This window comes from Macaca thibetana, chromosome 20 (genome assembly GCF_024542745.1).
Source record: "Macaca thibetana thibetana isolate TM-01 chromosome 20, ASM2454274v1, whole genome shotgun sequence".
Classification (NCBI taxonomy): domain Eukaryota; kingdom Metazoa; phylum Chordata; class Mammalia; order Primates; family Cercopithecidae; genus Macaca; species Macaca thibetana.
The window spans coordinates 24,991,788-25,135,966 of record NC_065597.1 but is presented as its reverse complement, the minus strand read 5'-3'; the positions used below and the strand labels follow the sequence as shown (position 1 = coordinate 25,135,966).

The following is a 144,179-nucleotide window of genomic DNA, read 5'->3' as shown; positions in this document are numbered from 1 at the left end:
TATCCCACTCTATATTATTTTAAATAAAATCCCAGATGTCATACAGTTTTATCTGAAAATATTTTACTACATATGTATAAAAGATAAGGACCCTTAAATAATAATCACAGTATTATTATCACATCTAAAGTAATTAACAATTTCTTAATATCATAAAATATCCAATAAGGATTCAATTTTCAAATTGTCTAATTTATTTATCTAATTTTTTTTACAGTTTTTAAAAGTCATGATCCAAACAAGGTCTCTACATTGTGGCTGGTTGATGTTTCTTTTAATTCTCTTTTAATCTGTGTATCTCTGCTCCATCTCTCTTTTTTTTCTTCTCATGCATTTCTTGAATAATTACTTGATACATTTTAATTTAACAAAAACTTGGCCAAATCGAATGCAAATTACATTTTTGCTTCCTATGAGTCATGCAATTTATAACTCAGGGTGAAGCCAGTGCTTTGACTTTATTTCTTACTGTCTGAAGACTAATAGTGGAAACTGTTATTTATATTGTGAAAAGCATTCTTGAAACGTAAGTGCTTGGAGGCTGTGGAAACAGACATATGTATATGAAAGTAAAATTAGGAATTCTCAGAAGCTGGATAATTAAAGAGAATGAGAAAGCCAGCAGTAAACGCCAAATTACTGTGCTTTATAAATCTGGAAATTGATCATGCCATTTCCCTGCTTAAAATATTTCTGTGCATTTCCATTACACAGAGAAGACACTCCAAACTCCTTATCCCGACCCTGTGTGATCCTGGCCTGTCTCCCCAACTACAAGCTCTCCCTCTCCCTCACTACACTACAATCACATGGCCTTCTCTCTAAACCTTTGGTCACATTATGCACTTGTTGTATTCTCAGTCTGGATAGCATTGTTTCTAATTCTAAAAATGCCTGCTCACAATGGAGAACTAAGAAAGTGCTGAGTACTTCTCAAGTTTAAAAACATATAGCCAAATCTGAAAGCAACAGACAAGCGGCCATGGGGGATTTTAGCCATAGTAGTAAGCAGAAATAAAAATCTTGTGGCCCATGTGGGTATCTAGACAAGCAAATTCTTTAGGAACTGGACCTTGAACCCATGCTTTGAAATGGAATGACCCTTGGTGATCGTTCATTTGGATATAGAATTCTGGGTTGAAATTTGTTTTCACAAACACATAGACCAAGACCTATGACTCCTCACAGACCTTTTCTGTAAGCAGTATTAAAGAATGAGCTTAGGAAAACAAAGACAGTTGTGTCGTGCAAGAAGCATTAGTGAGGACAGAAATCAGCAAATATTAGTTGGAAAATCTAAATATACAACTATTGTAAATTGTATAATTATTTGGTTTTAAAAATAATACCAGACAAAAATAACATGGAAGACAGGAGGGGAGCATTTTAAGGAGTTAAACTGTGCTTATGTCCTCGATTTATTTAAAAGGAGACCTAAAATACAAGTTTATGTAGATACGATTTTTAAAAATATAACATTTAAGTGTACATGTTAAAGTTCTGAGTAAGCACTAAAGGAACTGAAATAGATTATGGTTAAGTTAAAAATAGAAGGTCAAAGAAAACTTAATTCATCCAATACAAGACAGAAAAAGAGGAAAAATAAACAACAGCATATAGCATGGCATAGAATAGACAAATAAATGAATGGAATATAAGAAGTACAGAAATAACCCACATCTATATGGTCAGTAATATATTTTTTAAAGGCATCACAGCAATTTGGTGGCTAAGTCTTTTTAACAAATGGGGCAGGAACAACTGAATATCCTTATTTTTAAAAAAAAGTGAACCTTGATCCCCCTATTCTCTCTTGTGTGGGCCACGCAGGTGTAAGAATTTCTCAAAACTCATGGAGCCATATGCTTAAGATGTGTGTGTGTGTGTATTGTATCTAAAATATTACTTAATTTTAAAAATCTTTATTAGAAATGATTACATCTGATTCCTTTTCAACCTTTGTTCTCAGCCTAGATGTCACTTCCTCAAAGAGGTCCTCCATAACCATTCATTGTAGGTTAAATTTAATCCTCAGTTCTTTACCTGCTCCCCTGCCTCCACACCCTTTCTATGGGTGGAACTTACTTTCCCATCTCTGGATTGGGGATTGGCCATGTGACATGCTTTGGCTAATGGAATCTAGGTGGAAGTGACAGTATGTAGGTTCTGACTTTAAGTCTTAGGAGGCATCACGTGTTTTCACTTCCTTTTGTGCTTACGCTCTTCCCATGAGAAGAGCCTCTGCTGGGTAGCCACTATGCCTTCTGCCTACTCCCTGGAAGGAATCCAAGTTGAGGGAAGCCGTCCTAAACCAACTGAGCCCAATCCACAGCTTAAAGCAGAACTGCCAGGCTGCACGCATCCTCAACAACAGACCCCCGGTTGATGTGAGAATAAATGGTTGTTGTTGAAGCTATTAAATTTTGGAATGGTTTGTTACACAGCATTTTGAAGGTCGTAGCTACTCAACACTCTACTCTACACAAGTAAGCCTTCTTTGATTCTCTCTCATGTTTCCTGGTTTATTTCTTTGCCAGCAATTATTGAAATGGGTATATACTTATTAGTGTATTTGTTTGCTGTTTCATTGATTATTTCCCCACTAGCTTGTGGACTCAAAAAGGGCAGAGACCTAATAATTTTTATTCATTGTTTTATCATTCATGTAGAGCCTAGGTCCTGGCATATAGTAGTTTCTCAGTGAACATTTATTAAGCTGAATTGAACACTGCTCTTTCTAGGCTGGTGGAGGGAATGCCATCAAAGGAAGTCTGTTTTAGAGGGGGAGACCTGATCCTGTTTCGAGGTTGAGAGACAGAATCCTATGATAAGGGAAAGACTGAAAAGTTAGTGAGAGCTAAAGATAGAGATAGAGATGGAGATAGAGATGAAAACAGAGATACAGAGCTAGAAAGAGATAGACATAGATAGGGAGAGAGATACAGTCATGTACAGCATAATAATATTTTTGGTGAATAATGAACCACATATATGAGAGTGGTCCCATAAGATCATAATGGAGCTGAAAAATTCCTACTGCCTAATGATGTCATAGCTGTCATAAAGTCATAGCATATTACCTTTTCTATGTTTAGATGCACAAATACTGACCATTGTATTACAATCACCCACAGTATTCAGTATAGTAACATGCTGTACAGGTTTGTAGCCAGCGGCAATCAACTATAACACACAGCCTAGGGATGTAGTTGGCTGTCTCACCGAGGCTTTGGTAAGTGCACTCTGTAATGTTTGCACAACAAAATTCCCTAATGATGCATTTTTCAGAACATATCCCTGTCATTAAGGGACACAAGACTGTATGTCAATAGCTGGCTGAATATTATCTCAGTGTCAGGAATTTCCTCTCCTTTTTCTGGGTGTTCCATGGCACTGTGTTCCTTCCTACAGCTTCAATATTCAAAGCTGTCAGGGTTAAGCCTAACTCCCTAACATGGGTTTCAAGCCTTTCATGGTATGACCCTTGCCAATCTCACAGCTACATTCCAAGTTCCGCCGAGCAATGTGTGGCTTACAACACACCAAAGTTTGTATCTGAGGCTTTGCACAAATGCTGTCCCCTCTGCTTCCCTCTTCACTTGCCCAGTAGCTTTCTTGCAGCTGGCACCTGTTCTTGCTTCAAGTGTCCCTCTATACATCACCTGCAGGAAGCCATCTCTGACTCACTGGTTGGATTAGATGGCCTATCACTCGCCACACCTTGGCACTGATTGCATTCTTAATAATAACTGCCATGTACACGAGGCAGGCTCTAACAATTTTATATGCACGCACTCATTTCAGATTTATAACAGCTCTCACTATAAGGCAGGTATATTATTGTTCAATTCTTCAGATAAGAACAATGAAGCACAGAGGGAAAGAGTAACTTGTCTGAGATCCCACAGCCAGCAAGCGGTACAACCGAGATTTAAAGCTTGTCTCTGAGGCAGTCTGGATTCAGAGCGTGGGCTTTTCACTGCTACACTTAACTGCCATACTACGTTGTAGATGGTCTAGTACATTACTGTTCACTAGACATATACTGTGAGCCACGTATGTCATTTTAAATTTTCTAGTAGCCACAGATTTAAAAAGTAAAAAGGAACAAGTGGAATTAATTTTGATAATATATTTTGTTTAGCCCAATATATCCAAAATGCTAGCATTTCAATGTGCATGTGACGATAATTGGCGTGACTATCGTTATACTGAATTTTCAGTAAAAAAGTTATTGAGCATTTTACATTCTTCTTTATTTTTGTACTAAGGCAACCAAATCTAGGGTATGTTTTACACTTTACAGCATATCTCATTCGGCACCAGCCACATTTGAAGTGCCTCACAGCTACACGCAGCTGAGTGTTACTTTATAATCCCTGAGAGTACTCTATAATCCCTGATTATAATGCTACAATCCCTGAAAGTAAGGGCTGCATCTAGCTAATTGTTGTAACCATGCCCCCCACCTTCCCAGCATAGTAACCAGCACATAGTGGGTTCTTTAAAATTTCAAAACAAATAAGTCGTTGTATGAAAAAGACACTTGCACACGCATGTTTATAGTAGCACAAATTCACAATTACAAAAATATGGAACCAGCCCAAAAGAAAATGTGATGTATGTGTGTGTGTGTATATATATATATATAGTGTGTATATATGTACATATGTGTATATATATGCACATTATGTGATATATACACACTATATATACACACACACACACACACACACATATATATACACCCACACCATAGAATACTACTCAGCCATAAAAAGAAACAAAGCAATGGCATTCACAGCAACCTGGATGGAGCTGGAGACCATTATTCTAAGTGAAGTAACTCAGGAATGGAAAACCAAACATCATTATGTTCTCACTTACAAGTGGGAGCTAAGCTTTGAGGACACAAAGGCATAAGAATGATACACCCATTACCCAATGTGTAATATTTTATTCCTCACCCTCCTCCCATCTTTCCCCCGACTTCGGGGACTCAAGGGGGAAGGTGGGAGAGGGGTTAGAAAGAGAATATTACACGTTGGGTAATGGGTGCACCACAATCTCAGAAATCACCACTGGAGAACTTATCCGTATAACCAAACACCACCTGTTCCCCAAAAACTATTAAAATGAAAAATAAAATAAAATTTCAAATCAACTTATTGGTCACGTGGGCCTCCCCATTGGCAGATGCTTGGACTACTAACTAATTTCCACACCTTCAACTCTACAATACCATCAAGTCTTCACTTTCCTTTATTTCATTCTCATTCAGGCCCAGTAAACTTAGCCTGGGGCCACATGTAGGATGACCTCCCAAACTAACTGGGTCTTGGGAAACATGGGAGGGCTTACAGAAATAGCCCTTGATTCCATAAACCTAGGTACTATCTCCAAGGAGGTTACTGTCATAATGTCAAGAAGCTATGGGATGATGTGGTCACTCACTTGGCAAACTGTCCATTCAGAAATTTCATTCTCTAAGCCATAGGAATGTCAACCCACTAAAGAATCTGCAGGCGTGGTAGACTGATTGCATTAGTGGCCCCAGTTATTCATCTTGCCCTGCATACATGCCCTTTGCCATGTAACTTTGCAGCTCCTGTCACTGAAGAGGCAGAGTGTCTCTTGACTTGATTTGGACAATAGAATATGATCATAGCGGGGTGCCAGCTCTATGCCTAGACCCCAAGGGGCTTTGCATGCATCCCACTTGTTCTCCCTCATGCCTCTGCCATTGCTATGACATAATGGCCAGGCTGGACCTCTGGAGAATAAGAGCTATGAGAAGCAGAACTGAGTCATCCCAGTTGTTCCTGCTGGGGCCAAGCTGCCTCAGCCAACAACCTGTCTATCCCAGATATGCAAGTGAGCCCAGTCAAGATCAACAGAGCCCCCTGGCCACCTAACCCCACAGACCTGTGAGGAGACAAGGCTTATTGTCGTGTGTTTGTTAGGAAGTAATAGTGTGTCAGTTGACAACCTAGTCAGCAGCAAAAGAAAATAACATTAATTAAGTGCCTGTTATGTACTAGGCACTCTGAATGGGTGCTTTCAATATATTTTCTCACTCAGTCCTCTGTCTTTTGTAGATGAAGAGGTTTTGCAAACATTATTTGCCCCCAACCCACAGTTAGTTAATAAGTAGCCTAATACATAGTGATCTGAATCTAAATCTATCATCAAAGTCCAGACTTGTTTCTCTATTTAGGAAGATCTGCTGAGCACTGATCAGAAGTGCTCTCTTAAGATGAAGTTGTTTGGTGTTTGAGGAAGTGTCCCCATACAAATGCACATGGACCCAGATCCTGTGGGTGTGACCTTATTTGGAAACAGGGTTTTTGCCAATATAATTAAGTTAAAACGAGTGCATACTGGAGTAGGGTGGGTAGTGATCCAGTGACTGGACTCAGAAAGGGGAAATCTGGACATGAAGACACACAGACACAGAGGGAAGGATAGGATGTGAAAGCAGAGGTAGAGGCCTGGTGCAGAGGCTCACTCCTGTGATCCCGGGACTTTGGGAGGCTGACGCCAGTGGATCACTTGAGGCCAGGAGTTGAAGACCAGCCTGGCCAACATGACAAAACTCCATCTCTACTAAAAGTACAAAAATTAGCTGGGCGTCGTGGCACATGCTTGTAACCCCAGCTACTCGGGAGTCTGAGGCAGAGAATCACTTGAACCCGGGAGGCGGAGGCTGCAGTGGGCTGAGATTGTGCCACTGCACTCCAGCCTGGGAGACAGAGTGAGACTCCATCAGAAAGAAAGAAGAGAGAAAAAAGAAAGAGAGAGAGGAAGGAAGGAAGAAAGGAAGGAAGAAGGGAGGGAGGGAGGGAGGGAGGAAGGAAGGAAGGAAAGGAAGGAAGGAAGGAAGGAAGGAAGGAAGGAAGGAAGGAAGGAAGGAAGGAAGGAAGGAAGGAAGGAAGGAAGGAAGGAAGGAAGGAAGGAAGGAAGGAAAGGAGGAAGGAAGGAAGGAAGGAAGGAAGGAAGGAAGGAAGGAAGGAAGGAAGGAGGAAGGAAGGAAGGAAGGAAGGAAGGAAGGAAGGAAGGAAGGAAGGAAGGAAGGAAGGAAGGAAGGAAGGGCAGGTGGAGATTGGAGTGAAGCCACCACAAGTCCGGGAACGTCAAGGGTGGCTGGCGTCCACTGCAGCTGGATGGCAAGGAAGGATCCCGCCGTAGAGACTTTAGATGACATGGCTCTGCAGACACCTTGATTTCAGATTTCTAACCTCCAGAAATAAATTTCTGTTGTTTTAAACCACCAAGTTTGTGGTGCTTTATTACAGCAGCCCCAGGACATTAACAGAGTGTTTTCAAAACTGGTAGCTTTAACACTTCTTTTGTTTTTGCGTTTCTTTTTCTGACAGTTACCAATAGGAAGACATATAAACCGTTGCAAAGAAGCAGAATAACAGAGTTGCTAAGAGCATAGTTCAGGCTCCAGAGATCTCTTAGGCTCAAATTTCAACTTCCGCTAATTATGTGATCTAAGGCAAGATACACAATCTCTTTGTGCCTCGATTTTCCTCTCCATAAAACAGGACTGATGCAACAAATTGGATGCATCTCCAAGGAATCATGCTGAGTGAAAAATGCCAGTCCCATAAGCTCACATGCTCAATCGATTCCGTTAAAATCATGTTCCAGAATTGACACAATTCGAAAACTGGAGGACAGATTGGTGGTTGCCAGGGCTAGGGACACAGAAATGTGGTTGATGTGACTGTAAAAGGGCACGGTGAGGGATCCCTGTGGTGATGGAAAGGTTCTGCACCTTGAATATCAGTGGCAATTTCCTGGATGTGAGACTGTGCTAGAGTTTTGCAAGATACATCAGGGGAAACTGCATCATGGGCTCAAGGGATCTCTCTGTATTACATTTCATAACTGCATGCGATCTGCACTGATTTCAAAATAAATACTTTAACTTTTAGAAATGGAGCTAATAAGAGTATCCACTTTATAATTTGTGTTAGTTTGTATCCCGATGAGTGAATGAGTGAATACATGAAAAACAGATTGGACAGGGCCCAGCAGAAGTGCTCATGAGTCTTTATCATGATCAGTTATTGCTCAGTACTACATCCTGTTTCAGAACCGTTTTCAGTCTCGCATCTTGAAAGGTACCTGTGCATGTGACACCTGGGCTCAGTCTCTACTTTCTCATTGCCATGAGGCAATCTGAGTAGATGGCCATTCATACAGGTGAGTCAGACGTTATGACAATTGTCTACAGTGCACAGAGCCTTTCCAGTATCACTTCATCCATGCAACTCTGGAAAGAAGGCGCTTTCACATAGTGAGGGATCCAGCAGCCGTGCGTGGATGCTTTCAGCAACCAGTCCGGGGCATGTCAGCATGGGTCTGAGCACACTTGGTTCTCTTGGTGTGAGATGCAGTCCTTTACTCTCAGGGATTATGGCATTATAATCAGGGATTATAGAGTACTCTCAGGGATTATAAAGTAACCATCAGCTGCATGTAGCCATGAGGCACTTCAAATGTGGCTGGTGCTGAATGACATATGCTGTAAAGTGTATAAAATATACCCTAGATTTGGTTGACTTAGTACAAAAATAAAGAAGAATGTAAAATGGTCAATAACTTTTTGGAAGACACTGCCTACCTCCCAGAGCAGCCCATGGGACTACTGAGCACAGAGCTTTGCAGGCAGCACATGGCTGCGCCCTGTAAATGGTATTAGGAGTAGTTAAGGCAATCTTCCAAAGATGGAAACACAGTTGTAGTTTGAGGCGTTCCTTTTCTGTATTCACACAACCATGTACACCCTTCTCTCTTCCCTTCCCCATTCCCAACCCCAGTGTCTGAGAAGTCTTTATAATTTAGGAGTACCCACGTTACTGGCTGGCCAAACCCGAGGGGGTTGGTGTTATCTGAACTCAGCACTTGTTTATAATAGAGAACTAAGTCAAAATCTCCATTGGAGACAGAGACCTTATAATATTACTATCATGTCAGCACAGAGACCTGGAAGTTTTAAATTCCACGAAATTCTATGCTCAATGATTCCCTCCTTTATAAACTTTTTATTGAAGCACAAATCATAGTGTAAGCCTCAATGAATTTTCACAAAGCGAGGGCGCTTGTGTAACCAATGTCTGTACTTAAAACAAAAACAGAACATAGCCAGCCTTCCTGAGGCCCCCTCATGTCTGCTTCTAGTGAAGAGTCCCCTCCACCCAAAGTAACTACCATCCTGACATGTATTTATTTATTTATTTATTTATTTATTTATTTATTTAAGATGGAGTCTTGCTCTGTCGCCCAGGCTGGAGTTCAGTGGCACAGTCTCGGCTCACTGCAACATCCACCTCCTGAGTTCAAGCAATTCTCCTGCCTCAGCCTCCCATGTAGCTGGGATTACAGGCGCCTGCCACCACACCCAGCTAATTTTAGTATTTTTAGTAGAGACGGGGTTTCGCCATGTTCGTCAGACTGGCCTCAAACTCCTGGCCTCAAGTGATCCATCCACCTCGGCCTCCCAAAGTGGTGGGATTACAGATATGAACTTGAATTAGGTTTTTCTTTTTTTGAAATGTATATAAATGCTTGGGGTTGAAGCAGAATCCCTTCTTTTATATAACAGTATGGGCCAAGTGAGCAGAGGGGACCACTAGGATTTGGTTTGGCCTTTGTGTCCCAGATCAGATCAGAGAAGGCCGAGCAGCCAGGAGTCACAGGGCAGAAACACTGGAGCTCCTGCTCCAGTAGGTGGGATGTATCACATATGAAATAGTGAAGTTATGAAATGCTTCATCCCTTAGCGTCTATTTTGGCTGGTATGAGTCTAGCTACACCAACTTTTTAAAAAATTAGTTTTAGCATGGTATATCTTTTTAAAAATCTTTTTACCTTCAGTCTTGGGATGTTTCTCTTGTGAACACTCACTTGTTTTCACTGTCGTGGTGGACATTAACCCTCAGGAGTTTGAGGAAAGTGTATTACTGTTCACTACAAAGTGAGTTTGGGGAAGGAAAGTGGTGTTGTCTCTGTTCTGAACCCACTCTGACCTTCTTCAGCTTCTCACCCAGTGCTGCTGCTTTATGATTTACCAAAGTGGGGCTGTCTCCCATCTCTCACCAAGCCAGGAATCTCACTCTCAATTACAATGAAGCAGAAGTCACAGGACACAATGATATAGAGATAGGTCAGGATGTTGCACTCTCCTTTTACTTCACAGCAATTATGGTGCCAGGTGTTACTGGCTCTGCCTCCTTGCACTTTTCTTGTGCGTTTCTTCAACCACCCATTCACAGCTGTCCTGAGAGGGAGAATGTTCTGTCCCTTTTATCATTTCATTCAGGATAGGAAGAAAAGATTCATGATGACACTGAATTAGTGTGCTTTTACTTTATTTGAAACACTAATGAGGCATCTTTTCTCCAATTTTTCAAAAACATATAAATGCTGACAGTAATTTTCAAACAGGAAAATTTGACAATTTCAGCATTGCATTATTATAAGAAATAACACCTCAACAAAAGGCATTTACACACCTCTTACGTCTTCTACCTTCCTGCAGATGAACATGCCTTTATTGGAAGGGGCACACAGACTTTGGAAATTTAAGAAATTTCCTGACTTAGGAAATTTGTTACACATAGCACCAGGAGGTGTCATGATCCTTCTCAGGAGGAAAGACTTTCTGACACTTCCCAATAGATTTCAGTAAAGCTTGGCACATAGTAGTTGCCAAGGGATGCCTTGGAATGAATGGAGGATTATTTCCTCGCCTCCTGAGTCCTAATCTCCCCATTTTTCTTGAATAACAGTCCCATTTACTGGGTGAACGGACCATACATCTCTACAAGGTCACTAGCAGCACCCAATGTAACTAAGAATAAATCTGGCATCTCCTGATATGGTTTGTCTGTGTCCCCACCCAAATCTCATCTTGAATTTTAGCTCCCATAATTCCCACATGTTGTGGGAAGGACCCAGTGGGGCATAATTGAGTCATAGTGGTAGTTTCCCTCATACTGTTCTCATGGTAGTGAATAAGCTTCATGAGATCTGATGGTTTTATCAGGGGTTTCCCTTTTTGCTTGGATTTCATTCTCTCTTCTTGCCTGTCGCCATGTAAGACGTCCCTTTGCTCTTCCTTCATCTTCTGCCATGATTGTGAGGCCTCCCCAGCCATGTGGAACTGTGAGTTCATTAACCCTTTTTACTTTATAAATTACTCAGTCTCGGGTATGTTTTTATTAACACCATGACTAATACAGCTTCCAAGCTCCTCACCCATTTAACATCAACCCTTACACCTTAATTAAAATAACCCATCAGCATGTGAGATAAAAGGCTCTGAAATCATGCAGTTTATATATGAAATCCTGACTTAGAAAGAGAAGGTGAACTTCCATCTAGGATAGGAAAGAGAGAGCTTCCTTTGACCTTTCGCCGCTCTTCAATGAGAACTGATGCTTCTCTTGGTCTTTCCTGATGGCTAAGTTGGAGCTCTGACCGAGTCATCGGAAATAGCCTCAGCCAGCCATGGAAGAAGCTGTCTGGAACATCTAAACCAACGCCCTGTTGTCATCAAGAGTTGGATGGCAAATCAGTTTCCTTTCTCACACAAATTGTCATCAACTGGGGGTGGCTGTGTGCTGCACAATGCTGAAAGAGAGTCTGAGGCCATATCTAGCCTTAGTGGAAAAGAGTTTCCTGGTCGCTTAGCAATCTCTGCCCTGGTAATTGTTACAAAAAAATCAACCAAAATTTGGAACCAAGACAAAAAATACGTGTGTAGTGTTTTTAGTATCATGTAAACAATGCCAGAACATTGTCTAAAAGCCCACGTAAGGACAACCTGACTTTTTGAGGAACTGTGACTTTGTTTGCTGTACAACTTGTATATTGTCCCAGTTCAGTAAAGGTAGATATTAAATTGGAGAAAACGAATAGAGTGCCAATTACTTTTCAATGTTTTTTAATTTTTATTTTTAAGTTCCAGGATACATGTGCAGGATGTGCAGGTTTGTTACATAGGTAAACATGTGCCATGGTGGTTTGCTGCACCTATCAACCCATCACCTAGGTATTAAGCCCAGCATGCATTAACTCTTTTTCCTATTCCTCTCCCTCCCCCAACCCTGCCTCCCGACAGGCCCCAGTGTGTGTTGTTACCTCCCTGTGTCCATGTGTTCTCATTGTTCAGCTCCCATTCATAAGTGAAAACATGTAGTGTTTGGTTATCTGTTCCTTTTAGTTTGCTGAGGGTAATGGAGTGCCTGTTACTTTTATACCATAGAGATGCAAATAATTTCTGACCGGCATAGAGCCTAACCCCAGATGATGAGTACATTGCTCCATGGAACCTTAATCTGTTATGTAGTTTTATATGTAATTTAGCAATCTAATTCTACCACCATTTTTTAAAGGACACTCTATGTTGTATACCAGCTTCTTATCTCCCCTCATATCCTCTCTGAGATTATTTATCTCATTAGTGAGTTAAATAAAACTTTGATGTATGCTCATTGTATATTTGTATGAGATTTTAACGTTTTCTGAAAATTATTTCTTGACCCTGTGGAAAGAGGAGGGAGGTAGCATGAAAATCATGAGTTTTCCCTTCCTGGCCTGGGGTCTGGTGGAGGAGAGGGGTCTGAGGATGTGGCCAACACAGGCTTGCACTGTGTACCCCATCCCAGGCCCTCCATGCCAGGGAGCCAACCCTGTAGAATGAAATGCACATGCATGATCAGTGCCTGCTTGGACCACCCAGTTGTGTACCAATCAGAAAGATCATGTTGCCTTTCAAAATCATTTAATGACCTGATGAAACCCTACCACCATTGTATAAGGAAATGATGTATTGCTTCAAGCCAGCTCAAAGAAGTAAGCTTAAATAAAGCTTTACATAGTCCAAAGCCTTCTCCGCGTTGCAGCATCTTTCCTAATGCTTTGCGCTCATGTTTTAGTTTTTCTCCTATCATTACTATAGCACCCTATAATTAGCTATGTGAATAACAACTTATTGTGTGCCTTCTAGAGCCAAGTAAGTTCTAAGTACTTAATACAGGTTAACTTATTTAATATTGTAACGGCTCCATTAGACAGCTACTATTAATCATCATCCTCTTGGCCGGGTGAGGTGGCTCATACCTGTAAACCCAGCACTTTGGGAGGCCAAGGTGGGCAGATCCCTTGAGGTCAGGAGTTCGAGACCACCCTGGCCAACACGGTGAAACTCCATCTCTATTAAAAATACCAAAATTAGCCAGGAGTGGTGGCAGGCACCTGTAATCCCAGCTACTCAGGAGGCTGAGGTGGGAGAATCGCTTGAACCTGGGAGGAGAAGACTGCAGTGAGCCGAGATCATGCCACTGCACTGCAGCCTGGGTGACAGAGCAAGACTCCATCTCAAAAAAAAGAAAAAAATTGTCATCATCATCATTTTCCTCTCCACTTTACAAATGACAGTTCTAAGGCACTAGGAAAAAATCAAGTAAGATCCCCAAGATCTCATAGCTCGTCAGTGGCAGAACTGTGACTTGAACCCAGGAAGCTGACTTCAAAAAGAAATTAACCACTGCATAATTGCTACTTTTTAAAAATTGGAATTGAACAAGTTCAGATTAAAAATTTTGCTCAACTCCACTATATCCTAGGTGTCTGACTTTGGACAAGTTAACGTTCTAAGTCTGTTGTGTTATCTAAAAATTGTGATGAGAATAGCACCTACTTCATGGACTCGTTGTAAGGATTGGATTGGTATATCCAAGTACAAGTTGCCCCCATTATTCACAGTTTCACTTTCTGTGGTTTCAGGTACCTGAGGACTACCAGGGTCTGAAAATATTAATGGAACATTCCAGAAGTAAACAATTTATAAGTTTTAAATTTCACTCTGTTCTGAGGAGCGTAATAAAATCTCACTCCATCCTGCTCCCTTCCACCCTGCCCTGCATAGGGGGGATTCATCCCTCTGTCTAGTGCTTTCACCCTGCTGACGCTCCCCACCCATTAGTCACTTAGGAGGCATCTCAGTGATCAGATCAACACTTGCTGTATTGCAGAGCTTGTGTTCAAACAACCCTTATTTTATTAATAATGGCCCCAACATGCAAGAGTAGTGCTGCTGGCAATTCGGACATGCCACAGAGAAGCTGTAAAGTGCTTCCTTCATGTAAAAAAAAAAAAAAAGTGAAAGTTCTCAACTTAATAAGGAAAGAAAAAAATGGTACACCGAGGTTGCTAAAAGCTACAGTAAGAACAAATCTTCTGTTTGTGAAATGGTGAAGAAGGCAAAAGAAACTCATGCTAGTTTTGCTGTTGCACCTCAAACTTGAAAAAGTATATATAGGTCTGTACTACCCCTGTTTCAGGCATTCACTGGGGGTCTTGGAACATATCCCCTGTGGATAAGGGGGTATGACTGTGAAATTGCTCAACAGAGTCCCTGGCATGTAGAAAGTCATCAATGATGATTGTTACCTTAAAAAACAAAAACAAAACAAAAAAAAAAACAGGCAGTAGGAATTTTTTTCAGGAGGAATAGGAGGTGTAAGCCCATAATTTGTTCATATTAGGTTTTTGAAAAAGTAATTGTGGTTTTTGCCATTTAAAAAAAAAAATGTCATGGCTAAAACCACAATCACTTTTGCACCAACCTAATAAAAGATTCTCCTGTGACCTAGTGGGAGGGAGAAGCATTAGCCAATCAACAGTGAGAGGCCCCATTTGGAGTAGGCTGTTCCTGAAGTCCTGGGTACAGATTCAGAGTCATGTTGACCTTCTCACTATCTGGCCTCAAGCTAGAAAGGACACTCCAAAGTGACCTCTTGGCCTCGTCTTCATTCAGATACAAGGAAGAAAAGTGTGACTATTACTACTACATTCATGGAGCCCTTATTAAATGCCAGGCACTAGCTGAACCCTTTGCATTATCATCATAGTTAATCCTCACAAGCATTTTGTGAGACAATCATTACCACTGCCCCTGTGTTCGGAGTAAAAAGCAAAAAAGAAACCTTAAGATGCAGAGAAGTTGAGCAGCTTTCTTAAGGTCACCCAGCTGTTGAACAGCAAGCCCAAGATTTGAACCCAAGTCTTTGTGTCTTATTCAGTTTGCGCTTCTGTAATAAATTACCATAGACCGAGTGGTTTGAATGACAAACATTTATTTCTTACAGTTCTGGAGCTTGGAAGTCTGAGATCAAGGTGCTGGCAGACCCGGAGTGTGTTGAGCGCCCACTTCTTGGTTTGCAGACGGCCGTCTTCTTGTCGTGTCCTGACACGGTGAAGGGAGAAAAGCAAGCTCTCCCTTGTCTCCTCTTGTGACAGCATTAACCTCATCACAAGGACTGCATCCTCACAACCTAATCACCTCCCAAAGGCCCCAAATCACCTCCCAAAGGCCCCACCTCCAAATATCATCCCATTGAGGCTGAGATTTTGACACATGGATTTAGGGGGTGCACATTCAGACCATAACACCAGGTGACTCCAAAATGCCCATGACAAACTGCCTTGTTGATCTGCCACCAAGTATGTGACATTTGGAGCAATATTAACCAGGATTCAAACCACAAAAACAAAACCAAAATGCATCTGCTATGCTGGCAGCTTGGGGAAGAGTGAGCAGTTCTTTGACCTGAAAATAAGGAGAGCCACCTTGTGTTCCCACAAGTTGTTTGCACATCGCCCTATCCCACTTCATCCCAGCAGGTAGGGCAGAGTCCTAGCCAGAGAGAGGGGAGGGACAGGAACCTAGAACGATGCACAAGGGGAAGTGCACATCCCATCGTTCTCACATGTAAGGCCTTTTAGAGAGTGAGTTCTTCTTGGAGTCATTCATCCTGAGGACACATGAAGATGTGGGCCTGAGTGTTAGCCATAAGCCTTTGAAAACACTGTGGTGATGACGATGATGGTAATGATGATGCTGGTATGAATTAGAATGTTGTGCTTGCAAGTAACGTAAACCGAATTCTGACCGTCTTTTACCAAAAGGAGAGTATTTTTGAATTCACACAATCAAAATATGATTCACACAATCAAGGCAAGCTTGGAGGACTCGGCTTAAAATGTTGGATTGGGGGCAGACAAATGTCTATAAAGGACCAAGAAATGTGAGACACACCTTCCATTTGTGGGAGACTGTCAGCCTCACCCTTCATGTTGACATTCCATTCCCTAAGAGCGTCATATGTTTGTTCTTACATCCAAGTCCTGGAGCTAAAATGCTGGCAGAGGCAGGATGTAGGCCTTGTGCCTTCTATGGTTGGAAGAAAATCCGCTGCTTCCCATCAAGATCTCACATCTGGGCAGTGACCCCCAAGTAGGAAACTAAGTGGATGCTGCACAGCCACACCCCCTCCAAAATATCCAGCATTACAATAGCAGTGGCAGGTACTGGCCTAGCTGTCATATAATTTTCAGACCTATTTTGCAACTCATCTTCGATATTCAACATGGAAGTGTGTGCTTTTTGTTCGTCAATGAATATTTCTTGCCTGAGCGTTTAAGCCTTACCAAAAAACCCTACCCAGACCAAAGAACAACATGTTTCTATTTAGAACCTTCTCTATGTGGAATTAGTTCGCCTCTGACTGTCAGGAGAGAGAGCGCAGGGCAATGCCAAAGAGAGGCATGATGTGTCCAGCAATGAGTCATTACCTGTAATCAAAATAGGAGAAAGAACAGAAAATACAGCTAAACAAAAATCTCTCTATAATAAAATTCTCTGGGAAATTACCTGGTGGGAGAACATCTTCACACAGATGGAATTACCTGAGAGGAACAAATAATTTACAACAAATGCTTTGAGTTTACTTGTTGATCTTCCTGATTCCCATGGTAGGTTGGGAGTCTCACTTTAGTCATCTCTATAGTTTGCAATATGGTAAATAAGTTTTACTGTCTTACTGTGCTAGACACAATGTACATTATACTGTTATCCTAGTTAAGCGTAACTCCAGTAATCTAGGGTTGCCAGTGGTCAGCTAAAATCTTTGATTTCCACGTCGAGGCTCAGTAAGGATTTTGTTTTATCTTGTTCCAGAGGGACTGTGCTCATAGACTTTAAGGATGAGATTCCAAAATAAATTTTAACAGAAAAGTTGCTTTTCTGTGGGAGAGGGCCACTAAATGGTAATATCACCCACCCTAAGCACTTTCTCTCTTTTCATGTTTACTCTCATCACTTTCTTTCTCCCCTAGGACATTGAAACATTGCCCATTTTCTCTGTTAAGCATTCTTTTATTCCCCATTCTTCACTAAATCTATTTCGAGAGTGTATATTTGTCAGAAATTAATTTTGTTGCCAAAAAATAGAAGTTCATCTTGAAATAGTTCAAAGAAAATGTATTGGTTCACACAATTTGCAAATCAATCCAAAGGGTAGGTCTGCAGGTATGACTACATCAAGGCGCTCAAACTATGTCATTAGACCTGAGTTTTTCTTCATGGTTCTGCTCCATTTTCCTCTATCCTGTCTTCATTCTCTAACAGACTCTCTCCTCGGTGGGCTCTAGAAGCTTCTGTTGTTACCATAGAAAGTACAGTTCAGCAGCTGTTCATTTCTCCCAGTGCCCATTAATAATCTTCCCACCAAAAATCTTTGTTTGGCCCTTCCCAGGTCATGTGCCCACCATGAACTAATCACTGGAGCCAAGGATAGAGGTTGGTAGGTCAACCTGGGTTACACCCTGTGGTAGTGGGGATGGGGATCCCTTGAATGACAGTGTCACCGAGATCCCAAAAAGAAAGAAGGCAGGGCAGGCAAGAGAGTAAGCAAATTTACCCTACAAACCTATTGAGGTCTCCCTATCTTGAGCCTTCACATCTGTCCCCAATTTCTCTCTTCCTTTTGTTTCTATTTCTTGATGTGGAATTCTGAGCTGGGTATTGTACTGGGACTCAGAAACACCCATCTAGTTCTGCCATGTCCACCAATGATCTTGGAGGCCTCAGAGGGAGATATGGGCCTACAAGACCAATCAGTAGAGAAACAGTTTATTTTGAGCCCCACCACAGCGGGTGTGTTCAGGAGTCCTAAACCCCTGCATGGAGCATTGTATGTAGGTTGGACTAGAGACTTTTACTGGGCAGGAGTTACAACCACCCCATCAGAGCCTTTTGCATGGAATTTCTCTTTCTCTGAATTACACCATCCAGACATCCAGAATGGCATTCCAGAACATGGTCTTTATCACTAGTATAATGAAACTGATGAAATTTAATGTTCTATTCCAATAATATAATAGAATTTGTTTGTAGGCCTTTTATCGACTCCCTGTGTAATAAAAGAAATCATATTTTCACTGGATGCTTTTCCTGACTTATCCTGGGTCTGCTGTGAGGATGGTCCATTTTCCTGCTGGCAGCACTGGGAAAACAGAGAAAGGGAAGAGAAAAAGAGGGTGGGTGGGTTTTGCAGGTGATGCTGTATAGCCAGGTAGTAAAGGCACTTTGTATCCTACCCTTGAGCAAGACAGCAGGACTAGGAAAGGGGAAATTCTTTCAGCCAGGAGTCCTGTTGTTGAACCACTGTTTCATCATGCCTTCCCCCAGGAATACAGTGAATTGTGGATGTGTGGAGGGCTTCACTCTGCCCTTGGCTCTTACTGGTTTCTTACAGTAAATCAGGGACATCAATTACTGTGTAGACATGGTCAACGCATCAAGGTATTTTGTATGTAACACTTGTCTCTTTTGTTTTCTGAGAAACTGTATGTATTGCTCTAAAGTGAAATATATTTGAACCTTTATTAGTGCATTCAGGCAACCTTGTCTCTTCTGCTTTAAAACAGATACATTTGAAACTAAATTCAAGATTCTCTTCCCTCCTCCTTCTGTTTTCCTTGCTCTTTTCCTCAGGATCTAGATCTGTAGGGACTGGTGTATTCTTCTGGCATTGGGGAAAGAGCATTTGTCTTATCTTCCAGTTGGGATTTCTCATCGTCACTTTGGCCCAGGCTCAAGGCTGCCCACACCCAGTGGCCTCCGCTACAGTGTTTCCCGACCCACATGCCAGCACCCTGATTCTTCCAAGCTCTGCTCCCTACTCTCCTGAGGAGCTCCAGTTGGCTTTTCCCAGATCTCCTCACTCCCACTCAAAGCCAAAGGAGTCATGATGGAGGCTAAGGTCTGAATGTTTGTGTCCCAACAACCGGCACTATTCACAATAGCAAAGACTTGGAACCAACCCAAATGTCCATCAATGATAGACTGGATTAAGAAAATGTGGCACATATACACCATGGAATACTATGCAGCCATTAAAAAGGATGAGTTCATGTCCTTTGTAGGGACGTGGATAAAGCTGGAAACCATCATTCTCAGCAAACTATCACAAGAACAGAAAACCAAACACCGCATGTTCTCACTCACAGGTGGGAATTTAACAACGAGAACACTTGGACACAGGAAGGGGAACATCACACACCAGGGCCTGTCATGGGGTCGGGGGAGGGGGAAGGGATAGCATTAGGAGATATACCTAATGTAAATGACGAGTTAATGGGTGCAGCACACCAACATGGCACATGTAGACGTATGTAACAAACCTGCACGTTGTGCACATGTACCCTAGAAGTTAAAGTGTAATAAATAAATAAATAAATAAATACTAATCCCCTTAAGAGGTGGGCCCTTTGGGAGGTTCTGCCTTCATGAATGGGATTAGTGCCCTTATCAAAGAGATCCCAGAGAGATCCTTCACCTGTTTCACCATCTGAGGATACAAGAAGATGAAAGTCTATGAACCAGGAAGCAGGCCCTTACCAGACACCAAATCTGCCAGCATCTTGATCTTGGACTCCCTGAGAACGGTGAGAAATAACTCTCTGTTGTGTAGAAGCTGTCCTGTCTGTGGTATTTTTTTACAGCAGCCCAAATGGACTCTGACAGTGGGGGTGGCATGAGAGGTTGTCAATCTTTCTCTGGCTAAATAGAACATCTTGTGGTTTATTTTGCTCCCAGGTAACCCCAAAATCATGTGGAAGCCCTTCTTCAGGGAACCCAATATGAGCTTCTCTGATCTGGGATTCTCAGACCCATGGGGGTGTCTATTCAGCACCTTCTCCTGATGGCTCACAGAGTTTTCAACCCTTGGGAAGCTGCAGAAGAGAATAGATCCCACGCTGTCATCTCAGCTCTCTTGATGTCTCTCACTGTCTTCAAAGAGTCTTCCCCACTTCTTCTGTAGCCTGAGCACATACCCCGCAGCCTGCTCACTCCACGACTTGGAGGAGTGGTTCTCAAATGGGGGTGTGCATCACCTGGAGAGCTCCTTGCAACACAGGTTGCTGGCTCCAACCCTGTTTCTGATTCAGTAGCTGTGGTCAGTAGGACAATGGTCTTTGATATGATTGGGGCCTGTGTCCCCACCCAAATTTTATGTCAAATTGTAATCTCCAATGTTGGAGGTGCGGCCTGGGGGAAGGTGATTGGATTATGGGGGTGGATGTCCCCTTTGGTGCTGTTCTAGTGATAGTGAGAGAGTTATTGTGAAATCTGGTTGTTTAAAAGTGTGTAGTACCTCCCCGCCACTCTCTCTTCCTCCTGCTCTGGCCATGTGAAGATGTGCCTGCTTCTCCTTCACCTTCTGCCATAATTGTATGTTTCCTGAGGCCTTCCTATCCATGCTTCCTGTACAGCCTGTGGAACTGTGAGCCAATGAAACCTCTTTTCTTTATAACTTACCTGGTCTCAGGTATTTCTTTATAGCAGTGCAAAAATGGACTAATACAGTTCTTAACAATGATAATGTTGCACGAATCCTCAAAGCCTGTGAATACGTTATCTTACGTGGCAAAAAGGACTTTGCAGTTGTGATTAAATTGAAGATCTTGACTTTGGGAGATTCCGCTGGACTATCTGGGTAGGCCCAATATAATCAGGAGGGCCTTATGAGCAGAAGGCAGGAGAGTCTATCAGAAAAGATGTGACAATGGAAGAAGAGATTGGAGTGGTGCTGCCGTAAGCAAAGGAATGCAGGCCTTTGGATGCTGGAAAAGGCAACAGATGGAGTCTTTCCTGGAGTCTCCAGAATGAACACAGGTCTGCTGAACACTTGATTTTAACCACTGCATATTGCTACTTTTAAAAAATTGAAGATGAACAAGTTCAGATGAAAAATTTTGCTCAACTCCACTATGTCCTAGGTGTGTGACTTTGGACAAGTTAACTTTCTAAGTCTGTTGTGTTATCTAAAAATTGTGATGAGAATAGCACCTACTTCATGGAGGGAATAGGGCTAGTAGGGTGTTAGTTGCTAAGGCTAGTAACAGGTTAATTATTATTTTTCGAATGTTATCGAAACTAGTTGATTGGAAGTCAACTGTACTGATTATACTAAAAGAATAGGATCCTCATCAGTAGATAGAAATATATAGAAACAATCAGACTACATCTACAAAGTGTCAATATCAGGCAGCGGCTTCAAAGCCGAAATGGTGGTTGGATGTAAAGTGATGTAATAATTGGCGGATAAGGCAGATAATGAGGAATGTTGATCTGATAATGACGTGGAGTCCGTGGAAGCCTGTGGCAATAAAAAATGTTGAACCGTAGACACCATCAGAAATAGTAAAATATGTAAGACCCATTTCAGAATTCTGAGCTCCAAAACTGTAAGGTCATGCCTTTATGCTGTATTAAGCTGCTACATACGTGGTAATTTGTTATAGCAGCCATAGGAATATAATATAGAATTGGGGTGGCTCCTGAGAATCTGCATTTCTAATAGTCTCAGGTGATGCTAATGATTCAGGTCCAGGGATCACTCTTTGAGGACTGTTGGCTTTCAGGGAAGCACGCCATCCCCAGTGCTCTTCCAAACTTTGGACTATAAGCTAAACAAATCACTTGTTCTCTCAACAGTGCTAGAAGCATGCAAATAGAAGTGTTGGCTTCAACAACACTTATCCCCAGAAAGTGCCTATTAGGGAAATCAACATTTAGACGGATTTTTTTTTCTTTCCATTCTGCTCTGAAAGAATGGTGGAGAGCCACTAGGCTGTCACTATGACTAGCCATTAAAAACATATCGTGTAAGTATTTTATAAGTATTTATCTTGCTATATGGCTATTTATTATTTTCTCTGAGAGAAAATTGCAGAGCAGTGTCATGGTATATACTCTCATGAAATCGCCAAGGAAAACAGAAAAAGAGTCTCCACATTCTAGAAAGGAAATGGAACAGAGAGGTTTGCAATGAGCAAGGTATTCTGGTTCCCTTTATGCACCCTCTGCCCACCAGCTCCTCCCCTTTTGCCACACCCAACTGACTTTGGCCATACCTCTATAATTATCTGACATTGCTCCCTTCCACTAAGCTCTTCCAGGTAATGGTATTGACTTGTCCATCCCAGTATGCTCAGATGGGGGTAACAGAGTAACAGTGATGGTTACTATGGGCCCTAAACCAGTCAGCCACATTCCCTAGATCTGCCAAGAGGTCTCCTGGGTTCTGTTTGAGATGGGAGACCTTATCCTATTGTCTCCAGAGCTCCTCGTAGAGGAAAAAAAAAGGAAGGAAGAGAACGAAGCCCTGATGATTTACCGTGAATCCAATACCTTGGGTGTATTAGTTACAGAATATCAATGCTGAGGAAGTGAGGATAAGTGAGGAAGACTTGGAGGATCCATTAGACTGTTGCCCTTGCCATTTCTGCCTCCTCCTTCCCTTCCCTCTCTCTTTCTCCTCATCTCTCTCTTTCTCTTCTTCTTCTCTTGGCAGGCAGTGGAGTTCAACCCAGGATTTGAATTCTGGCCCTGCCTTTTGCTAGCATGTGACAAGAAATCTCTCCGATTATATTAAGTAGGGGCAAAGATACCCACCTCAATTCTCTGATGTGAACTAGATGAAAGAATATCTGCAATGTATCTGGTGCATAGTAGGAGCTCTTTTTTTTTTTTTTTTTTTTTTTTTGAGACGGAGTCTCGCTCTGTAGCCCAGGCTGGAGGTAGGAGCTCTATTAACATTCTCCATGAGGCTGTTGCTACTCTGCAGCCTTCTCATTACAAAGTACTATTCAATCAATGAATTTCACAGAGAATGAAGAGTAGGAAACAACTTTAATGAGAAACCCAGTTTCCTTTTCATTTCAAGACTATGACATTCCCACTTCTTTGAAGTCTTCCATTGCCTAGGTGGCCTTCCTCTTATAGTTAGGCATGCTTAGAGCTCTGGGCATGGGCTCGTCTTTGCCAAAATTTCTTTCAGCAAAGTAATTATATATGCCAATAGGCAAATAGAAAGCAAGACAGAGCCACAAGTAAGCGGCTTTCCCTGGCGTGTAATAGGCAAAGGGGCTCTTTGCCAAGATAGCATGCTGGATGTCCCGCAGCACCGGAGAGAAGTCTGTGCTGGCCCCAGAGTTGATGAATAGGAGGAAATTCTTCTGCGATAAGATGTAGTCCTGGCCGTAGTCTTCCTGAACCTCAGCGGGTAGGTGGTCCAGAATGTCCTTCTCCAGCTTTTCCCACTTGTCACTCGTGCCTGCGATACCTGGGGCGAAAGGAAAGGAAGAGTCAGATCCTGGGAAAGCCAAAGAAGTCAGGGAGCAGGCGCTCGTCTCTGTTGGGAAGGATGGGCCTTTGCAAATGCCATTTATTTATTTATTTATTTTTGTGAGACAGAGTCTTGCTGTATCACTTAGGCTGGAGTGCAGTGGTGTGATCTCAACCCACTGCAACCTCTGCCTCCAGAGTTGAAGCTATTCTTCTGCCTCAGCCTCCCGAGTAGCTGGGATTACAGGCATCCACCACCATGCCCAGCTAATTTTTGCATTTTTAGTAGAGATGGGGTTTCGCCATGTTGGCCAGGCTAGTCTTGAACTCCTGACCTCAAGTGATCTGCCCACCTCGGTCTCTCAAAGTGCCGGAATTTCAAGTGTGAGCCACCATGCCTGGCCTGCAAATGCCTTTTAAAATGTGTGCTTTATAATGGCATTTATTATCACTTCTAAACCTACATACAGAAAAGTGCACACATGATTGGATTTTTTCCAAACTGGTAGCCCATGTGACCAGCAAACAGATCAAGAACAAAACAGGGCTGGGCACAGTGACTCATATCTGTAATCTCAGCACTTTGGGAAGCCCAGGAAGGGGAATCACTTGAGCCTAGTAGTTCAAGATCAGCCTGGGCAACAGCGAGATCCCATCTCTAATACATATATATATATACACACACACACACACACACACACACGTATACATAGACATGGACACATACACAGAAATTTAGCTGGGCACAATGGTGCTCACCTGTAGTCCCAGCTATTCGAGAGACTGAGGCAGGAGGACCCTTGAGCCTACAAGTTGGAGGATGCAGTGAGCCATTATATGACTGCACCACTGCACTCCAGCCTGGGCAACAGAGCTACACTCCAATTTTAAGAAAAGAAAAAGGGGGAAAAAAAAAACAGAACAGGACCAGCCTTGAAAGTCTCTCCTCTCAGCCCACTTCTCAGTAACCATTTTCCTGATTAACAGGATAGATTCATTTTGGCTGGTTTTGAACATTATATAAATTGAATCATATGAATAGTACTCATTGTTTAGCATCAGCTTCTTTATTCAACATTATGTTATGTGTGTTGATTCTCCTTTCAGCATAGTATTCCATTGCATCAAAATGCCACGAATTATTTAGCCGCTATACTGTGATGGACGCTGTGCTTGTTTTCAACTGGGCCTTTACAAATGCTGCTGCCACAAACACTCATGTCTTTTGGTGACTATTACATGTATAATATATCATGTAATGTCTATAATATAATATATACTGTATATAATATAGTATATATACACTCATATAAACATATACACATATAATTTTTTTAATATAGAAGTAATGTCTACCTTCATATTTAAAATTAAATGCAGGATTTTAGGCTGGGCACGGTGGCTCATGCCTGCAATCCCAGCACTTTGGGAGGCGCAGGTAGGTGGATCACCTGAGGTCAGGAGTTCAAGACCAGCCTAGCCAACACGGTGAAACCCTGTCTCTACTAAAAAATACAAAAATTAGCTGGGTATGGTGGTGGGTACCTGGAATCCCAGCTACTTGGGAGGCTGAAGCAGGGAGAATTGCTTGAATCCAGGAGGCAGAGGTTACAGTGAGCTAAGATCACACCACTGCACTCCAGCCTGGGTGACAGAATGAGACTCCGTCTCTAAATAAATAAATAAATAAATAAAATATGGGATTTTAAAAATTTAATCTATTTAATAGATATGCTTTTCATTGATGTTTTTAAAAATATATGAAATGTAATTTTAATATAATTTACACATATATTTTAATTTTAATATACAAATTACATACAATTAAGTATAAATATATATTTTAAATAAAGGCAATACCTGCTTATTATATAAAATTAAATAATTTATTTACTTAAAATGTAGCAGCTCTGCCTCCTCATTATATAAAGTGAATAATAAGGAGATGTGCGTATTTTAAAAATTAATCTCCTCTATGATAACTAACACTTTTGTGTGCCCTTCTACATTCCTTCCTTGTCCATACAAACACACATACACATAGAAGAATTTGATTTATTTTTTTAAACCAAGAAATAACAATAACAAAAAGGGTCATACTATAGTATTTATATTTTCCATGAATTTGTTTTGACTTAGTAATAAATCACAGACCTCCCTTCTCATCAATGTCTATAGATTAAACCAGAGCAAGAGAATTTCCCATTGAACAGCTTTTAGCCAACCACATCTCTATCCAACGACCTTCCAGTTGTTGCTATAGGTTTCAGCATTGCAAGCGCTGCCGCAGTAAATAGACTTTCACAACCTATTCGTTTGTACGTTGGCTTTACTTCTATAGGCAAGAATCCTCAAAGTACAGCCTGGTCAAAGGCACATTCATTTTGAATTTTAATAGCTACTGCCAGATTACTTTCCAAAAAGGTTGCAGTCTCCCTCGCTCGCTCCTGCAAAGTGCTTGGTTGCTCAGATAGCTGTAGGGATGAGCCCTTGCTAGCTTGGTTGACTCCTGGATGTCAGGACTGCGGAGAAGGAGGGGTGCTTACTTGGAAATGTGGGCCAGTAAAATCCAATTATACTCATGGAAATGCAAACGAAGTTTCAATTGCTCCTTTCTTTTCAGGAAGGCACACACTGTGCTTAAAGAAATGATTATCCTGACAATTACTCTGGAGGCTTTTAGGTCCTGAAAAATATGTTTTCGTGAGCTAGTATTCCTCCTGCTACCTCTCCCTGTCCCTGTCTTCATAGGCTGGGGATTCCTTTTGCTTTCCGCCTCCTCCTTCTTTAAACACCTCATGGACTTTCTGGCCACTCTTGTGGGTACCCTATCCAGAGTCCCCAAAGCTCTCTTTGTGAGTGACAAAGCCATCAGTCTTTTGCCATCAGTCCATCATCATCTCCCACTTTTGACACACTCGCCCTACCCATCCATCCCATGCTACTTTGGTGCTACACACAATGAAGTTACTGATATGACCTGTATCAAAATCCCATCTCTGCCTCCCATCAGCTCTATGGCTTTGGAACTTCCTTAACTTCTCTGAGTCTCCATTTTCTCACTGCAGGATGGGGATATTATGACGCCTATTTCATAGGTGAGGATTAAGGGAGATAATGCACATAAAGCACTTAAAATCTGCTAATCTAGCATGCAGTATGATTTAGCTATCTTATTTCAGGGCACAAAAAAAATCTGGAATGTCTCTTAGAATGTCTTCAGAAGCTCCTTGTCTGTGTCCCTAAAGATTCCTTTTCTTGCCCCCACCTTCAAATAAGTATAAGTATGAAGTGTCATTCTCCAAACATGAGTTCTCTGCCTTCTGCTCTTGGGCTTCTTGCCTTCAGAGAGCTCATCAAATAGCTTTAAACTGGGGGCAGCCTGATATAAAAGGAAGAACCCAGGCACTGCATCTCGGGATCTGATCTCAAATTTCCCACCATCACGATGTACGTGGGGTACCAGATCCCCACCCTAGGGCATGTTATCACCCCAGCTCAGCACCATCACCAGGAGAATAATGTCAACGAAACCTGCTCCTCAAAGTTGTGATGATTGGAGTTACATAGAAAGGGTGGAGGTATAAATTGGAGCAATATTTTAGAAAGCAGGTTGGTATGATTCAGTAAAGCTGAAGCCAGGAAAACTATGATCTAGTCATTCTTTCAGAGGCATTTGAACAAGAGTAACTCCATCTTGAATAGGGGCTGGGTAAGATGAGAATGAGACCCGCTGGGCTGCATTCCCTGGAGGTTAGGCATTCTTAATCACAGGATTCGATAGGAGGTTGGCAGGATTGGTATCACAAGATACAAGTCATAATAACCCTGCTGATAAAACAGGATGTGGTAAAGCAGCCAACCAAAACCCACCAAAATCAAGATGGTGACAAAAGTGACCTCTGGTCATCCTCACTGCTCATTATATGCTACTTATAATGCATTACCATGCTAAAAGACACTCCCACCAGCACCATGACAGTTTATAAATGCCATGGCAATGTCCAGAAGTTGCTCTGCATGGTCTAAAAGGGGGAGGAACCCACAGTTCCTGGTCATCCCTCCCACTTTCCCAGAAAACACATGAATAATTCACCCCTTGTCTAGAATATAATCAAGAAATAACTATAAGTATACTCAGTTAAGCAGTCAATGCTGCTGCTATACCTAAGAAATAGGCATTCTTTTATTCCTTTACTTTCTTGATAAACTTGCTTTCACTTTACTCTATGAACTCACCCCAAATTCTTTCTCATGCAAGATCCAAAAACCCTCTCTTGGGATCTGGATCAGGAACCCTTTCCGGTAACAACTTCACTCTGGAGCATGTGTCATAGGAAAATTCAAGCACACAAAAAAACAAAGTACATGTACCAGAAAGTTCATAGCTGCATTGGTTCATACTTGTTCAAACTAGAAGGGACACAAACATGCCATCAACAGTAGAAAATCGTGGCATATTCACAGAATACTACACAGCAATGAAATGAGTGGACTACAGCTACACACAGTGGAGATAAATTTCAAATGAGAATGTTTAGTGAAGAAAGCCAGACACAAAAGGATACATACATATTGATTCCATTCAAAGCGCAAAAGCAGTTAAAGTCAAATGCTATTGATTGGGATGGATATAACTCTACAAAGAAAAGCAAATCAATGATCATTACAAAAAGTAAGAGGCGATTACCTATTGGGTAGTTGGAGAGGGCTGTGATGGTAGAGGATCATGTAGGGGCTTCTGGGTGTTGGTAATGTTTTATTTTTTTTTATCTGGGTGTTAAGTACAAGAGTGTTTATAATAATTTGTTGAACCATGTGCGTATAATGCTTTTTTCTGTTTATGTATTTCTTGATTTTAAAAAATAAGATCAACATCAGTAAAGAATGTATGGTAAGTGGGTATCCCAGTGCCTGGTAAGAACAGCTCTCCAGAACTATTATACATAGCAATTATATTAAATCTCCAAAATCATAACTTAACTGCAGGATTGCTCTCTCGTCTAAATGGAATTTTACATCTGTGTGTTGGAATTCTCTTTGGGCTGGGTCACCAAACCCTCAATCCTCCTGCCAGATTCAAAATCAAATTCACCATTTCCCTCTTCCACCAGCTGTCAACCAGCTTTCCTCTCTCTGTAACCCAGTCTCTCAGTTCAACCAGCACATTTGGCTTCACCTCTGACCCATATCTCTTCTCTATCACCTCTCCTCAATTCTCCTCCCCACCCAGGGAGTCCCCAAGTGGGAAACTCCTCTCAAGACTTCATCTTCTCTGCATTTTTATCGCTCCAGCCCTGCCTCTCATCCTGGTGACCCATTTCCCTTTCTCTGGGTCTCTGTCCCTGTCTCTGAGTCTTGTAGCCCCTCTACAACCTTAGGAGGTTCTCAGCTACCAAGTGTTTCAAGCCAAAATTTCAATGTTTCTGTGTAGATTTTATCTTTTGGATTTGAGATAACATTCAAACCTTTAGGGTTTGTTCTTTAGTGCATTTAGCAATACCTTCTAGTCTGTGGTCTTTTATTAGACATACTTTTTATATCTTCACTTGAATCATCAATGAAATGTTTGATGGCCCGTAACTAAAGACTGAGCCTTGGGGTAAGCTGCCTCTGCCCAGAGTTCAGATATGCAGGGAGGGGAGTGGAGAGAATGACCATCTCTGCTTGGAGTGGAGGGGAGGTGGATCATATTCTTTAGAGGGAAGGAGAAAAATATTGTTTCTGAAATATAAAGAAGCTGGGGAAGGAAACCTTCTTGGCCAATGGAAACAAAAGACTAATAAATGTTACTCCGGGTATCTGCTCAAACTTTTAGATGAAAATAAGCGCTCAAGCTAAATAAAGAAATCTGGTATGAAATTAATGGATTATATATTGTTAAACAGGTTTAGATGGGGCAATGAAAATAATCAAAATTGGTGAGAGTCAGTTAGGGACCATTTTTGAGCTGCATTCCCAAAGACCAAATACAACTCTACCATTGAGGGAGGGAGTGTGTGTCCTAGAAAGGACCTGATCAGAGCAGGCACCAGGGGACCAGGGTTCTAACCCAGTGCGGCCTCTGCTTGCTGATGACTTATGAGCCAAAGCATTTACTTTGTGAAAGGAAGCAGGGGTGAAGCCATACATGGAGAGCCTGACACTTAGAAGAGGCCCACCCATCCCAAGTCCTGCTGGACCCTGAGAGCTGGAGAACTCTGTATGCATGACAACCCCATCCCAACCCCTTGCACTAAGAGACTTAACCAAACTCCAGCATGGTTTCTAACAGTGTAAGGCCCTGTCCCTTGGATGACAGCAGCCCCTCACTAAAATGCCTGCCTAAGAAGGCTCAGTCTTGCCAGAAAATTTTACTATTTGTTCTAGCCAACACATCCCTGAGAGGTCCCTGACTTCCCTTTCCTGAAATACTTACTAAAAAAAGAACTTTAAATTGTAAATATATAGCTCTTGCAATGCAGAAGCATTTCTCTCCAGGATCTGAGAGCCATTCCTTTGGAATTGAATCATGCAGAAGGATCAGACCTCTGTTTCTCAGTCTCTGTGGGAAGACAGAATCTGGACTTCTTTTATTGCCAAGCTGGCCCCTCTGCATGGACACTGAGGGACCCTTGTACTTTTTCACTAATCTGACTTACTGAGCCCCACTTTCCCCTCTCCCTCATTCTCCTTTTAAAATGTTTAAAACACCTTCGCACAAATCAAAATGGAGCTTAGCTCTTTCCCCTACAGTCAGCAGTTACTGAATCAAACCTGTTTTCACCACTTTAACTGATGTCTGGCTGTGCTCATCTTTGACAACACTGAGGTGTTCAATGTGTGCTCTGTCAGACCAAGAGGACCTTCAGGGTTCCTTCCAGGATGAACATCACAGGTTCTTGGGCTCAGAAACCTACTTGTTCGGAAGCCTCCAGGTTGGATGGAAACAACTTTAATTCCCCACTTGGAAAGCTCGATTCTCATAACTGATGAGAACATGGTCACAGCCGCCTTTGATGAGCCGTAAGATGCCAGCTTTGCCATTGGGGCCCCTCCTATGGGAATAATGGGAGAAAAAGAAGTAAAGTTAGATATGTTCATTTGTTCATCCAATAAATATTTAATCGGCATCTACTGTATGCCAGGAACTGGTATCAGTGACTTGGGCAGACAAAGGCAGACAAGGGCCCTAAGCTCAGGTGAGCAGTGTTCTTGCTCATTCCCACAGAGTAGCTTCATTTGCTTCTGCCCTCCTTGGCTCCCCTATTGCAGCTGGTACAATGACAAACCAAGTTGAAGGCTCAATCTTGCCCAACTCCTAAGCAAAATGTAATTTAGGGCTGGCTGCAGTGGCTCATGCCTGTAATCCCAGCAGTGTGGGAAGCCGAGGTGGGTGGATTCCCTGAGGTCAGGAGTTCGAGACCAACCCGGCCAACATGGTGGAGCTCCGTCTCTACTAAAAACACAAAAATTTGCCGGGCGTGGTGATGCATACCTGTAATCCCAGCTACTCATGAGACTGAGACATAAGAATCACTTGGATCCCAGGGGGCAGAGGTTACAGTGAGCTGGGATCACGCTACTGCACTCCAGTCTGGTGACAGAATGAAACTCCGTCTCAAAAAAAAAAAAAAAAAAAAAGGAATTTAGGTAAGATGAAGAGCATCTACTGACCAGGCCCTGATCTTCTAGCCTGACCCTGAGGTTCCTGGTAAACGTATCTTTTTCAGGGGAGGAGGGTCCGCTATTCAACCCACTACAACACCTATAATTGAACCGATTGGGCTCAATACTTGTTGCAATGAGGAATAATGTACATCATGGGGAATGGTGGGGCATCTCTGTAAGAGGGTGTGGGAAAGGACTTATTCGAGGGCTAGAGCAGATGCTCTGTATCCCACCTAAATCATATTTAGCTCAGAAGCTGGTGAAATTGAGCCTTAAACTGAGTTTGTCACTGGACCAGCTGTAAGGAAGTAATGGAAGGCAAGATCAAAGGAAGCCAGTAAAGGGAGTGATCTACTTGGAATAAGAGTCTCTGCAGATGTCATTGAGGCAAGGATCTCTACAAAAGACCATCCTGGATTACGATGAGCCCTAAATCTCATTAATGATGCATGTCCTTATCAGAGACAGAAAAAGAGAAGACACAAAGGATAAGGCCATGTGAAGATGGAAGCAGAGATTGGGCTTATGTCGCACAAGCCAAGGCACACCTAGGGCCACCAGTAGCTGAAATAGGCAAGGGTAGATTCTTTCCCAGACTCTCAAGAAGGAGCACAGCCCTGCTAATACTTGGTTTAGACATCTGGCCTCCAGAACTACGAAAGAATAAACTTCTGATGTTTTAAGCCGCTCCATTTGTGATGATTTGTGACAGCAGCCCTAGACTATGAATTGAGGTGCATTCCTGGTGGTCTTCAGCAGGAAGACACTGAGGTTATGAAGGAGCAAAGACAGTGAGAGCTCACAGTGCCTCATGAAGTCTCATAGGAAGACTAGACCCATAACAACAGGGCTCCCAGTCTTGGCAAAGATTTCCCAAGTCAAAGAAGCATCCACTGGGTGAATGGACAAGCAAACTGTGGTCCAGCCATATAATGGAACACCACTTAGCCATCAAAGGGAATGAGCTTGATACATGTAACAACATGGATGTCTCAAAACAATTATGGGCAGTCAGAGAGCCAAACAAAAAGGGTGTGTACTCTTTGATATAATCCCCTTCATGTAAAGTTCTAGGAAATGCAAATTAACCTCTAGTAAAACAGATCTAGTAAAAAAAGTGGTGACCTGAAAGGTGGGGGTGCTATGAACGTTGTGCCACCCCCATCAAAACTCATAGTTTGAAGCCCAAACTCCTAGTGTGATGGTATTTGGAGATGGGGCCTTTGGAAGGTAATTAAGTCCTGAGGGTGGAGCCCTCGTGATGAGAGGGATTAGTGCCCTTTTAAAAAGAGACACTATTGAGCTCATTTATTCTCTCTCTCAGACAGTTGGTGAGCTAGTAATTTGTTGTCTCTCAGACAATTGGCGAGCTAGTAAATTCCTCTTCCATTTTTGGTTTAAGCTAAGTTGGAGTTTGGCCCTGTCACTTAAAACAAAAGGTCCCAAGGCTTAACTGATACAATTTTAACACAATGTCTGGCATCAAGCAGGGTCTCATTAAACTGGTTAATCTTGCCGCAGATGGCCAGCGGATTTTTATGTAAGCGATTTATAGCTTCATGAAATCTTAGTGTTTGAAATCCAACTCCTTTCTATTACTAGTAAGAGAGGCCAAAGAAGTTAAAGCAACTTGTTCAAAGTCACAGTGTGGGCTGTGTGGCAACCCCAGTTTATGGGGTTAGCCAGAGTTCTCACTTCTCCATGACCTTCACAGATGATGAAGGTTGGCCAGATAGAAGGCAAACAGGTGAGCAGAGGAGCCAACACTGACTGCATTCAAATCCTAGCTCGACCATTGATTAGCCACCTGTTATCAGGAGAGTCGCTTTATATTTGGCCTCTGCCTTTTTATTTGCAAATTAAGAATAGTGATAGTACAAGCATCATAGGATCGTTGTGAAAGTTAAATTAATAATATATTAGAATAGTGCCTGGCACAAAGTAAGCTCCATATAAGGGCTTCCTAGTATTAGTGCTACTCAGGCTTTTCAAAATAATATCTTAATAGCCCAAAAGGCTCCATATGTTCATGGTTTCTTAGAGTAATAAGTGCACCTGCTTCAGAATCTCCAGCAGCTGTTGTTTATTATGTAGATTACTAAGAGCCACCCTGGACCCACTGAATCAGAATCTGCACTTAATATCTAGTCAAGTAATCTTTTGAATATTAAATCGTGAACTATTACCTTAGGGTTTTGTCACATATTTGTGCACATGAGCTTTCGTGATAATGCACTGCCTTATAGATAAGTGCTGTGGTTTGAATGTGTCCCTCCAAAAGCGTACATTGAAACTTAATCCCCAATGCAACACCTCCCCAGTGTTAGGAGGTGGGGTGTACCAAAAGGTGATTAGGCCTTGAGGATGGGGTGAATGGATTAATGCCATTATCTTGAGAGTGGGTTCATCACAAAAAGGGGAGTTTGGCCCCCTTGCACTCTCTTTCTCTTTCTCATTCTCTCTTGCCCTTTCACCTTCTGCTGTGGAACAACATAGCAAAAGACCCTCACGAGATGCCACCCCTTTGATCTTGGACTTCCCAGCCTCTAGAACCAAGAGCCAATCAATTTCTGTTCATTATAAATTACCCAGTCTGCGGCATCCTGTTATAGCAACACAAAACAGACTAAGACAACGAGTATGACATACGACGTTTGTTGAGAGTACATCATATACCACATTAACAATCTAAACAAAAAGCGCACTTTGAATCAAACATTTAAGACTCATTTATCTTTTGCATTATTTTGAATGCACAAAAACTGCCAATGTTAGACCACGTCTTACCTATGAAATGGCAGTATTATATGGTTCAACCTCATAGATCCAATCTTGCTGTTAATGCTTAAGATGACGTAAGATGAGATAAATATAGGTGTCCAAGATTGCTGATTAAGAGCCACTGTGTCTCAAGGCTTTCTGACCTTACATACCCCTTCATTGTCTGTCCAGTTAGAGACTTTAATTTTTTAATTTAACTTTTAATTTTATCAAGATAAAAACACTTAATATGAGTTCTACCTTCATAACAATTTTTTTAAGTGTGCAATACAGCATTGTTAACTATTGGCACCATGTTGTATAGCAGATCTATGTAACTTATTCCTCTTGCATTACTCAGACACTTTAAATAACCTAATATTGGGTAACTTAAGAGAACACCCCTTGTTATGGACTTAATGTTTGTGTTTCCAAAAAATTCCTATCTCAAAGCCCTAATCCTCAGGATAGCTGTATTTGGAAATGAGGACTCTAAAAAAATAAAGTTAAATGAGATCAGAAAGATGAGGCCTCTGATCCAACAGAATTAGTATCCTTATAAGAAGAGACACCAGACACTTCACACTCTCTCCTTGAACATGCACCAAGGAAGGGCTATGTGAGGACGCAGCAAGAAGGTAGCTGTCTGTAAACCAGGAAGAGAGCCCTCACCAGAAAACCAACCATGCTGGCATTTTGATCTGGGACTTCTAAACTGCATAACTGTGAGAAAATAAATTTATGTTGTTTAGGCCACACGATTCATGGTATTTTATTGTGGCAGTCTGAGCAGACTAACATACGTAGTCAACAACAGGACCTGTCTTAACCAATAAGGTACAGAACTATGGACTCTTTCCACTCTTCCTAGACCTAGACTGCACACTTTCTATCCTTACTTAGCATAGGCACGAAAATCATCCCCCCTCTTCTAAGTCATATTCCCCCACATGCCTCTGTCAACTATTCAGTCAATTTCTTCCCTGGGCTGTGTTCCCTTATCTGGCAAGGGAATAAATTCAGCATTCATTTTGTTGATTATTCTGGTGGTCATTTTCTTTCCTTTACATTGTGGTATATTGTTGACAGCGGGCTAAAAATAAGGGATTTGAAGTTACCGTTCTGAAGCTTACAAAAGAATTGTGGAGACCCTGTCTCTCCCCGCCATATGTGTACTTAGCATCATGTTTTCAAGGTTCATTCATGTTGTAGCATGTATCGGTACTTCACTCTTTGTAAAGCTGAAAACTATTCCTTTTATGGATATGCCACATTTTATTTATAAAGTGACCCATTTATATATATTTGAGTTGTTTATACCTTTGGCTATTATGAATAATGTTGCTATGCCCATCTAAGTACAAGTTTTTGTTTGAACACCTGTTTTCTATCTCTTACATATACACCTAGGAGTAGAATTGCTAGGTCACACGGTAATTCTAAGTTTAACTTATTGAGGAACTGCCAAATGTTTTCCACATCTGCTGAACCATTTTATATTTCTACCAGTAGTATAAGAGGGTTCCAATTTCTCCACATTCTCACCAACATGTGTTTTTTTCTGTGTTTTATTATTATTATAGCCATCTTAGGGTGTATGTTGTATTATGGTGGTTTTTCATTACGGCCATCTTAGGAGGTATGTTATCTTATTGAGGTTTGATTTCCAGCCATTGTGTATTTAGAAGGCCTCTGGTGATTCTGATGCAGCTAAAGCTTGAAAATGTGGTCCGGGGATTAGTACCACCAACATCACTCAGGAACTAGTCATAGATTTGCAGAATGTTAGGCCCCACCCAGACCAATCCAGTCAGATTCTGCCTTTTAGCAAGATCTCCAAGTGATGCCCACATATGTCAGTGTTGAGAAGCAATGGAGTAAGAGATAGCCCTAAATTGCCAACACTTCCTAATTACCATTTAAACAGACCAGAGTTAGGGTTTGTATTTTATGCCCCTGCTTATCTTACATGTTCTTGCTTAACAGCCTGGAAAAGTAGAAAGCACATAGTACTTGGAGTAAAACAGACCCTGGTTCAAATCCTGAGTTTATCACTTACCAGCTCTACAAACTTGGGTTACAGAGTGCTTGATCTAGAAAATTAATTAATATCTGCATTCTGTGGATGTTAGAATGGACATCTTGGACACCTATATTTATCTCATCTTATGTCATCTTAAACATTAATGGCAAGATTGGATCTTTGAGGTTGAACCATACAATACTGCCATTTCATAGGTAAAACATGGTCTAATATTGGCAGTTCTTGCAGTGTTCAATTTACATGTAGGCATGTAAATCTCTCACACAACCCAGCACGAGAAAGTTCACTCAGTCTTGCTCTACCCACCTTCCCCCTTGTCCAACAAGCGCCCTGCAGAGTATCAGGGAAGAAAATCTCAGCCTTGGCTTCCTGTTTTGCCACTGAGCAACTGAGGGACTGGCTGAATGACTTGCCAAATGATTCTTTTAAGGCAGCTGGCTCAGCAAGGAAAAGTCCAGGAATGATCCCACAGTCTGGACTGAGACAGAACTCAAGGCTGAAACTGTGAACTCTACTAGATCCTTTAATTTGTAGACTTGTAAGAATCTCTAAGATTGCTTGCTTTGGTGTAAAGTAATTTTGATGTATTTTAAACAGCTTGGGCTGGGCTCAGTAGCTCATGCCTATGATCCCAACACATTGGGAGGCCAAGACAAGAGGACTGTTTGAAGCCAGGAGTTCAAAACCATCCTAGGCAACACAGTGAGACCCCATGGCAAAATAAATAAGCAGATGTGATGGCATATGCCTGTATTCCCAGCTACTCAGAAAAGTGAAGTGGGATTATTGCTTGAGCCCAAGAGTTCAAGGTTATATAAGCTACAATCGTGCCACTGCACTCCAACCTGGGCAACAGAGGGAGATCTGTTTTAGGGGGCTTTATTTTCAACTCTTCTTATTCAAGCATAGCATCAGGGCCTGAAAAAGGTTTTGGGCCTCAAACAGAACAATTTTCCAACTGTCCTTTGTACCATTAGAGTTGTTTCCCACTTCCTCTAATCCTAGCCTAGGTTAAAAAAATAAAAATACGAAAACTAAAAACAACAACAACAAAAAAACAGCTTGATGTGGCAGACAACTGTGATTACTATCTCTCAGTAGAGAGGTCCCTTTGACTCGGGGACTTCCTATATACCAGTGACTGTGCTAAGCACTCAGAACCCGCGGTGCATTTAAATCTGCAGCCAAGATCAGAGGTTTTCAACTGGGGGTGATTTTGCACCCCAGTGATCATGGGAAATATCTGAAGATGTGTCACAACTAGGGGTGGGTGCTACTACTGTCTAATGGGTCAGGGACACATATGCTGTTAACACTCCATAATGCACAGGACAGTCCCCCTACAGAAAGAATTCTCTCCACCAAAATGCCAGTAGTGCCAAGGTTGAGAAATATTGCCCTGGACTCAGGTGCTACATGACCATCATTTGAAGATAGAGACAGACAAGTAAGGTGACCTGACCCAGGTCACCCAGCTAGTAACCGAAGAGCAAGATTTAAGCCAAAATGACACAAAACCTCTGAGGCCTGGGTCATTTTAGAAGGGCTTGTTTTCAAGCATAGCATGCAATTGCACACGAGTGTTTACGTGAACATTTCTGAAGAGGAAAACTGGCGCTTTTAGGCCTCTCAAACAAAAGTTTTTCCAACTGCCCTTTGTACCGTCAGAGTTGCCTCCCATGCCTCTGATCCTTGGTTAAATATTTATCCAACTGCCTTGCTGGGATCTGTGTTAAAGAGCTATGCTATTTGTGTGGGAGGGATAATCAACATGTTATTACAATGGGGACAAGTCTCCTGTAGTAGACATGGTCAAATCTGGAAGGAGTGACCTGTTGGGGTCACCTCCTCAGGAGCTAGTAAGTGATGGGGCAGAGGATGAAGGGTCATTCAGTGTCACAGTCAGAGGCAGTTATACCAGCAGCTGGCAGATTAAGAAGCTACAAGCACACAGACTGTCAGCTGCTGCCCCAGATCCTCGTGGTTGATGGTTTTGGGGTTGCCAATGCTACTGGGCCATTCACTGCATGCCAAGCTCAAGGCTGATGCTTAAACATGCGTTATTTCATCTCATCTCTCCATGGTCCCCAGAAGAAGCAATTACTATTATCCTCATCTTAAAATGAGGAGGCTGCAACTCAGAGGTTCAGAACTGTTCCCAAGGTCATGCAGTTGTCATTGGTAAAGACAGGATTAAAACCCGGGCAGTCTGTCTTCATTCTGCTTGCCTGGCATCCTAGAAGATTCTTACCTGTATTCCTACATGATGTATCTTACTCTTTCCCTTTCGTGTTCCTTTCTTTAGGGATGGAATATGTAGGAGGGAAGGACATCGGAGGGAAGGACGTGGTTGACTCTAGATTGCATTTCTTAGAGAAGAACTTAAAGAAGTAATGTTTTTCCCCATCCCACTCCTGGAACTTCCCACCTGTAGGAGTGTATTGAGAAGACATGGGTTATGTTGACTTTATTTCCACACAAGAATGGGAGTTAGACTGGAACAAGCATCTAACAGTGGAGCTAGTAGAAAGCAAAAAATGGTCAATAAGGTACCACTGGGAAGAGCATCTGAGACCCTTTGGCCTTGTGTTTGACGCGGTGGTAACATATGGTTACACTGAGTCACCAGGGAAGGAGGTGGCTTAGTGAGTCAGAATATGAAACTCAAGTTCAAGTTCAAGTTCTAGCTTACAGACCAGTCACTGAATCCTTCTGACTTTGGTTTTTATAACTGCAAAATGAGGATAGCAACATTACAGAGGTTATTGGGGTCATATACCTGAGAGCATTCAACAAATGCCTGAAATGTAGTGGATCCTTCATAATAACTCTTAATATTTACTAGATATCTACTATATGCCAAGCACTGTTCTGAGTGTTTTAACATCAGCTCTAAATGTATTTAATGGTCACAACTGTCACAGGAGGTAGATTCTAGTATTATCCTCAGGAACCTCATTTTAAAAAATGAAAACACTAAAGTGTAGAGAGTTTAAGTGACTTTCCCAAGGACACAGAAAGTGATAGAAATAATAGCTAGCCCTTACATAAAATTCACAGTGTCCACACAAAAACTTGCACAAAAAAATATTCAGAGAAGCATTATTCATAATAGCCCAAAATTGGAAAGAACTTAAATGTCCATCAACTGATGAATGGATTTTTAAAATGTGGTTATACTCATATGCATATTCAAAAAGCCGCAAAGAACCCTATTGAGGAGAACGTTTTGGGAGTTTCAACTTTCAGACAAACATCCTTTTAAGCAATGTGTATGTTCCAACTCTGGCTGCCTCTGCCCAAATGAGAGGCACATGGAACTTCTCACTGAGGTTGGACAACCAGGTAGAAGGTCAGGAGAGGGCGTGGAAATTCTGCCTGATAGAGACAGCAAGGAGGGTAAGAAGTGGCCAGTGGGCACAGGGAACTGAGCAGTCTTTAACAGAAAACAAAGGAGCCAAACTTTAATGGGTTAATGAGGTTGTTGAGAAGTAGAGGCTGCAAGTCACCTAGCTTTTGAAGGAGCTCAGGGGAAAAGGGTAAAAGAAGCTCTCACTGTTCAGCTCCCACTTACAAGTGAGGACATGCGGTATTTGGTTTTCTGTTCCTGTGTTAGGTTGCTAAGGATAATGGATTCCAGCTCCATCCATGTCCCTGCAAAGGACATGATCTCATTCCTTTTTATGCCTGCATAATATTCCATGCTGTGTATGTACCACATTTTCTTTAATCTATCATCGATGGGCATTTGGGTTGATTCCATGTCTTTGCTATTGTGAATAGGGCTGCAATGGAAAATACATGTACCTCAGAATTTAAAATTAAACTTAAAATTAAAAAATAAACACGTGCGGGGCAGTGTCCATTAATAAAAATAATAATAACTCATAGGCTTCAGGGAAGACATACTACACATGAGCATCTATGCTAAGAACTTTATGAGGATTATTTTATTTAAGCCTCAGAACGCCCCTATGTGGTCTTATTTCCTCCGCTTATTCATCCGCTCTTATTGCCTTTATGGGGACAAAAGTGGAGCTTAGAGAGGCTATAGGACCTCGGGTTTTCCAGGAGTGTCACCCAACCAGGAAGTGAAGAGGAGAGCCCCGCCCTCCTGACTCCCAGCCCAGCTCAAGGAGAAAAGGACTGAGAGTCTGGGGAGGAATCATTCTTAGAGCGTAGCCTGGGGTAGAATGAAAGGCCCAGGGAGAGAGAAGGAGTTAGTCAGGAGGAGGAAGGAGGAAAGGCTGAAGAGGAGAATGAGTGACAACAGAAGGAGCGAGGAGAAGTTAGGGAAGTTCATGCGGGACAGCTTCAGTTTGTTTGTGAGAGTTCCAGAGAGGAGGGGAATAGAGCAGAGAAATAAACAGCAAACACGATTTGCAATAATTTTTTCTTCTATTCTGCACACCTCTTGCCTTCCAAGGAGGGCAGATACAATGGAAGTGTTTAGTTTATTGAGCAGCTAAGAGTAGGTGGATGTGATATGAACGTATGGTTATGGGGGAAGGAAGGAGAGGGAAAGATAAGGAAAGAAACTGGGGAGATTTGGGAAGGACTGGGAGGGGGAAGTAACCAGGGTGAGGTGGCTAGCAACTGAACACCTTCGGAAGGAGGAAAAAAAAAAATCTAAAGGGAATTTGCATTAAATGATGCTTTGCGGTATATGGAATCTCCAGTAAAATCTGCATTTTCTGGAGTTGGCTCTGCCTTTTTGGAACGTGATAAAGTGTTAAGCGTTCCTTCAACATGGTGTAAAGAATGAGGAGAAAGTGTTCATGGAGACCTGAATTACATAAGATTGGGAGGAATGAAGTTTAAATTTGAGGAAAAAAAAGAAAAATGTTTGGAATCAGTAATTAGGTGCATGTGATTTGTTGTAAATCAGAGCTCGTTGAAAGTCAAACCAGACACATTATTTTCCCACAGCTGCTATAACAAATTACTACAAACCTAGCAGTTTAAACATTACAGATTTATTATCTTATGATAAAATCAAGGAGTCAGCAGGGTCATGCTCCTTCTGGAGGCTCTAGGGGAGAACTAGTTCCCTTAACTTTTCCAGCTTCTAGAAGCCACCTGCATTCCTTGGTTTCTGGCCCCTTCCTCCATCTTCAAAGCCAGCTGGGTACCATCTTCCAGTTTCTCTCTGACTCTGACCCTCATGCCTCTTTCTTATAAGGACCCTTGTGATTGCATCAGATCCATCCAGAATATCCAGGATAACCTCCTCATCTCAAGATCCTTCACTCAATCACGCATGCACAGTCCCATTTGCCATGTGAGGTAACAGGCTCACAGGTTGCAGACACTGAGACGTGTATGTCTCTGAGGACCCATTATTCTGCCTCCCAGACCAGCTGCCTACTCACAGCAGCCTGAGATAGTTTCTTCACAGTTATTTATTCTGCAGCAATGAATAACTGGAACAGAGTCATCAATTCCAGCTCAGTTTTTCCTGGCTGGTGCAAAGTTCCATGATAAATCTGTGCCACCAAAATTCTTGTCATTCAGAAGGTGACAGAGGTGCCAGACTCAAGACAATCTGGTGGGTCAGGGCAACCACGTGCTTCTTCTGGAACCCTTATTAGTGACTGACTGCCTCTCTGCCTCCATGCACCTTGCTTCAAAGTGAAAATAACAGCAATGAACTCCCAAATAAGCACGTTTTCCAAAACTGCTATTACATTAATTTTGCCAAAGATATATCAACAAGTCAGCATCACATTAGATGTTAATTTCTGTGGATTTGTTGGTTATATATTGCCTTTTACACATACTTTGACTTTTCTAATCCTTGCGTTACATTCTGGTTTTTTCTTTTCCAGTTCAAAATCTTTTCTATTGTTTCACAAAACTCTCCAGTAAGTGCTAGACAGTCCCTTACTGTGTTCTCTGCTGAATTCCCCTGTTCCTTATCAATTACGGTGTTATGGACTGAATTGTTTGCCCCACCACACAGAAGAGTTTATATGTTGCAGTCCTAACCTCCAGTGTCTTGGAACATGACTGTATTAGAAGATAGAACCTTTAAAAAGATGATTATAGTTAAATGGGATCATAGGAGTGGGCCCTAATTCAGTATGACTGCCATTCTTATAAGAAGAGGAAGAGACACCAGGGATGCATCAGACAGAGAGATGACCATGTGAGGACACAGCAAAAAGGTGGTCATCTGAAAGCCGAGAAGAGAGAGCTCAGGAGAAACCAACCCTGCCGACAACTTGGTCTTGGACTTCCAGCCTCCAGAACTGTGAGGAAAAAAAATTTGTTTTTTTAAGACACCCTGTCTGTCGTATTTTCTTATGGTAGCCCTAGCAAACTAACACAGAGGAAAACTGATCGTTTCTGAGCTTTGTTTCCTTAATTTTTAATATTTTGTGGGTACATAGTCAGTGTGTATATTTATGGGCTACATGAGATGTTTTGATGCAAGCATGCAATGCATAACAATCACATCAGGGCAAATGGGGTCTCCATCACCTTAAGCATTTATCCTTTGTGTTACACACAATCTAGTTATACTCTTTTAGTTATTTTTAAATGTACATTAAATTATTATTGACTATTGTCACTCTGTTGTGCTATCAGATACTAGATCTTACTCATTCTTTCTAACTATTTTTTGTACCCATTAACCATTCCTACTGCTCCCTCCTTAGTTCTCTCCACTACTCTTCCCAGCCTCTGGTAACCATCATTCTACTCTATCTCCATGAGTTCAATTTAGCTCCCACAAATAAGTGAGAACATGTGAAGTTTGTCTTTATGCTCATTATGTTATTTCACTTAATATAATGACTTCCAGTTCCATCCACGTTATTGCAAATGACAATATCTCATTCTTTTATATGGCTGAATAGGACTCCATTGTGTGTATATGTACCACATTTTCTTTATCCACTCATCTGTTGATAGACACTTAGGTTACTTTCAAATGTTGGCTACAGTGAACAGTGCTGCAACACACATAGGAGTGCAGATATCTTTTTGATATATTGATTTCCTTTCTTGTGGGTACATACCTAGCAGTGGAATTGCTGGATAACATGGCAGCTCTATTTTTAGAGCTGTTCTCCATAGCAGTTGTACTAATTTACACCCCTACCAACAGTGTACAAGGGTTCTCTTTCTCCACATCCTTACCAGCATTTGCTATTGCCTCACTTTTGGATGAAAGCCATTTTTCCTGGGGTGAGATCATATCTCATTGTAGTTTTGACTTGCATTTCTCTGATGATCAATGATATTGAGCACCTTTTCATATGCTCGTTTGCTATTTGTATGTCTTGTCTTCTTTTGAGAAATGCCTGTTCAGATCTTTTGTACATTTTAAGTGAGATTATTTGATTTTTTCCTGTAGAGTTGTTTGAGCTCCTTATATTTTCTGGTTATTAAGTCCTTGTCAAATGGGTAGTTTGCAATATTTTCTCCAATTCTGTGGGTTGTCTCTTCACTTTGTTGATTGTATCCTTTGCTGTGCAGAAGCTTTTTAACTTGATGTGATCTCATTTGCCTGTGCTTGTTGGGTGTTACTCAAGAAACTTTGCCAATTCCAATGTCCTGGAGAGTTTCCCTAATGTTTTCTTATAGTACAGTAGTTTCATAGTTTGAGGTCTTAGATTTAAGTATCGAATCCATTTTGATTTAATTTTTTTATATGGTGAGAGACAGGGATCTAGTTTCATTCTTTTGCATATGGATATCCAGTTTCCTTCGTTCCTTTCTTTCTTTCTTTTTCTTTCTTTCTTTCTTTCTTTCTTTCTTTTTTCTCTTTCTTTTATTTATTTATTTATTTTGACAGGGTCTCACTCTGTCACCCAGGCTGGAGTGCAATGGAGTGACCACAGCTCACTGCAGCCTCTACCTCCCTGAGCTCAAGTGATCCACCTACCTCAGCCTCCCAAGTAGCTGGGACTATAGGCACATGCCACCATGCCTGGCTAATTTTTTGTAGAGACAGGGTTTTGCCATGTTGCCCAGGCTGGTTTTGAACTTCTGGGCTCAAGCAATCCACCTGGCCTCCCTATGTGCTGGGAATACAGGCATGAGCCACAGCACCTGGTCAAGTTTTCTCAGCGCCATTTATTGAATAGACTGTCGTTTCCCCAGTGTATGTTATTGCATTTGTTGAAAATGAGTTCACCATAGATGTGTAGATTTACTTCTGGGTTCTCTATACTGTTCTGTTGGTCTGTATGTCTGTTTTTATGCCAGTACCATGCTGTTTTGGTTACTGCAGCTCTGTAGTATAATTTGAAGTCAGCTAATGTGATTCCTGCAGTTTTGTTCTTTCTGCTCAGGATATCTTTGGCTCTTCTGAGTCTTTTGTGGTTCCATAAAAATTTTGGGATTGCTTTTTCTATTTCTGTGAAGATTGTCATTGGTATTTGGATAAGGATTGCATTGAATCTATAGATTTCTTTGAATAGTATGGACATTTTAAAAATATTGATTTTTCCAACTTATGGACATGGAATATCTTTCAATTTTTTGTGTCCTCTTAAATTTCTCTCATCAGTATTAGATAATTTTCATTGTAGAGATCTTTCACTTCTCTGGTTAGGTTAATTCCCGGGTATTTCATTTTATTTGTAGCTATTGTAAATGGAACTACTTTCTTGACTTTTCTTTCTGATTGTTTGCTATTGGCATACTCACGCCTGTAATCCCAGCACTTTGGGAGGCAGAGGCAGGCAGATCACAAAGTCAAGAGATTGAGACCATCCTGGCCAACATTATGAAACCCTGTCTCTACTAAAAATACAAAAAAAAAAAAAAAATAGCTAGGCATGGTGGCGCACACCTGTAGTCCCAGCTACTCAGGAGGCTGAGGCAGGAGAATCACCTGAACCCAGGAGGTGGAGGCTGCAGTGAGCCGAGATCACTTCACTGTACTCCAGCTTGGCAACAGAGCGAGACTCTGCCTTAAAAAAAAAAAAAAAAAAAAAAAAGTATGCCACTGATTTTTGTAGTTGATTTTGTATGCTGCAACTTTACTGAATTTGTTTATCAGTTTTAATTGTTTTTGGTGGAGTCTTTAGTTTTTTCCAAATATAAGATCATATCATCTGCAAACAAGGATAATTCAACTTATTCCTTTCCAACTTGGATGCTTTTTATTTCTTTCTTTTGTCTGCTTGCACTAGCCAGGACTTCCAGTATTATGTAGAATAACAGTGGTGAAAGTGGGCATCCTTGTCATGTTCTGGATCTTAGAGGAAAGGATTTCAGTTTGTTCCCATTCAGTACGACACTAGCTATAGGTCTATTGTATATGGCTTTTGTTAGGTTGAGGTGTGTTCCTTCTATACACAGTTTTTTTTAAATTGAGGGTTTTTATCATGCAGGAATGTTGAATTTTATCAGATGCTTTTCTTAGCATCAACTGAAATTATCATATGGTTTTGTCCTTCATTCTGTTGAGATTATGTATCACTCTGATTGATTTGTGTAAATGTTGAACCATCTCTGCATCCCTAGGATAAATCCCACTTAGTCACAATGAATGATCTTTTTAATGTGCTGTTGAATTCAGTTTGCTAGTATTTTGTTAAGGATTTTTACATCAATGTTCATGAGGTATCTTGGCCTGTAGTTTTTTTTGTTGTTGTTGTTGTTGTTGTTTTTCTTAACATGTATTTTCTGGTTTTGCTATCAGAACAATATAGGTCTCGTAGGATGAGTTTGGAAGTATTCCCTCCACCACTATTTTTCAGAATACTTGAGTAGAATTGATATTAGTTCTTCTTTAAAAGTTTTGTAAAATTCAGCAGTGAAGCCATGAGGTCCCAGCCTTTTCTTTGCTTGCAGACTTTTTACTACAGCTTTGAACTCATTACTTGTTATTTGTCCGTTCAGGTTTTGGATTCCTTCATGGTTCAATCTTGGTAGGCTCTCTGTAAGAATTTATCCATCTCTTCTAGGTTCTCCAATTTATTGGCATATAGTTAGTTACTCATAGTAGCCTCTAATGGTCCTTCAAGTTTCTGTGGTATTGGTTGTAATGTCTCCTTTGTCATCTCTGATTTTATTGGGTCTTCTCTCTTTTGTTCTTACTCTCATTAAACGTTTGTCAATTTTGTTTATCTTTTCCAGAAACCAACTTTTCATTTTGTTGATCTTTTGTATTGTTTTCATTTCAATTTTATGTATTTGTTCTCTGATATTTATGATTTCTTTTCTTCTACTAATTTTGAGGTTGGTTTGCTCTTGCTTTTCTAGTTTTTTGAGATGCATCACTAGGTTGTTTACTTGAAGCGTTTCTACTTTTTTAATGTAGGCACTTATAGCTACCAGCTTCCCTCTTAGTACTACTTTCATCACATCCCATGGGTTTTGGGATGTTTGATTTCCATTATCATTTATTTTGAGAAATTTTTAAATTTTCTTCTTAATTTTTTCATTGACCTACTGGTCACTCAGAAACATATTGTTTAATTTCCGTGTGCTTGTATAGTTTCCAAAATTCCTCTTATTTTTTATTTCTAGTTTTGGTCCATTGTGGTCAGAGAAGATGCTTGATATTATTTCATTTTTTAAAATGTTTTAAGACTTATTTTGTGGCCTAACATATGGTCTATCCTTGAGAACGATCCATGAGCTCAGGAGAAGAATGCGTATTCTGCAGCCTTTGGATAAAATGTTCTGTAAATAACAATTAGGTCTATTTGGTCTATAGTGCAGATTAAGTTTGATGTTTCTTTGTTAATTTTCTGCCTGGGTGATCTATCCAAAGCTGAAAGTGGAGTATTGAAGTCTCCAGCTATTAATGTATTGAGGTCTATCTCTCTGTTTAGCTCTAATAATATTTCCTTTATACATCTGGGTGCTCTGGTGTTGGGTGCATGTATATTTACAATGGTTATATCCCCATGCTGAATGAACACCTTTATGACTATATAATGACCTTCTTTGTCTCTTTTTATGGTTTTGGTCTTGAAATCTATTTTTCCTGATATAAGTATGGCTACTCCTGATCTTTTTGGTTTCCATTTGCATGAAATATCTTTTTCCTCTCTGGACAGTGCTTTGTTTCTGTCTTTACACAAACTCCCGGCCCTGTTGAGTACATACGCCTCCCATCTCTTCTGATTTCTTGCTACTGTTTTAACAGCTTTATAAAGTACATTGGGTGGTTTCTGAGTCCTACAAATAAACTCATTTCTAGAGTGTCTCTGGGACATGAAGTTTCAAAGCTGGTTGTGGTGAAGGAAAACTTCATACATCTTGGTGAGTGGGTGGGAGAAAGAAGAGAGAGGCACGGGGAAAAACAAATCCAAGATGACTCAAAGCTCTGAAACTCAAAAGACTAGGACAGAAAGAAGTCAGGGTCCAGTTTCAATGTTCTGCCTATGGCTAGCCAGTTACCCCAGCATCATTTATTGAATAGGGAATCCTTACCCCCATTGCTTGTTTTTGTCAGGTTTGTTGAAGGTCAGATAGTCGTAGGTGTATTGCTTTATTTCTGGGTACTCTATTCTGTTCCATTGATCTTTGTATCTGCTTTTGTACCAGGACCATGCTGTTTTGCTTACAGGTAGCCCTGTAGCATAGTTTGAAGTCAGGTAGTGTGATGCCTGCAGCTTTGTTCTTTTTAATTAGTGGTGCCTTGGCTATTCATGCTCTTTTTTGGTTCCATATGAATTTTTAAATCTTTTTTTCTCGTTCTGTGAAGAACCTCAATGGTAGTTTAATAGGAATAGCATTGAATCTATAAATTGCTTTGGGCAGAGTGGCCATTTTAACTATATTGATTCTTATCCATGAACATGAGATGTTTTTCCATTTGTTTGTGTCATCTCCAACTTCTTTGAGCAGCGTTTTGTAGTTTTCCTTGTAGAGATCTTTCACCTCCCTAGTTAGCTGTATTTCTAGGCATTCTGGAGGGCTGACAGCAAGTTTTGTTTCAGATAGGTTAACTTGGTGATGATCTTAAGAAAATAGATGGACATAGCTGGGTGTAATGAATTTGCACAACCAGAGGGTGAGAATAAGAGTGAGATACATTATTTATTTTGGCATTCAGGGTTTCCCTTCAATAAAAATACATAACAACAGAGTAAGGAGTTCTGGCTTGGAAAGACCTTTAGAGGCCAAGTCAAAGATATGCGGAAGTGTATGCTCTGTATTATAAGTTATTTTTTGAGAGAGGGTCTCACTCTGTCACCCAGGCATGAACAGTGGCATGAACACAGCTCACTGTAGCCTCAACCTCCCAGGCTCAACTGATTCATCTCAGCCTTCTGAGTAGCTAAGACTACAGGCACATGCCACCATGCCTGGCTTTTTTTGTTTGTTTGTTTGTTTTTGTACAGATGAGATCTCACTATGTTGCCCAGGCTGGTATCAAACTCCTGGGCTCAACTAATCCTCCTGCCTTGGCCTTCCAAAGTGCTGGAGTTATATCCTTGAGCCACCACACCTAGCCTTGTATTTTAAGCTCTTTGCTTACCCATTCATTAATCCATTTTCCATTTTTCACTTGTTCACACACTTGCCTTTCTTCATTGATTAACTGAGTTGCTGCTGCATGCCAGACACGGGGCCTACAGCACATACTCCACATTTTGGCAATAACTAAAGTGATCTCATATGCATGAAGGTGTTGCTCAAAGTTGAGAACAGAGAAAAAAAGAGAAACCTCCTTGTCAACGTGCCAAGGAGGAGGCAGTACTCTGTTATTTCAGTAAATATTTATTATATAAGTGAGGCATAGAGTCTGTGAGACTTTCCCAGAAGTACTAGACTGTTCCAGGGAAACGAGAAAGGTGAGGCTTCCACACAGGCCAAAATTGTAAAGGCTTTCAGAACAAAGATTAGGAAAATATTGCTGTGTGTTTTCTCAGGATTCATTTGCTTCGGCAAGGTAGCAGGAAATTGGAAATACTTTAGGGTTCTCACACAGCTAAAATATAATACTCATGGCTCCTAACCATCCTGGAGAAACCTTTGTCTCCTCCAACTCTCTCTCTCTCTCTCTCTCTCTCTCTCTCCCCCTCTCTCTCTCCCTACCTTCTTCTTTGCTTATGCCTCAGGCCAACCAACACTGTAGTCAAAGACAATAGCAGTTAGTTTTAAGAAAATTGCTGAGTTAAAGCCAGGAAATAGAATGTGATGGACAACAATATTTGTCTAGGAAATACGAAGAACCCCCTCCCCCACCAAATCATTCTAGAACTGATATTCACATTACCAAAAAAAAAAAAAGCGCAAAACACAAAAATCAAGCAAACAAACAAAAACAGCCTAGTCGTATCCTTTATTTTAAGAAATTTTACTGAGAATTAATTGATCCAACAGTGAAGAGTGTTACTCCTCTACTTGAAGGCAGGGTCCTAGAGTCCAGAGCCCATCCCTTTGGCTTCCCTCTCACCTCTGCAGTGACCCAGTGACCCAAAAGTCAGGTCAATGGATCTTCCCCAGACTGAATAAAAACCCGAGGAACCCCAGTTTGAAAATGTCCGTTCCAGCAAAGAGGGTGCACTATGACACACATGGGCATCGTTTACGAAAAGGCAAGACTGTTCAGTCCTTGACTCAAGTTGTGTACTATTTGTTCTTGGAAACAGAGAGACAAACCATCCAGTGTCATCACATCCTGACCCAGCTGGGTTGAGGCTGCTCAACACTGGGGATAATCTTCAGGTTAACAATAGCAGGCAGCTTGTGTTTGACGGCATGAACAGAGGGAAAGTATGGCCTACTCAGCTTACAGGGAACTGAACACAGTGTGTTAAATTGACGAAGTGTTGAAAACAGATTGCCTGAAATGCTGACATTATTTGTAATGTGAGATTTCCTGTGCAAATCTAGCAACCTTGTGTGTTGGCAGTCACATTATGAAGATATATATGAACCCTAAATCCCCAGTAATAAATGGATGAGTTAGAAGGCAGATGAGAGTTTGTACCTGAAAGAATTTGGAAGAGGAGAAAGGTTTTATTGTGTGAAAGTCAACAGGGGATAAACAATTTGACTAATCCTGACCCAGCCCTGCCTTTGCATGCCCTGCTTTTTTATTCAGCCCACAAAGAATGCCATGAGCCATGTCTTGTGATGGGCACCCCATGACCACGTGTGAAAATGCTGACTCACCTCCCATGCTGCTGACATTCACCAGCCTTCCTTTGGATTTCCTAAGAAGAGGCAAAAATGTCTTTGTGACCTCCACAGTTCCAAAGAAGTTCACGGCCATGCATTGTTTGTAGTCAGTCATAGGAAGAAGCTCCCCATCAGATGGAAAGCCAAGCACCCCAGCATTGTTGACCACAGCCCACAGTCCTGGAGACAGAAAACCATAATGAGTGAGTGTCTGGAAGAGTAAGTGAATAACACAACCTGTGACACCTGGAAGACCATGCAAGAGGTGTTACATGTGAGCCAGGTTTCCCGTGGGATTAGAGTCTGCCACTGGACAAAGGCAAGAGTCTTAGGGAAAAGGAGTGGGAGTGGGAGGGGAATTCCTGTACCAGGAAGCCAGATGTGCAGAGGTGTAAAGTAGAACATTCTGTTCCAGAAACTCTTCAGAATTTACTAAGCGAACCAGCAGGTATTGCAGATTAAGGGTTTGGCAGGAGCCATTATCCTGAAAGGACCTCTAATCCTTGTTAAGGTGTTTAGATAGGGAACCACTGATAGGGAACCAACAAACCACTGATAAAACAAATTCCCCACCACAGGCATGCCACGTGGGAAGACCCCTGTGCATGGAGGCTCTGTATGTCTAAAGGATTTTAGGAGATGGATGGCATTGTAAAATGCGAATGCTGTGAAGATTAGTCTCTGGAAAGTAATGGGGAAGGAAAGATGGGTTGCCATTGGGATAGCCAATTGGGATATCCAAGGAGGCCATTGGGATAGCCCAGGTGGAAGAAGGTGAGGGTCCAGTGCATGCAGTGCTAAGTCATAGCGCTATGCAATGGTAGGAAGGAGCTGGAAGGTAACTACCCAGGAGGTAGACTTGACAGGACTAGGGTCAGTAGGATACAGGCATTGAGGATAAGCTGAGGGTCTCAGTGACCCACAGGTTTCCGGCTTGAATGACTGGTTAGGTGGTAGTGCCAGTGTCGGAGCTGTGGGATGCAGGAGAGCAAAACGATTTGCAGAATGGCAGCAGGGAATAAAAAAACAATGAGCAGTTTTTGACATGTTGAAGTTGAAGCCTCTGGAGTATAAGGGAAGATGTCTGGTAGATAACTTTGTATACGTGGAGAAGAAGGGTTAGGTTGGTAATATATTAGTATATTTGGGAGTTATTGGTATAAACCAGTGTTTTTTGGCCCTGCTCTAACATAAGCATCACATTGGGAGCTTTAAAAACTAATGATACCTGGGATTCCATCCTAGGGACAGATTTAATTGGGTTTGGGGGATCTGTTCAGTCACACAGGGCCTGGTGCTTCAGAAGGGTCCTGTATGTGGTTTCAGTCTCTGCTGTCACCATCTTACATTCCTAATAATTTTCCAAACTCAAACTAGGGGCCCTATATTTTCATATTGCTTTGGGTCTGCCAAGTTACATAGCCCATCCTGAACCCCAGCATGGGTAATTTTCAAATGATTCTAATGTGCAGCTGGATTGAGAACTCTCGGTATAGGGAGCAAATGGTATGGCCCCAGACACATGGATTGGGAAGTCTGGGGATGCAACCCTCAGTAGCATTTGTATTTGTGGGGAGACAGAGGCAAAGTTTCATCCAGGAGAAGTGGAAAGAAAGATTGGAGAACTAGGAGAGCAATGGGGGCTGGGGACCCCAAAACCATGGAGGACAGTATAAACAACATGCTTAAATACTGCAGGGAAGTTAAAACCTGGGTCTTCCAGCAATCCCATTACTGGGTATACATCCAAAGGAATATAAACCATTCTATTATAAAGATGATTCACACGTAGGTTCGTTGCAGCCCTATTCACAATAGCGAAGACATGGAATCAACCCAAACGCCCATCAATGATAGACTGGATAAAGAAGATGTGGTACATATACACCATGGAATACTATGCAGCCATTAAAAAGAATGAGATCATATCCTTTGCAGGGACATGGATGGAGCTGAAAGCCATTATCCTCAGCAAACTAAAGCAGGAACAGAAAATCAAACACCGCATGTTCTCACTTGTAAGTGGGGGCTGAACAATGAGAACACATGGACGCATGGTGGGGAACAACCCACACTGGGGCCTGTTGTAGGGAGGGGAGGTAGAGCTTCAGGAATAATAGCTAATGAATCCTGGGCTCAATACCTACAGGGTGGGTGGATCTGTGCAGCAAACCACCATGGCACATGTTTACCTATGTAACAAACCAGCACATCCTGCACGTGTAACCCAGAATTTAAAATAAAAGTTGAAAAAAAAAAAAAAACCAACTAGGTCTTCAGGCTAATACTGATTAGCTTTGCCAGATTAGTTAGGGAGGCAGAGTGAGAACCAACATCAAATTGAAGGTGAGGAAGAGAATCAGAGAGCTACAGGGTTCCATGGAGCTTGGCCATGAAGGAAAGAGAAGAGGAGGGGTAATGGGTAAAGGAGGACAGTAACCATGAAGGTATTTTTCTTCTAAGCTGGGGACTCTAATGCATGTTGCTATTGTGGACAGGAAAGCAATGAGCTGGGGCTGGTGGAGTTGTTCATGGAAGAGTGACTGAGAAGTTGGTGAGAATGAGATAGAGGTTTCTGTAAGTTCTGTGTGGATGGGCCCATGTCTGAGTTACTCCGAAGGTCTTCATGTTGATAGAGGCCCTCATGCATGGTAGGGGTTCAGCACAGGTGTGTTCCAGTGCAAGCAGTGGCCAGAGTGGAGTAGGGGGTATGATCAACCCAAGCTGGAACAAGAACTGGGTGTTCAGGAGGAGGGTAAAGGCACTGAGGGTGCTGGCGGCAGTACCTCTGTCCTGCAGCATTGCTGCAACCTTGCTGTAAGCATCTTTTATCTGCACTGGCTTCGTGACGTCCATTTGGAGCACCGAGAGGCGCGGGGAGCAGGTTCTTCGCAATTCCTCAGCTCCTGGGCCATTTTCATTCAAAACTCCGGCGAATACCGTGAAGCCCAGCTCATCCAGATACTTGCACAAAGCGTGACCAAGCCCGCAATCACCACCTGTATAGGGTCAGGGGAGTAGGGAGTGAGTTCAAACCACAGTGACAAGAGAAAATATTTAACAAGGAAAACATATTACGTTGTTTAGGATTCTCCATGCTCTCTGAAGAGAGGGATTCCTGAGGAAGTTTCTTTATGTGCTAAGTGGGGAGGTGGGAGGAGAAGCCAAGCCACACAGATACATTTCTCCATATAAAGAAAGGGACATAATGTAGAACTGAGGGGTGGTGGGTGGGCATAGGTGGAAAGAGAAAGGTTTTGGGGGAAGGGTAGTCCAGGGAGTGGCTGCTGGCCAAAGAAATTGGGAAGGAAAACCAAGACATGTAATGGAAGTAGTTTTAGTAATCTACAATGTGTAGTGTTTGATGTAACCTCACTCACTCTGTAAAACTTTCAGTCAAACATTCATTACAAACTCATACTTTGGACTTGGTTTTGCCTTATGGAGACACAGGGCAATAACAGAGGCTGCCCACAGGGGCAAGTTCATTCTGGATTATAAAAGTTAAAAGTTCATGGCCACCTGTGTTTCTCACCCTCCTGGGCCTTTTTTCCTGTCTATGACTGACCCTGAGCTATGGAATAGACATCAAGCCTAGAAATAAAGTTACAACAGAAACCAAATAGAAAGCCCTAATTGCATTGCTCTGTGAAAATGGAGAGTAATGTAATACACAAAGTATGACTTAAGCTTCTCAGAATTTGAGATAGGAGTGTACCCACCCAGCCAAGAGGGTATTAGGGACCCCGGAAAGAGTGTTTTATACCCACAAGTGCAAAATGTAGATGTCTGAAATTCCCAAGTTGAAGATAACGTGAACATTAAATCACCCTTTGAGCTACATACACCATGATAAACAAATAACAGTTAATGTCTTTCTCCTTTTAATGAGAAAGTATTTCATATTGCCTGTGTCATGTGATCTTCCTTGGACTCCTGTAGGGATCTCTTTTGTCAGTAGCCAGACATCCCCGCCAAGAATTGGGAAATAAGGAAAATTAGAGTACATGCAGAGAATCAACTCAAAGATCAGTATGTGAGTGGGCAGAAAAGAGATCTTGCTTCCAAGCTAACAACAGGGGCCTGAAATCTACTGTCCGCAAAGAGAGGACAGGTGTTCACATACACTGTTGATAAACATGTGCAGGACTAAAATCAGCCAATGTGAATTCGCCTATCTTTTGACCCCAAAAGTCTCAGTATTCATCCTAGAGAAATACTTGCAGGTACATAAATGATGTTCTTTATAGCACGGTGTAAGAGCAAAAGAAGGAATTAAATGTCCATGAATAGGAGAATGGTTACATAAATTATGGTACATAAAATGGAATACGACAAAGCAGTTTTAAAGATGGAATAGAACTATCCAAAATGACATGGATATTGCTCCAAGATGCTTTGTTAAGTGAAATAAAATAACTTGTGGTATAATAATAATTAATAAAATCCAATTTAATGCAAAAAAGGAGGAGAGTTGATTCTATACATACCAAGGTGTGGAAATGTAAAAGCAAACAAACAAAAAAGAATTTGGAAGGAGAGATCCCTAAGTTCCCCTTAGGAAGAGAGGCAGAATGGTGGGGGACCTTATCTTGTAATGTTTACCATTTTTGCTACAAGAAAGTACTTTTTTCTTTTTTTAAAGGCTATGCTAATTAGAATGGAGATTGGCCAGCCCTCTAAGTGTAGAAAAGGGTGGAAAAGAGAGAGAAAGTCTAGCATGGTTGGCATCTGCAAACACTGCCAGAGGGAGAATGATAGTCATGACAAAAGGTGTGTGTGCTCCTGTCCTTCTGACACCATTAAGAGATGAATGCCTCTGGTTGCCATCACTGATTGCGTTTAACGTTTGCTCCATCTCCTTCCTTATGTCTCCATGTGTGTCGGTGCTCAGTAAATAGCCCTTGAGTGTAAGTGGTTTCCTCCCTGGGGCTGGCCAGAAGAGGAGATGGTACCAACTGAGACAGATGCAAGTGTCTGGACCATGTGATAGACACCTGCCTTAATGTAAATTAATGTATTAGAATTCTGGTACGAATACATAATAATATGTGTGTATAACCATTTTGTGAGCCCAGTTCCTGAAGAAATGGACCTGTTGCTGGACAAATCCAACTTCTGGATCCACAGCGCTGAGGCCAGAAGCTGAGCACTGGCAAGTTCACCAGTCAGCAGACCAATGCTGTGTGGGTCTCCCTGGAATCCCCTAAATACCACTGGTGGTCAAGTCTATCCTATAAAATTATTCCCAAAATGTCTACAGTAGAAATTATCCTTCCTATCTTACAGATGAGGGAACTGAAAACAAGAGATGCCAAGATCACACAGATGGTAGGGATCAACCTGGACTCTTTATTGGATCCTAAATCCAAGTTCACCAGTCACTGTCATACTGGACCAGCCACCTTCTCCTTCATCTGTGTGAGCAGAGAAGGGAGGTTTGGGCAAGCTAATCCCAGGATGATCCTCTTGTGGTCTGTAAGAAAGGATATGAATTAACCTGAAAATAACTAACTTTGAACCAGGTTGAAGTGAAAAGTACCTAGAGCCTGGTTATACACACCCTGCTGGGTGAGGCCAAGAGTTTCATGGACAGCCTCTCCCATTTTGTGATGTACCATACCTTATGCTTCTGCCTTATTATTGGCACAGCTAGATATATGGGAGGCATGGATTTTAAAGCACCCAGTTCCCCTTAGAGGCTTGTGTGATATCAGGATGCCCAGCATATTCCTTCTGCACAGAGAAGAAAACTGCTCTGCAGTGCAGACATGAAGACCATGACCTTGACTCTACAGGGCATATAAACACCCCACCAGGGTGTCTGCTGCTGTCTAGAGACCTAAGACAGGAGGAAAAGGGTCATCCACCCAATTAGAGCTGCTGACCATGAAGGCATGCAAACTGTCACCTGTATCCAAACCTGAAGTCCATCATCTGCTCCCCAAATCCACATGAGAATCATGAACTTTGCACTTTCCAGTCCTTCCTTTGACCTTGCATCCCACAAACACTTTGATGTGTTCAACACTGTATGCCTCCACACATGATGCTGAGAGCTTCCCCTTCCCCACAGGGGGTCCGTCCATAAGGTTGTAATTGTCCTGTGTAACTCCACCACTTGTCTGAGGCTGACTGGACCAGAGTCAACCAGCTTTTCTCTTTCAGAAATGTGGGGTTGTGGCTGCAAGATCCAAAGCAGTGTCCAATACTGTCTGACCCAGAAGGACATTAAACTCAATAGCAAATGGGGGTCTGGGGGTCTATCTTCCTTCATGCACATGGAGATATGGGCTAAGTCCTCTTGAAGAGTAACAAGAGGCAAAGCTACAAATAAGAGCAGAGTCTGAGGTCGGATGTTGTCCACAGACATAGATGAGCATCTTCTTGGCTCATGATAACTTTTCAGTCTCTGGTAAACCTCAAGTGACCTCTTCCCCATGTGTGCCTTAAGAAATTCCACATCCTCATAATAATCCCTCTTCTTTCTCAAGTTAGTTTCAGTATCTTTCCTAAACTCCATCTTTTTCTCTTACTGCAGACACTAAAACTAGTTATCTCTGCTTTGGAAAACAGTCCTCAAAAGGTTAAATGTAATGTTACCAGATGACCTAGCAATTCTGCTCCTAGGTGTGTACCCAAGAGAAATGAAAATATATGTTTCTGCAAAAACCTGTACACGAATGTTCATAGAAGCATTATTCATAATAACAGAAAAAAGGAAACTAAGCAAACATCCATCAACTAATGAATGGATAAAAAATATGGTATATCCAACAGTGGGATATTATTAAGCCATAGAAAGGAATGAAGTTTCTAGGCTTGCTACAGTACGAACATTGAAAACATTATACTGAGTGTAACAAGCCAGTGCGGTAGGTAAAGGGATGAGAGCAAGGAGGAGACATTGTGATCTGACTCCTTTTCCTCTGAGCAGAGGATAATTTGTCACATTTTGGAAGGCAGTGCCTTTGAGCAGCTTCATGAGCCTAGGATCTGACTCTCTTAGGAAAGTTCCTTGGAAGAGCCTACAGGTGATGACAGTGTTGAACTTTAGACAAGCCCTGTAATCCTGGAAAACTGCAAAGGTTAACAAATGTCCCCACCCTTTTGTGTTCTGGGAAGCAGCTCACTGCAAATAACTCCCTTCCCCATATGACTTAGATGAGACTCACAGATGCTCCCACTTCTTTACCTATGACAAGGCCAGACCCAGAGCCTCCAAACTCCCTTTCTTTGTTTTTGTGGTTAGTTGAACTGCCTGTTTCCACTGGTCGGTCAGAACAAAGTGTTTGTTAACCTAACTTTGGTGTAGTTTCTCTCCTTTCCCCAGGTCCTGGGCCACCCTCAGCCTGAGCCAGCAGACAAGTCCTCTTTACAGACCTTCCTGATCAGCCCTCAACGTCTGTCTGATTGTGTCACTCTGATCATCCCAGCCCCCAACACCCACTTCTTTCTAGCCTTGTTTATGCCTCTTTAGCAACACAAAACATTTACTGCCTCATCTTGAGACACTTGGAGATTATGTGGTTAGAACATTCCCTCTACTGCAATAATCCTTTTGAGTAAAATCTTTCCTAACTAAATCTGAGTTTGCTTTTATTTGGCAGTGAATTAATGAAGCCAGAGATCACAGGAGACCATCTGCTTGTGTTTACCTATGAGGCAGTGTGGCATAGGGGCATGGGTACGAATCTAGTCCTGCTATTCCTGCCTGTCTAACCCTAGAGAACCTTTCTAATTGCTCTGTGCCTCCGCTTCCTTATCTGTAAAATGGGCTTAATAATGGTACCCATGTCAGTTAATATTTGTGAAGTGCCTAATAGAGCCTATTCCAAATAATTACTACATCGGTCTTTTTAAAAAACAATACTGTGTCTTTATTTTAATTTTCAGGTGTTTCCACTCACATTATTGGTAAGCGTAGAGTTTGCCTCTACTGACTGTCAGCTGAACATCTTGGTTAAGACTCAGACTGCCTGATTCTCCTCTTCCACTTTCCTATGTGACTTTCCCAATATGGGCCTCGGGAAAGTCACACATAATCATGTGGAACCTCCACTTCCTCACGTGGAATGTAGGGTCATCATAATACCCCCTCCTAGGCTGGCATGGGAAGTCAGCAAGACAGGATTTCGCACTGGCCCAGCGTGTTGTGAATGGCTGTCATTAGTATCATGGCTCTAACCATGGCGTCATTTCTGACTTATGATGTTAGAGATCAGGCTGTGCTAGCCCCTGGTGTCTATGAAGTCTTGAGGCAGTTCAGGGGTCAGAGGGCCTTGAAAAATCTGTGGCTGAGGAATCGCTCCTTGAGGAGAGGGAAAAACAATTGTGTACTCCGGAAACCCGGCGACAAAGCCAGGGCTTTCGTGAGAAGGTGGAAGGGTTTCATAAGAGTTACCCAACAGTGGTGTTTGACAATACGCACACCGAGTATGGATTGCCTGTTTACCAAGTTCCAGCTAGTTCACATGCATTTACTCATTGAATCCTCTCAATCATCGTGGGAAGTAAGTAATGTTACCATCACCCATTTACAGAGGAGGAAACTGAGACATGGAAGGATTAAGTCATTCAGCTAAGACATAGCAAAGGTAGTTTGGAGCCAGGCACAGACTGGGATATAAACAATTCGGGTATAAAATATTCAAATCCTCCAAAGCACAAGGCCTAGCCCATAGTGGATGTTCAATAAAAAAGCACATGTTGGATGAATAAGCATTGAAGAGGGCACTAGAATATGAGTGCCTTACAAACCAAGAGAGGGTCCTTTGTCGCTAGAGCTGAGGACACCTGACTCATAGTAAGTGCTCAACGGGGTAGAGAAAATGCTGAGGTTGGTGTTAAACTATGTCATTTGGGATCATTCCATCTCTAGCAGCCTGGAAACCCATCAACCTGGAACAGGCAATGAGTACTAGAGACCCATTTGTACAAGATTGGAGTGAATTTGAAATAGCAGTTAATTCTAAAAATAGTAATAAAGTCTCAGTTTATGTGCAAATTGGAAATAATGTGAATCACCTTGAATTTTAGAGCGTTAGGAATTGTATATTGTAGTTGCAAAGTGTGTTTATGCTACTGCCACATGGGGGCACTATATTAGCTGGTGAACGGAAACACCCCATCATTTGTTGGTTCAAGTCTTAAACTGGGCAAATTGTGAATAACGCGTGTTTGGGAGTTCCTCAGGCCAGGCCCCTTGAATGAAATGCATCCACCCTGTAAATACAGGACTGAGTGATGGGATGCATGTGCTCTGGAACACAAGCACTGTCCTTTGGAAGCTACAGTTAGAGAGAAGGAAGAGGGGGAAGAATTTACAAACCTGTAAATGGTTTTTAGTCATTAATGAAACATCATACAAGAAATAAAACCTCACAGTCAATACTGAGATCAATAAAAGAAGACCTTCTCCATAATCTCACCAATACTGCATAACTCTCATAATGTTCATATTCTTTTTCTTCTAGTCTCCTTTCCTACATATCGTTCTTTAACAGTTATAGCACACATACAATTCGACAGCTGATTTTTAAATTACTATTATATAGACCAGTTTTACATATTTCTACATAGTCTTCAAAACCATAATTTTTCATTACTGTAGATAAAATTGTCCTTATTAAAATGCAGCCAAGAAAAATGATGAGAACCTGGATTCTGGAGCTGGGAGACCTGGGTTCAAATCCCAGCTCTGTCACTTAACAGCTGTGTGACTTTGGTTGTCACTTAACTTCTCTGTGCCCCAGTTTCCCCATCTTTAAAATGCAGTGACACTAGGACCTGGCTCACAGAGCTGTCAGGAGAATTAAATAATTTTATATATTAAAGGAATTGGAACAAGGTCTGGCACAAAGCCACTACTCTCCAAGTGTTTATTAAATAAATGGTAACTTTTTTTTTTTTTTTTTTTGAAACAGAGTCTCACTCTGTCGCCCAGGCTTGAGTGCAGTGGCACAATCTTGGCTCACTGCAACCTCCACCTCCCATGTTCAAGCAATTATCTTCTTCAGCCTCCCGAGTAGCTGAGATTACAGGAGCCCACCACCACGCCCAGCTAATTTTTGTATTTTTAGTAGAGACGGGGTTTCACCATCTTGGCCAGGCTGGTCTTGAACCCCTGACCTCGTGATCCACCCGCCTTGGTCTCCCAAAGTGCTGGGATTACAGGCATGAGCCACCGTGCCCGGCCCATAAATGGTAACTTTTTTAAAAACCCACACTACACTACTCCTTTCACTGGCTTCTTCTAGTTTCTGGAACCAAAAGGGTTTTCAGTCCAGTTCTCCTCTCAGAAGGTCATCACCGCTATTCTAGCCACAGTGAAGAATCAGCCAAAGATCACAGCTCTGCTTTCTGAGTCCTTACCCCTAAAGCTCCTCCGAGCACCCCCTTTGCCAGTGATATCTTCAACCACCAGCAGCTTAAGGCGGAGATGCTAACGGGGTTGGTATCTTCAGAGGCACCAAGACCCTTTCTCATAGTGGAAGCCCACTTCTAATAGTAGAATGGACAAACACAAATTGAAGATCTACTAGATATCAGTAAAAGGATGTGATCTGAACAGGCATTTCATTTGTCCCATACAATTAATTTTGTAAAAATTTGAACAAAGACTCAAAATCGAGAGATTGTACCTGAAAACCCAGAGCAATGATTTCTCTTGATTAACCAGATGAGCCAGCATTCCCACAAGGGACCCATCAGCTGAGACTGAGGACCTCCAGGGCTCCCCCTCTGATGGGGTATGCACTCCAAGGAACAAGGTTCACTCATCAAGAGCTCACACACACATTCCCATCACCAGCTTCCCTCAGTAATGTGGCCTGCCCTGAGCCTACCATCACCAGCTTCCCTCAGTAATGCAGCCTGCCCTGAGCCCATAGCCTTTTGAGCTGGAGACCCCTGACATACAGTTTCCCACTTACGAAGGTCATCTGAATCAAAGCTGTTTATCTGGTTGAAAGCCTGTGGGAAACTAGTGGGAAATGGACTTTCCCCACCCTTTCGTTTAAGACTTAGGCAATCCATCAGATTGCCACCCTCATGTTGACATTGCCTGTTCCCCATAAAATAGATTAAGGTATAATAAAATGTTAGATAAATACAACAAAACTCCAGCATACTTAGGATTGCCCTGAGGTCAAAATAAAGCTCAACTCTTAATCCAGGAAGAGCAACTGCTTGACATCCCACCTCCTTTGCCCTCAGCATTCTTAAACGATAACAGTCGTCGGGTGAGGAGGCCTTGGGAAATAGCTAGATTTTTCATGTCAATTTTTTTAATGGAAACAAATGCTTTTTTCTTGGAACACAACCTTGATGAAGAATTCTCCCATATTCTTGTCATTCCTGTGTTAAGATGAGCAACTGAAATGCCCGGGAAATTAAATACTCGCCCAAAGTTACACAACGGGAATGTGGTAGAGTCGGCCCTGAAACCCAGGTTTGCTCTTTGCAAAGCACATTCCTTTACTGTCCCGGTACCACTTTTAACTTCTGACACTTCTTCCTACCTGTCTTCACCTCCATTCTTTTGCTCACTTATTCATTCAGGGAGATCACCGTGTTAGGTCCTAACAACCCCCACCCATAAAAGACAAATACTCCCTGGCTTCACGAAGCGTACTGCTTAGGAAAGAGGTTTTCACGCCTGAGTCCCAATACAGTCTAAAAAAAAGTCAACGCCCAGGTCCCATCCCCACAGAGTCTCATTTAATTGGCCTGGATGGGATCAGTACCCACTGGCAACAGTTTCTGAGATCTCTCCAGGAGATTCCAAAGTTCAGCCAGGATTGAGAGCCACCAATGCAGGGCAGTGATTTTCAATCACGGACAATTTTGTCCCTTGGGGAATATCTGGCAATGTCTGGAAACATTTTTGGTTGTCACAACACAGAGTACTATTGAGGCCAGAGATGCTTCTCAACATCTGCCAGCCAACATCCAGCCTCAAATGTCAACAGTGCCAAGACTGAGAAATCCTGGTCTAGAGAGAAAATGCACATTGGATAAATAATTACAATATTGGTGAACGTTATTAATAGGAAAGACTTAGGAATATAAGTCATAGTCTACTTTGACAGAGAACTCCAGGTTCCTCCTTAAGGGAACCCTCATCAGAAAAAAAATATGGGCAGGAAAGAGAAGAAACTAGGTGATCACCCTCAGGGTATGGACTCTCTTGGGCTGTCTGGTTCACTGTTCTAGACCCCACACCTACTGAGCGACTGTAGTAAATATTTACTGAAAGACAGAATGAGCAACTGAGTAAATGAAGAAGTATCACAGTCTGGGCACCACCCATCACCTTCTCACAGTTTCATGTGCTTGCCCTGTACTCACTCCCTGGACCCACTCATCACCCTCCCTGAGCTCTGCCATCTGTCCACAGTGCCTAAAAATCAGATTCTTTCTTTTAAATTACCTTCATTTTTTAATAGGAATATAACTTGTGAAAAGTTTCTCAAATTCTGTATTCACAAAGGAAACTGAACTATACAGATGACTAATTCAGCATTCAGCTAAGACCTGGTCACCATGAAAATTCGCATTACCCTTAGGGCACAGGTGAACCAACACAAAGCTGATGTGGGAATGGGTGGGGTAGGCGGGCCCTAATGACTTTTGCCCATGAAAGGGGACTACAAAAGTTTGAGAGCCTTATGTTTATATATGCTATCTTGCTTTATGCTTGCAACCTAAGGTAAGGTGCTCATTTTTTAAAAAAACAGATTTTATTTTTTAGAGCAAATTTAGATTTACAAAAAAATCAGAAAGCTAGTACTGAGAGTTCCCAAATACTTCGCGTACAGTTTCCCTGTTATTAACATCTTATGGCTGGATATGGTAGCTCACACCTGTAATTCCAGAACTTTGGGAGGCTGAGGCAGGAGAATCGCTTGAGCCCAAGAGTTTGAGACCAACCTGGGTAACAAACGGAGGCCCTGCCTCTACAAATAATTTAAAAATTAGCCAAGTGTGCTGGCACACGCCCCTGGCCCCAGCTACTCAGGAGGCTGAGGTGGGAGAATCACCTGAGCCCAGGAGGTTGAGGCTGCAGTGAGCATGATCACACTGCTGCACTCCAGCCTGAGTGACAGAGCAAGACCCTGTCTCAAAAAAAAAAAAGTTAACAACAATAGCAAAAATCTTACATTAATATGATGTAGTTACACCTTCTACAATTAATGACCCAATATTGATACATTATTATTAACTAAATTCTATGCTTTATTCAGATTGCATTACTTTTACCTAATGTCCTTTTTCTGCTGTAGGATCCTGTTCAGGACATTGTTACATTTAGTCATCCTGTTTGCTTAGACTCCTCTGGGCTATGACAGGTTCTCAGACCTGACATAGTTGACATAGTTGATGGTTTGAAGGAGTGCTCATCAGATATTTTGTAGAATGACTCTCTATCTGAATTTGTCTGATGCTTTTCTCCTGATTAGACTGGGAGTATAGGTTTGGGGGAAGAAGATCACAGAGGTAAAATGCCATTTCACATCACATCACATCACATCACATCACATCAAGGGTACATAGCACCCATGTGACGTAAGACCGCTGCTGATGTTGACCTGGAAGATGTTGACCTGGATGAAGTAGAGTTCATCAGTTTTCTCCACTGCACAGTTGCTTTTTCCCCTTCCCAAGCTGTACACTTTGAAACGAAGCTGTTGTGCACAGACCACACTTAAAAACTGGCGAGTTAGTCTGAGCGCGGTGGCTCACGCCTGTAATCCCAACATTTTGCAAGGCCAAGGCGGGTGGATCATGACGTCAGGAGATCGAGACCATCCTGGCCAACGTGGTGAAACCCCGTCTCTACTAAAAATACAAAAATTAGCCGGGCATGGTGGCAGGCGCCTATAGTCCCAGCTACTCAGGAGGCTGAGGCAGGAGAATCACTTGAACCAGAGAGGTGGAGCTTGCAGTGAGCTGAGATCACACCACTGCACTCCAGCCTGGTGACAGAGCGAGACACCATCTCAAAAAAAAAAAAGAAAGAAAGAGAGAAAAGAAAAGAAAAAGAAAAAGTGGGGAGTCATGCTCCTTCTTTAGGGTGGAATAGCTCCATAAATTAATTGGAATTCTGCAGAGAAGATTTATCTCTTCTCCCTCACTTATTAATTTGTTCAATTACTTATTTATATCAGTTTGGACTCATGAACATTGATTTTATACTTTGGGTTATAGCTTACTACTTTATTTATTGTGTTGCTCTAATTCTTCCAGCTTTGGCTATTTAGAGCTTCCAGTTGGCTCCCATAAAAAAAGTGTACATTTTTTCCCATTTTACAGAGGAGGAAACCAAGCCTCAGAAAGAATATAAAAAGTTTCCAGCCTCACCCAAGTGAAAAAGCAGAGGTGCAATTTGAACCCTACGTCCATAAGATTCTAAGGCACCTGTTTGGTTGGTTGGTTGTTTTTGTTTGTTTATATTTCCTGTCTAACACATTCTCTCTGAATATAGTCAACTTCCATGAATCAATGACTGGTGTATATTTCACCTATCATTGTGAATAAGCAATAGCATTTTTGAGGTTACCAATCTGCTATGTATTATACATTATAGAGAAACTTAATCAGCACCCAGGTTAAGAAATGGAACATCACCAGTTCACCAGCAATCTCCCTTATATCTCCTTTCAGTTGTCCCCACCCCTCATAGGTTACCACAATCCTGACTTATAACAGCATAGATCTGTTTTACCTGATTTTTGTTTTAAATAAATGGAATTAGGTGTCAGTCCTCTTTGTGGCTGGCTTCTTTTGTTCATTCTCCTATGTTTTCCTGTGGTTTGGTTAATAGAAGTTTTTTTGTAAATGTTCCAACCATATATTTCACAAGAATGGCTACAAGTAAAGTAACACTTGTAAAAACACGTTAAGCAACTACATAAAAAGTAAATTTACTTAAGATTAGCATGACACAAAAAAGAGAAAACGAAGCAGAGATACAACTAAATTGCCCCACTATCGCAGGGTCCTTTTTATAATTGTCTAAGGTTTTATCTAAGTAGGGCAGCCTTACTAATGTTCCTTTTTTTCATGGGAAAGATGCTTCCTGACTGACAGGATGTCATTCTTGCCAACACATGACCAAAAACTCACTCAGCTGCTTCTAAAATGTAATGGTACAAGATGCAACTTGCCAAACTTGAATAAAATCCAAGGTGTCTGTGATTTACAGTTTTCTATCTTCTGTTTCATTACTAATTACCACCATTGACCTAGTTCTTTACAACAGAGATGTCCCCGGGCAAGCTTACCCTTCTCATGCCACCGTGGACACTGTTCAATCAAATCACCTCTCCCTTGGAATCTACTCACCCCAATACTCCTCACCAACCACAGAGGAAACCAATTTGCCACCCTCACTCACACCAGAGCACTGTGTTATTTTCTAGTTGGATCCACGTTTTCATTGCATGGTTTTCCAGTTGAATCCAGGCTTTTCATTTCTGCTCCATTCTTACCACATCTCTCCCCAACTCACGAACTTGCTCTGACACCCACTTGCCTGATAGGTAATGGATACAGTATACTGTCTGGATATTAATAACTCCTGCATTTGCCCACTCCAGGGAAGTTTTGTACATTTCCCAACCTTAGGACCTACCTTCTATTCTAGTTGGGCTGATTTCTTCATCATCTCACATATGTCCTGCTTACTCCATCCTGTGTTCCCGCCTATTCATTATCTCATTCTTTCAATAGCTCTTTGTTAAGCATGTGTCATGTACTCTTCTACATCATGGGGACACGGCAACATGTAAAACCATCCAAGTCCTCATCCCACGGAGCTTAGCTTGTAGGGGGTGATGGGAGACATTCAATAAGCAAACGTATTGATGTCAGGTGGGAATGGATGTTTGCAACAGAATAGTGACTGGGTGCCAGGATGCCATGTTCAGGGACAGCAACTCTGAGTGGGGAGCAGCTGAATAGCTATCCCAGGGAAGGGTGCACCAGGTACAGTGCAGAGCAGGTGCAAAGGCTCTCAGACAGGAACATAATTCTCAGTCGAAGAGCAGAGAGGCCATTCTAACCATAGGAAAATAAGCATAGAAGAGAATAAAAGGAGCTAAATTATAGCAGCAGTTCAAGGCCAGTCCATGTGGCCTTCAAGTCAGTGATTTTCAGTCCCCCTCAACCCCCCACCAGGGAATATTTGACAATGTCTGGAGACGTTTTTGGTTGTAAAAACGGGGATGGGCTACTGATATCTGGTGAGGCCAGGGAGCTGCTAAATACCCCAAAATGCATAGAACAGACCCCACCACAAAGAACCATCTGGCCGCAAATGTGGAGAGAGCCGAGGTTGAGAGACTCTGCTTTCAGCCATGGGGAGGACCGTGAGTTTCATTGTAAAGTGTGATGAGAGATATCATCAGAAAGTTTTGAACCAAGGTGTGACTTGAGTTGACTTAGGTTTAAAAAAAAAAAAAAGAAATATTTCTATTGGACAGCACCCTTCCTTTTCTGCTAAAGACACTAGTGGGGAAAGAGGAAAAAAAATGACACCCCAAAGAGATGAAGTGGGAGTGGGGACAGAAAGTAACATTTCTGGAGGTTGGAAAATTAAGTTGGTAGAAATGGCTAAGTGGTATGTTAAGAATAGGGCAGGGCTGGGCACGGTGGCTCATGCCTGTAATCTCAGCATTTTGGGAGACTGAGGCAGGCGGATAACTTGAGGTCAGGAGTTCGAGGCCAGTCTGGGCAACATGGTGAAACCCCATTTCTGCTAAAAATGCAAAAATTAGCCAGCTGTGGTGGCACACGCCCGTAGTCCCAGCTACTTTGGAGGCTGAAGCAGGAGAATCGCTTGGGAGGCGGAGGTTGCAGTGAGCCAAGATCGCACCACTGTACTCCAGCCCGGGCGACGGAGTGAGACTCTGTCTCAAAAAATAAATAAATAAATAAATAAATAAATAAATAAATAAATAAATAAAAGAATAGGGCAGTCTGTTAATGGCTATGAGGATTTGGGGAGGGTGATAAAAGTGTGGAATAAGTGGTGATGGTTGCATAACCTTGTAAATACAGTGAAAACCACTGAAATGTATACCTTAAAGAGTAAATTTTATGGTATGTCAATTATATCTCAATAAAAAGTTATATTAGGCCAGGCACAGTGGCTCATGTCTGTAATCCCAGCACTTTGAGGGGCCGAGGCTGGAGGATCATTTGAGGCCAGGAGTTTGAGTCCAGCCTGGGCAATACGGTGAAACCCCGTGTCTACTTAAAACACAAAAATTAGCTGGGCATGCTGGTGCACATCTGTAATCCCAGCTACTCAGGAGGCTGAGACATGAAAATCACTTGAACCCAGGAGTCGGAGGTTGCAGTGAGCCAAGATCACACCAATACACTCCAGCCTGGCTGACAGAGCGAGACTCTGTCTCAAAAAAAAAAAAAAAAAAGTTAGATTTAAAAAAGAATGGAGCAGTCTAATATTTACAATGTCTGTGATGACAGAGGAGCCCTGAATTTTCTGGAAGGCATATTACTTTCATCTGATCTATGTGCGTGGCTTTTCTTTCTTTTTTTTTTTTTTTCAATAGGTGGGTTAAGGTAAGTGATTAAGGAGAAAGGGCTCATGAAATGTTTGGGCTGATAGCAGAGTAAAGAATGAGAGATGAGAGTTCATCTTCACTAGAAATCACAGCTAGAGGTGACTTGGAGAAAGACAAGCTTGGGAACTTGTAAACATGCAGCGGAAGGCATGGATAGACCTCCCTTAGGTCATCATGTAAGGACTCACGCATATGATCTCTTTTTTGTTTGTTTTGTTTTGTTTTGTTTTCACACGGAGTCTAACTCTGTCACCCAGGCTGGAGTGCAGTGGCCAGATCTCAGCTCACTGCAAGCTCCGCCTCCTGGGTTCACGCTATTCTCCTGCCTCAGCCTCCCAAGTAGCTGGGACTACAGGCGCCCGCCACAATGCCTGGCTAATTTTTTGTGTTTTTAGCAGAGACTGGGTTTCACTGAAGCACATGATCTCTTGACTTCATGAGCATGGTGACCTTAACTGATATCTGAATCACTTTGATTATCAGGAACAACTGCTTATTAAATAAAAATGATAATGAACTTCTATCTATGGTCATGCATTCTATGTTAGAACTTCTTTACATAATACAAGGGGAAGATGCTCTACTAGCCCAGTACCATCCATGTTCAGTGTTGTGTGAGCTCCCCAGTAGCAATACAAGATGAAACTTTGTTTCCACGGGCAGCAGCCCACAAAGTCTTCTCTGTGCACAGTCTCAGAGTTGATAGAACATCTTTAGAGGTCAACCACAACCAAAGAGTCTAATCAGTTCACTCAGCTTCCCTCTGCCCCCCATACTGGACTGGGTGCTACAGGTACAATGGTGACCAAGATGGACAGAGTTCTTGGCCTTAAGGTCTTACAGACTAGTGGAGAACTCAGAGTCCATGGCTAGCGCTGTGAACTTTCCCCAGTCCTGCTAAACTTATCATTGGTTATGTTGGTGTTTTTTATCTTAGTTTTCAATCCCCGCTACTTAAATAAATAAATAAATATAAAAACTTGGGAGAATGAAAAATGGAGATATTTCAATTTTGTCTTTTCATCTCTGTAGACTGCAGGGGTGTATCAAGTGTAGTTTACTTGGGATGTGCGCCTCTTCCAAACCAAATCTTCTCTACCTGTAAGACTTTTGGTTTGACTTTTTCTCCTGCAGTCCAGGTGACTCTGATCACTAATTCCCTGATGTACATGGGCTCCTTCTGTTGACCTCTGCATTTGCCAAGAAGCCGAAGCCTGTGCTAGCAGAAAAAAAGACTTCTTCTTAGCAACTTTTAGCTAATAAGTGCTATAGTTGGAATGTGTTCCCCAAATTTCGTATGTAGTAAACTTAATCCTCAAATTCATATGTTGATAGCATTGAGAGGTGGAGCCTTTGGGAGGTAGTTAGGACTAGACAAGGTCATCAATGGGGCCCCCGAGAGGGGACTGGTGGCTTTATAAGAAGAGGAAGAGAGACCTAAGCTGGCATGCTCTTGCTTTCTTGCCATACGATGCCCTCTACCATGTTATGATGAGAAAAGGAGGTCCTCACCCAATGCCAGTGCCTTGCTCTTGGGTTTTTCAGCCTCCAGAACTGTGAGTGAATAAATGCCTGTTGTTTTAAGGCAACTAGTTTGTTATACTTTTTTACAGCAGCTCCAGGAGACCAACAAAGTGAACTACCCGTCTCCTACCACATGTGATCTTCAGTAGACTTCCTAACCCTGCCCAAGCTAAGAGAAAGGATGCTTTTTCCCTGGATTGTGAGTTTTGAGCATAAAAAAATAGAGAGATGGGCAAGAGCTAGATTCAAGGCCTAGCTTTGTCAGTTACTCTCCTAGTGGGACTAGGAAAAGCTAGTCCAAGGGAAATGCATGCCCAGGGTCTAGCCTTCTGTAGATAGTTTCTGAGCAGGTAGAAGACCTCAACGGATGCTCCCCCGCTATGAGCAAACTAGAACTCACTGACAATTCCATTCACAAGAACCTCTCACTAGAACCGTTTGGATACAGGACAGTTCCCTTGCTCTGACCAAGGAGGAACAGCTGCCCACACTCAGTTCCCTGGGTCTAAGAGACAGTCAGACAATATCTTTGTTAAATTCATTATTTGCAAAGGCCTGGGGCAGAACACCAAAACAGAAAAAGAGGTAAGAGGATCCAGGCGTAGCTTCTCAATTTTTGGCAAACCAGAATGCCCACCCAAATAACAGAGAGGGGCACAGCCTTCCCAGTCCCACAGCCCACCAAGGAGGGACCTGGGATTGCTCATTTTTCCAGGAACCAACCCCCTATAATAGTCTCCGCAAGCTACCTACAAGACTGTCATCAAATCTCGGATACAACTTGATCCCTGGTTATATACCACGCAGACGTTATTTCTTGAGCACCTATGATGTGGTTGGCTCTGCATAAGGCACCGAGGGCACAGTGTGATCCTATCCTTGGTGATGGTGAGCCCTTGATAGAGACCTGCACCAGGTGCCAAGGGCACATGAAGAAGCATCCAAAGTCCATGGGGCCTGGGAGAGAGCAGGGAAGATTACACAGCTAAGCAAACTCTCAAAACTAGTATCCCCATTTTACAGATTAGTAATCTGAGGCTCTGAGATGTTAATTATCTGTCCCAGGTGACACACCAAGCAGCTGGAAGAGCTGAGAAGCTGCAACTAACTGATTCCAAAGTCCATGCTCTTTTTTTTTTTTTTTTTAAGTTCCGGGATACATGTGCCGAACATACAGGTTTGTTACATAGGTATACATGTGCCATGGTAGTTTGCTGCACCTATCAACATGTCACCCTGGTGTTAAACCCTGCCTGCATTAGCTATTTGTCCTGAGGCTTTCCCTCCCTCACTCCCACTCCAACAGGCCCCAACGTGTGTCATTCCCCTCTCTGTGTCCATATGTTCTCATAGTTAAGTTCTCACTTATGTGTGAGAACATGCGGTGTTTGGTTTTCGGTTCCTGTGTTAGTTTGCTGAGGATGATGGCTTCCGGCTTGGCTTCATCCATGTCCCTGCAAAGGACATTATCTCATTCCTTTTTAGTCCATGCTCTTTTTGCGCTGCTAGATAATCTCTCTCACCCTGGGGGGAAGGCACTTGCCTGCCTAGCAGTCACAGTCTTCGTTGGCTTATGCATTCATTCATGCATGCACACATTTCTTCAGTACATGTTTCTTAAGCATCCACTGCATACTAGGAGCTGTATGAAATGCTGTTATTACAGAACTGAATGAAATAATCAAGATAGTCTAGTGGGACTATGACACAGATATTTACTTGATAAATACTCAATTTCAAGGTGAGAAAAGTACTATGAAGGTAACAAATAGGTTATGAAGATTGAGAAATACACCTGGAGACTTAAAGCCTGGAGAACAGAGAATACCTGTTCAAGAAGTTAATATTTAAGCTAGTAGTTATCAACTGGCAGGGATTTTGTCCTCATGGGGCATTTGGCATTGTCTAGAGACATTTCTTCTTATCACAACTGGGGAGCAGATTACTGTGTCATCCAGTGAGTAGAGACTAAACATCCTATAATGTACAGAAAAGCCCCAACAACAAAGAAATTTTCCAGCCCCAAACGTCAATAGTGCCAAGACTTAAAAACAATAAAAACAGAAACCATGACTACCGGCAGTTAATTGTCATGTCTTCGACTAAGACATGAAGGTGAAGAAGTAAGCCAGCCTGTAAAGCAAGGAGGAAAAAACATTCCAGGTGAAAAGAAGAGTACATGGAAAGGCTTAAGAGCTTGGTGCTTCCAGCTAACCTGCAGGGGAGAGAGGTGTGGGATCTGGGGGCTCAAATTCCACAGGGCCCTCTAGTCTTGGGCAAAAGCTTGGGTTAGAATTCTCTATAGCAGAACGCCTTTGATGGGTGTTAAGCCAGAAAAAGACCTTCAGGCTACTCTGCAGAGAACAGGTTAAAGAGACAAAAGAGGAATCCCAGAAGTGAGCAAGTAGCCCTAAAAGAAATGACGGTAGCTTTGACTGCATCAGAAGCAGAGGAGGTGACGAGCCATGGACATATCTAGGTGCACTTTGAAAGTAATAGCCTCAGCACAGAGAACAAATTGTATATGGGTGGGCAGTGGAGGAGATGGGCAGACAAATGAGAATGGAGGGGAGCTCGTGGGATTCTGGTCTCTACAGAGTGCTGGGTAGTGCAGCTCACCAAGATGGGGAACACTGAGCAAGGGCCAGAAGAGAAGGGTCCCAAATCAAGAACTCAGTTTCAAGCATGTAAAGCCTGAGACACCCAGTGGAACTGGGTATATAAGGGTTGGAGAGGGAAACTGTTTATACGAGATTTTGAGCTGTGGTCCATTGGTAAAGTAGGGCTGGCTGTCCACTAACTTCACCTGGGATGGAGGCTCTCTAAAGAAACACCAATGCCCAGGCACATGCCTTAGATCAGATGAACTTGAGCTCTGGGAGTGGGTGCCCAAACATCATTATTTTTTAAAAGCCCCAAGGTGATTCTAACACACAGTGATGGTTGACATCCACTAGATTCGAGAAGCTGTCCCAAGGTGGAGACCTTCTCTGTACGCATGCAGCCCCACTGCGGGACTGAGAAGCCTCACCTTTGTGCCTTACCAAAGGAACTGTCTCTAGTTTGTGTCTATTGAAAAATTCCATCTCTGCTGCATCAGCGGTTGGCTGAAGTCTATCTGTCAAAACAATGAACTGCTTGTAGTCTCCGGCATTCTTGTGTTACCTGCAGTTCCAGACCTTTTGTTCGAAGACTCTCTTGTTTATGGCAATGTCAATCTCCTGGTAAGGCCCCAGGGCTGTTTCCTCTCTTTCATTCTTTGGGGGACAGAATGTTTGCAATCTCTTTGGTGAACTTTCTTTCCAAAATGCTCACAGCATCTTCTGACACTGTGTACTCAAAGCAGGAGATATATTCAGACCTGGCCTATTCTTCAAGGTCCAGTTAAATCTCCATTTCCCTTTAATATTATGGGGCACCCATCATGTGACTTGCTTTGTACCTGGCATTTGGGGACACCATGATCCACATGAATGGCATGACCCCTGATCTAGGACAAAGTGTCTCAACCTGAGAGCTATTGACATTTGAGGTCAGGTAATTTCTTTGTGGTAGGGGCTGTGCTTTGCATTATAGAATGTTTAGTGGCATCCTGGCTTCAACACTCAATACCTGTAGCATGTTGTCGTTCCCCCCTACCCTATAGATTTTGACAACCAAAAATATCTCCAGAATTGCCAAATATTCCCCTAGGTAGCCAAATTGCTCCCAGTCAAGAACAACTGCTTGAGAGGGAAGAGTATATTAAATAAATAGTCACAGAGAATGCTGATAAAGAATATGAAAGGGTCATAAACAGGAGAGATGTAATTGAACAGAGAGATATAAGCTCAACCTGGGACTACCTGTTCTAGCCCAGAAAGTAGCCAGGATTATTTTCATCATAATGCATTCTCTTATTACTTTATTGTCCTTTGTCTTCTTTGATTTCCTACAACAGCATTCACTGTTGTGTACTATGCAGCCAGGCACAGCAGTAAGCATTTGGCATGCTCATTTCATTTTATTCTCATAGCTATTTTACTGACTACAAGCAGTTCATTGTCATGTCTTATACAACTACCGTATAACCAATATTGGCACCACAAACAATTGAAGATTTCCTATATAAGCAAATTGCCTTTCTAACCAATAGCATGGCATATTAGTCTTGCAAACTAGAACAAAAGCTCAGACATCTATAGTGTCCACTTTTCCTTATCTCTTAAACAACAGCCTCCTAGTTCATCAGTACTATTAATGTCTCTTTTTCAAGTCCTTCCTTCTGGATCTCCAAATCACTCCCCAAATTTCTCTCTTCCACCAAATTTTTTCTTTTGATCTTCATGTTCCCTGGAGCTAATTCCCCATCTGCTCTTTCCCTTTTCCACCAAAATTCTCAAATTTTCAGAGTTGCCCACTAACATCATCTCCTTGCTGCCTTTGCACTGGGACTCCTTCCTGTACCCTTTCCTGAAAGAATCTCTCTAATCGGTATCCCCAAGGCAGTGAAATGCAGAGCTATCATCTCATCTCATTCACTCGCTCCTCCATATTGGATGTTGTTCGTATTTTCCTTGGAACCCTACACCACCTAGGTCTCCCTCCCACCTCCTATCCTATAGATATGAGTGGACCCAACCGCCCAGTGCCCTGTCCTAATCTCTGTCTATGCACTTCTCTCAGATATCTTTTTAGCTTTCAGAGCTTCATTTGTCCTACATATGTGGAAGATTAACCTAATTTTATCTTCCATCTTGGGCTGTTTCTTGGATTTTAGCCTCATTTCTCCAATTTAATTTGGACACCACCACCTGAATACAACCTTGCCATTTCAAATTCAACATGTCTCAAATGAAAGATACTACGTTTTTCACAAAGTCAGCTCCTTTTCCTCAGTCTTGCAAGACCTACAGTTTCTCTTCATTGTAAAATCACCCTCAGACCCTCAGAATCATACTCTATGTTTCTTTGTCTATGCGTTCATTCCTTGAGCCTGTTGTGGGTGCCGTGTTTTTCACTGGGGCCATCATGCCTCCCTACATGGAGCTCATAGTCCATCTGGAAATACAGGCAGTCAAAAGAGCAATCAGAAGACAGCCATGATAGGGAGAGTCCAATGTGTAATGGGTCTCTCCTTTTCTTCTCTGCCTAGGTCCAATGAGACAGCAAGTTCTATAGGGCTTTCTTCATAAAGTCCCTCCAGTTGGCTGCTTGCTCTTCCAACTCGTGGCCTCTACCCCAGCCTGCTACATGCTCTTGCTTCTTCTCACTTCTGCCCACTTCTCTGAACTCTCACACCTTACACTGTCTTTTAATGTCCTGGCTTTTTGCCTACCTACTCCTCTATACTACAAGTTGATTCATTGTCATGAATGCATGTTATTTGCCACTGTATTCCCAGTACCAGGCACAGAGGTGCTCAATAAATGTTGGTGAAATAATGAATGAATGGATTCTAATCCCCTTTCCACACTACTAATCAGAGTTCTTTTTTAAAACCCTCCTACGCCATTGTCTTCTTCTCTAGCTCTTCCCTAAACTTCATGCTTTAACAGCATACCAGGTAGGTTCTGAAGTAGTAATCTAGAGGTGGCCAGATAACAACCCCCAGGCACGACTGGGAATATTTGGAAAACAGTGACGAGCTTCATGAGCAGAAGGCACTCATGATTGCTCACTGGAAAAGTACCACCCCTGCTAATGGAGGGAGATCTGGAAGTTCCTGGCTGTTCAGTCTTCAGTGTTCTCTGGTGCTATGGGGTAAGGAGCTCTCTTTCTTAAGGAAGGAAAGTGAGCTTTGCCGTAAGATTCTGTGCCTGAACGTGGAAGGTGCTTCGGTCAACCAAGCAGGTCTGAAAAAGTTGGCGGCCATCGCCCCTTTCCCTCAACGGGGCACATTCGCCATCTGCCTGTCTGCACTACGTGTATTATCTCCTTGAGCTAAAAGACCTGCATTTGAATTCCAGCACTGCCAATTACTTATTTGTCACGTGGCCTTAATTATATAAACTTGAAAACCCCAATTTTGTCATCGTTGAGCTGGGTTAATAATGAAAACCATTTCATCAATATCTGGACCATGATCACTCTAGAATATGGGTATTGGGTATATTTTGTATATTTGCTCCTCTTGTGTACACTTAAAGATTTACATACTTTTTTTTTTTTTTTTTTTTTTTGCCATCTTGGCTCACCGCAACATCTGACTCCCATGTTCAAGCGATCCTTCTGTCTCAGCCTCCCAAGTAGCTGGGATTACAGATGCCCACCACCATACCTGGCTAATTTTTGTATTTTTGGTAGATATGGGGTATCACCATGTTGCTCAGGCTGGTGTTGAACTCCTGGACTTAAGTGATCCGCCCGCGTTGGCCTCCCAAAGTGCTTGGATTGCAGGTGTGAGCCACCATGCCTGGCCCATAATAATTTTTAAATTTCTTATATAAGATATATCCTGGCTGGGCACGGTGGCTCACGCCTGTAATCCCAGCACTTTGGGAGGCCGAGACGGGCGGATCACAAGGTCAGGAGATCGAGACCATCCTGATTAACACGGTGAAACCCCGTCTCTACTAAAAAATACAAAAAACTAGCCAGGCGAGGTGGCGGGTGCCTGTAGTCCCAGCTACTCGGGAGGCTGAGGCAGGAGAATGGCGTAAACCCAGGAGGCAGAGCTTGCAGTGAGCTGAGATTCGGCCACTGAACTCCAGCCTGGGCAACAGAGCGAGACTCCGTCTCAAAAAATAAAAAATTAAAATAAAAAAATTTAAAAAAAAACCAGATATCCTATAAGGTGTTTGTGAGAATTAAATGAAATTAGGCATAGAAAGTGCTCCTTACAATGCCTGACACATAGGAAGCCTCTGACACAAGGTGGCTCTCAATAGCACAGTCACACCACTATCCTAGCCATGAGGGTCTTGCGGCACTGAGATCATCTTATACATTCATTGGTTTGTTTGCATTATGTCTTCCTCCACTAGAATTAAGCTTCATAAGGGCAAGGCCTTATTCTGTTTTTGTTTCACACTGTATCTCGAGTGTGCATAGTAGGCAATTGGTACTGAAAACATTAGCCGTTAAAACAAGCAGTTTCAGCCCCAGACATAGCTCACATCACTCACTCATCCTGCTTCCAGTCAGCACCCTTCGCTCCCCACCTAAGAGGTAATGCCCTGTCTCATAGAGACTTGAGGACTCAGGAGGAAATGCAACAGGTGAACAGTTTGCCTAGAGCAAAGGTCTTCACAATCCAGCACCTCCCAAAGACTCTCTGTAACAGAAGAACCAAAAAGACAGTTCAGGGTAAATTATCAGGAGAAAAAACTCAAGAGGCTAGAGTGGTCCCAGCAGAAGCTTTCAGCGAGGTCAGAGCTTAAAAGGGCAAGAACCAAAGGTAGACAGCACAGAGCCGAAAGTCTCCACACTAGAGAAGCATTTGTCAGTGAAAAAACTGGATTAAGCTGAGACCTGCAAAACAAGTCTGCTACAAAAAGAGGGCTTGCCAGCCAAGGAACAGTCAGAATGCAAAGAACAAAGGAGCAGGGCACCATTGTATGAGGCAGATGAGGCACATTAATGAATGGCCCAGAAGACAGAACTCTCATCGCCTATTTTCCTTTCATCTCCTTTGCCAAGGGGATTACAGGACTAGAAAAGATAGGAAATAGGTAAAAATCATTATATTTTATGAGGCAGCTACTATGTATCAGGCAGCAACATATATTCACAATCTTGCTTAATACTTAGAAGAGATATCAATCTTGATTCCACTTTATATGTGAGAAAAATTAACCTCAGAGAGGTGAAGCAGCTTGCTCATGAGTGCAGAGCTAGTGAGTAGCCTAATACCTTCATTTAGATACTGTGTATCTTAAGAGGGAAGCTTAAGATGGATGGGGGGCTCCCTGGGGGTAAACAGCCCAGTGCTGACCCCATTTAAGTTCACAGTCAAACCTCCCTGAACCATTTTCATACCAGCTGCAGTTTAGACACAGCATCTGCTATTTAGAGAGCTGGTTTTCTTTTGTTTTTTTTCTCTTTTCTTTCTTTTTTTTTTTTTTTTTTTTTACAGAGTCTCACTCTGTCACCCAGGCTGGAGTGCGGTGGTGCGATCTCACCTCACTGCAACCTCCGCCTCCCATGTTCAAGCGACTCTCCTGCCTCAGCCTCCTGAGTGGAGTAGCTGGGATGACAGGTGCGCACCACCACAGCCTGCTAATTTTTGTATTTTTAGTAGAGATGGGGTTTCGCCCTGTTGGACAAGCTGGTCTCGAACTCCTGACCTCAGGTGATCTGCCTGCCTTGGCCTCCCAAACTGCTGAGACTACAGGTGTGAGCAACCATGCCCGGCCAGAAGAGTTGGTTTTCTGAACCTAGTGTGACAGGGGAACACTTCTTCCCCACTTCCTATGCTCTTTGAAATATGGAGGGATATCTTTCAGTGTGACATTCCTGGCCACTCTGGCTCCCCTACCCTCCTTCCCCCAAGGGAGGTAGAGCAAAGTATCTGATTGGTGAGTTTGGCGGAAAGAACTGGACATGAACATTTTACCTGGTGCAAAGGTCTTTTCTCTCTCTAGCAGGGGAACCAAATGACAATTCAGAGAAAATGATCAGGACTGAGAAGGAGAGGAGAAAACGCAAGAGGCCAGACCATCCTGTGGACACTGTCATCTCTTCCTTCCAACCTCCCAGCCTATAAAACACCTGTGCTAAGCTCAGCTGCCCAGTCCAGGCCCCATCTGTGGGTGAGGCCTGAGACTTTTCCACCTTGCCTTGGCTGAGCACCGTTATTACCACATGCCAGACCTGTGCTCCAATATGCATCTATCAGGAATAAAGCTGATGTCTTAAGCTCCCTGTATTGTTTCTCCATTGGTTCAGAATTCGGGGGGAAATGGGGTTTAGGGACTGACCCCACCAAACAAAGCAACAGCATCTGGTGAAGAACCCTACATTTGTTCTGATTTAATTTCACCTCATTTAGCTCCAGTTGGGTTTGCATTGCTCATACCAAGATGCTATGTGATATTAACTCTGAGTCAACAGCTCGGAGGAATGTCAATAAAGAAACTGGAAATGGTTCAGAGGAGGCTAAAGAGAATGATGAACATTCTGGAAACTAGGCCATGGGAAGAATGGTAAAAAGAATGAGAAGATTTAGTTCAAAGAAGACTTGGCTCTGATATGATGCAGTCCACATGTTTCAAGGGCAATCATGCAAAATAAAACTTTAATTAGGTTATGTGACTTCCAAGAGCAGAGTTAACTTCAAGGGAAGAATATTTTGCTCATTATAGGGAAGATATTTACAACTATTAGCATTGTATAAAAATGAAATAATTTCCACCAATAGAGGATCAAACCCCTGTCACTGGGATTATTCAAAACCCCAATGGATGAAATGGGATGATCCTGAACAGGGTGTTCCGGTGTTGGGAAATGGTTGGGTCTGAAATAAAGTTTATCTATATGATTTTTATAAACCCTAAAGTGGCTGAATGAACTGTCTTGGCTCCTCACCCCTTTTGCCCCAATATCACAAGTGACCTAAAACAAGGAGGGCAGGCCAGGGGAGATCCCTTGCATGTGGCCAGATCCTGGCTGGGAAGCCCCAGTCCCCACACAGCACTTGCTAATGGGAGGGAACATGGAAGGCTCAGAGCTCTACATGCTCCACTAGGGAAAAGCTTGGCCCAAGAGGAACTTCTTTTTCCCTTCATCCTTCCTTGAAGGAGTCTGTGATAGCCCAAGTAAGAAGACAGAGGCCCTGATAGCAACTAACCTGCAAAAATGATGTCAAGAGATGCAACTCCATAAGCAAGAGAAAAGTTTCTTCTCTGCCTGCTTCTCTCTGCAGGAACCAAAGCAGAAGTTGAAAGCTAACATGTGGCCACAAGAATATGTTGTTTGATCTATGGGATTGTTTAAAATATAAGAAAGAGGCCAGATGCAGTAGCTTACACCCGTAATCCCAGCACTTTGGGAGGCCGAGGCAGGTGGACTAGCTGAGATCAGGAGTTCGATACCAGCCTGACCAACATGGTGAAAGCCTGTCTCTACTAAAAATACAAAGTTAGCTAGGCATCGTGGCGGGTGTCTGTAAACCCAGCTACCTGGGGGGCTGAGGCAGGAGAATTGCTTGAACCCAGGAGGAGGAGGTTGCAGTGAGCCGAGATCGTGCCATTGCACTCCAGCCTGGGTAACAAGACCAAAACTCCTTCTCAAAAAATAATAAATAAAATAAAATAAAATATAAGAAAGAAGTCATTGCCAACTTGTTTTAAATGGGAGATTTCACACACAAAGATCCACAATTTTCATTTTGCCCTGAAATACCACAAAAGTGGCAAAGTGGCAATAATTGACTGGAAGTAGGAAGCAGCTGCCTTCTCTAGTCAGGGGGTATGTGCTCCAGTTTGTATGGGACTTACCACCCTCCACCAAGTTCTAGACACTGAGGCCAAGTGCAATAGTTCCGGCTCACACATGTAATCCCAGCACTTTGGGAGGCCGAGGCGGGAAGATCACCTGACGTCAGGGGTTCAAGCCCAGCCTGGTCAATATGGTGAAACTCCATCTCTACTAAAAAATACAAAAATTAGCTGGGTATGGTGGCGGGCCCCTGTAATCCCAGCTACTCGGGAGGCTGAGGCAAGGAGAATTGCTTGAACCTGAGAGGCAGAGATTGCAGTGAACCAAGATTGCACTACTGCACTCCAGCCTGGGCAACAGAGCGAGACTCTGTGCAAAAAAAAATTTTTTAAAAAGAAAAGAAAGGGGAAAGGTTCAGGACAGGAGATACTACATTTGTTTTAAAACATGCCAAATTTAAAGTTTCAGGCTAAATTTCTGGAAATATGAGTCAGGAGCTCATCAGAATGTCAGGTATACAAAACCACGATTTACCAATCCTCTCACAGAGGAGACAATTGATACCACAGGAGCAGGTATGACTTTGCTACTGGGTAGGGAATGCAGCCAAATAAGAAGGTGAAGTAAAGACAGAGTCAGAGGTTACCTTGGAGGAAGGGTAGGAAGAAGAACCTGGAAGAGTCAAAGGACAAAGAAATGCGGGAGAAGCATGGAAATGCAGTTCTTGCAAGGCTAGCGAGGCCAAGAAAAGAAGGAAAATATGGTCAGCGGTGCTGGAGCAGAAGTCAAGCTCTGATGATTAGAGGACACCAGTGACCCTCAGAGAGCAGTTTCAGCAGTCTAGGGGGAGCCAGTGCATGTTGTATTTGTACCACTTCCTGGGTAAGCAGGAGCACGCTTAGAACCAAATCAGCACAAAGCCTTGTCCAGGGCAAGCCAACAATTAAGTCACCATGGAACAATGGAGCTTCCAACGGCTCAGCCTTGTCACTCTGCCCTTTTTATGCAAATGACCCCAGCAAAAAGAAGAGCAAAGGTAAGTACTTCAGTAAGTGGGCAGATTGGGACAATCTTATTGTGTCCAACTAACGACCATGAAAAGGAGAGGACATTTCACCCACATGGCTGGTTCACTCACGGTGCATTCGCTCATTAACGCTGTGTTAGGCCTAATGTGCTCAGAGACTGAGAAGAGGCACATGGTCATGAAAAGAGACCTGGTTCCTGCTTCAAGCAGCTTGCAGTATAGTTGGGATGGATTTCCATGCCATCCGAATACTCCCCAATCAAAACACTCCATCTATAATGCCTGATACAATCATTGTTCAAACTTTCACAAAATCACCTGGGTTAACCACACCTTTTTATGCTTCCCTGTAGTAGGAGAAGGTAAAACTTAAACCTCATGATAAGTGGGGACATTTGTTCATGTAAAAAGCATCTGGTAGACTGGATTACAGACTCACTGACGACCATCCTTTCAACATCCACCATCACTTTATTGCTCATGCTTTGCCAGCATCTATCTACAAATCTAACCAAGTTCTATTTCATTATTTCCAACTTCCAGTGATATTTCACTTGAACTACGCTTCACTGCTCTCAGACTCAGTTCTGAAGTCAAGCTTAGCACACGGCATTTCTCAAGTCATCACCCTCTGCAAACATCCCTAGCCCTGTCTGTGGTAACCTTATTTCATCATCTTTCATAAGTATCTTCTACACCCAATCAATTGCCAAGCTCTGTGTTAGGCAGAGTCATGGGCACATAATAGACGTTCAATATTTACTTTTTGGTTAAGTGGACACATTTTATATTCTGGGTAACCTTTGTAGGCTAATACCAACTATGGATCTAACACTTCTAATGACAGTGGTTAAGAGGATGGCTTTTGGTAAGCGTTGGATCTGATCTGGGTTTAGTCCAATCTCTGCTACTTAGTAGCTCAGTGACTTTGGACATATTCCCTTGTTTACAAATGTAAATTATTAGGGTTGTGAGAATCAAATATAAAATGCATGTAAAGCTCAGAGCACAGAGATCTTATTTCTCTTAGTCTCTTAGTACAATGTCAATGTTTATCCATCTAAATAATCTAACGTGCAATCCAAAGGAGTCCAAACCCCAAGATGATACCAATGGTATTCAACTTGAGAACCTTAGTTGGATTATTCAATAATTGCAAGAAGGGATCTTCACTGACCTGAGACCCTTTCTTATGAGCATAAAATATTTTCACTGAAAACAGATCTTACTTCTCCTCCTGGATCCATTCTCCAATATATCCAGTTTTGAAATTTTCAATCAAAAATTATCTAATGCAGGCCGGGCGCGGTGGCTCAAGCCTGTAATCCCAGCACTTTGGGAGGCCGAGATGGGCGGATCACGAGGTCAGGAGATCGAGACCATCCTGGCTAACACGGTGAAACCCCGTCTCTACTAAAAAAAAGTTCAAAAAAACTCGCTGGGCGAGGTGGCGGGTGCCTGTAGTCCCAGCTACTCGGGAGGCTGAGGCAGGAGAATGGCGTGAACCCGGGAGGCGGAGCTTGCAGTGAGCCGAGATTGCGCCACCGCACTCCAGCCTGGGCGACAGAGTGAGACTCCGTCTCAAAAAAAATAAATAAATAAAATTAAAAAAAATTATCTAATGAAGCAAGCTTTATTGAGTGCTAGCTATATTCATTGTAGCTACTTAACCAGTTAGGCTGGAATACCTTCCCACTTTCCCTGGGGAAAACTACTTTTAGATTCTTAACAAGGTCCCTCTTTCTTTGTCAAGCTTTCACCAGCCCCACACACAAGACCTGTGTCTGCCTGGGATCCACTTTGGGAATGAACTTGGAGGTTTCTTATATGCCCTATCACACAGCCACAGTTGGGTGTGGCCATGTCTTTCCCAATGGTCCATGAAGCCCTGAGGTGTCTGCCCTGTACCCAGTAGATGGTGAATCAATACTCAATATTTGAGATGTTTGAGAAAGACTGGAGGGGGCAGGATTAAAAGCCAGAGGATAGAAAATTAAAGTTACCTGTGCATCTCCTGCCAAGCTTAGTGGGTAGGCTGAGAAGGACAGTGCATAACCTCAGAGGAGGGGGAAGGAACTCCAGTGAATGTGTGTCCAAGATGAAAGAAAAGTAGGAATTTCGATACCATCACTTGAGAGTAATTGCATGGTCTTAAAATTTCCTTCCCCCTTTGCTTCTGGAAAATGCATGGCACATACTGGGCTCTCAGTGAATATTTATTGAATGAATACGTGAATGCTTCTGTTTGTCAACCTTTTCTTTTGTTCTTTTTGTTCCTTCGTGTTCTTCCTAACTACTCAAGCTTTCCCCCTCACCACCCCAATACAGTCATTCTTCCTCTCCTTCTCTCTCTCTCTCTCTCTCTTTCTCTCTCTCTCTCTCTCTCATTTGCTAACTCCACCTATAGTAGTATAAGTTATGTAGGGGTGTGTGTGTGTGTGTGTGTGTGTGTGTGTATTATTTTCCATTTACAGAAGAGAAAACAGAAGTCCCAAAGTCCAAAACTGAGCACCAAAGTTTACACAGCTGTCCACACAGCTAGTAATAAAGATGCAGCAAATAAAGTCCTATTCCCCCAGAACCCTCCCACTTTTATGTGCATCAATCCAGGGTGCACTTTGACTCCCAGCAACCAGCACCTGTGACTCTTTCCCCAAAGGGCCAGAACCCACCTTGCCAGCCAGTGTCCACATGGTGCCAGAAGTGCACGGAATTAAATCTCCCCTCCTCCCCACATCCAAGGGGGAAGAGGGGTGACTGCCCTTAACTAATGATTGACAGCTGTGAAGGCATAAAGACGACAGCTCTCCAGTCCCCAGTTGGCACAGCTCTGATGTGTGATCCACACTACCGCACGTCCGCCCAGGGTGATTAAGCCCAAGTGATCTTCAGAGGACTTCTCAATGTCACACCCTTGCCTGGCTTCTTCCTTTTCCCTGCCCATCTTCTCTGGAAACCCTCCCAATAAATCTTTCGCACAAATCCTCACAGAAAGCACTGCTTCTGGGGACATAGCCTAAGGCAAGGTAGATGCAAGATTCAAACCCAAGCCTGTCTGTCTTCAGAGTTTTCTCCCACTATGTTGTGGTTGAGATGTTGTTACAATCATGCCAGTCTATTCTTTGCTCATTTTACAGTTACACATTGAAAATGCATCATACAACCCCGTCTCTACTGAAAATACAAAAATTAGCCAGTGTGATAGCACATGCCTGTAATCCCAGCTACTTGGGAGGCTGAAGCAGAAGAATCACTTGAACCCGGGAGGCAGAGGTTGCAGTGAGCTGAGACCATGCCACTGCACTCCAGCCTAGGCAACAGAGTGAGACCCGTCTCAAAAAATAAAATAAAATAAAATAAAATAAAATAAAATAAAATAAAATGCATCACACACACATTTTAAAAATTTGAATGGCCGCTGTGGCTTCAGGCAGCTTGAAGACAAATATGTATTCAAACACCCTATGCTTGCTTACTTTTTCTTACTATATTTATATTGTCTCTAAGGCAACAAACTTTTGAACATATTAGCAAAATGAAATCAAGGGCTTAAAGGTGAGAAAAAAAGGTTACTTTTTTGACTTGTCTTTGTAATTGCCTCTCGCCTGGATCCATAATTAAATACAAACTAAAAGGAGCTTTAGCTGTTTAGTGCTCTCTTTTAAGTATTTTTATTATATGAGTAATGTAATCACATTAGAGAAATTTGAAATCCAGGGGAGAAAAAAAAAAACATGCAAATACTCTAATCCAACCATTAACCAACTATTTCCTTTATAAACTATTTCCTTTCATTTACACACTCTTTCCAGTACACTAATCCAACCGTATACAAACTATTTTCTTCCAGCTGTTATCACAGCTTTTCTCCCAGCCCAGGGATCTATGCATTTGACGTGGTCTCAGACTTGTTCCAAAGCTGGGGTTTTCTGTGAGTTTTCCTTTGGCCCAGGCAGTTTTCCATTTAACACAGTTCTTGGGGCTGTCATATTAAATGGTCGCACATTGTCATACCCAGAGGATGTACCATATATTATCACCCTTTGGTTGCTTTTGATATTGAATATTAATCTTATTAAACAATAAGATTGTGTTGAATGTGCCATTTTGGTTTTGCTTCTACTCTTTTGTTTTCATATTTCAGATTATGTCTTTAAAATAAATGTCCAAGACTTGGATTATCAGATAAAGGAACAATATGTATGGCTTTTGATGTACACTGCCACATTTTTTGCCGGTCCTGCCCCACCAAAACGCATACTAATCTATGTTATCATAAGCCAATGTGAAACAAAGGTCATTCCAAACTCAGCATGGCTTCTCATTCTTTAAAGAGTTCTGGTCTAACAAAATGAATTCATTTTAAATTTCTCGATTTCATACAAAGGTTTTGAAACCTTGTCTAGAATTATATGAGCATATAGCATTCCTCATTAAAATGACAGAGAATTTGAAAATAACAAAGAACGTGAAAGTCACATTTCAGTCATCCTTAAATATATGTAGTACTCATCTTAATCCTAAACTTTCATAATTGCTGTAAGCATTTCATGTAGGGATTAGTCCTTAAGCTTGAGTTGCCTAATTAATTCAATCATCCTTACTCAACACTAAACACGGCACCTTCAGTGGCTGATGTGGGCTCACTGAGTTGGGTGCCTGTTTTGTGAGCGTTAATTCATGCCTGCATCTTGAAATGCAGAAGATAAAGAATGTTGACAAAATAAACAAGCAAGAAGGAATTCCCATTTTTCTCAGCTACCCTGTGGTTTGCCTGAGTTCATCCTAAGCTTTCCTAATAGAACAGGACACGGAATAGGAAGATTGAGACTCTCTTACAAATGTCACCGATAAGCCATTTGAGAATTCTAGTGAAAATGTGGAAAACCCAGCCAGACTCCCAGATACCTGATTCCAGGTGAGGTCAGACGTTCTTGCAGATAAATATCCCATTGACTGAATTTTCTCCCCTTAAACTTTCAAAAATTAATTTAAATAAGCTTGTTTTCTGTGACACATCAAACCCCCAACAAGCACCACTTGAATTTTGTTTAAAGAAAGCGTTTTTCTTTAACACAATAACAAAATCTGTTTCTCTGTAAATTGCCAAGCCCCAGATTTTCTCTCAACCACATCCCCAGCCCTTTCTTGCCTTCACCGTGAGGCCCATGGTCAGAGGGGTGATGATCTCCCACAAACGATTCCACAGCTGATTTTTTTTTAATTTGGCAGGGCTTTCTGGGTTAGGATAACGTTGGGTAATCCTAATTACAGCCATATCCAAGCTTAAACTCCATAACCAAACAAACCAGTTTTACAACTCAAAGAAATTTAATTTGGCCTCACACTTGCGGTGGGGAAACTCACACACACACACTCACACACACACAAAGAAGGGAAAAACTGGCAGCTCAGCTAACAGGCAACCGAATTTGGACACACTGCCAGCTTGGTCCAATTAAGAAACATTAGAGGTCTAATGAGGAACAGTTCAGACAGGACGCAAGGTTCTTGACAGCAGCCAAGCAAACTGCAAAGTCTCCAGCCCAGGTGAGTGAATCCCTTCAACCTTTCAAAACAGCAAGGGGCCAGTAGAACTTGGCTTGTAAGCTTTCTTGCATACCTAGGGAAGAAGGGTCCAGGTGGAGAACCTGGCCAAACAATGATCTCAGAACAAAAGTCCATTTAAGCCTAAAAAACAATCTATGGGACATTCCTGGGTACAACAGAACACATGAAATATTGCCATTTTGCCTATTAATATTTATTCCTGGGAAATTAACAAACTCATTGTCTGGGTGCATTTCATCCTCTCCTTCCCTCCTGCTACCAGCCCCTTCAAATGCACCTCCTGGAAAAAACTGAACCAAAGCAATGTCATGAAAAATACTTGGGCGAGGGCTTTCATTTACTCCATGCCAAGTATTTTATTTTTAAGCCAGATTTGACAAAGTCCTGCTAAGGCAAAGCAAGTTTCAGATCGTGCCCTCCGTGAAAATTGCAGCGCCGTTCTGCTTACCTGTCACCAGGACTGCCTTCTGATCCACAGGTAACAACTCTTGGCCAGATAAGTAAGTATACATGAGGAAACATGACAGAGAGAAGAGGATCAAGCCCCAAAACGGGGACAGGATGAGTAGGCAGACTGCACAGAGGCCTGCCAGGCAGACCATCCAGTTCCACAGCTGCCCCGAGCTCTTCTTGTATTTGCAAAATACTGTCCCGCACAGTACTGTGGGGACAGCCAGACAGATCCATGTCGTGTCTGAGAAGAAAGTGCTCATTCTCAGTGACTCGCTGCACCTTCAAGTGCTCAGGGCCAGTGAGTCTAGTGGGCAAAGGCTGACTGGAGGCAGCCTGAGTTATGTGAACAGAGAGTCAAGAAGGGAGGGGAGAAAGCAGCCCCAGCCCCTTTCGACTGAGCAGAGATTAAGCATAATCATATTCCCAGTGGGTAATTTAAACCAGTGTGCACTTCAACATAAATACCAAGGCACTTCCTATTTGACCACTCTCCCCCTCCCTGCCCCCTGCATACACAACACATGCACATACTCACCCACAAACACACACCTTCTATTTTTTTAATGACAGTCCACCTCTGGAGAGATGACTAATGGGATAATAATTGACAGAATTCGAACTGCACAGAGAATAACAGGAAAATCCTCTAGCTCCCGGGAAAATACTGTCTTCTTCAAGAGCCTGCAGTGTGTCTGGGTGCTGAGTCCTTTTTCTGACTCAGGAGTGAGAGAGAGAGAGAGAGAGAGAGAGAGAGAGAGAGAGAGTGTGTGTGTGTGTGTGTGTGTGTGTGCATGCATATAAATTCAGGCAATCAATGAAGTTTGGAAAATAGATTCTGGAAGGGAAGGCACCTCTGATCTGGTCCATAGCTTCAGGACTCCTACAAATCCCAACTGAGGCAGGCTGAAGGGTTGGATGGAGAGGGATATGAAAGTAGAGGAAGATATTCCTTGGCAGAGGAAAGTGCTTTGGTCTTTCCTGAGGGGAAACATGCCAGGGAGAGATAATAATGACAATTAAATAATAGCGGCTAACATCTATTGGTACTTTTTTGTGACAGAGGCTGTGCATAGCTGCTTATTTGTTCATTTGCTTTATTGCAAGCCTATTCTATGCCAGCCTCCATTCACTGGCACTCGGCTCATTCTCCTTGAATACAATATCCTTATGAAGCTGGTTCTAGTATTATAGTAATTTTACAGGTGAGGAAACCAGGGCACAGAGAGGATAAGAGACTTAGTCAAGATCTCACAGCAGTGCAGTCTTGCAGCCTGATCTCAGAGCTTTTTGCTCCTAAGCATTCTATTCCACTGCCTGTTTTAGGCAAAAAATAATAATAAAAAAAAATAAAAATTAATACATTATGTGCTAGATCTTTCCTATTTTCACCCCATTTCAACCTTGTAAAACACTTAGAGGTGGATATTATTATTATGGCCAATTTACAGAAAGAAAAACTGAGGCTGGGAAAAAAATAAATCCCTTACTCACAATTGGCTTGAAAGCCAGCACTGTGCCGCTACAGCACCACCTAACAGTGCTGAGCCAGAGAGGGGCCACTGCACCTGGGCTCACGGTGTGCCCCACGTGGGCCACATGCCCGGCTGTAGGGAGGCGAGGTTCTGATCAAGGCTGGGCTTTGGCGAAGCTAGAGAGAACCTTTCTCTATTTGAGGTCGGTTTCCCTGTATTCAAATCTAATCTGAGCTCCACCACTGATTAATTACATAGTCTTGGGTGGGTCACTTTACCTCTCTAGACCTTCATCCCTTCAGCTATAAAATCATATCATATCCTGCCTGGAACAGTAGAAGGAACCTCATAAATGCTAGTGATTCGTGTTTTTTAAACAGGAGGAGAATGAAGAATAAGAGGAAGTCGTGTAAAACAAAGCGTCCAATGGAACATAGACTTGTCCCAAAACACGTGCTGGAGTTAAATGAGGGGCAGGAGGAGGAGGGGAGAGGATGCCTTTTGTGGATGATGCTGGGGAGGCAGGACTTGGGAAGGAAGGGACCCAGCAGTACACCCCCTGTAAAGGGAGGCAAGCAGAGCCCACCTGGGCTCAGAGCCAACTCAAGACCCAAGGGAGAAGGGGTGGGAAGCAGTGTCTTGTGAACCATTACTGTGCTGTGGGACTGTGGGGTTGGACAACAAGGCAATTATGAGGGTCTACGTGCAGTGATGGCAACTCTTGTCTGCCCTCCCAGCCACATGGACATTTGAGTCAAGGAGATGTTACCAGCTGCAGGCTGGGAAGCTTAGGGGCAGGGATCTGGAGTTGTCTTTGGCTAGCCCTGAACTCTCCCTCACTCCACAGACCCCAATTCCTTCCTGGGTGTCCTCTGAGCCACGGGGAACCTCTCACAATCCTTGTGGCCTCACCAGCCCAGAGCATCCTGGCAGTTAGCTCCGGTCGAAAAACAGTTTCCAGGTGAGGAGACAGGACTAGTTATGGCTCTTTGCTGAGAGTCTTGGCATTTGGTCAGTGGCTCCCCACATTTGGGCTGGGTTTCCTGCCAAGTGCATGTCCACGTGAGAGGAGGTGACTTTTCTCCTGGAGGCAGCCCCTGTGACTTCCCAGACCTGCTCTGTCCTGGGGCTTCCAAGGAGAGGGCAAAATCTGTGAGCAAAAGCCACCCTCAGGCCACACAGAAGTCCCAGGAAGGATACTCCATGAGCCCTGATGGTGAAGGGGATGAACAGTATTAAGAACATGAGCTTTCAGGTCTCACAGACTTTTAAATTGAGTTCGAATCCTGACTTAGCTGTGAGTCACTGGGCAAGTTACCTGCCCTTCCTAAGCCTCAGTTTTCTCTTCTGTAAAATGAGGGTAGGAGGAGTCCTGCTTCCAAGGGCTGTTTTGAAAAGTGAATGACATCATTCTTGCATTGTCCCTGGCACTGACATGTACTCATGAATGGTAGGCACTTTTCTCATTTTTGGGGGTACCAACTGCGTCTTAGTCTTTTTCCTCTGGGCAGAGAGAAAGAGGTTCTTGCCAGCTACCTCCTCATTCATTTATTTCTTCTTTCAGTTCAGCACCCAGGTGTTTCCCTTGTCATCCTTCAGATATCTGTTTAAACGTCACCTCCTGTCACCCAATCTGAGTATCTCCTATCAGCACGCCTTATTCATTGCCTTTGTTGCACTTAGCTCAAGACACAATTATATATTTACTTTGATTATTTTAACACCATTTTCTGTCTCCCATACTAGACCATAAACTTCATGAGGGCAGGAACCTTATCTGTTTATTGTTTTACCTTTACTGTTCACCAAATGCCCAGTCCAGTGTCTGACACATCATGTATACATAATTAATGTTTGTTGGATGAATATAGGAAGGAGCACATTTCTATTGAGAGCCTTCTACGTGGCCAGTTCTGCACTAGCCATGAAGGAATTCAGCAGTGAATAATATAGACCCGGTTCCTGGCCTTGCAGAGTTGAGGACCCAGTGCTTCCAGGAGGCCTGCTGCAGGAGCAGGGACTAGTGGAGGGGGGGTGTGCATGGTGGTGGAAAGGAAGGCTATTTACCAGTTGGGGAATATATGGAATTGTAGAATCCCCAGGTGAGAACTAGCCCAACCCTTTCTGAGCCCTGAACGTCCTCATCCTGACGTCAGGGTCAGTCCATCTGAGAGCTACCACTGAATGAAGATTTCCCCCAATCTATTGAGCTAAATCGTGTTTCTTGTTTGTCCCCACCATTTTGTCCTGAAGCTATTCTCGAGGCCATCATGGCTTGGCCAGTGTCCCTTTTCTGGTAAGCTTGCTCTCAGCCTTCCAGGGAGAAGGAGCCAATTGGACCAACTCATTCTTGCTAATGATGCCGGTGGGTCAATGTGCCATTTCCTCCTGCCAGCAGAGGGGCCTTTTGGAAAATGCCTTCTGAAAACAAAACATCTTACCCAAAAGAAAGGATTGCCTTCCCACCAAAAAGAAAAAAAAAAAATGCTGGGCAAAGCAATGCTGGGAAAAAAATGCTGAGAATCCTCCAATGTATACTTTCTTAGAATTGGTGGATCATGAGTTTAGAAGAGAACTTGAGGAAGGAACTGCCCATCTGAATGGGGATTCTCTCTGTAACATCCCCACCAAGTGGTCATCTTGTCTATTGCCAAAACATCTCTGAGAACAGGCGCTTCACTGCCTCTGAAAGCTGATTTTCCCATTCAAGACGACGGCTCAGGACAGTAGAACCTTCTCCTCTAGGCCAAATTCATCTTGACATTTGTCTTCCCTCTCCACATGGAGTCGGAGGATGTCTTGTTCTATTTCTTTCAAATATTTGAAAGATATTTCAGAGCTCAAACATTTTTAAAATCACGTTGTTACAATAACTGAAGAACATGTTGCTATGATGAGGGTAACATAATGATGGCATGATTTGCCAAGCAAAGAATGACTGTGTGTTGACGTCATAGTGACCCAAAGTTCAGGATATGGACAGGGTGGTACAAGCCATAACAGATCGTCTCAGGGACATCACAGAGATCTTGTTGGTAATACGGGGTTTTTGTTTGGTTGTTTGTTTCTTGCTTTTTGAGCATTAGGGTAATAACTAATGTTTTAAGTGTTTGTGATTGTACAAATATCATGTATTACATATTTGTCTATTTCATACAGTGGGGAGGGGTGAGGAGACTAGGAGAAGATTGCCAGTAGTTGGGGCTGGACCATGCCTTTTTTCTGTCTTTGAAATAATACGTGGTAAAGATGTCTAAACTCCTCAATTATAAATTCCAAGTAAGTCAGATCCCATTTTTTATAGGGTTTCAGGGATCTGCAGCCACTTCTCAGAATAGCATCCAATTTCTTACATCTCCCCTGAAAGATTAGGCCCGGGACTGGGCACAACAATTTCAGTACAGTGCAAAGAACATAGACTAGAATACGATTATCACCTCCCCTATCCTTGAAGCTATATTTTCGCTTATGTGTCCAAAGACTTATTTGCTCTTTTAACAAAAGTGCCCTATTCTTGACTATCACGGTGTTTGTTATCAAGCAAAATTCCAGTTTTTATAGTTTCTGTGTCACTTTTAACTTTTTTGGTAAAATATCGTACTCATGTGGAGAAATTATCCAAAATATAAATAAACATCCATTCATCCATAGTGATATAAGTTATCAGTTAAGTGAATGAGAGGAGACAAATCTCACATGCTGAAGAATTATAGATAATGGACATAAATACTCCTTGCCTCAAGGACTTGGAGTGTAAGTCTCCATTAAGTGTGAGCTACACAGGGTAACTTTCTTCCAGAGTGCAGTATGAAAACAGAGAAACAGAGCAACTTTACCATGAAGAAACCCGACAAACACTACCTCAGCCAGGTAGTGAAGGTCAGCACCAACAATGGCAAGTCATGTTGATAGTATGATGTGATTTAAAAAAAAAAAAAAAAAAGCAACTTTATCATTGCAGAACATTCTACAAAATACCCAACAAGTATTGGGTCAAGGTCATCAAAAAACAAGGACATTCTGAGAAACAGTCTCAGCCAAAAGGAGCCCAAGGAGATGTGACGACTAAATGTAATGTGGAAACCTGAGACAGAAAAGAGACATCAGGTAAAAACCAAGGAAATCTGAATACAGTATAGACTTTAGTTAATAATAATATATCAGCATTGGTTCATGAATTGTGACAAATGTGAGGTCAGATGGAAATTAGCATCAGAACTTGGTATGTAACCAGGGCTTTTGCAGAGTGGTGTGTGTGTGTGTGTGTGTGTGTGTGTGTGTGTGTATCTGTCTGGGGGCATGTATATGTGTGTATACCTGCATGTGTGTGCTTGTGTACAGGTGTATAGGTGTGTAGGTGTACCTGAATGTGTCTGCGTGTGTGTAAGTGTATGTATGTGTATACATATGTAGGTATGTGGATATTCGTGTGTGTGTGTACATGCGTACACATATGTTTATGTACTCATGTGTGTAGAGGTGTGTGTCTGTGTCTGTGGGTGTATGTGCGGCATATGGGGAGGATGTAGGGAGTGTGTGGGGGTGTCTCCATTCATATGTGTGTATATGTGTGTGTGCACATGCATGTGTAGATATGTATAAGGGTATTGTACATGTGCACACATGCATAGGTGTGTGGATGTGCATGTACACAGGCATATCTATATATTCGTGTGTGTCTTTGAGTGAATATTTGTGTATGTATGTGCATGTGTGTATGTATATGTAGATGTGTCTATCTCTGTATCTGCATCAGTATATGTATATATGTGCATATGTATACATATACAGATGTGTATATCTCTGTGTGTAGGTGTATGTGTGTATGTGTATATACATGTAGATGTGTACATGTATCTCTCTGTATCTGTGTGTAGGTATATGTGTGTATGTGCATGTGTGTGTGTATATATATATAGAGAGAGAGATGGGTACATCTCTGTATCTGTGTGTAGGTAATGTGTGTATGTGCATGTGTGTATATATATAGATGTGTACATCTCTGTATCTGTGTGTAGGTATATGTGTGTATGTGCATGTGTATATACATAGATGTGAATGTATATATATATATCAGTATCTATGTGTAGGTATACATGTGTGCATGCATGTGTGTACATACATAAACGTGTATCTCTCTGTATCTGTCTGTAGGTATGTGTGTGCATGTGTGTATATATTTAGCTGTGTACATGTATCTCTTTGTATCTGTGGGTAGGTATATGTGTGTATGTGCATGTGTGTATATACGTCGATGTGTATGTGTATCTCTATCTGTGTGTAGGTAGGTATGTATGTGCTTGTGTGTATATATGTAGAGGTATACATGTATCTCTGTATCTGTGTAGGTACATGTGTGTGTTTGCATATGTGTATATATGTAGACGTATATGTGTATCTCTCTGTATCTGTGTGTAGGTGTCTGTGTGTGTACGTGTGTATGTGTTTGGATGTGTTTCTGCACATGCACTGCCAGTGAGTCAACCAGTCAGTCCACTTCCAACAAGGAGGCCTGCTCACAGCTGCTGGACCAGAGGAAGGCTGTTGAAGGTGGGTGTGGGTTCCTTCCTTGCTCCATTACAGCTCTCAAGCCCAGCTGCTAAGCATCTCCTTGGGCTCTGCAGTCTGTAAACTGGGGATAACATTAATAGTGTCTCCCTCATTGTGTTCTTAGGAAAGTTATGTGAGATAAATGCTGGTTAAATGTCAAGTACAATGTCTGGTCCAGAGTTCTCATTCAATAACACTTGACTTCAGGAACCTCCTCCTGACCGATGGGTCAGAAATTACCCTGACTTTCGTGTTCTTTACTTATCCTGTGACTTTCTATTTGTGGAGACCACTCCCAAGCCAACTTTGCCTTTGTCTGCCACTTATGACTATAAATCCAAGAATGAAGCAATAAGGGTAGGGAGAGGCAATCCACTGAAATTAAACAATAATAGATTACCTGATGATTAGCTTTAGTCCACTCCCTGATTCATCAATTATTTGCTAAATGTTTATTCCAGACCAATAATTAGAGATACAGACCCCTCCTTGCCCTTGGGGCTTGGGTGTGCGTGAGGAGTAAGGCACGCTCCTGCATGCCTTGCGTTCCATACACAGTGAATCAGCGAATTCTGTTAGGAAAAGACAGATTGAAAGATCCCTGAGCTCTGTTTCGATTTTTTCTCTTGGATAATTACAAGGATTCTCTGTCTATACAACTGTAATTCTCCTAAATACATTAAGAGATCAACATGTATAAAAATGTTTCTCCCCATGTGTCCCAGTATTTCTCTCTCTCTCTCTCTCTCTGTTTTTTTCTCTCTCGCTCACTCTTTCTCTCTCTCTCTCCCCCCTCTTCTTATTCTCCCTCTTAAATTTCTTGAATTTTACATCCACCATCTCCCGTTCCTTTCCTCACTCTTGGAAAGGAACAGAGTGTGAGAATTCTACCCTGAACAGGGGGAAGTGATAGAATGGATGCCCCTCTATCACTAGGCTGAATGTTTTTTCAGCCCCTTCCAACAGCAGAGAGGAGGCCTTGCATCCCCTTCCACGTTGGTCAGCCAAGCCAGAGCAACCCTCTGTCAGGGCAGTGATTCCAGCGTGACTTCCTGAAGTGCTTCTTAGATGGTGTCTGGAGAGAGTGCCCACTTTCCCTGGTCCATGGCGAGATGCTGACCACCAGCAAGGACAACATATTGAATTTCCATAAGATCTGATTCACCTCATTGAAGGGACTGTCTTCAGAGATGATAGCTTTCCTCCTCTTTCAAGCATTAAAATAGCTTTTTGTATATGAGACCACTGTGGTAGATGATCACACTTAGTGGTTGTTGCTGTTTGATATCCTTACTTGGCAAAAGTAAAAGTTGGCAAGCCTACATGACTTCCACAATTTTGGTGAGAAATCTTAACCAGCATTCAAAGTTCAAAGATATGGGAGCCCCACTGATGTACAACATGGTGGCTTTGAGTTAGACTGACCTGGGTTAGAATTCCAACTCTGCTACTTAATTGACAATGAGACCTGCTCTCTCTGCTCTGAGCCTGCTCACCTGCTCACCAGTACTGCAGATAATAATACCTAACTTCTATTGGTTATAAGGACAGTCTATGTAGATGGTCTGGCATGTCACAGTTTTCCATGGCAGCCATTATCACAAGAGTCTTCTTGGTCCCAACAAAAATTCCTGCAGTCTAATTCTTTCCGGCTTCTGTCCTTTCTTCTTGGGTCCTACAACCTGATAAATAGAAGCTGAAAGCAACTAATATACAACTTTGGCATGAATAGTCATGGCCAAGTTTCACAGAAGGAAACACACTTGTGTCTGTATCTCCAGTCTCCAGAAGGGACATTAAACCTAGGTTGAGACTATTAGAAAGAAGATACTTAAATATTTGGGAGCAGAGCTGAATAACAAAAGTAAATTACATCATAAGCCAGATGTTCCAGGAACTTCATTTCTTTCTTTTTTTTTTTTTTTTTTTTTTTTGCCTGAAGGAAAAGTTTTAATTCATAAAGGAAACGATGAGCAGAAATTGCTATCACAAAATAGTAATTCATGGTTCATGGTTATTTAAAATGAGCCCATTTGAAAATAATCAAAGATGTTCACAATGATTTATAAAGAGAGTTGTTCATTTCAGTGTTATTTATCATATGCAAAATGTAGAAACATCCTAAATGGCTTACCATAAAGTATTTGTTATATAAATTACGGTACTTTAGTTTGATGGACTGCTATGCAGCCATTAAAAATTGTGTTGTTGAGAAATATTTAATGATTTGAGAAAAAGATTGCAATATTTTCTAAGCAAGGAGAGCAGATTACAAAGTAGAATGTATAGTATGATCATATTTTATGCCATTATAACACTGATATCAGCTGAACGCTTCTAAACTTTAGGATCCAGATAAGATTGGCTCAAATGCCCAATTCTATGGTCTTGGGAAGCCTTGCCAAGAGTTCTTCAGTTTCTCAGGGAACTACTTTCTTACAGGTCCTTCTGCCTCTTGTCAGCCACTGCTTCGCTATGTCATTCTGACTTCAGGGTGAAACTCAACCTCTCTTATCTGCTTGCAAAACAAAATTTATAGCAGTAAAGCTATTTTTGGTGGCATTGATGTTGGGGTAATAAAGATGGATGGGATAGAGGTATTCATACTCTGTGGTGGTATGAGTAGTAGTCCCTCAAAAGATATGTCCATGTTCTAACTCCAGGAACCTGTGAATATGATCCTTGGAGAAAGAGGGTCTTTATAGATGTAACAAAGTAAAGGATGTGGAGATGAGATCGTCTTGGATTAGCATAGGCTCTAAATCCAGTGACACATATCTTTATAAGAGAAGAGAAGACGACAGAGGTAGACACAGGACAAAGGCCACGTGAAGACAGGGCAGAGATTACAGCCACAGTGCCACAGCCAGGTGATGCCTGGAGCCACCAGAAGCTGAAAGAGACAGTGAGTAGCCTCCCTTGGAGCCTCTAGAGGAACTATGGCCCTACCAACACATAGGTTTTAGAAGTCTGTCCTCCAGAACTGTGAGCAAATAGATTTAGATTTCTTTTATTTAAGCCAGGGTTCCCCAACCTCTGGGCCATAGACTGGTACCAGTCCGTGGCCTGTTACGAACCAATCTGCGCAGCAGGAGGTGAGCAGTGGGCAAGCTAGTGAAGCTACATCTGTATACACAGCCTCTCTCCATTGTTCACATTACCTCTTGAGCTCTGCATCCTGTCAGATCAGTAGTGGCATTAGATTCTTATAGAAGCACAAACCCTACTGTGAGCTGCACATGTGAGGGATCTAGGTTGTGTGCTCCTTATGAGAATCTAACACCTGGTGATCTGTCACTGTCTCCCATCACCCCCAGATGGGACTGTCTAGTTGTAGGAAAACAAGCTCAGGGCTCCCACTGACTCTACATTACGGTGAGTTGTATAATTATTTCATTATATGTGACAATGTAATAGTAATACAAATAAAGTGCACAATAAATGTAATGTACTTGAATCATCCTAAAACCATCCCCCGCTACCCCCACAAAGACCTGTGGAAAAGTGTCTTCCATGAAACCAGTTGCTGGTACCAATAAAAGTTGTGGGCTGCTGATTCAAGCCACCAAGGTCATGGTCATCCTTTAAGGCAGACCTAGGAAACTACCACAATCACCAAAGGAAATACAACAGTGATGATAACTCTACTTACTAAAGGATGCTTTGTCTCCTCTCACCACCACCAGGGAGTTTCACTCACCTCCTAGACACTTTCTTGAGCTTCTCTTAATTTTCTCACTCTCTCTTTAACCTCCTCCTCTTCCTCCCACCCATATTGTTCCACAGACTCAACTTCTCCCTGTTTCCTACAGGGTTGTCATCTTACTTGTGATCTCACAGCCCACTCTAACTCCTACTTCCAAAGTTACATGTGCTAAATTTACTTTATTCATAGCCTTCCCTGTCTCAGTGAGGGCAACTTCGTCCTTTCAGCAGCACAGCATGCAAGCACTGGACTCCCCTTGACTCTGTTCTTGGAATCAATCCACATCCAATGCACCAAGAAACCTTGCTGGCTCTACCTTCACAATGTATCCACTACCTGACCACTTCTGACTCCCTCCACTGCTGCTAACCTAGTCCTAGGCGTCATCACCCGCTGCCAGCATTGCAGCTGCTTCCAGTAGATCCCTCTGGTTCCACGCTTGTCTCCCAACAGTCCGTTTTCAACCCAGCACCAGAAAAAAATTCCTTTCATAACTTTAGTCCGATCTTATCACTCATCTACTGAAAACCTGGCAAAGTCTCCCTTCTCACCTAGAGAAAAGCCAAAATCCTTAAATGGCTACAAGGATGATCTGGCCCTTGTAGCTCTTAGACCACAGCTGACTTCTACCCCCTCATTCACTCCATTCTAGTCCCAAGGACCTACTTACTTAAAGCCAAAATCCTTAAATGGCTACAAGGATGATCTGGCCCTTGTAGTTCTTAGACCATAGCTGACTTCTACCCCCTCATTCACTCCATTCTAGTCCCAAGGACCTACTTACTTCTTATCAAACACATGGGACACCCTCCTTGATCTAGCAGTTTCCTCTGCCTAGAATGTTCTTGTCCAGTTGCCTAATTCCCTCGACTCCTGTGATTCCTTTCTCATATGTCTCTGGCTCAATGCAACTGGCCACCTCAACATGCTCTGAATTTTCCCGTGGAAATGATCTAAATAATAAAACCATGGCAATGACAACAAACAACAAACTTCCTGCTCTATCTGTCTGCTGACAATGGACTGAATGTTTGTGTCACCTCAACCCCCAAGTTCATATGCTGAAATCCTAACCCCCAATGTGATGGTATTTGGAGGTAGAGCCTTTGGGAGGTAATTAGACTATGGCAGTAGAGCCCTCAGGAATGGGATTAGTGCCCTTACAACCTGGAGAGTTCTCTTGCCCTCTTTTGGCCGTGGGAGGATAAAGGAAGCCAGCAACCCGCAGAGCCAGCAGTTCTGCACCCTCACCAGAACCCAATCATGCTGGCACCCTGATCTCAGACTTGCCTCCTCCAGAACTGTGAAAAAAAATTATGTTGTTGATAAGCCTCCTGTTGCTGATAAGCCACCTCTGGTACTTTGGAATAGCAGCCCAAACTGAACAAAACACTGTCTATCTGTCAAAAACAAAATAAAACAAAATGATTGTCGTGAGTACACTGTTAACGTGTTTATTTGAACTGAAATATGAAGTCAATTATTTTTTCTAACAGCTGATCATTAAATATAATGTGGCCATAAAACTCAAAAATAATTTAAATACTTTGATTTAGCTGTTTGACTTGACAGCGTGAAATGGCTTTGCCAATTACATGATGAGCATATTCCAGAAGTTGAATGAGTTAAATCTTCAGTTATAAAGTTGTCCTAAAATATATTTAACAAACAAAAGATAAAAGCATTTTATCAAAAATATTTCATTCACAATATTGTATTATATTGAGATTAACATTAACGCTGTTGTGATTTACCCAACTCTGAGTATACTTAGGTAATGTAATGCCTCGGAGAAAAAAAAACAACTAGTATAATTAGTACTCATTTGATAAGGGTTTAAACACATTTTGGTTTAATTTCTGGACACTAAAGATTGAATAATAAATTATTTTGCCAGTAATCTTGTTTTCAATTCTCAGCTTCCAGCAAAAGTGAAGAAGAACCTAACCTAGTTGTCAGTTGATCTTAAAATGTAATTTGGGGTATATAATTCAAAAGGAGGTTTAAAAATTGAGTGTCCCATCTATTCCTAACTTGCTGAGAATTTTATCATAACAGGATGTTGAATTTTGTCAAAAGTTTGTTCTTCATCTATGGATATGATCATATGATTAAGCTTATTTAATATGCTAATATTGAGAATTATATTGATGGATTTTTAAATTGAGTAAACTTGCTCTTCAAATCTAGTTCCATCCCCATCTACTCACTTCTGTGAATGAAAATTCTCAGTGATACACATATAAAAATTTTTTAAATAGCAATATAATTCATGCTGAAACCTGTATTTTTCTATTAATAAGTAGCATTCATATTAAGATACCTGAAAAATTGGAAAAAAGCCACATCCATCGAATTAATACTTTATTTTTTATATTTAATAATTTAAAAATTTTATAGTAATATTTTGTTATCTATGACTAATAATTAAAATGTTAACTCAATCCAGAAGGTGGCTGATACAGAAGTCTATGGTAACTATGTTACCATATATATGTAATATATATATATATGTTTAGCTTTTATCTTCATATGCATATTCATATATATTTATTCCATATACGTTTATATTTATATATATGAATGTACATTCATTACAGAGAAATGGGAGGAGAAATCAATAAGAAACATTTAAGTATAAAATATATTATAGTGAATAAAATTCTGTGAAGGAAGTAAAATAGAACTGCAGATACAAGAAGAAAAAAATACGTAAAATTTCCAACTGCTAACAAGAGAACATGTTTATGTGTTTTGAAAATGTTGTAACATGTTGGAAGTATTGAACTGCCAAGATATTTTGATTGCTCTGGATATATTTAAAAGAATGATATCATAGTTTAACTCAAAATGTCAATATAATAAATGTTAGGTATCTACTATTTACAACCATTTAGACATAAGACAAAAATTTTAGGTATCCACTTTAAAATGTGCTAGGAATAGAATAATTTTTTTAAAAAAATCCTTTAGGGGCAATAAGCAAAAATGTCTGAAGACCTCTGATTTCAAATACCTTATGGCAAGACATCCCCTTTATTAGTGAGAAATTCAATACAATTCTTTTTTAAGTAAGCAGCTAGAGTTTTCCTGGCCAACAGTGGGCTGGCCCAGCATTCAAGTTCCCTTCCAGGGAGATTACAGGGAATATCAAACTTACCCCATGTGCCAACTAAATGTGGTAATGGCCATGTCAGCTGGGTTCTCCCAATTTCCTTCTGGATTAGGTCCCTATTTACCTGCCGCATCTCCTCTGTTGCTCCAAGTCACACTCCTCTGTGCCCCAACTTCATAGAAACACTCATGGGTCCCCGACACCCCAGCTCCATCGTGCTTCATGGCCCACTGCTCCCTCTACCTTTCCTGTCTTCTACTACTGCCCCTTGTCCTCCAAGACTCAACTCAGGTACCACCTCCAAAAGCAAGACTTCTATGATCCCTCCACAGTCTCCAGGTTGGGATAGGGGTCCTGTTTTAGTTCCCATAGTCCCCTGGGTTCTCTCCATCATGGCACACTAAACTTATGGGACTGCAATTCCAAAAATGTAATGGGAAAGCAGCTCACCCGGGGTGTCTGTTAGGAATGCTCATTCCTGGCCTCACTGCAGGAAAGTCTATTTGAACATTTGGGGAGTGGAGTCCAGGAAGCTGCACATTTAACACACATCCCAGGTGATCTGTTGCAAATGGTGTAACGAACACATTTTGAGAAATTCTGTTATCGTGCAATTGCTCACTTACTTGACTGACCCACACTAGCCTCTGAACTTTCTCAAGGCAGAGAATGTTTTATTCACCATCATCTCTGCCTATAGTAGCTAGAACACTGCCTGGCATGTAAACGGCACTCCATAAATATTTGTTGAATGCAGGAACAGGTGCATTAATTCATTAGCCAATACTCCCATTTTCACTATCTCCTATATCAAGTCTTGCGTTAACCTGTGTCAGCTAAGTCATCACATTCCTTGGTTGGAGTTGATCTTTATACCCATTCGGTGAGGTTACTTGGGTTTTCTCATATTAATCAGAAGTTACATTTATCTCTGATAATATAAAATATTAATAATTCTAACTTCATCAGCAATTATTTTTAGTTGGCACACACTTTCAAGGTTCAGAGTCTTGGTGTGCCATAAAGAGTTTAGAGTTCTTGCCCTAAATAGCCCGCTGCAGCTTATAAACTCCACTTATCTGCCATAGTTTATGTGGCCACCTCCCTCAGTCCAAGAATAAGAGCAATGCAACCCCTTTTACCTTATTGTGGCACGGGGAGGCACAGTCTATAATCCCAGTTATACAATAAACTGACCGACATTTGTATGGAATCAAAAGAATATTTAACGAGTCTATGTCGGGTGCCATGCACTAAGCCTTAGCATCCACAGAAGCCATTCTGGAACAACTTCCCTCCCCTCCTCAGCTCGTTCCTCCCCTGTATCTCCCCTGGCTGCGGCATCCTGGTTGTCGTCAACCATTCCACAGTGATAGGCAGGAAACCTTTCTGCTGGTATTTTTTTTCCCTCTCTCTCTCCTTCCACATCCCCAAGGCCCTGTGGTCCACGCTGTGCTTGGTCCCCATGTCCTCCCCTGCATTGCCCCATTTCTTGTCCTGCTCTCTTACCCAAGGCTTGCTCTTAGCATCATCTCATCCCACAGGCCTTTGGGGAGTAGTGCAGGGAAGAGGTGGTTCTGGACCCTGGGAAAAGATAGAGGGAGTGAGAAGGCAGCACTGAGGTCTGTCCTCAGCATGATTCCCTGAGAGATTCTCAAACCGTGTAGACTGTCCAGATTAACATGCTGACCCTCTGGGGTGTCACTCTAGTCAGGAGGCCATCAGGAAAATGGAAGGGGCAGAAGGAATGGAAAGAGGGAGCGGGTCCAAGAGATTTTGCAAAGGGAAATTAAACTCACCTGGGAATGAAGGGAAAGAGAGGGCATGTCAAAATGGTACCACAATTGCCAAGTGTTCCCAGAGATAAGGAATTCACTTTTGGACATTAGGACAAGATAAATTAAAAACATTCCAGTGTCAAGTTCACATTTATTGCAGAGTCGTCAGCCCAAGATTCAGAGTTGAAACCAAGAGAATTGAAGTGAAATGATGTAGCTGTTAAAAGAAAGGCTGAAGGCTGAATCTTGGGTTTTACCCAGTTGTGAGCTAGGAAGAAAACACAAAGGGGTCAATAAAAAGTAAACAGAGAAGGAGGGAGAGGAGAATGAAGTAGGAGTGAGAGGAGGAGACGGCCAGCCGAGAGTAAGTGAGAGAGTGTTAGTTAAAGGAGAAAGAATCCCAGCACTTGGGGAGGCCAAGGCGGGCAGATCACTTGAGGTCAGGAGTTTGAGACCACCCTGGCCAACATGGTGAAACCCTGTCTCTACTAAAAATGCAAACAATTAGCCAGAGGTAGTGGTGTGCACCTGTAGTCCCAGCTACTCTGGAAGCTGAGGAAGGAGAATTGCTTGAACCTGGGAGGTGGAGGCTGCAGTGAGCTGAGATCGTGCCTCTGCACTCCAGCCTGGGTGATAGAGTGAGACTCCATCTCAAGAACAAAATAAAATAACTAAAGGGGAAAGAGTCTACAGGAAAAGGGGAGAAGAAATACTGTCAGCGACAGAAAAATTCAAACACATGACAGACAGCAAAGGTGTTTTGCAAAAAGGAAATTCTAAAGAAATGGTAAATTTTAATTCATCTTACATAACTGAATCCCTAATGAAACACTGGTGCTAGAATTGCATTTAGTATCAGATAATGAACCCATAGCATCCACAGTACTGCTTTTAGTTTTGTAGGTGCATCTGAATAACATATAAGTTGCTTTCCAAGAAACACCACCTGAATGTTCCTTACAAACAAGGACAAGAAATAAAGGGAACCTCATCTCCATACCACGCACTGCCTATTAATATTATGTTGCACTACCATGGTCTCTGGGGGAGCAAAAACATTTGGGTGTGCTGTGGGTTAGGTAAACACCCACTAAATATTGATGCACACAAAATTAGAAGGACTAAAATAATTCTGGCATAAAATTACCCTAGCAGTCAGGGGAGAGACAAAATGAAGTAATTTGATCGTGAAAATTAATACAAGTCGACTCTCAGTTTTCAATGCAGCTAACTGAAAACCACTTATTATTCAAACCTCATTTTCCCTCCTGGTTTGTACTCTTTTTTGCATTGCCCTGAGAGAAATGAAGGCAAGAGGAGGGTCCCAGGGGCAAAGCTGTCATATTGAGATAATGAAACAAGAGTCTAATGTTTATTTTTCTAATGCAGTGGCTCCTCATCTTTTAGTCACATTGATGTTGCCCCCTATGACACACATCCATGGCCATGTCCAAGGGGATAGGCCATCCTCTCCCATTCAAACAGCATTGAAATTAGAATGAGACTGACGTTATTGTAGGTGTAATCTTTTTTGTGATAGCTTTATTAATATCTAATTCACATATCATACAATTTACCAATTTAAAGTGTACAAATCAGGCCAGGTGCAGTGGTTCACGCCTGTAATCCCAGCACTTTGGGAGGCCAAGTCAGGCGGGTCACCTAAGGTTAGGAGGTCGCAACAAGCCTGACCAACATGGTGAAACCTTGTCTCTACTAAAAATACAAAAATTAGCCAGGCATGGTGGGGGGTGCCTGTAATCCCAGCTACTTGGGAGGCTGAAGCAGGAGAATCGCTTGAGCCTGGAAGCGAAGGTTGCAGTGAGCTGAGATGGTGCCACTGCACTCCAGCCTGGGTGACAAGAGCGAGACTATATCTCAAAAAAAAAAAAAAAAAAAGAAAGAGTGTACAAATCGGTGGTTTTTTGGCCTTGTGCAACCATCATTGTTTCACCTTAAAAAGTAACCCATTAGCAGTCACTCGCCATTTCACCCCAAAACCCCTAGTTTTCAGCAGCCACCAGCTTTCTATCTCTGTGGGTTAGCCTATTCTGGACATTGCCTACAAGTAAAATCACACAATATGTGGCCTTTTATGAGTTGTTTCTGCAACTGGCTAAGGAAAACATGAGCGAAATGTTTTCATGGTTCATCCATGTTGTAGCATGCATCAGGATTTCTTGCCTTTTCTGGCTGAATCATATTCTATTGCATGAACATGTCACATTTTATTTATCCATTCAACAGTTAATGGATATTTGGGTTGTTTCCATTTTGGGGCTATTATGAATAATGTTGCTTTGAACATTCCTGTACAAGTTTTGCACATGTAATCTTGAATGTGAGCTATAACAAGAGCACCTAACATTGTCCAATAAGTGTCTGTAGGGAATATAGGCACCGTCTCATTTCATCAGCTCAGCACTACAACATGCAGAGCCAGGATTCAAATCTCCATCACTCTGACTCTAAAGTCTTTGCTTCTAGTCTCCTTGTTTTATTTCTTCTAAATCTAAAGATCAGAAAAGGGAAGTTATTCATTATTTCAAGTGAATTATTATCCTATAAGTAAGACATTAGTTATGACATTAGTTATTCCCGTGGTGCCCCACTTCCTTTCCCCTACACTTATCTGTGCATGCCTGCTGGACTTCCAAATGTTAGAACCTGCATGGTTTTACGTTGCTTTGTTATGGAGAAACTGGAAGTGATGGGGAAGAAATCCACCCCATGCATACTTTCAACCAATAAGCAATGAATGTTAGTGAATAAATAGTGAACAACCTCAGCCAGCAGGTAGAATAACACTGAGAAAGGTGTTTACTGCATTTCAGAGTTTCTCCAGAAGGGTTCAGTTTATGAAAGGATTTTTTTTTTTTTTTTTTTTTTTTTGGAAGGAGGGTCTCGCTGTGTCACGCAGGCTGGGGTGCAGTGCAGTGGTGTGATCTCAGCTCACTGCAACCTCCACCTCCTGGGTTCAAGCAATTATCTGTGTCAGACTCCCGAGTAGCTGGGATTACAGGTGCCTGCTGCCACGCCCAGCTAATTTTCGTATTTTTAGTAGAGATGGGATTTCACCATCTTGGCCAGGCTGGTCTTGAACTCCTGACCTCCTGATCCACCCGCCTCGGCCTCCCAAAGTGCTAGGATTACAGGCGTGAGCCACTGCGCCGGGCCAGTTTATGGAAGGATTAAGCCCCCAGCAGTATTAAGCTTGGTTGTCCTCAGTGATACCTGATTTCCTTCCCTTCCCTGTCTCACATCTCCACCCCCCTACTGGTAGTTTCTGGGATGACCTCCAAAATAAACTACTTGCCCTTGAATCCTTATCTAAAGGTCTGTTTCTGGGAGAACTGAAACTAAGACATGGTGGTTATTTCTCGCAGTTGAATCACACCAGAATTCCTTGCAGAGACTATTCTGAGACACATCACTCCCTCCTAGGAGGAGGTCCCACATCCAAGAAGGAAGTATTAATGGGTTTGCGCATCATTTTCTGAAGGGGGTTTAAAAGAAGCAGGTTGGGAGCAGATGTCTCTTGGAGGATCCGGTCATTATGGAATAAGTATCTTTTATATTCAGTTTGCTGAAGACCAATAGGCTATAGGCAATACGGTGGATGATAAACATAACCACTGCAGTTGTAGTACCTAGGACTGTCTTAACTCTCACTGCATTGTCCCAGCACTTAACATGATGCTTGATACAAAGCAGGTGCCCAATACATGCTGACTATCATTTAATAAAGTTATTCTTTACAGACCAGTGAGAAGAATACATCTGAGTCTTCCATCTTTGAATACATCATTCTTTCCTGGCACATGTTGTTCTACTGTCTTGTATGAGGATAAAAGCTAGACTGCTATAAAAAATAAAAACCCTCAAAACACAGTGGCTTAATACAGAAACCAACACCTGTAATAAAATTGTGAAGAACTAAACACAGACACATACACATACAAGTGAGTACAAGTAAAACGAAATCTGAGTAAGATCTATCAACTGTATCAATGTTGATATCTTGGTTGTGATATTATACTACAGTTTCACAAAATGTTATCATTGGGGGAAACTGAGCAAAGAGTATGCAGGAGCTCTCTTACAATGGCATGTGAATCTACAATGATCTCAACAAAACTTTTTATTAAAAATGTATAGTGTCATAAATAACAGTATAGGTAATCTAGAATGGTGAGCCTAGTGAGACAGTTGTACTCCACAAGGTCATTCAAAGTCCCAGGTTCCTTGTATCTTGTTCCAATATCTCATAGGGGTACTATCTTCACCTACAGGGCTGGAGCTGAGGCAAAGCTCAGTGTCAGTCCATAGGAGGGGAGAAAAGAGAGAAATGAATTTCCTTTTAGGCATGTGATGCAGAAATGGCACCTATCACTTCCACTCACATTATATTGGCAAAAACTTAGCCACATGGGCACGTCTAGCTGCAAGGGAAGCTGGTAAGTGGAGCTTTTATTCTGGATGGTCATGTGCAAGTACAACACTATTATTATGGAAGAAGGGAAAGACATTTTGAGTAAGAACTGGCAATCTTCCACAAAGCACAAACTGATTTTGTTAATTGGCATAGTGAGATATTATTTGGTGTGTGCCAAAAATCCCTTCTTTGGGGAAAACCACATCTGACATGTTCTATACTAACCTTTCTCTATCCAGAGCCTAGAGATAAGGAGAGAGGACTCTATGATGTCTGAGGCTCGACAGCTAGATCCACCTTTTGAGCTTCCAGTTACAGGAGCCAAGCATCCCTACTTTTGATTTATCTACATTGGGATGGATTTCTATGATTTGCAACCCAAAGAGACCTGATGAACATAGTTGGTATCCTGACTCCTCAATTTCCGAAAACACTGAGACATGAAAGCGGCAAATATAAGCTTTACTGTCTCAAAGGGTCCTTTGTGTCCTTCTAGGAGAGCCCCAAATGCTTGAGCACTGAACACAGAGCCCTTGGCCAGGACACTCACAATAACATGTAGGTTTAGTCAGCACTATTTAAACACTTAGTTTAATCAGTACTGAGTGAAGCAAGGGTAATAATAATGAGTTATTTCAGAAGTTTTTAACAGGAAAAAAGAAAAACCATTGACCCAAATAGTATGCTTGATAATTCTTAATAAGTGCTATAAATGCTTCTAAAAGAATATTAAGTTGCTTAATTGCTGAATAAATGAAAATATAAACATTATGCTACTTGGAGAGTTCTTTAATATGTAATGGGGAAAACCATTTTATGAAATGTACTGCATGTGATAAATGCTTGTTTTCTTTTCTAAAATCAATTATTGAAACCATTAACCACTGTTTAAATATAGCTTAATTTTTTTCTGTTTATTCCCCTTTATATATTTTTTATTGGTGAAAGAAAATAGGTTTATCTAGGAGAGAGAGCTGCATAGTGAAAGAGATGGAATGTGAAGGATATGGAAGTCAGAAGCCTTGGCTTTTAATCACAGCTCCGTCATTTACTAGTTCTGTGACCTTGGGTAAGTAACTTAAACTCACCTGATTTCCAGGTGCAGTGTGGAACTATTACAAGGGCTCTCTTACCCACCTCAGAGAATTGTAGTGGTACTACCACTAAGTCATAGCACTTTTAGGGCAGTGCTCATCAGCCTTTACTATACATAGGAATTACCTAGGGATTTTGCTAAATGCAGATTTGTATTTATTAAGCTTAGAATGGGATCCAAAACCCAACATTTCTAATAAGCTCTCATGTGATGTTGATGTTACTGGTCCATACTTTTGGATAGCAAGGTTCTCATGTGACTGCCTTAGAGATGATTTCTGATCCAAGCTGGGCCAAAAGAAGGTCTCGTTTGCTAGCCTGAGATTTGAACAGGGACAACCAGAAATGCGACATATAGTCACTTGCTCATTCATTCACAAATAAAAAAACTTCTGTCTCTATGCCAAACACTATAGTAGGCAGTGGAGAGACACCAATCAATCAAGTAGGTCTCTGCATTCACGGAGCTTTCATTATAGTAATATGCAAGATAATTTCAGATAAGCTAAGGGCTGTGAAGAGATTGAAGAATTTCAAAGGGATGCAGGAGCCTTGAAGTGAAAAGTGTTGGGGAAAGCCAAGCTCTTACTTTCCCTTCTGTAGTGACCTTGGCAGGTAAGAGTTGAACATGATGGCCTAGCAAATGGGGGAAGCCTGGATCCCTGAGTGGTTATGTGGAGCACAGCACTCTTCCCGTCCCTGCAGACTGCATTGGACGGTGATCAGAGTGAGAAATAAAATACTTCACACCTGTGAGGAATTGTGACGGCAAACTGATCTTTCTGAGATGCATCCACTGCCTGGATATATTACTGGGGGAAGACAATACTAAACAAACACTCATATACAAACTCACATTGAAGTTAATTTCTTTCTCCAGTCGTTTCTATCTTAGATCTCTTGGTCAGACCTTTATAAAATCGACTCACTAAATTATGATGGAAGCTAAGGAAGCAATTACAGAGTTTGTAATTTTCCTTTAAAACACGCCTGCTTATATTTTAGAAGAGTCCTTGGTGGCACAAGAATATTAACATTTAAATTCACCATTTCTCATGTTTATCCACACACTCTAAATCTGGGTATCCTTCAGAGGATCCTGTAATCCCCCAAAGGAAATCTGTCTTCTTTACTGCATCCTCAGTGGGTCTTTTCTTCCTTGGCTGCTGGTCTCAAGAGCATATAGCTGGTCTCTCAGCCCCCTGAATATTCTTCCTCTTCTCCTCTAATTTTTATGTATCCTAAGCAGCCACTGCAAAGCTGTTCCTTAAGACTGCTTAGTACAAGAAGTCTCTTATGACTTATGCCTGGGTAACAGGTGAGGACAAGACAGGCAGGAAGAGTCAGAACATCCTATGAGAGAGGCCAGTGCCAGGGACTGGCACTTCTTGCTTTCTTCACAGGGCCTTCATTAATTTTTCTATCCTAGGACCTGAGTTTGTCCTTATAACTGTGTGTGCTTAGTGAAAACTGAGTGGTAAATCATTCAATTGATATGAACCTCTTTGAGTCTGCATTTGGGACAAGTTCTATCGGTAAAAGCAGCATATGAAGTCAAAACCTCCATCCTCCAAGACACCAAAATGAAATCCTCCCCAGCCAGGGGTCCATTCCAGGACGCATTTCCATACACGTGTACAGTCTGCAACTATCCACAGAACCACATTCATGATAAGGAGACAAAAGATGGGCCTCAAAAGGAGACTTTTGAGTGAGGATACCAACTTTCTGCGTTCCTTGGTTCATTCAGCAACAAAGATTAGTCTTGGCATTACTGCCTGCTTGGCGACCAGAACAAAGAGAAATAAGGAAAATTAGGGACACAGGAAAACATATGGGCACACATAGATGTGGAAACTCAGAGATAAAAGAGACTTAAAGAGATACATGGAGAGTGAATATTCTGTCGCCTTTTAGAGCCTTATCCATCATCCATCCACCCAAGCAATGCTGACCTGAGCGCCTATTTATCAGGCACTGTGCTAGGCCTTGGTAATAAATAAAGATGGAGGTAAAAGTCTAAAAGCAGACATTGGAGGTGGGAAGAGCAGTTGACGTGGCCCTAACAGGTTCCCACCACGGCGGAACGCACAGACAGGGCAGGTGGGGGAAGATGTGGCCCTAAAAGGGTTCCCGCTACGGCGGAACGCACAGCCAGGGAACGTGGGGGAATTCAAGGGGCGAACTTCCTGGCGCCCCAACGTTGGTAAAGGTGAAGGAGACACCTGCGCATCATAGAGACGCCGAGACCTCCAGGCTTCCTAGAGAGGCCCGGAAGTGGCTCCAGGAGGCCGGTCCGACGACTCCGGCTCCCGAGCGGGGACGGTGGGCAGCTAGGGAGGGCTGGGCCTCCCCGCCTGCCATAGTCTGCCTGCCGCGCCCTTGTTCCTGCAGCTGTGAGTGGGCCTGGGCTGGGGTTGGGGGCCGCCGCCCTTCTGCGGGGACCTTGGGCCGCCTTGGCCTGGAACGCAACAGGTGGCGTTCCCGGGGGTGGGGGACGGTGATGAATGACTGAGCAGGGTGGCGGGAAGGAGCATCCCCTTTCAGGTGTCTTCCTGATCCCAGGGGGCCGGGCGCAGCTTGGCTTTCTAGAATGTCGCCAAGGTCTCAAACACTGGCTCTCTTCATTTTTTGTTTTTAAGGACAGCAGGCCCCAATCTCCGAACTTTCCACAGGTGTTTGGCTATACTTGATTCCTATTGATTTTCTGCACACTTTGGGGGAACGATTTCCTCCTCATTATGACGTGGTTCTGGTTTCCCACTTAAAATGGCAGTGACAGGTTCCCATTTAAACTGCATGTGTTTGTTGGGAAAAGGTAAGTAGGTTTAAACAAAACCTTATAGGCTAGTCATAGTACCAGATGAACCAGACATGACAGAAATTGTGGAGGTGGAGTGAACCCTGAAAATCTGAGACAGGTCTCAGTTAATTTAGAAAGTTTATTTTGCCAACATTGAAGACATGTACCCATGACACAGCCTCAGGCGGTCTTGACCACATATACTCAAGGTGGTCAGAGCACATTTTCGTTTCATACATTTTAGGGAGACATGAGACAACAACAGATGTAAGATGAACATTTTTTCAGTCTGGAAAGGCGGGACAACTGGAAGCAGGGAGGGGGCTTCTAGGTCGTAGGTAGGTAAGAGACAAATAGTGACATTCTTTTGAGTTTGATTGGCCTCTCCAAAGGAAGCAATCAGATATGCCTTTATTTCGGTGAGCAGAAATATATGAATAGAATGGGAGGCAGGTTTGCCCTAAGCAGTTCACAGCTTGACTTTTCCCTTTACCTTAGTGATCTTGGAGCCCCAAGATTTATTTTCCTTTCACAGTGGTAGGATAATGACCTAAGTGAATCTGCATTGTCCCAGCGTTAGTGTGCGGCATTACACGTGGTAGTTAAGAGTTATACAGACCCGGCTTCAAGCCCTAAATCCTGCCCAGCCACTTATGACCTGCATAATTTGTGGGCAAGGTTCCTAACCTCTGATCTGTTTTCCTCATTTCTGAAAGCTGATAAGACTAGTAACTACCTCAGAAGATTGTCCTGAGGCTTAAATGCTAAACCTTTAAACTACCTGTATTAATCCATTCTCATGTTGCTAATAAAGACATACCTAAGACTAGGTAATTTATAAAGGAAAGAGGTTTAATGGACTCACAGTTCTCCATGGCTGGGGAAGCCTCATAATCATGGCAGAAGGCAAAGGAGGAGTAAAGTCACGTCTTATGTCTTGCATGGTGGCAGGCAAGAGAGCTTGTGCAGGGGAACTCCCCTTTATAAAACCATCAGCTCTTGTGAAACTTATTCACTGTTGTGAGAACAGCATGGGAAAAACCCACCCCCGTGATTCAATTACTTCCCACTGGGTCCCTCCCAGGACATGTGGGAATTATGGGATCTAAAATTCAAGGTGAGATTTGGGTGGAGACATAGCCAAACCATATCCTTCTGCCCCTGGCCCCTCCCAAATCTCATGTCCTCACGTTTCAAAACCAATCATGCCTTCCCAACAGTCCCCCAAAGTCTTAACTCATTTCGGCATTAACTTAAAAGTCCACACTCCAAAGTCTCATCTGAGACAAGGCAGGCACCTTCCACCTATGAGCCCGTAAAACCAAAAGCAAGTTAATTACTTCCTAGATACAATGGGGGTACAGGTATTGGGTAAATACACTCATTCCAAAAGGGAGAAATTGGCCAAAACGAAGGGGCTACAGGCCCCATGCAAGTCTAAAATTCAGCAGGGCAGTCAAATCTTGAAGCTCTAAAATGATCCCCTTTGACTCCATGTCCCATATCCAGGTCACACTGATGCAAGAGGTGGGTTCCCCTAGTCTTGGGCAGCTCCACCCCTGTGGTTTTGCAGGGTACAGCCCCACTTTTGGCTACTTTCAGGGCTGGCATTGAGTGTCTGCTGCTTTTCTAGGTGCACGGTGCAAGCTGTTGGTGGATCTACCATTCTGGGGTCTGGAGGATGGTAGCTGTCTTCTCACAGCTCCACTAGGCAGTGTCCCAGTGGGGACTCTGTGGGGTGGTTCCAACCCCACATTTCCCTTCCACGCTGCCCTAGTAGTGGTTCTCCATGAGGGCCCCACCCCTGTAGCCAACTTCTGCGTGAACATTCAGGAGTTTCCATACATCCTCTGAAATCTAGGCAGAGGTTTCCAAACCTCAATTCTTGACTTCTGTACATCCACAGGCTTAACACCGCATGGAAGTTGCCAAGGCTTGGGGCTTGCACCCTCTGATGCCACAACCTGAGCTGTACCTTGGCCCATTTTAGCCACAGCTGGAGCTGCTGGGATACAGAACACCAAGTTCCTAGGCTGCACAGAGCAGGGGGGCCCTGGACCCAGCCCAGGAAACCATTTTTGCCTCCTAGGCTTCTGGGCCTGTGATGGGAGGGGCTGCCATGAAGGTCTCTGACATGACCTGGAGACATTTTCCCCATTGTCTTGATGATTAGCATTTGGCTCCTTGTTACTTATGCAAATTTCTGCAGCCAGCATGAATTTCTCCCCAGAAAATGGGTTTTTCTTTTCCATTGCATCATTAGGCAGCAAATTTTCCAAACTTATACTCTGCTTCCTCTTGAATGCTTTGCAGCTTAGAAATTTCTTACCCCAGATACCCTAAATCATCCCTCTGAAGTTCTAAGTTACACAGTTCTCTATGGCAAGGACAAAATGCCATCAGTCTCTTTGCTGAAACATAACAAGAGTCACTTTTGCTCCAGTTCCCAAAAAGTTCCTCATCTCCATCTGAGACCACCTCAGCCTGGACTTTATTGTCTATATCGCTGTCAGCATTTTGGTCACAGCCATTCAAGTCTCTAGGAAGTTCCCAACTTCCCCACATCTTCCTGTCTTCTTCTGGGCCCTCAAAACTGTTGCAACCTTTGCCTGTAAACCAGTTCCAAAGTCACTTCCACATTTTTGGATACCCTTACAGTAGCACTCCATACCCGGTACCAATTTACTGTGTTAGTCCATTCTCATGCTGCTAATAAAGACATTCCCAAGACTGGGTAATTTATAATGGAAAGAGGTTTAATGGACTCACAGTTCCACATGGCTGGGGAGGCCTCATAATCATGGCAGAAGGTAAAGGAAGAGCAAAGTCACGTCTTATATGGCGGCTGGCCAGAGAGCTTGTGTAGGGGAATTTTCCTTTATAAAACCATCAGATGTTGTGGGACTTACTCACTATCACGAGAATAGCATGGGAAAGACCCACCCCCATGATTCAATTACCTACTACTGGGTCCCTCCCAGGACATGTGGGACTTACGGGAGATACAATTCAAGAGGAGACTTGGGTAGAGACACAGCCAAACTGTATCACTCCCTAACCCATCATAAATAATAAGTGTAGCCATGGTTGTTGCTGTTTTTATTTTGGGGAGGAGGAAACATGATCAGAGAGGTTCAGTGAATTGCCCAGGGTCACACAGGGAATTGGTGGAACAGCCAAGTCTGATTCTCAGATTTCCAAACTGAGAGTCTCTGGGAACTGCAGGGGCCGCAATGAGGTTGCAGAATGTGTTAACAGTGAAAGCCCTCACAGGACTCAGGTCAGTACCCAGCACTTCAGGCAGGGGCTCTGCACAGCCTCAAGTGCTGCTGCGTTAAGGTGAACTGTAGAGTCAGATGCACCTGGGTTATTGGTACGGCTCCCTGCTCTACCATTTGCTAGCTGTAGCACTTGGAGTTAGGCACTTTGTGTCTCTGAGCTTCAGTTTTCTCATCTGTAAAATGGAATTAACAAATTAGTACTCATCTCAGAGGTATGTGAAATAATTCCTGGACAGAGTATTGTAGAATGCCTGGCACAGAGTAAGTGCTTAATAAGTGGCAGTTGCCCAGCACTTTGGGAGGCCGAGACGGGCGGATCGCGAGGTCAGGAGATCGAGACCATCCTGGCTAACACGGTGAAACCCCGTCTCTACTGAAAAATACGAAAAACTAGCCGGGCAAGGTGGCGGGCGCCTGTAGTCCCAGCTACTCGGGAGGCTGAGGCAGGAGAATGGCGTGAACCCGGGAGGCGGAGCTTGCAGTGAGCTGAGATCCAGTCACTGCACTCCAGCCTGGGCGGCAGAGCGAGACTCCATCTCAAAAAAAAAAAAAAAAGTGGCAGTTGATATTACTTCAATTACTTGATATTACTTCAATGTATAGATGTGGCAAACTGCTAACTTAGTGAAGAGGAAAATACAAGTGTAGTACTCCTTGCAGATAGGACAGAAAGAGGCATTTGAAGAGCTTGCAAAATGTTCACCCCATTTAGATTTACTGGGTCTACAATCTGCTAGATATTCCTTGTCCCTACAGATATTGCCGGTCTGTGCTCACATGGCATTTATACGATAGCTTGGGAAACAGATGGGAAATACCAATTATAAAATTTTTTCATTTATTTTGTCATCAGCATTGTGGAGAATTGCAAGGCTCTTGTGCCATAGATATCTAGGTAGAAGTTTAGCTAGCCGAACAAGATTTGAAACACCTCAGATGATGACCCTGAATTACAGACAGCTGTCCTGCTACCTACTTATGTTCAAAACCCTGCATAAATACCCATATCTATTACCAGTATACTGGTTTTTACTTAACCCTATACCCTTAATTTTCTTCCCAGGTGTTTTGGCCTTTTGGAATTTTTTTTTTTTTTTTTTTTGGATGGCATCTCGCTGTGTCATCCAGACTGGTGTGTAGTGGTGCAATCTCCGCTCACTGCAACCTCCATCCCCCATGTTCAAGCGATTCTCCTGTCTCAGCTTTCCAAGTAGCTGAGATTACAGGTGTGCATCACCACGCCCGGCTACTTTTTTCTGTTTTTAGTAGAGACAGGGGTTTCACCATGTTGGCCCAGCTGGTCTCTAACTCCTGACCTCCAGTGATCCACCTGCCTCAGCCTTCCAAAGTGCTGGAATTATAAGCATGAGCCACTGCACCCAGCCCCTTTTGAATTTTATATGTCACATCTCTTTTATCTATATCAGAATTCTTCTCCTTATCACCCCTAACTGCATATTTATTTTTATTGTTTTGACTTCCTTATATTAAACACAAGTAGATAATTTTCAGATCATGCATGGAATTTGAACAGCACCATTTCATAAGCCCTCTGGCATCAATATATTTGCCAGATCTTGATATAATAACAATACAGTTACCTTTTACCTCTGGTCAGCACTTGTACAGTGATTTAAAGCACCTAATCATGGGGTTATACTACTTGGAGATATTTTTTATATCTCTTAAAGTAAATATCGTAAGTTTTTATTTTTATGGGAACCGTCTTAAATTCTCTCTGTTCCATAGTTTCTATTGGTGAAATGCTAATGACACCCATATTTCTATGTTGCATAATAATACCAGAGGGCTAGTAACACAATCATCTTGAACTCATAGGGATGAAGGAACTGCGTGGGTAGTTGAAGGTTCTCATTTCTGATCTTTAGCATTTAATTAGGTCTTTTAAAATGTAAAGTACTCCCAGTCATCTTTTACTAGTTTTTTCTCATAACTTCCCTTGAGATGTCAACATTATTCCCCTCGCTTTACCTTAGTATTCTCAAGAGGTCAGGTGGATTTTAAATTTTATTTTTTTCCTGTTTGTAATTAAGCTTTTTTTTTTTTTTTTTTTTTTTTTTTTTTTTTTTTTTTCCCCCTTGATCATGTGCTTAACTTTAACCTGTATCCACCAAAATGACTGCTCAGGTCAGATGTAGCCCTCCCCACCAGGGGGGAGCAATTACTGAACAAAGCCACAGTTTGGAAGAACCTTCAAGCACTTGCCATTATAAAGGCAGGTCTGAGTGCCCAGCCCTAGAAGGAATCAGACAGAAACTAATTAATAAAACAGGAGCCACAGAGTAGATGAAAATCAGGCAGCTGGCTGAAGAACAACTGTATATTCTCTTCTCCCTTCTGGCTTAGCATTCATGAGAATTTTGGGTGGGGGCAGGTCTGCAAAATGCATTTGCTAAGATTTTTCCGTGCTTATCAATGTTGAGGATCAGGAAGGGAGGAGGCGGCTCCCAGCAGTGCAGCAGATGGCTACCATCCTGTGAAGGCTTTACTGGCCTGGTGGATAAGCTTTTTCCTTGCTGTTTATTTTGTTAAGTTATTTATTTTTCCTTACCTTTCTCTTCTGACCCCCCGATCAGATCAGTTATACAAGTTTTTGCCTCAGATCATTCTGAAACTAGTTGGAAGGTAATGGAGTAGCATCACTAGGCCTGGCAAGTTTCTGAAGCATTAATAATCCGAAGTTATATGTTCCTTACTTGATTAATGTGCACATGAACCATGATTGACCTGTGGTCTTGTGACTGGACTGGAATGTGTAATTTTAAAACCAAAGACTAATTAAAGATAGGTATTTCCGTTGGAATTTTTTAATTGGACTTTTGAAGTCCTTGTCCATTTTCAGAATTCCTTATGGTGGAATTCTTACAGAGATATTAAGAAGATCTTAAATCGTTATCTGGCATCCTGTTTGTCAAAACTTTCAGCCAGACAAGAACATTTCCAAAGCCTACTGTTTCAGTTAATGACATCGCCTTCCTCAGAACATCATCTGGGTGCAACATGCTGCCACCTCCTGCAGTTGTTCGCTAGCCCTCACCCTGATTTCACCTGAGCACACTGGCCTTTTGTCCTCACTGGTAACCCTCTAGCCTAGAGCCACATCTCCCTTCCCTGGACCCTGGCCCATTTCCTCCTCCAGGGGAAGCCTCCTCTTTCACAAGTACTGAGGTGGCCCCAACAGTTCCTTTCTGTAAACCTAAAAAGGCTTCTGTTGTCTGCAGAATGGAATTCAACTAGCCAGGCATCATGGTGCACGCCTGTAGTCCCAGCTACTCAGGATGCTGAGGTAGGAGGATCTCTCGAGGTCGGGAAATCAAGGTTGCAGTGAGCCGTGGTCACACCTCTACACTCTAGCCTGGGCAACAGAGTGAGACCTTGTCTCGAAAAAAAAAAATGGGATTCAAACTTTATGGAAGGGGACAGAAGCCTTTCTCCAGGTTCACCCCAGGCTGTCTTTTCACCCCCAAGCACCAGCTCTGTGCTTCTCTTTGCACACCAGCCATGGCGGACTCCCCATGTTAGCTGCCCAGCACAGCCTTCTCTGCCTCTGATCCATTGATTTGTGGTTCACCCTCACCAGTGATAACCCTCCTCTCAGCCTACCTAGATCCTCCCATGGGCCCTGTAGCACTAAAGCTCACTCTCCCATGAACTCTTCCTGATCTGCCCTGTCAGAATCAGTCTCCCTACCCCTCACCTTGGTGTTCCCACTGCACTTTGTTTATACCAACATTAAAAGAGTAACTTTATTTTCATCTTTTTTTTGCCTTTTCCTTTTGATATCTGTGGAAGCCTCTTTCTCATTTGTAAGCTCTGGAAAGCAGGACCTCTGTCTCATTTGGGTTTGTATCTTTCATTCCATAACCAGCACTTTTTAGGAGATATGTTATTGTTAAAATGGCAGCATTAATGTCATGCAGAACAGTGACTCTTAAACACTGCAGAGCCCTGGGTAAAGTAATTTGTGCCCATCACAATTTTACTAAATTGGATATATTTTAGGGTGTTCAGAATAATCCATAGATTCAACAAAATATTTATTGAGCATCTACTATGTTCTGGATTCTAGTAGGGACACCCCAGAAGACAGAGGGCCTCAGTTCTCATAGAACTTTACATTCTCTGGGAAGGAGATCAATAATAAAAAGTAAATAGTTTTAGATAGACAGTAAAATGTTCCATGAAGAAAACAAAGCAATGTTTAGGGTACAAGCAGCTCTGTTAGATAGGGTGATCAGAGAAGCCTCTCTGAGGACTTGTGAGCAGACCTAAATATTGAGAAAGATGCTGCTAGAAAAGGACCTAGTGCACGACGTGTCACACTGAAGTGAGAACAGGAGGCACTAATGAGGTCAGCGTCTTCAAGGAAAGGAAAGAAAGTCTGTGCAGTTGGAGCATAGAATGCCAGTGGCAGAAGAGTGGGAGACTGCGACCAGGTCATGGAGGTGAACGTGGGAAGTCTGTACTGAAATATCAGTAACTGATGTCTACCATGTTGTGAAACTGTTTGTCATGAAGGGTTGTGAGTACACTAAAGAATAGAATTGACTGCATTTGGTTTTATGACCACTTTCAATCCAAATGGGAGTGTTCTGCACTCAGAAAACAATAGAATCATAAGGTCACTGTTAGATACATTGAGGGAGTGCTGGCACGTTCATTCTTCATGAATTTTCTTGAAAGCACAACCGTGGCAGTTGCATAATGGAACCTTGGGAACTCATCAGTCATCCTCTGCCCCATTTTGCTCAGTTTCCCTAGTATTTCTCACTCTTCTCCATACCGTCAAGCCACTGAGACAGACACTTGCTGAACCTCGTCTTCACTTGTCACACTGACCAATTCTGCATGAGTGCTCTGATTCGTTTCATTGGCAGTCTCATGCACTCACACAGGTGTCCAGAAGAACTTACAAAACTCTTTGTAACCCTGTGCTTTTTGAGAGATCTAATCATGGTATGTGGAAATGTGATACGCTAGTTGAATCTCTAAACTCTGGAGTGTGAAGAAAAGTCTACTCAAGAAATGACATCTGTGGAGTGCCCATACGGCACCAGGTGTTTTATTGGACATTTTTTGCACATTATCCCATGCAGTCTTCATGCAGGCTCACTATCAGCTCCACTGTTAGATGAAGCAGCAGGCTCAGAGTCTTTAACACATGTGGTAAACACACAGTCCAAAATCCCACAACTGGTAAGTGGACACCAAAGTCCATTCTCTTTCCATTTAAGACTGTGTTTTAGTGGTTAAGAGTACGGGCTCCTGGGGCCACACTGCCATCGGGTGTGAATCCAGGTAAGTTTGGGCAAGTTTATTTCCTGTCTCTGTGCTTTATTTTTCTCAGCTGAAAAACAGGATCTAATAGTACTTTCCTGGTAAGATTATTAAAAGGATTAATTGGCTAACATACACGTAAAGCAGTTAGCATGCTGCCTGGCCCTAATAGTAAGCACTAGGTATGGGTTTGTCTTTATTATTTCCACTGTACTGTGCTGCCTTTTTAAAAACCTTAGCATTCCTGTAACATAGCACAACACACAGCCAGACAGAAGAGAAAAGTGAAGTCTAGAGAAGTGTCTTGACCAAGATCACGTAACCACTTAAGGGCTGAGGCAAGACGCCTTCACTGTGTATTCCTGTCCCCCATATTTTTTTCTTTCTTTATGCATGTACACTGACTCCACACTCATAGCCTCTCTGCCATACAAGCTCTTCATCCTGCCTAGCCCCAGCCTCTGCTGCTCCCGCTCCCCTCCCATCTCCACACTCTTCCATGTTGAAGTCTACTTACATGGTGCAGTGACTGCAGTTGTGGGTGCCTGGCTGGGAAAGAGAAATGGTAGGGCTCTTGATTGCTTGCAGTCTTCATGCCTAACCACAGCTCTGAGCGTCTGTGTTGACTTGAGCGCACGTGTTGGGGTGTGTGTGTGTGTGTGCATGCGCCCAGTGCCTTTGAGGACCTGTGTGCTTCCTGTTCCATTTCTCTCCCTATTTTTTCTTTTTTTTTTTTTTTTTTTTTTTTTTTTTTTTGAGACGGAGTCTCGCTCTGTCGCCCAGGCTAGAGTGCAGTGGCATGTTCTTGGCTCACTGCCAGCTCCGCCTCCCAGGTTCATGCCATTCTCCTGCCTCAGCCTCCCGAGTAGCTGGGACTACAGGTGCCCACCACCACGCCCGGCTTATTTTTTGTATTTTTAGTAGACACGGGGTTTCACCGTGTTAGCCAGGATGGTCTCTATCTCCTGACCTCATGATCTGCCCGTCACAGCCTCCCAAAGTGCTGGGATTACAGGCGTGAGCCACCGTACCCGGCCTCTCTCCCTCTTACATGGAAGGAGCTGGGTATCTTAGTTTTTGCTTATTTTGTTTTGTTTTTGGGAGAAGGGTCATTGGAGCCTTGAAAGAAATATGGGGAGGGGAGGGCCACAGAAGAAGAGGGAAAGAGAAGTGGGACCCCTCAAAGGCACTGAGCTCTTGTACTTTAAGTACCTACAAGATTTGCAGTGGGGGAGGTAGGGCATCGTTTGCTACATAAAGGAGTTTTTCCCCATATATATATTTTTTAAGTATAGGGCTAATAAAGCAGTATTAAGCCATGCTGCAGTGTGCAATTTTACAGAAAACATTTTGGGAGATTCCTTTAGAGTGCTCTCTAATTTTCTGATGCATGGGGGGGTGGGGGGGAAATGCCTCTTCCTACCAAATTTGAATCAATTCTTTTCAAAAAGGCTCTAATCATTTTCAAGAATTAACAATAATGCCTTACATTTGAAACGTTTTTTGTTTCTCAAAGCACTGCCAATTACATTATCTTATTTAACCTCCCCATTAACCTTTTCAGGTGGGCAGAGCAGATATTACTGTCCCCATATTACATCAGGAGAAATTTGAAGCCCAGGAACTGAAGGGAAAGTAGCTAAATGACACAGCTATGACTAGACCCAGGCCTTAACTTTTCATTCTACTACAGCATATTGACTTTTTGGTTTTGTTAGCTCAAAATTAGGGGGAATGATACTTGCATTTGGATCAGTAACAGTGATGCATACTTCTTACAGGTCCAGTTATCTTTTGACTGCCACATATGGACCCCAAAAGATCTCAAAAGGAAACTGTCCTCATTACAGGAGGAGGTGGCTATTTTGGTTTTCGGTAAGTGTGTCTATAAAATATACATGTGGAATTATTTTACTAGTAGTTGCCAGAAGCTTTCAACTCTGACAACAGAGTAGACTTTTACTTGTTTGTATAATGTCAAACTAGAAATGAACTGTGTTGCCCACTGCTCAGATACTGCAGTTGAGAACTACAGGTATATTTCACTTTAAGAAAAATTCTTTATAAAGCTGTGAAATTGGGAGGGATGACTATTCACATCACCAAAAACAATTTTAAATCATAGCTGTTCTTTCACAGTTATGTTATTATTCTCAAATATTCCAAAGAATAGATAGTGGGCCCTAGAACCAAAGGGAAAAAATGCCACCATTCTTTGAAGATAAAGCCTCTCTCTTTGTAATTTAAGTAGATGAGAGGATTCTCACTTTTGAAAATTTGAAGAAGTGAACCTTGCACCAAGGAACACGCATAGTGAGGGACTCAGGATGACCAAGGAAGACTTGAATCAGCCCCACCTTGATTGGTAAATTACTTTATACACTTCCCCTACGCACAGCTTAAGAGCGACTTGATGCAACATTTACCGTTTCTCATTTCAGCCTGGGCTGTGCTCTGAACCAAAAGGGAGTCCACGTGATTCTGTTTGACATCAGCAGCCCTGCTGAAACCATTCCAGAAGGAATCAAGTTTATACAAGGAGACATCTGCCACCTGTCTGACATAGAGAAAGCCTTCCAGGATGCAGACATCACTTGTGTGTTCCATATTGCCTCTTATGGTATGTCAGGGCGGGAGCAACTCAATCGAAACCTGATCGAAGAAGTCAACATCGGGGGCACAGACAACATCCTCCAGGCTTGCCAAAGAAGAAGGGTGCCCAGGTTAGTTTACACCAGCACTTTCAATGTCATCTTTGGAGGTCAAGTTATCAGAAATGGGGATGAATCTCTGCCCTACCTGCCTCTTCACCTCCACCCTGATCACTACTCTCGGACAAAGTCTATTGCAGAGAAGAAGGTGCTGGAGGCGAATGGTACACCCCTGGACAGAGGCGACGGCGTCTTAAGAACCTGCGCTCTGAGGCCAGCTGGCATCTATGGGCCTGGAGAACAAAGACACCTTCCCAGAATAGTCAGCTACATTGAGAAGGGTCTGTTCAAGTTTGTCTACGGGGACCCCAGGAGCCTGGTTGAGTTTGTCCACGTGGATAACTTGGTGCAGGCTCACATTCTGGCCTCAGAAGCCCTGAGAGCTGACAAGGGACATATTGCCTCTGGGCAGCCCTACTTCATCTCAGATGGCAGACCCGTGAACAACTTTGAGTTCTTCCGGCCTCTGGTTGAGGGCCTGGGCTACACGTTCCCATCTACCCGCCTGCCATTGACCTTGGTCTACTGCTTTGCTTTTCTAACAGAGATGGTTCACTTCATTTTGGGTCGACTCTACAACTTCCAGCCCTTCCTCACTCGCACTGAAGTTTACAAAACTGGTGTCACACATTATTTTAGCTTAGAGAAAGCCAAGAAAGAGCTAGGTTATAAGGCTCAGCCATTTGACCTCCAGGAAGCAGTGGAATGGTTTAAAGCCCATGGTCATGGCAGAAGTTCTGGAAGTCGTGACTCAGAGTGTTTTATTTGGGATGGGCTATTGGTCTTCCTCCTGATTATAGCAGTTCTCATCTGGCTGCCTTCTTCTGTGATTCTGTCACTGTGAAGGAGAGGCCAGAAATAAGGTGATCACAGTTGGCTGAGATGGTTCTCAAGAAACATGGGTTTTAAAATGTGTACAGTGGTATCTGTTGCCAAACATTGGCTCTTCAAATTGCTGCTTACGAATAGGTTCTTGGATTGAATCTTTATTTCTTACTTCCTTGCACTAAGCCAGATGGGAATGAAAAGAAAGAAGCAGAGATTAGTTTGAAATTTCATTTCTTATGTCCTTCTGTTTTAGATGGGTACAATAGAAGTCAGTTTGGAGCCATAGAAGTAGGCTTAGTTGGGTTGGAGATGTCTGTCTTGAATTTCTTAGAAGGCAAGATATACTTATTTCCGTTTTATGCACTCTGCATCTACCTAAAACCTCTGATTGATGTGGGAATGACAAAACACTATCAGGCTTGAAAGCATGTGAAAAACGCCAAATTGGCCCAGATCCCCAACAGAGCAATCCTCGAGGGGATGGTAGCTATTGCTGGAGAGGCATTAGCTATTCACAGTGTCCATTTTAGGTGTTAACTTTCACCCTTTGTGATATCGGGGCACTATGCCTATGTGAACACATGGTAATGTTTGATGTTTAGGCCTTTATCCTACCTCATAGGATTCTTTTGAGGATTAAATTAAAGCATACAAAGTGCTCCTTAACACACATAGCCATTCTTTTTATCAGAATTTTCATGGTACATTCCTTATGAGGGCTTTCTTCCTCAGTGTTCTCTTTAGAGGGCTGTTGCTACTGGACTTTCTGGAATGTCTGGGTGTGCCCTCAGAGCCTGCAACAAGTGTATTTGGATATACTCTAAAGTTTTGGCCTCCAAGAAGGCGAAAAGGAAGCAACTAAAAATCTGATGATTAAGGGAGTCAATCAAGCTAATGCCATTTTTAGTTTAAAAAATGAAGCATAGCTCTAAACTCATAGACTGGTTTTCTTACTGGGAAGAAGTTTGGCTCTCTGAAGACAGCTTCCAGTGAGGAATGTTGAACAGTGGCAGCACTGTCTGGCCACCCACGAACTGTTACCAATGATCCAGTTACACTGTTGCATAGGAATCCAAGTGGAAAGAAGACAGAGTCCATGTCTGTCCATGGCTCCAGCTACAGAAAGGATAACATGAGAACATTACAGGGGTGACACATTACTGTGGAAAGTTCTGCTAGAGTTACTCTGAGAGTATCTACAAATAGATGAGAAATCCCTGTTGAATGCTGCCTGGATGTTGTCAGAAAAGCTCTGAACTTGATGTCAGAACACCGACACCATGAATATCATGTGTGGCCTTAACCAAGGAACAGAAGCCCTTTAGAACTTAGCTTCCTCACTTGGGACCTGGGACTGACTGCATTTGCCCTTTCTATAAACCCACCCACCTCATAGGGTTCATTGGGAGCATAAAGCAAGATGTGGTGAAAGTACTTTTAATATAAATTGCAACATCAATATGAGGTGATGGTAGTGGTTGTTTTTAGGAAAATGTGTTTGGAGTCTTTTCTATCATAAAGAAGCTTTTGCATTAGCCTGAGGTTAACGCATATGAGCACCTGCCGTGTATTGTTCCAGAACTGCTTGAATATCCTCATCAAGTGACAAGTGGTTTCCCCAGAGCAGGTCATCCAAGACAGCAGGGTGGAAGCTGCATTGTCCTTTATGACTTGGCCTCAAATGTCACAGTGTCATTCCACAGTATATTGGTTATGCAAGTCAATCCTATCCGGTAGGGGAAGGAAATACACAAAGGTATTTCCGTATTATACCAGAAGATGGAGATGGTCAAAGGCAATCTTGGAGGCTGGGCTCTTGGCCTCATATGAGTCATCCTTCCTTTTCCATGAAAGGTTGCCCACATTTCCAGCTACATAGCTTTCTCTGCCTGCTTCCTGCCAGAAGGATTTTAGGGGCCAAACAGCTGTGTTAACATTTTGCACTATATTCCTTTCCATTCAAGCTGGCAGTGGTGCTAGGAACATTATTTTGAATGTGTCACCTGAGTTTTATTGCAGTTCACTCACAAAAGCCACACCCACAAATCTCTGAGGTAAGTCCTCCACCGTGAGCTTCTGCTCAGACTGCCAAGGGACAATACGCTGTGCTTCTTAGAAGCCTTATTGTCTGAACAGCTCTCTGGGGTGCCACATCAGGCCTTCCTGAGATCTTAAAAAGATATTATACTCAAGCCACAGCCGTGCATTGTCATTTCCACAATCTCATGTATTTACACAGGTTAGCCATATTCAGTGTGGGAGGAGACTACACAAGGACATGAATACCAGGAGGTGGTGTCATTGGAGGCCAACGTGGAATCTGGCTGCCACTTTCCTGCTTCCGTATCTCCCCAATTCTGTTACTGTCTCCCACTGCAGCTTGAAATGGTAGATTTTCTCAGTGCTCATTCCTCAGCCCTGTTCTAATACCATACTTTCTCCCTAGGTGAGCTCACCTAAGCCCATGGCCTCCATTTCCATCTCTAACCCAAATATGTACTACTAGAGGCACAGTTTCAGACCATTCTTGGGCTCCAGACTCATATCTAGTACTTCTGCAACTCCACGTGGATGTCCCACATGCACCTGTCAGCCAGTGTAGCCAAAGTAGAATTCATAATCCTCTCCCACCCCAAATTCTTATAGGGCTCCCTTCCTTAGTAAATATCTCCACTACTCACGGAATTTCCCATCCCAGAGATCTGGGATCATCCCTGACCCCTGCCTCTCCTAAACTTGACATACCTAACCCATGTTTAAACCACTTGATTTTTACTTGTAATCATGCCCTAAAACGGCCCAAGGTATAGGTGTACCTTCCCTCCCATAGATTCAATAGTAGCCCATTTGCTCTTCCACCCATATCCACACCCACCTTCAGTCCATTCTCCACATGTCTAGCCGAGAAAGCCTATAAAGGTGCGAATCTTTTGTCACTTCTCTGCTGAAAACTCTGGTTAGGTTGAGAATCTTTAACATGACCAAGAGGCCTTGTCTGAACTGGCCCCTTGCCTATCTCTCTACCTTCATCTCATATTATTCTGCATTCTCTGCCCCAATTACACTGACCTTTTGTAGGTTCCTGGGCTCCAAGCTTCTCAGGATCCCTGCTCCTCCTTTTGGCCTGAATGATGTTTATTTCGTGTCTCTTGTTAAGTCTTCTAGAGGCCTTCCCTGATCCCAGCAATTTAGGATTGGTCCTCCTGCTACAAATGATGCTACAAGCTCTGATAGCTTCCTGCCTTTCTTTTACAGCATTGCTCATAACTGTAAACATTTGTACAATTATTTGATTAATGCCTGTTAGCTCTATGAGGGTGAGAACGTTGTCTTGCTTACTGCTCTACTAATGCCTGGCACAGTGCAGGAGTTCAATGAGTATTTGTCCAATGAATGCTGTTTTCCCATCTGCTATGGATGAACACTCTTTTCTAGCACACAGATAACTCACTGTTTCTAATCTTTTGGAGAGTGGGGAAAATAGCCAACCTACACTAGAATTGTGGTAACTAAGTCAAGATTAGATGAGGTCTAGTAAGTAAGGGAAGTCATTGCCTATATGATCTGGTGGAGTATTAATGCTATAAGATGGTCAGGGAATGGGGGAGGAATGTGGGCCAAGTGATTTGTGCTCCCTCCACATCTCAGCTGAAAACTCACCACTTTAAAAGACTTAGTCTGTTTCCTGAAAGGGAGCTCCCCTTCCCTTCTATGGTCAGGAGACGCAGCAGTTAAGAAATTTCATTAGTTCTAGGGTTCCCAGCTGCCCTCACCTTGCCTCAACCTTAGATTGAATCACTCTGCCCTGCCTAACACAATAAAAGTATGCTCATACTTGCGTACCTGGGGATGCTCGCAGAGGCCTGGGCAGAAGCCACCCGGCACTGCTACCTCACCCGTGGCTTCTGAGGAGTGTGTGGGAGGTTATCCATATGGTTGATGGAGGGTCACAATGGAGGAAGGATGTGTGAGCAACAAGGAGCCCTGTATTGGAACCTAAAGGTAATGCCCAAACTGCTCCCACCTGCAAAAAGAAAAGAGGGGTCTGGAAAGCCTGTTGGAAATACTTGTTGGATGTCCTCAGTGCTGTTTCCGGTGACAGGGGCAGAAAGTGCCACATTATGAGCAGTAACAGTTAGTGGAGGGTCAAACAGCTCATTCTGGCACCAAGTTACCTATGCTGTGGTGTTTCTCAAGCCTAGGGAATAGGCCTAGGGATTCTTTTCAAGAAAATGTTTTATTTTCCTCAACCACCTAGCATGGTGTATAAAAGAGGCAAGTGTTGCTTTGTCGTAGATTGTTGGGGCTGCTTCTACCTTGTATTGCTCTCCAAATCTCCGGTTCACGCAGCCTTACAAAGACAGGGTAGAAGTTGCCTGCAGAATGCCATGCCCCAGCTCTGACCCAATTAGACATCATTATAGGGACACTGGTGCCCCTGCTGGCTGGCCTTGGAAGCCAGCACCAGCAATGTTATTAAAATTTTCCCCAGCATCTCTTGCTTTAGAGATGGCACGCCAGGTTGTGTGCTGTTCACCAGCATCTCTCACTTTAGAGAATGATACCCCATGCTCCTTTTTGATGACAAAAAGTCCCTCCCAGCCCTTTCATGGGGCTGACCTCCATATGCAGGCCTGACCACTCACAAGAGTTTCAGCCTTCCGGCCGCAGTCATTGGGCCACGATGGGCCAGTCAGCGTCGTCTTTTCAGCCTTTCTCCCAGAGCAGGTTAAGAGAAACCCTTTCCGCTAGAATTGCTTCAGAGGACAGGTGCTTGGTGCTGCTCCTCTTCAGGGTCCTCCTACCTGAAGGAGAGGACCGAGCGCTGATAATATTTGGGCTGCTGGGTCCAGCTGTGTGTTAAAAAGAGCAAAGAAATGGAGAGGGACGAGGTCCTGGTGACTCCCCAGGTTTTGTAACGCTGCCTGCTGGACGCTCATCTTTCCACGTCATCCTCTCACGTGAGTCTCAGTTCACTTTCTTTTCTGCTTAAGGCCCTTTAAGTTCGATTTTTCTCCAGGAATCACAGCATGTCCTGGTGTGCCATGTCCACAGGCCACTCCTGGGTACAGGTGATCCTACCCTGTGGTTTCCCAAGGCAGCCTCTCCACTCACCTCTGTGCCCTCTTTCTTTCAAAGAAGGGGGGTCGTCTTCTGGTCCCTGGGTAATTTAACATTTGCCGGAGTTTTTCTTACAAAATGAGATTGATTTCCTTTTCTAGAATCATGTTTATTTGAATTATGTTTACTCAAATCACGTATATTTGGACCCAACATACCTTTAAGTAATGTAGTTCAAACTCTTGTTTTATATGAAAATTGTTTGATGAAGTGATTTGCTCCCCAGAACATAAACGCCCCATAAGAGGAGGAACCATGTCTGTTTTTTCTACTTCTATACCCTTCGTTTGCCCAGTAAATGCTTGTTGACTGCATTCAAATGCTTGTTGAATGCACTTATCAGCCAGGTGGTCTCTTATCTGAGAATTCAGCTGATTCCCCAGTTGTTGCTTCCTTTACACCTGAGACTCCCAGCCTGAGCCAAGAAGAACATTCAAGGCCTAAATTAAAAATGCAGACTCCAGAAGGGTGACATCATGTAAAATGGCCCTTTCACTGTAACAACCGGAAAAGCAGGGGGACAGGAGAATGATCGGAACCAATGATTTCAGGAACTCCTTACGTCTATTTTACCTCGATACACGTACACAGACTCCAAACTCTTCGCTGGTGCTTCTGATTGAGAAAGTCTGTGTTGGCTGGTAATCTGCCCTCTAGATGTTTCTTATCTTTCAACAAGGAGGTGAACACTGCTGCCAGATACTAAACACTGGCTCCCTTGCAAGATGCTGAGAGGCTCCTGACCTCTGCTTGGCTCTTCGCTTGGCAGTGCTTTGCTATAGCAGGTGCTCAGCACATCATTGCTGAATGAATGAAGGGGGAGATGGGACTCGCCAAAGGGCCTTGGATTCAAGTGACCCCCCGCCTACTCCTTTATGCAGGGCCCAGTTCGTTGTTGACACTGACAAGCACTGCCACATCCCAGCGCTGACTTTTCCAGCCAAACTAGAGTCTCTTTTTCTTGAGCCAAAGGGATTCTTTGGCAACGCATCTTGTTGTGCCTGGTTACCTGATCTTTTAGTACAAAACAGCCTTTTGCTATTGAAAATCAAACCAGAAATAGAGTCAGCCAGTCCATGGTATCTCTAAGCTGTGCAAATTCATACCATGTCACCCTTCTGTACGTTAGAGCCTGGGCACACCAGGAACTCATTGAACTCAAGTTGAGTTCATAATTGCTTGAGTTCAATGAACTCAAGTAATTATGACCGAGGCCAAATCTAGTTCACTACAAAGAAATTGCATGTAGCAAAGTGATCCAGGCAAGTGTCTTTCAACCAACAGGGGATTTATCGGCAGTAATTCACAATGTTTATTTTTAACAGCTGGTTAAAGCATGCAAGTAATTAAAAACTTCTTCATTACTAATATGTGGGATTTTAATCCTGGCAAATATTCTACATATCTTTTTCTCTAGCTCCCAGTGGAGCCGTGTTTCAGATCTAAGAGTAAAATATTGTCTTACCCATATATATATTTTTAAGATTTTGTTATGAGAATGAGTCGTCTTTTGCTCCTAACAGTCAGTAGGAGTTAGTGTCCTGAATAGCTAATAATGAGTCTGAAATGTTGCCCAGGTTTTAAGGGGAATTATTTGCACATTGCTGGGCAATTACAGCACCCCAACTCCACTGATTTATAGTCCTGTGCCTTTCATAGGGGATTTAGCTTCTGGGAATGTTCAACATGAAGCTAATGATCAATATTAACCTGTCACCCTAGTTAACTAAATTACTCAAAGATGAACATTCTTAATAGTTACTTGCTACTGTTTGTTGAGAGTTTACTCTGTGTAAGACGTTTTGTTTTGTTTTGTTTTGTTTTGTTTTGTTTGAGACAGAGTTTTGATCTTGTTGCCCAGTCTGGAGTGCAGTGGCGTGATCTCAGCTCACTGCAACCTCCGCCTCCTGGGTTCCAGCAATTCTCCTGCCTCAACCTCCTGAGTCACTAGGATTACAGGCGCCCACCACCACGACCGGCTAAGTTTTGTTTAACATGACGGGGTTTTGCCATGTTGGCCAGGCCGGTCTCAAACTCCTGACTTCAGGTGATCCACCCGAGACTTTCTATATTTCTTAGGCTTATTTAGCTTTCTCAATGTCTTTAGGAAACAGATCCATTTATTATCTCTAGTTTACCTGGGAGGAAACTGAGGCTTAGGGAGATGCAGTACCTTGCCCAAGGGTACCCAGAGTCACCAGCTAGGAAGTGGCACAGCTTAAATTTGAGCCAGGTTTTCTTGAACCCAAGACCCAATTTTTTTTTTCTTTTTGAGAGAGTCTCCTCTGTCACCCAGGCTAGAGTACACTGGCACAGTCATGGCTCACTGTTGCCTTGAACTCCTGGGTTCAAATGATTGTCCTACCTCAGCCTCCCAAGTAACTGGGACTACAGGTGCATGCCACCACATCCAGCTTTTATTTTTTGTAGAGACGGTGTTTCACTATGTTACCTAGGCTGGTCTTGAATTCCTTGCCTCAAGCAATCCTCTTGCCTTGGCCTCCCAAAGTGCTGGGATTACAGGTGTGAGCCACCATGCCTGGCCCAAACTCTTACCTTGTTTGAGGTGGTTTTATCATGTTAGCATAACATCATTCAAGGCTAAGTGTTACTCGAACTGCATTTGCAATTAATGTGAACTATTTTATTTGTTACAAAAATAAATGAGCAACTGTAAATAGTGACTTCTGCTACACAAACTAAGTTACAGAAACAAGCAAGCCATTATTTTACCACAGTGAGTATGTATTATGTAGAGCTGGGGTGTGTGTGTGGTGGGGGGTGATGTTAATCTACTGGAATTCCACGTATTTTGTGAGGAGCATGGATGTTAGAGCCATGCTTAATAGCCCGGAGGACATCCTCTAGAAAGACTTAACTTGTTTTTATACCTAATCAACTACTGATATTGGTCACATTGCACATGTCCTAGTCTCTCCTCTAAATCAGTATCTTGAGAGCAGAGCCCGAGTATTACTCACTGCTGATGGCTCTTAGCATCCCCTGCAGTCTTACACTATTCTGGGCATGGAGCACAGACCTAATAAAAAATCTTTCGAAGTAATGAAAATGCAAAGTCCAGCTTGTAGAGGTGCCCTTAGATGTTTAAATTCTCCCAAAGAACGGTGAACTTTTTTCAAAGCACTTCACAGTGGAAGTTACTCTGAGCACAGCAAATACCTTTAGTTTGGGCCCGTGTGGAAAAGAAACGTTTGGTAGTGTGTGATTATAGCCCTTCAGTGCTCAAGGGACTCATGCATTTGCTTGCGCTTCCTTAGGCCTGTCCTGGAGCCATCTCTTATTTGCAATGTGACTTTGAGCAAATGCCTCTTATCTATAAAGTGGAGATAAGCCATTCCCCGCTTATCTCTTGGGGGAACTTGTATGGATTTAATGGCACAGAGGCCTTTTGTAACCTACACAAGAACTATACACATGGATCCTTAATAGTGTTTTTGCTGGGAAAGATGGAAGGGTTTGGAGGGGAAGCTGGTGTCTACAGGAAGAGATGCAAGAAATGCTAGTGGAGTTTGAGACATTCAGATGGAATGTTCAGTAAGTAATTAGCAACATAAGACTGTAGTTTGAAAAGAACAACTGGATTTGCAGATGGAGATGGTTCAGTGAAAATGTTTCATTGATTTCCTGCCATATAACAGGTGCTAGTTTATTTACTATGGCTTTTTTGTTTGTTTGTTTGTTTGTTTTTGAGACATGGTCTCACTCTGTTGCCCAAGCTGAAGTGCAGCACTGTGGACACAACTCACTGCAGCCTTCACCTCCTGGGCTCAGGTGATCCTCCTGAGTAGCTAGAACCACAGGTACACCACCACGCCTAGCTAATTTTTCTATATTTTTTGTAGAGACAGGGTCTCGCCATTTTGCCCAGGCTGGTCTCAAACTCCTAGGCTCAAGCGATCCTCTTTCCTCAGTCTCCCAACGTGGTGGGATTACAGAAATGAGCCATGGTGCCTAGCCTGCCATGCTTTTTTGGTTTGTTGTTTCTTGGGTTTTTTGTTTTTGTTTGTTTTTTTGGTGGTGGTGGTGGTGGTGTTTTGTTTTTTTTGAGACGGAGTTTTGCTTTTGTGGCCCAGGCTGGAGTGCAATGGTGTGATCTTGGCTCACTGCACCCTCTGCCTCCCAGGTTCAAGTGATTCTCCTGCCTCAGCCTCCCGAGTAGCTGGGATTACAGGTGCCCACCACCAAGCCCAGCTAATTTTTGTATTTTTAGTACAGATGGGGTTTCACCGTGTCGGCCAGGATGGGCTCGAACTCCTGACCTCAGGTGATCTGCCCACCTTGGCCTCCCAAAGTGCTGGGATTACATGCGTGATACCATGCTTTTAAATTCCTCAATTCAATTGTGTTTTGAGCTCTAAACTGAAAATGAGTTCTTCATTTTTTGAGATTGCAGAGTCAATTACACCGTGTTAGAGAACAAGTAGGAATCCATGCCCCTCTGCTCTAAATGTTGATGTCTATAAACACCCACAGAGGTATGTATTAGTTTTAGATCATGTGGGGCTAGAAAGCCAACCCAAAATGGTCAAGCTCTTATTTCCACACATTTAGAGTACTTCTTTTTAACTTAGATTAAAAAGTAACTATACAAATAATGCATGGATATATTTTTCTTGTATAATGTTAAAATATTACAGATGAGGCCAAAGACCCCTTTTACTAATGTCACCGAAATTTCACATATATATATATATATATATATATATATATATATATATATATATATATATTTGTATAGAAAACAGGACTGTGGTGTTCATGTCTTTCCCCATACTACTGTCCCCCACCTCACAGTTCCTTCTGCTACTACGGTTTCTCACTGAATAGTACAGCATGGTGATCTGCTAATAATAGTATGTATTCCTTATTTGCTGACATAGGAGGTCACTGGATATATAAAGATGATAACCATATATCCTAGTTTGCCTAAGACAGTTCGGGTTTCATGCCTGTAGTCCTGCCTTAATTTTTAATAGTGCTTCCTTTCACTCTCAGATATGTCCCATTTTGTATAAAAAATTGTATGATCACCCTATGTATAAGATACATAGTTATATGAAGAATTAAGCATTTTTCATAACCCATGTGTTAGAAGTTATTGTGAGCTGATTTTGAGGGAAAAAAATCTCATTTTGTACTACGATAGAATATAGTAGAAAATCCTAAATGCTGGGTAGGTAGCAGTATCTACCAACATTGAAATATTAATACTAAATTACCCAAAGAAAATCTTATGTATAGTTTTTCAGTGCTGCTTTTGTGTATCCCTCAGCAAAATAAATTTACTGGTGGAAGAGTAGATGATCTGACGCGCGGTCGTATAAAAGCAAACATTAGTGCCATAGTTCACTGAACACTGGTAACTAGTAAAGACAAAGTAATATATATCTGAAGAAATTCCTCTACAGTACATGCAAAATAAAGCTAATATCAGTAGCAAACTATAATAAATTTGAATAAATTCCTCTGCAAGTAGCCATTGAACATGTAAAAGAATAAATATTTAGTCAATATTGGTACAAATTATGCAGCATAATACACTAGAAAGAATTCCAATATCAACCTTGCAAAGGCAGCGAAATTAACTGTATCACAGAACACTACAATATTCAAGAAGCAGAAAGGAAAACACTTCGGTGAATTCAAATGGAACTTGATTTTCCAGTAAATATAGCAACATCAGTCCAAAAGCATTTGTAAAATGCATCATAAATGTTTTACTTTTCATTTTCTCCAAACCTAAAAAGCCATCTAAAATGCCTGAGTATAGGTAATTCTCCTTATAATTGGCCATCATTGTGTTAGTGGTAGAGTCAATAACAGCCTCAAACAAGGTCCTTCAATTGTCCTTCACAATATTGTGGTTATTACTTCAGTAATTTGACTGCCTCAAATCTGGGAAACAAATAACATGGCTCTGTCTGGGCCAGCCCTGTTAAGAACAGAGATTAGGAAGAGGTGGCACTGCCAGCTCCCACCCCTACCTCAGGCTGCCCAAGAAACCTGTTCCCCAGCTGTTGGAAGAGTCCTGTGTGCCACATCAGAACTTTCCTCACTTCCGCTGTTCACCTACCTCTGATTATGCTTCACGTACCTCCCCCCACTTCCCTACCTATCTCCCAGGCATGGGCATGACTCATCTACCAGCAAAGGTGAAATCTGAGTTGGTAGATCTAACGCCTGGACTGCCTTTCCATTCCCCACCCTGGGCACACATTCAGGGCACAACTTGGTGCCAAGGAAGGAGGCTCAGTATGTGAGATGGGTGGCGCCTGGCCTAGAGCTTGCCTTTGTAAGAACACTAGAGGATTGCTACTTTCTGATACAACGATGGCATAGAATATGTCTTATTTATGGCCATCAAATAAGGTAGATATACCTAGTTCGTCTTAACAGCTGAACAGCGTTCCATAGTGTAAATATGCCATGGTAGATTAAGGCATTTCCTTATTGGTGTTTATTGCATTTGTTTCTAGCTTGCCACTTTATGAGACAGCACAGGCATGGATGCTCTTATATATATCTCCTTACATCCACATGGAAATGAACTGCTGTGATAGACATCCAGAAGTGGAATTGGAATTGCAATAGGGACTACTGTATCAGACATGCATTCAGCTGCTCATTTAAAAATTATCTAACAGTGCCTTGAACAGTGGTTTGTTGTTTTCATGTAACAAGGGGTCCAGAAGTAGGCATCTGTGGAATGATGCAGCTCAGTGGTAACATCAGGGACTGGCCCCATCTTTCGGCTCTGTTAGATCTTCATTCCAATGATTCTCACCTCGTGATTCTGAGAAGGTGGCTGCAACCTCAGGCATTATTACAGGCAAGAAGAAAAGGGAAGATAAACCAGGCCAAAGGGAAATGCCAGCTGGGTCTATTTCTTTTAAAAAGCCTTCTTGAAAGCCCACTCCAATTTCTTCTACTGGAAATTAGGGAGGAAGATGGGATTATAGGTGGGGCTTGGATCAGCCATACTGTTCATCTGCTTCCAAAGTGGCTGTACATATTTACCCTCCCACCAGAGTTCCTTGTTCTTCCATACCATTTCTAGAACTACCTTACATTTCCATTTTTGCCAAGCTCGTGAGCTTTTTAATATCTCATTTTTTTAAAACCTACCCTTTGTAATTACTACTCAAGAGAGCATCTTGCCAGGTATTTGTTAGACCTTGAGTTTCCTCTTATGTGAATTTCATAGTCATATTTTCCCCTACTTCTGTATTGGGTTGCTCATCATCTTTGCATGGATTTGTAGGATGTAAAAGATGTAACATCTTTTATCATATAAATCATGGATAGTTTCTCTCTCAAACGGTTGCCTTTTAACTTAGTTTCAAATGTCTTTTTAATTAAATAGTACTTTTAATTTTGTTGCTAAATTATGTTTATGAAGGTCTTTCCCATTCTGAAGAAATATTGTATGTTTTCTTTTCATAGTTTTAAAGTTTTATTTTTTACTGTTTACTTTTATCTGGTATTTAGTTTTGTGCATGAGGTGAAGATCTAACCTGGTATTTTCTAAGTGAACGGTCAATTGTCTCAACATAATATTATTAATAATTATCTTTCTACTAAATTCAAATTCTCCCTATTCCCTCTTCAAGTTTATCTTTTACTGTGAAGGTAACACAACTTCAGTTATTAAGGATTTGTAAGATCTTTTATATTTGCTAAGACATATCCCCCACTCAATTTCATTTCATAATTGCAGGCTATTTATATACATTTTCTGTGTGACTTTTAGAATCAGGTTTTACAGTTTTATGAAAATCTTGAGGATATTTTTTCAACTGGGTTTGCTTTAATATTAGTTAAATTTGGAGACAATTGACATGTACAGTTTTGAGGTGTTGCCTTCATAAACATGTCATACCTCTCCATTTAGTTTTGTGTCCATTTATGAATCTCCATTTATGAATCTTCTGCAAATGATCTTTTTTTATTTATTATTTTTTTTTTTGAGACAGAGTATCAGAGTATCACTCTGTCGCCCAGGCTGAAGTGCAGTGGCGCGATCTTAGCTCACTGCAACCTCCGCCTCCTGGGTTCAAGCGATTCTCCTGCCTCAGCCTCCCAAGTAGCTGGGACTACTACAGGCATATGCCACCATGACCAGCTAATTTTTGTATTTTTAGTAGAGACAGCATTTCTCCATTTTGGCCAGGCTGGTCTCGTACTCCTGACCTCAAGTGATCCACCCCCCTTGGCCTCCCAAAGTGCTGGGATTACAGGTGGGAGCCACCACACCCAGCCAAGATTCTTAGTTTTCTATGTTAAGGTCTTGAATATCTTTTGTTAAGTTTATTCTAGGTAATTTAAGGTTATTATTTCTACTGTTGTGAATATCTTTTTATTAGAATTATTCTAATGAGTTGCTGATGGTAAATGGGAGCATATTTGAATTTTATACATTGATTTTTATATCTAACTTGCCTTACCGTATTGTTACTGGTTCTGCAAGTTAGCTAATTTTTCTTGAGGTTTCTAGGTAGATGGTTATAGACATTCATAAATAATGACAATTTTTCTCCTTTCCAGTTTTTATCTTAGTTCTTTTCTTGCTTATTACTTTGGCCAGGGTATCCTGTATAATATTAAATAATAGCAGTATAGTGGGCAACCTTTGTTTATTCTGAATGATGGAATTGTTTCCCTGTTTATCAAGCGTTAAGTTCTGTGTAGATAGGTTTCTGATAGGTCCCTTCATCAGGTTGAGGCAGTATTCTTTACTTAGTTTGCTAAAATAAATTTGTTTTTTTTTTTAATAATTTCAACTTTTATTTTAGATTCAGGGGTGCATTTACAGATTTGTTACATGAGCATATTGAATGATATTGAGGTTTGGATTATGAATGATCCTGTCATCCAGATAGCACAGGCCAGGTGTGGTGGCTCATGCCTATAATCCCAACACTTCAGGAAGCCGAGGCGGGTGGATCACTTGAGTTCAGGAGTTTGAGACCAGCCTGGCCAACATGGCAAAACCCCATCTCTACTAAAAATACAAAAATTAGCCCAGTGTGGTGGCACACATCTGTAATCCCAGCTACTCAGGAGGCTGAGGCATGAGAATCACTTAAGCCTAGGAGGCAGAGGTTGGTTGCAGTGAGCCAAGATCATGCCACTGCACTCCAGCCTGGGTGACGGAGTGCGACTCTCTCTCAAAAAACCAGACAGCAACAACAACAAAAAACAGATAGTGAGCACAGTACTCAACAGTTAATTTTCCAACCCTTGCCCTCCTCTTACCCTCCCCACCTCTATTAGTCCCCAGGGTCTATTCTTGCCATCTTTATGTCCATGGGTATTCACTTATAACTCCCGCCTATAAGTGAGAATGTGTGGTATTTGGTTTTCCGTTGCTGCATTAATTTGCTTATGATTGTGGCCTAAGTTGCATCCATGTTTCTTCAAGGAATGTGACTTTGTTCTTTTTATAGCTGTGTAGTATTCCATGTTGTATATGTGCCACATTTTTTATCCAGTCCACCATCGATGTGCATCTAGGTTGATTGCATGTCTTTGCTCTTGTGAATGGTGCTACAGTGAACGTACAAGTGTGTGTGTCTTTATGGCAGAATGACTTATATTCCTTTGGGTACATATGCAGTCATGGGATTGCGGTCAACTTGTAGTACTCTTAAGTTCTTTGAGAAATCTCCAAACTGCTTTCCACAGTGACTGAACTAGAAGCATTCCCTTTTATCTGCAGCCTCGCTAGCATCTGTTTTTTTGGGACTTTTTAATAATAGACATTCTGACTGGCGTGAGATGGTATCTCATTATGATTTTGGTTTGCATTTCTCTGATGAGTGATCAGCATTTTTTCATGTTTGTTAGCCACTCATATGTTTTCTTTTGAGAAATGTTTGGTTCATGTCCTTTGCCCACTTTTTAATGGGGTTGTATTTTGCTCATCGAACTGTTTAAGTTTCTTGTAAATATTAGACCTTTGTTGGATGCATAGTTTGTGAATATTTTCTCCCACTCTGTAGATTGGTCTGTAATTGCATTTGAGGACTTAGATATAAATCTTTCCCCATGTTGATGTCCAGAATGGTGTTTCCTAGGTTTTCTTCCAAGACTCTTGTAGTTTGAGGTCTTACATTTAAGAAAGTCTTTAATCCATCTCAAATTAATTTTTTTATATGGTGAAAGGTAGGGGGGTCCAGTTCCCTTCTTCTGCATATGGCTATCCAGGTATCCTAGCATCATTTATTGCATCTTTCCTTATTGCTTTTGTCAACATTGTTGAAGATCAGATGGCTGTAGGTGCAAGGCTTTATTTCTGGGTTCTTTATTCTATTCAGTTGGTTTCTGTGCCTTTTTTTGTACCAGTACCATGCTCTTTTGGTTACTGTAGTCTTACAGTTTGAAGTTGAGTAACAGGGTGCCTCTAGCTTTGTTCTTTTTGCTTAAGATTGCTTTGGCTATTCAGGCTCTCTTTGGGTTCCATATGAATTTTAGAATAGTGTTTTTCTAATTCTGTGAAAAGGGATGTTAATAGTTTGATAGGAATACCAACAAATCTGCAGACTGCTTTGGGAAGTGTGGCAATTGTAATGATACTGATTCTTCCAACCTTTGAGCATGGAATGTTTGTCCATTTGTTTGTTTCATCTGTGATTTCTTTCAGCAGTGTTTTGTAGCACTCTTTGTAGAGATGTTTCAAGTTATTGGTTAGATGTATTCCTAGGTATTTTATTTTGTGTGTGTGGCTATTGTAAATGGGATTGCATTCTTGATTTGGCTCTCAGCTTGAACATTATTGGTGTATAGAAATGCTTCTGATTGTTGTACATTGATTTTGTATCCTGAAACTTTGCTGAAGTTGTTTATCCATTCCAGAAGCCTTTTTGGTGGAGTCTTTAGGGTTTTCTAGGTATAGAATCATATCATTCAGAAAGAGAGATAGTTTGACTTTACTCTTCTCCTATTGGGATTGCTTTTTTTTTTTTTTTTTTTTTTTAATCGTGCCTGATTGCACTGACAGACTTCCAATACTGTGTTGAATAGGAGTGGTGAAAGCTGGCATCCTTATGTTGTTCTAGTTCTCAAGGTGAATGCTTCCAGCGTCCACCCATTCAGTATGATGTTAAAGCTGTGGGCTTGCCACCAATGGCTCTTATTATTTTCAGGTATGTTCCTTCTATGCCTAGTTTCTTGAGAATTTCAACATGAAGGGATGTTGGATTTTACCAAAGGCTTTTTCTGCATCTATTGGGATGATCATAGGATTTTTGTTTTTAGTTCTGTTTATGTGATGAATCACATTTATTGATTTGCATATGTCAAGCTAACCTTGCAGCCCAGGAATAAAGCCTACTTGCTTGTGGTGGATTAACTTTTGATGTGCTGGTGGATTCAGTTTGTTAGTATTTCATTGAGGATTTTTGCATCTGTATTCATTAGGGATATTGGCCTGTAGGTTTTTTTCATTGTGTCTTTGCCAGGTTTCAGTATCAGGGTGCTATCTGGCATCATACAATGAGTTAGGAAGGAGTCCCTCCTCCTCAGTTTCTTTGGAATAATCTCAGTAAAATTAGTACCAGTTCTTCTTTATATGTCTGGTAGAATTCGGCTGTGAATCCATTTGGTCCATTGTTCTTTTTGGCTGATAGGATTTTTATTATTGATTCAATTTCAGAAATCAATATTGGTCTGTTCAGAGTTTCAATGTCTTTCTGATTTTATCTTGGGAGTTTATGTATTTCCAGAAATGTATCCATTTCCTCTGGATTTTCTGGTTTGTGTGCATAGAGGTGTTCATAGTAGTCTCTGAGTATCTTTTGTACTTCTGTGGGATTGGTTGTAATGTCACCTTTGTCATTTCTGCTTGTGTTTAGTTTGATCTTCTCTCATTTTATGTTAATCTAGGTATCGGTCTATCAATCATGTTTATCCTTTCAAAGAACCCACTTTTCAGGCCGGGTGCGGTAGCTCACACCTGTAATCCCAACACTTTGGGAGGCCAAGGCGGGTGGATCATGAGGTCAGGAGTTCAAGACCAGCCTGGTCAACATAGTGAAACCCCATCTCTACTAAAAATACAAAAATTAGCCAGGTGTGGTGGCACACGCCTGTAGTCCCAGCTACTCAGGAGGCTGAGGCAGGAGAATTGCTGGAACCCAGGAGGTGGAGGTTGCAGTGAGCCAAGACCATGCCGTTGTACTCCAGCCTGGGTGACAGAGTGAGACTCCATCTCAAAAAAAAAAAGAGAACGCACTTTTGGTTTCATTGATTCTTTGTGTGAATTTTTGGGTCTCACTCAGTTCTGCTCTGATTATGGTTTTCTTGTGCTGTATTTGGAGTTAGTTTGCTCTGGTTTTTCTAGTTCCTCAAGACGGGATGTTAGATTAAAAATCTCCTTGAGATCTTTCTTACTTTTTGAGGTAGGCATTTAGAGCAATAGACTTTCCTCTTGACACTGCTTTTGCTACAGCTCAGAAATTTTATGTTGTGTCTCTGTTTTTATTTCAAATAATTTTTTGATTTCTGCCTTAATTTTGTTTATTCAAAGTAATTTGGGAGCAAATTGTTTAATTTCCATGTGGTTGTGTGGTTTAGGGATATCTTCTTGGTATTGATTAATAATTTTATTCCACTCCTGTTCTGAAAGTATGGCTGGTATTATTTCAATTTTTTTAAATTTATTGAGACTCATTTTAAGGCTGAGCATGTGGTTGATCTTGGAACATGCTCCATGTACAGATGAAAAATATGTATATTCTGTGGTTAACAGGTGGAGAGTTCTGTAAATGTCTGAGATTGAGTTGGTCCCGTGTCAAATTTGAGTCCAGAATTTATTTTCTGCCTTTATGATATGTCTAAGACTGTTAGTGGAGTATTGAAGCCTCCCAGTATTATCATGTGGCTAAGTCTTTTCTTAGGTCTATAGTAGGTTTTTTGTTTATCTGTTTGTTTTTTTAATAAATCTGGGTGCTCCAATGTTGGTTACATATATATTTAGGACAGGTAAGTCTTCTTGTTACATTGAACCCTTTATCATGTAATCCCTTTTTGTCCTTTTGTTGTTGCTGTTATAATGTGTGTTTTATCTAAGAATAATGACCCCCTGCTCTTTGTTGTTTTCCTTTTACATGACAGATCTTTCTCCAGCTCTTTACTTTGAGCCTCTGGTGTCATTACGTGTGAGATGGGTCTCTTAAAGACAATGGATGTATGGGTCTTGTTTTTTAATGCAATTTACAAGTCTGTGCCTATAAAGTGGGGCATTTAGACCACTTACCTTCAAGATTAATATTGAAATGTAAAGGTTTTGATCCTATCATGAGGTTTTTAGCTGGTTGTTTTGTAGTTTTTACTTGTGTGCTTGCTTTATAGGGTCTGTGGGCTATGTACTTACGTGTGTTTCTCGGGTAGGAGGTATCTTTCTTTTGTTCTATGTTTAAAACACCCTTAAGTTTCTGTTGTAAGGCTGATCTAGTGGTAACAAATTCCCTTACTGCTTGCTTGTCTGGAAAAGATTTTATTTCTCCTTTATTTATGAAGCTTAGATTGGTGCAATATGAAAATCTTGGTTGGAATTTTTTAATAATGCTGAAAATGGGCCCCCAGTCTCTCCTGGCTTGTAAGGTTTCTGCTGGAAATCTGCTGTTAGCCTGATGGGGTTCCCTTTGTATGTGATCTGACATTTTTTTCTAGTGGCCTTTAAGATTTTTTTTCTCTAGCATTGCCATTAAACAATCTGGTGACTGTATGGCTTTGTGATGTTTGTCTTGTATAGTATCTCACAGGTATTCTCTGGATTTTTGAAATCTGGATGTCTATTACTTTAGCAAGTTTATGGAAATTTACTTGAATTATTCCCTTAAATATATTTTCCAAGTTGCTTACTTTTTCTCCTTTTATCTCAGGAATACCAGTAATCCATAGGTTTGGTCACTTTACATAATCCTATATTTCTCAAAGACTTTTTGTTCATTTGTTAAAATTGTTTTTTATTTTTGTCTTACTGGATTAGTTTGAAAGACCAGTCTTCAAGTTCTGAAATTCTTTCTTCCATATGGTCCAGTTTATTGATAAACTTTTCAATTGTATTTTGAAATTTCTTAAGTGAGTTTTTCAATTCCAGAGTTCTGATTGTTTTTTTTTTTGTTTTTTTTTTTTTTTGAGACGGTGTCTCGCTCTGTCGCCCAGGCTGGAGTGCAGTGGCAATCTCGGCTCACTGCAAGCTCTGCCCCCTGGGTTCATGCCATTCTCCTGCCTCGGCCTCTAGAGTAGCTGGGACTACAGGTGCCCACCACCACGCCCAGCTAATTTTTTGGTATTTTAAGCAGAGACAGGGTTAGCCAGGATGGTCTCGATCTCCTGACCTCGTGATCCACCCACCTCGGCCTCCCAAAGCTGGGATTATAGGCATGAGCCACTGCACCTGGCCTGACTTCTTTTTAAGATATTTATCTCTTCCTTCATTTCCTGGATTGATTTAGAAATTTCTTTGTGTTGATTTTCAGTCTTGCCATGGCTCTTGTTGAACTTCCTTGTAATTCATGCATTGAATTCTTTCTCTGTCATTTCTGCATTTCCACTTTGGTTAGGAACCATTACTGGAGAGCTAGTGTGATGTCACTACATTCAGATTTTTCATGGTGCCAGAATTCTCGTGCTAGTTCCTTCTCATCTGAAGATGCTGACTCTTCTAATTCTTGTAATTATTTTCATGTGGGTAGGATGTTTTTTCTTTTTCTTTCTCTGTATTATTATTGGGTTTTTCTTCTTTCCCTTTCGCTTCCCCACCCCCACCCTTCCCCCCCGCCACCCCCAGGAGGTGGGACTGTAGAGAATGTCAGTAGGGTCTTTTGGCTTTGCTTCTATAACCCCATGCACTACTTTTGGCAGGTTTTATATTGGGCTGTATGGTTCGACTTACAAACCAGTACTTATGGGTAAGGGGCAGCTACAGCCAACATGCTGGGTATATACTTGCTCTTTGTTTACTACTAGAAGCTCTCTGTTGCCTCAGGAAATGGGCTGATGCATGGAGTACACAGTCCTCTGAGTTCCCTGCTTAGCCCAAGAAAGAGGGGGGCACAATGGGCAGGACCAGACCAGGTAGGCCTACCTACAGGTCCCCCAGTGGCAGGCACAAGCCCCAGTGCTGAGGGACAATCCAGTGGGCGGCCACCAAATGCCCAGAGGTGGGCCTAGGCATGGAGCTGGAAAACCTCCTCAGCCCCAGGTTATCTGCACAGATCAGGTACAGCCTAAATTCCTCATTCAGGAGAGTGGGTGCTTCAGCTGCCTAGAGATATGCCTGGGCATGGGACAGAGAAGTCCTCGCTCTACCATCGTCTCCACACAGGAAGGGTGGGCTGGCTCAGACTACTCATTCAGGCAAGGAGGTGCTCTGAATGCCTGGACATCTGCCTGGGCATGGAGCAGAGAGGGCCCTGCTTCACCACAATGTCTGCAAAGGAAGAGTGGGGCAACTCCGGCTGCTGATCCAGGTCAGTGGAGATCTGCCTGGGTGTCAAGCAGAGAAGGTCCTGGGGCACTACAATCTTTTTATGAACTAGACATCATCACAGGGGTTGTTTGCCTGTGTTCTTCTACCCAGGAGCTGAGGTTTCTTTACAATTCTAGTGGATTCCAATTTTCCTTCTTGAATTAAAGCTCAGAGAGTTTATACACTACCTCGATATTTCCAAGTGGCTGAGGCATGCTAAAAGCCTCTAATCTACCACCTTGGGAAAGACAACTTCACTAATTCACTAAAAGTTTTTATGTCGCATATGTGTTTCATTTTATCAATTTCCTTATGGAAAAGCATAATCTATTAATGTAGAGAACTGCACTGATAGGTTTTCCAATTATTAAACCATTACTGGATTCCTGAGATTAACTCTACGTTATGAACAAGTGAACATTGGTTTACTAATTTTTTTCAGGATTTCTACTCTGTTCAATAATGAGATTGGCATTGTCCTCCCTCCCTTTCTCTCTGTTCCTTTCACTCTTCCTGATTTTCCCTCTCTTCCTTTATTCTCCTCTACCCTCTTAAAATGAGTTTAGGAGGTTCCTTTTTTTGGTCTGTCACCTGATAATTTTTATCCAATAAAAATATATTCTGTGGACAGGAACAGTGGCTCATGTCTGTAATCCCAGCACTTTGGGAGGCCGAGGCAGGAGGTATCTTGAGGCCACGTTTGAAAACAGCCTGGGCAATATAGCAAGTCCCCATCTCTACAAAAAGTAAAAAATAAATTATCCAGGCATGTGGGTGCATGCCTTTAGTCCCAAGTATTTAGGTGGCTGAGGTGGGAGGATCATTCGAGCCTAGGCGTTCAAAGTTACAGTGAGTTGTGACCCTACCACTGCACCCCAGCCAGGGTGACATGAGCAAGACCCTGACTCAAG

At 42.3% G+C, this 144,179-nt stretch overlaps 2 protein-coding genes across 3 annotated transcripts; one reads left to right on the top strand and one right to left on the bottom strand.

The window, feature by feature from the left end:
* Positions 1 to 23,043: 23,043 nt before the first annotated feature.
* On the bottom strand, positions 23,044 to 87,101 carry HSD17B2 (hydroxysteroid 17-beta dehydrogenase 2). The gene is made up of 5 exons (XM_050773219.1): positions 86,575 to 87,101; positions 52,838 to 53,050; positions 50,046 to 50,231; positions 30,394 to 30,531; positions 23,044 to 23,492 (listed from the first exon to the last, which is right to left on the bottom strand). Exons 1-5 carry the CDS (start codon positions 86,837 to 86,839, stop codon positions 23,131 to 23,133), a joined length of 1,164 nt encoding a protein of 387 aa, XP_050629176.1. The 5' UTR covers positions 86,840 to 87,101; the 3' UTR covers positions 23,044 to 23,130.
* Positions 87,102 to 110,023: 22,922 nt separating this feature from the next.
* On the top strand, positions 110,024 to 124,110 carry SDR42E1 (short chain dehydrogenase/reductase family 42E, member 1). Of its 2 annotated transcripts, none has more exons than XM_050773216.1 (3): positions 110,024 to 110,126; positions 120,894 to 120,987; positions 121,554 to 124,110. In XM_050773216.1, exons 2-3 carry the CDS (start codon positions 120,920 to 120,922, stop codon positions 122,665 to 122,667), a joined length of 1,182 nt encoding a protein of 393 aa, XP_050629173.1. In that variant the 5' UTR covers positions 110,024 to 110,126; positions 120,894 to 120,919; the 3' UTR covers positions 122,668 to 124,110. The 2 variants fall into 2 exon arrangements, with proteins under 2 accessions (XP_050629173.1, XP_050629174.1); XM_050773217.1 differs by lacking the exon at positions 110,024 to 110,126 and adding an exon at positions 110,190 to 110,548.
* Positions 124,111 to 144,179: the final 20,069 nt, after the last annotated feature.

Coding starts and splice junctions, on each gene's coding strand:
- SDR42E1 (XM_050773216.1), top strand. CDS start 120,920: ATGGACCCCAAAAGATCTCAAAAGGAAACTGTCCTCATTACAGGAGGA. Junction 120,988..121,553: donor GGTGGCTATTTTGGTTTTCG/GTAAGTGTGTCT, acceptor TTCTCATTTCAG/CCTGGGCTGTGCTCTGAACC.
- HSD17B2 (XM_050773219.1), bottom strand. CDS start 86,839: ATGAGCACTTTCTTCTCAGACACGACATGGATCTGTCTGGCTGTCCCC. Junction 50,232..52,837: donor AGCAATGCTGCAGGACAGAG/GTACTGCCGCCA, acceptor TTCTGTCTCCAG/GACTGTGGGCTGTGGTCAAC. Junction 30,532..50,045: donor GAATGTCAGCAGCATGGGAG/GTGAGTCAGCAT, acceptor TTATTCCCATAG/GAGGGGCCCCAATGGCAAAG.